The sequence below is a fragment of the Cynocephalus volans genome, chromosome 17 (genome assembly GCF_027409185.1).
Source record: "Cynocephalus volans isolate mCynVol1 chromosome 17, mCynVol1.pri, whole genome shotgun sequence".
Lineage (NCBI taxonomy): Eukaryota > Metazoa > Chordata > Mammalia > Dermoptera > Cynocephalidae > Cynocephalus > Cynocephalus volans.
In genome coordinates, this window is record NC_084476.1 from 8,148,014 (window position 1) to 8,264,054 (window position 116,041).

Sequence of the window (116,041 nt, forward strand, 5' to 3'; positions counted from 1 at the left end):
AGAGTGGAGAGGGGCAGATGGCTTGGTTCTCATGTCCACCACCTGCCCTTACCCTCCGGGAGGTGGGCACAAATCAGTGACATCCACCACGTGTGGAAGTCCCCCCAGGTGTCCAGACTTGTCATATCCTCAGAAAGCAGGCACTGCCCTATACCCCATTTTACAGATGAGGAAACAGATTTGAAATAGATTGGTAAGTGTTTAAGGATTTGCCAGGGGTGGGGGGTTGCGTGTGTGTGTCCAGAGTCAGGGACTATGTCAGGGACTCTCCTGACTCTCTGCCTCTCAGAGCATCTGGGACAGAACTGGCTCATCTTCATAGTCACAGGAAAAGGGGCCTGCCCCCCTGCTGTTGCCGGGTGGGGGAGTGGGCGGGTGCTGACTGCAGACTGGCCTCCTCATGGCTCTCCCCGCCTCCTCCCTGCTCTCCCGCAGGCTGCTCTTTCAGAGCCGATCACACACAGAGTCATGCTGTCCCCGAGCTCTCGCTGACTGGAGATGCCTGCTCCCGGCCTGGCGATGGTGAGCGGCCAGGTGCTCCCAGCCTTCCTGGTGTGCAGCACGCTGCTGATCATCAAGATGTACGTGGTGGCCGTCATCACGGGCCAAGTGAGGCTGCGGAAGAAGGTACGTGCTGCCCCTTGGGGTCCCCAGTCTGGGCTGCGGCCACTTCTCTTGCTGTCACTGGGAAAGTCTGGAGACAGGGGAACGCGGTCAAGGTGTGAGCAGGGCTTGGAGCTGGCACCTCCCCCAGCCCTTCTGGATGGCTCCCACTGCCCTGGGTTTCAGCCGGGTTCACACCTCCTTGTCTTCTGCTTTGAGAGGATTTAATCTCTTGCTGTGCCATCAGGTTAAGTTTTTGGCACAGGGAAACTCTGAGAGTGTCTCTGATAGAAGCAGTTCCTGGAGGGTGGAGCGGGGAGCATGCAGCGTGACAGCACAAAGCGTCCGTCTGACCTGGCGGCTTCCCGGCATGAGAGATCTGAAATTTGGGTGGAGTGGGAACCGGTGAAACAGGAGCCCGAGAAATGTTTAAGTGGAAATTCCCCATTCCCCAGAGAATGTCCCTTACGAGCCCACTGCAGGCTCCAGAGGCCAGGTCTCAGCCAGACTCCATTGTGATGCTGAGGGAGGAATTTCCCCGACGGTCCAAGTCCCTGAACCAAAACAACAACAATAAATAGGCCCAGAGCTGAGCCGGGCGAGTGAGCGGGCAGGACAACCCGTTCCAGCAGACTCTGCTGCAGCAGACAGCGAGTCTGCAAAGTTTCAGGTCAAGCTCATGGGCATCCTGTGAGCGTGCAGAGGCCTGTGGCACCTGTTGATTATCCTGCCAGGTTTTGGTTTTTTTGTGTTGTTTTTGGCGGCTGGCCAATATGGGGATCTGAACCCTTGACCTTGGTGTCATAACACCACGCTCTAACCAGCTGAGCTAAATGGCCAGTCCTTCCCAGCTATGTTAATAGAGTGATCATTTCCAAACTGTGCCTCTTACTCCCCCTTGTCTGGTTCAAAGGCCAGGCAGGCTGGCTGTGGCGTTGGGAACAGGTGGATCCTGGGGAGTGGCTATCCTGCCCATGAGCCATGCTCAGCCCCTGGCACAGGACAGGTGGGATGGAAGACAGGGCAGCTGCTCGGGTAACGTGGAGCCTGGAGGCTGTGGCACATTAACTGCTTCTGACTTCTCCCTGCCTTTGCCCATCTTGGGATTTGGGTTAAAGGCATCGAGCAGGGAGAGCTGCATTCACTCATTGAGTCCTTCTCACGTGTGGCTCAGAGCTGAGCATTAAATCCCCACCATGGCCCTGGGGGAGGAGGAACCATATTCACCCCGTTTTCCAGGTGAGGAACTTGGGCTCAGACATCACTTGTGGAGGTCACACAGCCAGGCTTGCACCCAGGTGTTGGGCTCCAGAGTCCACGCCCTGCTTTCCTTTGAACAAGAATTTAGGGAAAGGAGGAGGCGAGCCTGTGCGGTGCCTTTCTGCCTTATCAGCCGGAAAGTGGCAGAAGGAAAACTCCCATCAGGCTGCCCCCAGGGGCTCCTTACGTCCTTCTCATTTCTGCTCTGGGTGCTCAGTGTCAGCAGGCAGAGATGACAGACACAGGCTCTGGCTCCTCCACTCTCTAGCCTTGGGACCTCAGGCAAACTTGGGAGCTCAGTGTCCTCACCTGTAAACTGGGGATAGTAACCGCAGTGGCACAGAGCAAATGCTCCACCAGCATTAATCCTCACGACTTATTAGTAATTGAAATTAACATGAATGGCAGCAGCCACAGATCACTTCCTGGGAGTGCATCCAAGGCCGGTCCCCTTGCCCTGTCTCCAGGTGGCACCCTGACCTCTGACACCGGGGGCTCTTTGGTCTGCACTGCTGCTGCCTCCTGGCCGGGCTGACTTGTATTCAAGTTCTGTTTGCAGGGGTGAGCAACCCTGTGGACTGTGGACTTCAAAGGCAGGTGTCCGCTGAATGCTGAAGTCCTTTGAAAGATGTCACAGATCCATGGATGCTATGTGGGGCCATCAGAGTTGGTGATTAGCTGACTTAAGGGCCTGCAGGGAGGAATTCTGGGTGTGGGAGTTGATGAACTCCCTGACCATGATGGGCATCGGGCAGGCCTGCATTCCCCTCTGGGGTAGGGCAGAGGCAGGCCCACCAGGCAGGACAAACCAACCCTTCATGGACAGAGTCATGAGTTGGAAGCAAAGGGTTTTAACTCTTGTGTGAGCAATTTAGATTGTGTGTGTGTGTGTGTGTGTGTGTGTGTGTGTGTGTGTGTGTGTGTGTGTGTGTGTGTGTGTGTGTGTGTGTGTGTGTGTGTGTCTGGCCGGTACAGGGATCGAACCCTGGACTTTGATGTTATCAGCACTACGCTCTAACCAACTAAGCTAACTGGCCAGCCCTTGGATAAGCAATTTAGAAAACCTGCCGCTGAGACTCCCGTTCTACTGTGGGGTTGGTGGAGTTGATTTTGCCTGGATGCCAGCAGGGAACTGTAGCGCATGAGCCACAGGCGTGGACCTTCAACGACCTGAGTGTGACCTTATGTCTCTGCTCTCCAGTGAGAGAAATTGACAATTCACTGAGTGCCCTCCTTGTGCCGGGTGTTGTGCTAGCGGCTTCTGCAGGTCTCTCCTTCACTCTTCACAGGCTACAGGAACTCCATTTTGTTCTGAGTTTACACATGAGGCAGTTGAGGCACAGGGACATTCAGAAACCTGCAGGTAGACAGTGTGGAGCTGGGCTTCCAGCCTGCGCCTCTCAAGGCCCTCTTATTGCTTTTAGTACAAAGTCCAAATTCTTAATGTGCCTGTAGGACCCCTACTGACCCCTGTAGGTTCATCCTGGGCCCCTGTCCCTTGCTCTCTATGTTCCACCACACTGTTTTTCTGTTTTTCAAACAGGCCCAGCTTCTTCTGACCCCAGGGCCTTTGCACATGCTGTTCCTTCTGCCTTAAATGTTGTTGCTGTCCGTGCTGTCTTCTCTTAATAGGCGAGACCACCTGGTCTTCCCTGGTTCATAGACAACTTTCCCATTAGACTGTGAGCTTCACAAGAGCAAGAACAGGAGGACCTGTTTCACGGTGAGCCTCCAGCACTTGCTACAATGTAGGAGCCATGGATGTTAGTTGAATGGACATGTGTGACTGCACCGTGACCTTTCCCCTGTGAACCCTGTCCACAGACAAAACACAGACCCAGGTGACTGGGCCATCCATCTCACGAACAGTAATTCTCAGCTGATGTATTTCAGGCTTTTGCCAACCCCGAGGATGCCCTGAGACACGGAGGCCTCCAGTATTGCCGAACTGACCCAGACGTGGAGCGTTGTCGCAGGCAAGTATCCTCTAGTCACTGGCCCGGCCACACCTGCCACAGACCTGGCCGTGGCCTGGCCTTTCACACCTTCTTCTGGACACCGGGTACTTGGAGGATACCCAGGGGGCCCAGGTTTTATGCGTTCCTGATCCCCTGGACTGTTTTAATTTTATTCATTGATTCAATTTCTAATTAACTTTGGAAAGGTAACATGTGCTCATGACTCAATTACAAAGTTAGAAAAGGAAATTCAGTGAAAATACAGTCCCCCTCCCACCTCTGACTTCCAGGTATTACTACCCAGGGCTGCTCTGGAGGGGCAAGTGCTGTCACCAGCGTCTCCTGCATCTTCCCAGAGACCTTCTGCATTTACGAACATGCATTGCCTTGCTTTCCCTCTTTACCCCGAAGAATCACCCTTTACCCGCTGCTTGGGCCTGTGCTTTTTTTCGTATGACAACGGAGATTGTTTCATATTGGCTCATAGAGGGACCGCATTGATAGCTCTGGTGCTGTAGTACTTATGCTGTTACTCTGTTGTTTTTTTTAATTGAATCAATTGATTATACATATTTTGGGGGTTCAGTGTTGACATATGTTGATCAAGTCAATATTACTAGTATATATACACGCCGTTACTCTGTTGAATGGACAACCCATAACTTACCTAACCAATGTCCCTCTGATGGGCATTCGGGCTTTTCCGAGTCTTTCTCTGTTATGAACCGGGTGCACCGGCACCTCTTTCATCTGCCTTTGTGCATATGTGTGAGCAAAGCTGCAGAAGGCAGCCGACGGTAAGAAACGCCTCCAGATGTGCACGCGTCCCCTCCCACCACTGGTCGGGGCCACTGCTCCATGCCTCCGCCAGCTCAGCGCACTGTCATGCTTCTGCGTGGGCCCCTGCCAATGCGATAGGTGAAGATTCACGTCCCATTTTCATTTTACTTTGCATTTCTTTTATTCGGAGTGAAGTTGAGCCTCTTTTCATATGCATGACATCCCCCAGTCAATTAAAAACCATTTTTCTCATTATAAAAATCAGAACTACTCGTTGCAGACAATTTGGGTAATACTGAAAATACAAAGAGGCAAAAAGGAAAACCACTCACAATTCTAATCACTGTTAACATTTTCATCTCTCTCCTATTTGTCTTCTGTCTAAATATTTTGCAGAAAATTAGGCATGCATTAAGCATACCCAATTTGGGGTTCTGATTTTTTTTTTTTTTTTTTTTGGTTAACATTATTTCATGAACACTTTCCATGTCAGTAGATATTACTCAAAAAATAATTCTTAAAAAGTGGCTGTGTAGAGTCCAGCCCGTGGCTCACTTGGGAGAGCGTGGTACTGACAACACCAAGTCAACGGTTAAGATCCCCTTACCGGTCACCCTTAAAAAAAAAAAAAAGTGGCTGTGTAGAATTCCATCAGAGGCTAAATGTTAATTTCACAGGACCAGTGTCAATATTGGATCTTTGGCAGTTTCTGCTCTGCTATTTTTCACCAGTGGGCTGGGGAGTAAGGAGGTGACACTCCCAGGGGGTGGGGGTTGCTGGAGGAGTTTGGTGGGGAGGTGGCGAGGACGGGTAGCTGGACAGGATGAGACAGGAGACACATCGTTCTCAACACATTCCCATGCGTCACAGGCAGAAATGGGTGGGACGCTGTTGTTTAAATAATAGAAATTCTTTTGTGAAAAGAAAGTCTGTGGGGTTTTTTCTTATGTTTGTCTTGGCCATTGACAAATAATACACACACTTGTGGTTTTAAAAAATTACAGAGATGTGTGATTTTAGGAAGTGAAATTCTTAGCTATACCACCCTTCCTAATATAACTACAGTCTATAATCCTTCATCTGAGGTCCAGTCATCCATCCATCCATCATTTAATGAACACCTGCTATGTGCAAGACACTGTGTTAAGCCCTAGATGTACTTTAGTGAACAAAAGCCTCCCCCATATATGTCCCTATACTGGTGACCCTTGTCCTGTCCTTATCCCTGGCTCTCTTGACTCTTCTGGGTGGTGGAGAAGGTTGTGATGAGCATTCGGGGCAGCAGGCTGCTAGGACAGTCAACGGCCCTATCCAGCTCACCGCAGCCACTGGGAGGATGTGTTTGGCTCCTTTGAGGTGTGGGGGTTCTATGCAAAGCTTACATGTGGCACAGGAGTAGCCACATGGGTTTATAAATATTTAGTTTATTTTTACTGGCTGTAACTATGCCAGGGAGAGACAGACCATGTGGTGCCAAAACATTTCCACCTACACGGTGCATTTTTTTCTTCTCGACCATATGACCCATATAGTACTGATGTTTAAAAGGCAGAAATTCAATTTGGCACTTTCTGAGTACCTCTTATCTAATGATTTATTGGGCACCTACTGTATACTGGACTCATGCCAGACTTGGGGGATGCCTGGGTCCCTGGGGTTCCTCCTCCACCACCTGATTTCATGGAAACTTGGAGGTGCTGAGCTAAGAGAATCATACATCCTGCTCTCTGCTACTGGAGAACTGGCTGGAACCCGATGGGGAGACCCCCAGGAAGCAAAAGCTAGTTAAATATTAGACCAGGGTTTATCCTGCAGTCAGAATTGCCCTTCTGTCCACACAGGAAACTATTTAAGTCTTGGTTCTTGAAGCATAAATCTGCCTTGCAGATTAGCACAGGCTGGAGCCAAAATGTGAGCCCAGCTCTGGGAGAAATCAGGATCCACGTTGAAAGGAAACTGATGAAACCTACCCAGATTTCCCAGCAATGTGTGTTTGACCGAAACCCAAGACTGTGTGTACGAACCTGCAATGTGTGGGGCCAAAGAAGGAAGGCAAACTCCCAGCCCAAGCCTTGGAATATTTTTGACTATTTGGAATGTGCAAAGTTAATCTGAGCGAACTGGTTTGTCAGGAAATTGGATCCCCAAATGTCAGTCCTAGAAGTCCCTTAGACATCCTCCAACCGGTTCATTTCGTAGATAGTGAACCAAGGCCCAGAGAGGGAGAAGGGCTTGCCCGAGGCCACGGAGCTAATCAGAAGCACAGCAGAGCCGGAGTCTCCGCCCAGCACTCCCTTCCCACCGCACCATGAAATGCTCTTTATTAATTTGGACTGTGAGTCGGATGGCGGTCGGGAGTCTGGCCAAACCAAGAGGGTGAAATGAGCTTTAACAACCACTTCCAGGACAGGGCTGGTGATGGTGCTGCAGATGATGACGATGACAGCAGCTAACTTAAGATCCATCTGTTCAGTCCGGTGGTCTTCTGAGCACTTTCTGGGTATGGCTCATACAGCCCTCCGTAAAGCACCCAGAGCAGGTGCAATTATCTATAGAGAAAGAAAAAAGTTTGCCAAGGCCAAGGCTAATGACAGTGGCTGTGGTCAAGCCCAGGGGGTCTGACACTCTGCTCCTAACGGTCTGCTCCGCTCCTAATGGCTCTCCCTCTGCATGAAGGCGATTTCACTGTATTGTATACCTGCCTTTACAACTAAGCAGCCATGGCATTGTATCTAACTTGAATTCAAGGAAGTGGCCAATGTGGATGTCAAACAGGTTGGGGAAGGGAACAGGAGAACACTGCTGAGCAGGCAGCAGCTGGCCCTGCACTACATGCAGTAAAATGCAGCTGGTGTTGCAATGTCTGTTGAGGGCGAGGGGCAGGCAAGTCCAATCTAGCGGGAATTTTCTTTGGGTGACTTTTAGCTTTAAAAAGTGGTTTTTATTGGAATGACATGGTCTGCCCAAGAGTCTCCCTAGTACGTGACTCCCTCCATGTCTCTGGACTTGGATCCTAGAGCAGGGAAGAGGGAGCTGAGTTTTCTTGCATCATTCTAATTTTTCCATTGCTCCCTGTCCCTGGCACCACCGTGGCTTCGTGGTGGCCCCACTGTGGTTTGAGACAGTCAAGACAGGGGAAGAAGGACTGGCCAGCTTCAGGGACTCAGGGTCAGAGTTTCGGGGCTCTGTCAGCTCCCAGCTACCTCTCCTCCCACTCAGGGACCTCCAAGTTGCTGCCCAGTGGTTGGAACGAGGAAGCAGGACACGGTTTTCTGCAAGGCCAACCTCTCCCCGTCCCTGATCTGCTCAGCAGAGCAGGACCCACGTCTGCCGTGAGCTTCTTTCCTTCTTGTTCCTTTTCTCCACTGCAGGTCCCCAACTTCTTTCTGTCACCTGCTCTTCAGGGTTTGGCCATGTCTGTGTTCTGCCAGTTCTCTTAACAGCTCTCTAAAAATGGACTCACTCTTAAAATGTTAACACACACTTCAAGGAGAAATATCTGGTGGAATGGGTTTCCTATGCTAGTTATGCTTTTCCTGAAACTTTGAAATAAATGAATATTACAAAAATACTCATCTAGATGGCACCATCTTGTGGTAGGCAGACCACATTTTGGGACACACGGACTTAATCTAAAACAGGGTTTCCAAGGGTGTTCCTCTATATCAGCCTAGGAGACGTGTTGCTATACGAGCTCCATTTCCATAGGATGGAGTGATTTTGGAGGAACACTTGTCGCCTTTTCCTTCATGACTCCCAAATATGGTAAGGGACTCACTTGATTGGGAGCTGGAGTAGCCCCAGCCCTTGGCGTCCCCTCCTTCCCTGCAGTCAGCATCCCTTGGTCCATCCGGGGCCTGCCTCTCTCTGGTGTGGGTGGCAGCAGTCTTCACCGCAGGTGGGTGAGACCTGCCCTGCTGCAGACTTGCTTTCCTAGAAGCTGAGTCTTAAGATGAAGATTCGGGGGAAAAGGAAAAGGAAGGCTGATGCTGGCCTCAGGACGTGGGGAGAGAGATACCAGCTGCCAGGTCCTGAGTTTGGCCTGAGAAAGATCCAGGCCCTGCTGGGTTTACGGGAGTTTTTGTACTCTCAGATTGAATTCCAGTCTCCTTATCCTGCTTCACCAGACCCCTCTCCTGCTCTTATTCTGCCTCACTCCCTCTCGTGTACCACACTCTAGCCGCATGGGTCACATTTCTGTGCCTTGAATACACTGTGCTTATTTATCCCTCGGGGCCTTTGCATGTGCCAGTCCCTCTTCTGGAAAGTTCTTCAACTACATGACCAACTTCTCATCATTTGGGCAGCAGCATCGATGTCTCCTTTCCTGACCACCCCCAGCCCAGTCACAGTGTTGGGTAGCTGAGTCCTCCAGGCCCCCTCCCTGCCCTGACCTGTGGTCAGCCTGGCACACCGTGGCCCTTGCTTAAGACTCATCTTGCCGGGCCGAGCCTGTGGCGCACTTGGTAGAGTGCTGCGCTGGGAGCACGGCGACGCTCCCGCCGTGGGTTCGGATCCCATATAGGAATGGCCAGTGCGCTCACTGGCTGAGTGCTGGTCACGAAAAAGACAAAAAAAAAAAAAAAAAAGTAAAAATGTTAAAAAAAAAAAAGACTCATCTTGCCAGTGGGAGGAAAGAGGACTCTACAGCAGGTCCCCACGCTGGGGCTACTAGGCTGGGCTTGACTGTTAATGCAGGGTCATTGGCGAAAAGCATTCCAGCTGGAAGGCCTGGAGAAGGGGCTTCTGTTTTAGCACAGTCCCCACACCTCACACATGTGGCCTGTCCTAAGGGAGGTCACGGCCAGGGCACTGGGTTCCTGTTTATTTGAGCTTCCGATGTGGCCATCTACGGCTTTATTCACTCACTCGGTCTCTAATTTATGGGACTTGACCTCCCCACCCTCTGTAACGGAAGCTGACCATTAGTAGGAGTCATGGAAAATGTGAACCAACTCTTAGCAGAAGCGATGAGTTTTCTCTCTTGGTCATTTATTTATGGCGGGTTAAACACAGGCCCCCGCTCCAGCCCCCACCACACATACTCTCACACTTGAGTACTTTAAACAAAAAGAGAGGCAGGATAGCACGAATGAAACGAAGAGCTTGGCCAGGGTCTGACGATTGGTTGGCTACAGGGAGTGGACGCTGACCTTGTTATTATTATCCCTGCTGAAAGGACGATGCTGCTTATATTTAGGAGGAGAATGAAACAGAGCCAGACATTAAGTTCATATGCATGTTCTTAGGCTCCAGCCCTTTGACCCGGGAGAGGCCCAGGAATCTGCATTTGGAAGGAGGGCGGCCTCAGGCCTGACTCAGAAAAGCCTTGTCCTGGGAATGGAGAGCAAAGCTGGGTCAGAACTAGGTTGGAATCCCAGGCCCACTGCTTGCCAGCTCTGCAAAGTGCTCAACCCCTCTGAGTCCCACTTTTCCTGCCTGGCATCCCAGGGCCAGAGGGGAAAATGGGGAAGAGTCTGGCAGGGGCCAAGTCCCGACAAGCTCTAGGGCCTTGGTAAGAAAACCCTAAACCTGCAGCCTTTTGTGACTCCTAGCCCGTTAACGGGGGCTTTGTTTTCTCAGCTGCATGCAGGCATAACTTGGGGTTGCTGTCCCTCTCTTGACTCTGGGGTGTCTCCTTATCCTGGCCATGAACGAACCCCAGTGGGTTGGGGTCCTTTTAGAGCAGAGGGCCCCAGCTTCCATGACATTCTCAGAAGGGTCTATGGCCCGAAAGCTAACACCTGGCTGACTGCACCCCCTTTTTCTCCCCAGAGCCCACTGGAACGACATGGAAACCATCTACCCCTTCCTCTTCCTGGGCTTCGTCTACTCCTTCCTGGGGCCTGACCCTTTCATCGCCCGGATGCACTTCCTACTCGTCTTCCTGGGCCGTGTGGTGCACACTGTGGCCTACCTGGGGAAGCTGCGGGCACCCACCCGCTCCGTGGCCTACACTGTGGCCCAGATCCCCTGCGTTTCCATGGCCCTGCAGATCCTCTGGGAAGCAGCCCGCCACTTGTGACCAGCAGCTGACATCTCCTCTGCTACCAGACCATTGGCCAAGAACCTCCGTGGCTGTACCTGGGGACTTGGCATCCCTTCCAGATTGTGATAGGCTCCAGGTCCTGGTTTCCTGGCAGCCTGCTGAGCATGTGGATGTCTGGGCCCAGTGGGCCTGTGTGTGTGTGGGGGGGAAACAGAATGTGTATGTGTGTGTGTTTCTTAGACCCTTGGATTCCTGGATGAAGTGGCCCATTGGAACCATTTAGAGATGGGTTGTCAAGACTGATAGAAAATCCTCCAACTCAAATAACAGAACAGTGAAAACATCACTCCCTGTCCCTCCCTTAGCGTGAGAAGAGAGAGGAAAGACTCCATTCAGGACTCCCAAACCTAACAACTATCTGAATCCAGGGCTGAAAATGCAGACTTCTCAGACCACCCCCACCCCCAGAGGTGGGCCTGGCCATCTGTATTTTAAATAGGCCGCCCTATGTGAGGCCCATCGATGGCCAGGCCTGGGAGCTACTGCCAGTTTGCTCTAGAGGTGGGGCCCAGGAACAGGAACAGGCAGGGTGTCCTGGGGTTTCTTTTGTGGTGGGAGTTTATTGTGGGGGTTGAAGTTACATTCCTTTTTTCTCTGTTGACACTTCTGTTGCCCTTGGCTCTGGATTCCTTTGCTGGAGCCTTCTCTCTTGCTCAGGTGTGGGTGGGAGGGATCCATAGTAAGCTCGGCCTTCTCTTCCAAGGCTTTGGTTTCTCCAAAGTGCTGTCAGTGGAGGACAACGGGCTTTGAGTGACCAACCCCTAGAAGGAACTTTCTGGCCCCTTCAGTAACTGTAAGGTTTGAAAACTGCAAATGTCACCCCTGTGGGGAATCCGTGCATGCTCCCATATGTGGGTTTCTGTGTGCACGAGCGTCTGTCTCTCCTGGACTCTTGTCCTAAGACGTGTGTGGTTTTTAATCATTAAACGGAAGTGTCTGACCAGCTCGGCCTGCCGCCTCACAGCCTCTTGGGCTGCCCATTCCTGGTGTCTGCCATTGCCCAGGCTGGCCTGATGCTCCGGCTTTCTGGGCATGTCTGGTGGTGTTTGTCTAGGGCCACACTGGCAGGACACGGTCTCTGGGAAACACACAAAGTGACCCTGACTGGAGCGTTAAGTCACTCGGCAGCTGCAAGGTAGCCTCCTGCCTCCTGCTAAAGGCAAGTAAGATGAAATTTGGCTATGGGACCCAGGAACACCCAAATCCTGCACCGCAGGTCATGCCTCCCTGTGGCACTCCCACCTCGCGGGCTGGTACCGGTTGCACTTTTACAGATGAGGACACCACGGCTCCAGGACATGAACAGCCCTGGGAGTTCAGGCTCAGCTTTGGAGCTCAGGACTGGCAGGCCCCACAGCCCCTGCTCTGAACCACTATGCTGTACTGCCTCACTTTCCCTCAATTCCCCCCTCCCAGCACCCTGCAGCCCTGAACTGCTGTTCCCTCTGACTGATGGAACCTGCCACCTGTGTGGGGACCTCATGGTAGGCTCGGGGTCCCCAGGCCTCACCAGAAAGCCCTTAGCCCCTGCTGGGAGTGGGCAACATTGCCCCCTGGTGGTGAGACGCCGTTTCCGTTCTTGGGGCACCGCTGCTCATCTGGAGAGAAACGACTGAATATTGAGTGCCTACTGTTTGCTAAGCATGGGGCTGGACACAGCACTTACTTTTTTATTTTTATTTTATTTTTTTCATTTAATCCTTAAAATAATCCTAGGAGGAAGACAGTTCTGCTTTTCAGATGAGAAAGGTAGGGCTCAGAGAGGAGAGAAGGCTTGCCGAACCTTCCAGAGCGAGGAAGAGGGAGGAAAAACCCCGGAGCCCAGACCCTCCAGGGGGACGGACCCCGCGTGCATTTTTATTTTTTTGTATTTTCCCTCCGGGGAAAGAGGGGCTGTGAGGGCAAAGTGCCCTGCTCGGAACCTGCCGGACCCGGGCGTCGGCGTGAACCTGGTACCGGGAGGACGTCCCCGCGGGGCCGCGCCGCCCCTTCCCCGTGCAGCGCCCTCGGCGCGGGGCGGCAGCAGCAGCTGCCCGTAGGGCTCCGGTACGACCCCAGTACTCAGCCCGGACTGGCGGCGGAGGCACAGGGAGGGCCCCCAAACCCTGCTGCGTGGGGTGATGTCTAAGCTGAGGAAACTGAGGTGCAAAGATGAGAAGAACTTGGCCCCTTGGGGTCTTGAGGCGGGAAGTGGAGGGGGGAGGGGTGGGGGATTTGGGTGGGGGGGGCAAGGTGGGGGAGGTAGAGGTGGGGGGAGTTGAATGAGGCTAAAGGGGTCAGTAGCGCTGCCTGGTGGGAGGTCTGGCCCTTGGGGACTTTGGGGGGCTGAGGCAGGGGCGGGCTGGGTTCAGCTGGCTGCTTCCTAGGAGGTCGCCTGCAGCGGCTGTGTGGAGGCGGGGAGGGAGGCTGGACAGCCGGGCAGTGGACACAGTGGGCAGTAGCGTGGCCCTGGCTCCCCGGGTGGCTTGGGGAGTGTGCCCTGACTGCCAGCCCAGGAACTGGAGGACCCAGGGGAGAGGCAGGTGCGGCCAAAGGCGGGCAGGGCGGCAGGGGCGGCACCCAGGGTGGTGTCACAAGGCAGCCTGCAGGAGCGGAGCGAATTTTTCCGGGGAGATAAGGAGGCCCTGGGGACCTGTTCTGCTCCCACCCCCAGGGATGGGGAGGGCAGGAGAGGCTCAAGCGCTCCTGGCCCAGGACCCAGGAAACAGCGCCACCTCCTGGGCAGCAGCAGAGTGAGCACAGCGGGTGAGCAAGGCGGGAGGGGGCCTCGGGTCGATGGCATCTGCTGACCCCACCAGAGGCTGCAAGACTCGGCCATCCCCCCATTCATCTTCTTCCTGACCTCCCTTCGTCTGCATGCACTTTCCTCCCCCTGAGGCCTTCTCCTCTCTCCTGACCCTGACGTGGGGGCACTAGGAAGGGCAGGCCTTGGCCGCCTGTGGTCTGGGGGCAGAGGGTACTACTGAGCAGCAGTCTGGGCCCCCAGGGCCACAGCCCAGGGAGGCAGGCAAGGAATGTTTGGCCTCTTGCGGCCGGTGGATAGGGACAAGGCCCAGGCCTGGGAAGATGGAGCCGCCCTTGGTTGGGGCCTGATATCTAGGGGCATCTTCTCCTGAGCCCTGAGTGACCAGGGGAGGCCAGAGCCAAGCTGGGATCCAGGCAGACCCAAGGGCCAGGGAGCAGGGCTCTTTTCAAAATGCACCAACTTGGTCTAATGCTATAGAATTCTCATTCCTGCCCCCAATACACACACTTTCTTAGGAGGAAGCCCAGGACAGGTGATAGCTGGTGTGCCCTGCCCACCTGGGCTCCCCAAACTCCCACGACGGCCCGTCCACGGAGTTCCCTGGACAAAAGGGCTTCTGGGCTCAAGACTTCCGAGAGCTTCCTTGGTGTGTGAGGGTCTTGGGGGAACAGGCAAAAATGACAGTGGACAGAGGAGCCTGCTTTTCATAGTCCCAGATGCTAGTCTGTGAGGCGGGGACAGAGCCTGGGGACACCCCCCTGCCCAGAAGCAGAGCTCATTTCCCACTGACTTGAAAGGCTTTGGGAGCCTCTTTATGTGTATCCCTGGGAGGCCACTGCCATTGGGAATGGGCTTCCAGCCTGGCCAGGGTGGAAAGACTGACTCCTCCTAATTCCAGATGGGCTGGGCCTTGGGCAGTCACCAAAGAGGGTGTTAGTTGCTGGGATTGGTGGGAGTCCAGGCAGGTTTCCCAAGACAGGCATTGTTTGAATTGGAATCTGAAAGGTGAATGAGATTTTTTAAAATATAATTATATGTACTCATGGTATTGGTCAATGTCAAAGGTTTAGAAACTGCAAAAAAGCTCAAAGAAGAAATTTAAAACCTCTGGGACTCTCACTGTGCAGAGGCCGTCCCAGGGGGGCTCTGGGCACCCTGGGACTCATGTGCATGCATGTTGCCATGGGGACCTGGGTCATTGCAGTAGCTTCCCAACAGATCCCTGTGTCCACACTTGGTCCCCGGGGTCCACTCCCCACTCAGAGCCAGGGGCTCCCATCACTCCTGTGTACAAAGCCCACTGGTGGCCTCTGTCCTACTCAGAGGGAGGACAAGATCTTCTGTGTGCAGAACTCCTTTAATTATCTTCTTCATTGTCTGTCTCTCCCCTTAGAATGCATACTTAAGGGGGACAGGGATTTGTGTTGTTCCCTGGTGTGCCTGTGTCCCCAGCTCCTGGCTTCTAGGGTGTATCTGTTAAGTGAATGAATGGATGTATGCAATAAATGTGTCTATGCGTGTGTGTATGTGCACGTGTGCACGTGTTACATGTGTGTGCATATACTATGGAGACAGAGATTCAGGGTTGACATAACCAGGCACATCGCACCAGCGCCTCGGGGCCTACCCGGAGACCTGAGACATGGATCTGGGGACCAGACATTCCCTGCAATTGGGCACACTGACAGCACCAAGGAGCATGCCAAAAACAGCACCTCCATGTGGGTGGTCCACCACAGCCACCACAATTACCATGGCTGCCACGAAAGCGGCTAGAAGCCACAACCACCATGCAGATGGTCCGCCAGCCACTGGTGTGCATTAACACAAGGAGAGTCACCAGCAGAGACCAAAGAAAAGAAGAGGATGTCTCTCTCCACAAAGCCCATTCCAGAGTGACAGAAGAAGCATCTGCTCTATGACAATATTGGGGGACCTGATCACACCTCTCAGCATTGGACAGATCATCTAGGCAACAAATCAACAGAGTAACCATTGTTCTTTCAGAAGGAGAGAAGAAATCTAGGGTTATCAGTGGTGGGAGGGGGGACGGAGAGGGGGATGGGGAGAGATTGGACAAGGGGCATAAAGAAGAATTATGATTTGTAACAATATACATGCTAGTAATATTGATTTGATCAAGATATCTCAACGTTGAACCCCAAAAATATGTATAATCAATTTTGATTCAATAAAAAAAAAAAAAAAAAAGAAGAGATTCAGGGTTGTTTTTAATCCAGAATGGAATTCCACAACAAGATATATTTGTTGAGGGTTTCTTGACACTGGGAAGATGCCAGCATATCACAGATGTGAGTGGCATCTGCACTCAAGGGCTCACAGCCTCACAGTGACACCTCGGACTTGATCTTTAGTCATCGCTTGAGATTTCTCTTTAATCGTTTATCTGCACTTCCTCCCGGGGCTTCCGATGGCCAACAGTGTGTGTTTTAACAGTACCCCAGCATCTATCCCACCATCCTGAATACCCTCAGTGCTTATTTAATCAGCCCTTGCTGTTGGATAATTAATTTCCAGGCTGCATCAGCACGAGCCGCGTTTTTACAGGCATCTTTGCACATGAATCTCTGTGCACATCCACTTCTTTAAGGTACGTTTCTAGAAGTAAAATTACTGAGTCAACAAGGCGTGTCTGTTTTGAAGGCTTGTGGTATCTACTTGTGAATTGTCCTCCAAAAAGATGTTTCCAATTTGGATAGCATTTTAAAGAGAATTTTGTCAATTTTAGTACTCAAGTAGAGAAACCTACAAATGTACTTGTGTATATAAAGAATAGAGACCACCCACGATCCCACCGCCCTGAGAAAATTACTGATCACGTTATGGTTTATGACTGTCCAGTTTTTTTTCTATGCATATTAAATATATATAATATGATGTGCATTTTATATATATATACTGCCCAGGATATATATATACACACACATATCCAAGAGAGACTGTGAGGTAGGCAGTGTTTCTTCACCCCTGAGCCCATGCGCCCCGGAGATTCTGCCACATGACCACCCATGTGATGATGGGTTTTCCTCTCCATATCTGTGGCAGCCAAGAAGACTTTGAAAAATTTTAAAGTGTAAATTATGAAAAGAATAGATTTTTTCTTTCCATTTTCCAAATATAAAATTATAACATTGAATTATGTATCTTTTTTATTATATCTGCTGTGTAGACCGTAACTTCATTTTTTAAAAAGTTGACACTGTATTGCAACCCTCATTGGAATGGATTTTCGCTGGCAGAGAGGGGCTGGCTGGGAGGGTGTTGCCACAGGAGGACACGGTAGGGAGAGGACACTGAGTTTTCGGGATTGTCTGAGAATCTGGGGTAAGGGATGTGGTGAGTTAAGACTTGTGGGCTAGGTGGTGGAGGCATGAACACCTGGCCTGGTTGAACTTTGCTGGGAGGACCCCGGGGATCCATAGGAGATTTTAAGCAGGGGAGAGACACGATCAAGGCTGAGTTTTAAGGCAATTAACCTGTCAGCTGTGCTGAATGGCCTGGAAGGAGGTAAGACAGGAGGCCCTTACTATGGCCTGGCAGATGATTTGAGCAGGGGCCTCATGGTCTTCTCTGTGGCAGGCATGGGGTTTCCTTGGGTGTACCAAGGGCAGAGGGACGCCAAGCTCAAGGTGCGCTTTCAAGCTCCATCCCCACCTGTATTAGTTTTTTATCACTGTGTAACAGGTTGCTCCAAACTTAGCAGCTTAAAGTGACATACAGTTATGATTTCAGTTTCTGTTAAGTCAGGAGTCTGGGCACAGCTTAGCTAGGTCCTCTGCTCAGGATCTCACAGGACTGCTGTCAAGGTGCCATCCAGGCTGAGGTCTCATCTGGAGCTCCGTGTCTTCTTCCAGGCTCATTTGGATTATGGGCATAATTTGTTCCCTTGTGGTTGGAAGACAGGCCCTCAGCTCCTAGCAGCCGCCGCCTCCATAGGCAGTTCACAACGTGGCTGCTTCCTTCTTCGAGGCCAGGAGGAGAGTATCTCTCTGCTTTGAATCTCTCCTTTCAGGGAAGACCTAGATCTTCTTTAAGGGGCTCTCCTGATTAGACCAGGCCCACCCATGATAGTCTCTCTTTTGATTAAGTCAACATCAACTAATTAAGAACCTTAATTACATCTGGAAAATCCCTTCACCTTTGCCATATTGTACTAGCAGAAGCAAATCACAGGATTCACTCACACTCAGGGAGAGGGGATTAGACAGAGAGGGAGCTACCCGGGGTAGGAATGATAGGGCATCTTAGAATTAGGCCTGCTACACCATCTCTCCTTAAGCTCCCCCTCTGATTTCAAGGTGCCCGTTCCTGACCTCCTATACAAAGCCAAATTCATTCCCATTTCTTCTGAGGTGTGAACTAAGAACTAAAGTGTTCTCACCAGCCATCTGGTGGGGGAAAAAAAAAAAAGGAAAAGAAGTTCTCAGATACTCTTTTTAGCACTCGAAATAGAAAGGACACTACTGAGGACCACAAAGCTTGAAGACCTGCAGGACTAATGGTGGAAGAGCAGGTGGTGGGGCTTTGGACAGGGGCTCGGCAGTCACATCTCCACTCCCTGACCAGCAGGTATGGAAAGGGCATGTTCAGCTCTGTGTGAGGCACCAAGGGGGACATAAAAAATAGGAAAGAAAGCACATTCTTTAACTTTCATGAGCTCATTATGTAGTTGAGACTATTACATTGGCCGGGTTAAAAAAAAAAAAAGATTGTTTTGTTTTTCTGTAAAGTCGTTACCAAAAATAAATAAATAAATAAAGAGAGACCAGCGGGTTGTGAGCCACCATAAAATTTAAGCTATTTACATTTTGGTTTGCATCTTCCCAGATATTTTACATTGCACGTATAAGATGTGCAACCATCAGCTCTGGGAATGTTGCTTTTCCCTCCTGTTTTGGATTATTTTTCAAAGTGGGCTAAGAGATGGAGTCACTGGGTGCAAGCATGCGAACATTTTCCCGGCTGGTGGTTCATTTTTCCCGAAAGCTCATGCTGGTTATTTCACTGTGACTCCTGCTGGTGGCTTGGATTTGCTTGCCTCTTTTGTTTTTCAAGAGGAGGCTGGGTCAGGAGCCTGCGTCAGAAGCTTGTTGCCCTCCCGGGTGATCTGTGGGGTGGGGACTGTGTTCTGCCATATGCGTGAGGGAACCCCCCTCAGCCACGACAGAGACCCAAGAGCACCCTCCAGGGACGGGCAGCAGAGGTGCAGCAGCTGGAGACACCATTTTGGTTTCGAGGAAGGGACAGGGGGAAGAGCCCCTGACCTGGTGTGCCAGGTTCTCTGGACAAGGCAAGTGTCATTTCACTCCAGCACGTGGAGTATTTTGACTTCTTCAAGCTCCACCCTTCACTTTATGCTACTCCACCATAAACGCTGAAGTGCCCATTCTCTGTGTCAACTGTGCGGTGTCACAGACTCAGAAACTCTGGTCTTTATTTCTCTGGGTTTGGTTTTTGCAAGAGCCAGACTGTCTTTCTTTCAGTCTCATTCCCTCTCTCTCCCTCCCGCCCCCCCCACTTCAAGCTCCTTTATTTCATGTAAAAAATAGAAGCAGACACACGCATGCCCTCTCTCAAGCTCACTTGGCCAAATGGGCAAAGGCAGGCAGAGAGAGGAGGAGTCCGACTTCTCCCAGCCTGGGGTGGGGCCTTGGGTACCTTGTTGCCTTGTGGAAAAATGGTATCCTGTGATGGGTGCCCAACAGCCCTGCAATTAGGGCTACAATAGCGACAGCAATGTTTGAGCATTTTCTCTTTCACAGGGAGAGCTGCCGTGCCCTCTCCATCGGCTTCCCAGAGCAGCATGTGTAAACGATTAAGCCAGTTTGTTTTCTCAAGAGCGCTTGGGAGGAAGTGACATTGACATCCTCGCAGTCCTCCGACTGCAGGGCCAGTGCCTCCGTGGGAACAGGGCCTCCAGCTTTTTCCGAAGCCAGCATTCCTGGGACCTGCCTTCTGGGCCTCCACCCAGTGTGACCCCTCTCTGCGGCAGGAGGCCCCAGCCTGGCAATTCTTCATGGCACCCTGCCTTTGGGTTGGAGAGTAGAAAAACGTGATGTGCCTCCATCGAGCTCTGGAGCACTGGCCGGGTGCCTGGGAGGCCTGTCCACTCGCTCACTGCCAGTTGAGTGCTTTTGAGGAGGAAAGAGGCTGCCCATGAGGGCACTGCTCTGGCACCCCTGGGCCAGCCCATTGCTGGTACAAATTCCCCAGGTGAGGGAAGGGAATAAGCTCTGTGCCAGGGAGGACACGGCTCAGGCCAGGGTCGCCCCCAGTCTGGGTGGAAGGACAGGCCACCATCTCCTGGAGGTTTCTGCCAGTCAGGTCCTGTGTGTAGGCTTCTTCCTCCTGGGCACTCCCATGTGTCTAAGCCAAAACCTGGCCTCAAATCTCTTGTCCCTCAGCCCATTTTCTGGTCACCGACTCCTACCCTTGAGCCTCCAAGACATCTCCCAGATCCACCCACTCTGTCCCCATCTGGTCCAGGCAGCTGTCCCTTCCTCCTGGACATCTGCCCTGGCCTCCGCAGGGCCCTCTCTGCCTCCAGTCTTAGCCCATAGTCCTTTTCCACACAGAGGCCAGGGTGTGACCCTCCACCAAGCAAATCCCCTCGGAGGTGTCCCTACAGACAGGATAACGTCCAAACGTCTAGTCCCAAACACACAAGCCCCACTTAAGCAAGCTCCAGCTTCTCTCCACCTTCATCCTGCGCCAAGAGATCCAGCCTGGGAACTGCTCCCACAGGCCCAAAGGGAAGCTTCTGGCCTGTCCCCAGGCCTTTACTCCTGCTGTCCCCTTAGCTGGAAACACTGTTCTCCCTTTGCTCTTTGGTGAACTCTTCATGCTTCTGTTCACACCTCCTCCAGGAAGCCTGCCCAGATGCCTTAGATCAGGTTTGCTGCCCCCTCTATGTGCCCCTGGGCCCATGCATCACCCCCTTATGGCCTCTGTCATGTGGTGTCGTAATTACTCCTTTAGTGTTTTGCTTCCCTGTGAGAGAGTGAAGCCTCTATGGCCAGGGACCGTGTATCTGTTCTCTGCTCTCTCCCCAGGGCCCAGGCACACCACAAGTGTTTCATAACATTTGTTCAGTGAATGAATGGCAAATGAAGGCCTAGAAAACACTTGGCCAAGCAGAGGCCAAACTGAGCAAGAAAATGCAATTTCTTTCAGGGCACAGGCCTCGCCATCAGTCAGGTGGGTCCGAGCCAGCTGAAGACATCAGCAGAATGCCCCGTCCCCTCTGCCTGCAGCTCCCCACCGGTGCCTCATGCTCTCTTGCTGACCAGAGGCCCTGTGCTGCCAGGGGAGAAGCTGTCCAGCCACCCAAACAGGAAGTTACACGGCCACCTGGTGGTCATCCTCGCACATCTGTAGGGGCAATGCTCAACCCACAGGAATGGGGCCTCCACGGTGGGATTCCAGATGGAGCACTGGGAGAATATGTGGGGATGCCCTGGGGACGGACAGGGGGAGGGCCTCACCTCACTCACAGGTGCAGCTACCATAGCTTATAAATAAAAACAGGACGTCCCTCCTGCAAGGATATTCTTGTGGCTTTGGCCTGTTTGAGGCCATCTAGAAGATGCAGCCCATGGCTGGCACTTCAGGGGCACTCTGATGCGGTGCGGGCAGGGCAGAATAAGGAGAAATCAGCCCATCTCATTGACTCTATCAAAGCATGACTGCTGTGCCCACCACTCTAGGGCTGATCATCTTTGCACGCTCTGGGGTGGGGGAGGGCTGTCCTTCCTCCTGGGGACTGGATTAGGGTTACTCTTAGCAGAGAGGGTCTCTAACTTCCCTAGCAAGTGTGCCTATCAGCAGGGGTGGCCTCAGATCACTCCCCTCACCCACAGTTTTCTGTAGACCCCTCATAAGTGATGGCAGTGGCTGGTGGTACGTGTCTTCTGTCACACCCAGTTACTGTCTGCGAGTGGGTGGGTTGGGGGACTTAGGAGAAGGTCTTCCAGTGGCCTCAGCTGTCAGGGACCACTCTACTCTCCTGTGAACCTGGTTGGGACCTCGTCTGCACCTCGATCTTCTGGGCCATTTGCCCAGCCCCTCCCCAGTCAGATGCACAGAGGGGTCCCACACCTTCTGTGTGCCCAGAAACAAGGGACTTAATTCCAGCATCTGTCCCCCCCACACCCTCTGGCCAGTCCAGGAATCCATGGCCACTCATCCTGTCCTCTCCCCACAAGGCAGAGGAGATGATCTCTGCTCACAGTCACACAGCCAGGTTCCTCCCAAACACCTGGGTGTCCCCTTGGGGCTCAAGAAAGAAGATGGAGTCCAGGGCAGATTTCTGTTCTCCTACCCCATACCCCATACCCTGGGGCCCTGCAGGGTGACAGAGGACTTACTTCTGAAAAACAGTGCAGAAATGAGGGCAGCAAGTGCTGCCATGGCTGCCAGGCTGAGCCAAGTCCGGGGCAGTCCCCACGGTTGCTGCAGGCCCAGAAGCCGTCAGCCGCCCAGGATCCCAGCTCCATCTCAGCAGCCAAAAGTGTCTGCTGCCCTTATCCACCCTCCCGCAACCTTTTGGGGCTTAAAAAAAAATGGTTTTATTTCTTAAAGACAAAAGCTTTTTGGTTTTAATACACAAAGTAAATGAGGTCCTTGGCGGGCTCCTGCTCCGCCTCCTGCCACCCTTCCATGGGGCATGAGCCATAGTCTCCGGCAGCCGCAGACAGGGGCTGCACCAGACTCCTGGTGCCCCCGCAGCCTCTCGGGCTTAGAAGTCCAGCTGCAGAGAGAAGCCAGGAGAACCCAACCAGCCCGTCCTAGGGATGGAGGTGGGGGGCAGGAGAAGGTCATTTCTGTGCATCTGCCCTCTTTTCTGTTGTTGTCAGACCAGGGAGGCGGCTGGGTGCTGGGGGCTGGCCGTCAGTTTACCGTGGGCACCTGGCTGTGGTGCAGGCTGAACTCCTTGGCCTTGAGGCGGAGGCTGGCGATGCTGTTGGCCATGTTGACCCCTGGGGTCGTGGGGCCCGAACCTCCAGGGCTGTAGGGCGGCACCGTGCTGGGGGAAACAGGGACACAAGGGACACATTGGTGCAGCTGGTCTGCTGCCTGGAGCTGACTGCTTCTGGCTGCCAGTCCTCACACCAGCCTCTGCTCCTCCTGCCTCTCCTCCTCGCTGGCCCTCCTGGGAAGCCCTTCCCGGGGGTAGGGGTGGTCTGGGGCTGCAGGGTTTAGTGAAGCATCAGAAGGAGCCCCAGCCACGTATCTGCTGGCATTCGTCACTGGACTGTGAGCTTCCTGAGAGCAGGGCCTGGCCCCCAGCAGGATGCAGGTGGGATGAACACACATTTGTGATGCCTCTTGGTCGTTCTCCCACCCCAGGTAAGGACAGGGCAGGGAGGGAAGTAGAGAGAGCCATGAGGACTACGATCCTACAGCTGCCCCACTGCACCCCCACCTCCCACAGGACCACGGCTCCAGCAGCGCTGCTCACACAGACTAAGGAGCCAGTGGTGCTGCTGGAATTGTGCGGTATGGTGGCCCAACTCCCCAGAACCTCCCCTCTCTTCCTTCCTGCTCAGCCACTTAAGAGCCTTTTTCCAGCTTTGACCCAGACAAAACTGTCCCAGAACGTGGTGCTGGGCCCCAGCCAGGCCCACAGGACAGGCAGGCCATTCCCTTGAGGCTCCCAGCCTGTTTCTCACCTGCAGGGTGGACACAGGGTGTTGGGGCTCCCCTGCTGGCCTAGAAATCTTCCTGCAGGATTTCAGCTCCCCCAGGGGGATGCCTGTCCTCAGCTCCCAGTCCAGACATCCTGTCTTCTCCCCCTCCATGCATTCGTGCACACACACGCACACACTCACACATGGATATGCATGCACACTCACGGCCATGCATGTGCCCTGATGAGGATACACACGCATGTTCACACTCACATGCACACACATACATATTCTTACAACACCCACATGCCCATGCTCATGAACACACTGTCACGGGCACACATAGACACCCGCACACCACTTGGTGGACCCCACATCCGAGGAGTCCTGGACACCATTCAAGGTCTCCTCAGATCCTCAGAGGGGTCTGGTCCCTAAAAGTCTTCATGAGATCCCCTGGCTGTCCCCTCCCAGCACCTGAAAGGGTTCCCGCTGTCACCTGTAGGGGGATGAGGCTGTCCAGGAGAGATAGTCTGGACTCAAGGCGGTGGGCCGGGGAGCCACTGGCTGCTCGATGGCGGCCTCCTGGCTGTAGGACTTGAGCAGCGAGGCGGAGCGGTTGGCCAGCATGGCCCGCTCGTTCCGGCGGAACTTGGCACGGCGGTTCTGGAACCAGACCTGGGGCAGGAGGGTGTGGTGAGCAGGGTGCGGTGGGCTGTGGAGGGGAGCCGGGTGCGTGCCTGCTGTGCTGCCCACCCTGGGCTGGCCGCGTCACCCTCTGATCCTCTCTCCCCTCCTCCGTAGCATGGGGACGGTAAGGGGTGCCTGCTGCTGGGTACGGATGTGGTGCAGAATGGGCGAGCGAAGGAAGGAAGGAACAGGGGAGCGCTCAGCCGTGCATCAGCGTGCAAGGAGAGAGGCGTGTGCTGGCGCTAGGCTCACAGCTGGCACAGACGAGGCACTTAGAACAACGGCTTTTGTTTATCAAGATCCTTTGTGCCGGGCACTGTTCCAAGCGCTTCACAAATATTAATCCCTTCGTTCTCGTTAGACCCCTACGAGACAGACCCACGTGATCCTCACTGGAAACGGAGGAACCCACGCGCAGAGACGTTAAGTCATTTGCTCGAGGTCACACAGCGAGCGACTGGCTGCGCGCTCCCCGGGCCCGGGCGCCGCACTCACCTGGACGCGCGCCTCGCTGAGGTTGACGCGCCGGGCAAGCTCCTCGCGCACGAAGGCGTCGGGGTAGTGGGTGCGCTCGAACACGCGCTCCAGCGCCTGCAGCTGGCTGCTGTTGAACGTCGTGCGGTTCCGCCGCTGCGGCTTCTTCCGCCTGGTGGCGCCGCCGCGCGCCGGGCTGGGACACTCGCCTGCGGAGAGGCCGGAGGGTCGGCGGGGAGCCTGTGCCCAGAGGCGCCCGCACCGTCGCGATTCAGCCACCAGCTGAGCGGTTTGCCCTGAGCGCTTTACCTGTGTCTCCCTCTACAGAGGGGTGGTCCAGACCCTCCCTCACTCATTCCTTTGCTCACTCATTCTTCAACACACATTTATTGCGCACCTACTGTGTGCCTGGCACGGTGCTGGACCCCAGGGGATGTAACTGTGAACAAAAGAGGCAGGCACCTGCCCCCTGTAGCCCACAGCCTGAGCAAACTAAGCTGGGGGCTACGACAAGAGCCCAGGGGACAGGCACCGGCTCCATCAGAGACAACTGACATGGTCAAGGAAGGCCCAGGAGACACCCGAGTGTTCCCACACCTGTCCCCGGCTCTGGGGCATGGCAAACTCTCCATGGACACTTGTTGTTGAACTATAATAACAATATATTATAAAGAGCAGTAGGAACCATGGTTCGGAGGACCCGTCGGTCATGGGATGCTCACAGGATCCTCATTGCTCCTAATTTACAGAGGGGGAAAGAAGATTCAGAGAGGCCAAGGTCCCCGGTCCAAGTTCAAGGGCCCAGAGAAGTTACTGGTGGAAGAGGGACCTGAGCCCACCAGTCTGGCAGTGGAAAGCTCATCCTGTTCATCAGACCAAGCCAGGCAGCTGTGGAGAGCATCTTCCACAGGGCGCCATGCTGCAAAAAGGCTTCTCTCAGCATCCTGGGCACTTACTCCGTGCCAGGGGCTGTGCTGCATGGTGTGGAGAGACGGATCGGACGGACTCATCTGCCGGGGAGCCAGAACAGCCCTGGGGAAGGCAGTTACTTCTCAGTAACTGTCCCCTTCTGGGTCTGTCCTGTCCTGTCCCTTGGGGGGTAGGGTGGGGGTGTCCAGCTATTGTTTCCATACTTAAATCCCATCCAGGGGCAAAAACCACTGACCTCTCATCCCCCAGGACCCAGCTCATTGCCCACTCCTCCAGGGAGCCCGCCCTGATCCCCCGGGTCCACTTGGAGACCCCCTTCTCTCCACGGCACCCACCAGCACTTAAAGCCACTGCACAGTCCAGCACTTGCTCGTGTATCTGATTTTCTTATTAAAAATGTATATTTTAATAACTAAGCAATATCACTACTTGTCCCAATAAGGTATAAAGTAAAACAAAGTACTCCCCTCTCCCCAATCCCGCTCCCCACACTTTCCAATATTACAAATACAAATTGAAAAGATTTATGAGCGTAAGATCATGGTGCACACACCGGTGCTTCAACTGGCCTGTTTTTATTCCTAATCGTCTGTGTAACTTTCCTTCTCAGTACAGCAAACCTAACCGTCTTTACTGGGATTGTTTTCCCAAAACGTATTTCCCCTCTTGTTCACTCTCTTCACCTGTAGGAACCATTTTTTTAAATTAGTTTTTGCTTTATCCCTCCAGCATTGCTTTTTGCAAAGATAATAAAATAGGTGTAATATTTTCTCCTTCTCCTCTATTATAAAGGAAGCACAGCATGCAGTGTTCACTTTTTTCCCCACTTGACAATATATCCCAAGGATTCCTCCGGACAGTGCATAGAAATCCTTCACCAGTGAAAAGTTCCTTTTCCCAGCTGTTTAGCACCCCGTTCTGAGACTCTACTATGGTTTATTTGTCCAGAGCCCTATTGACGGGCTCCGGTCTGTTTCTAATCTTTTGAAACTAGAGGAATGCCACAGTGAATAACCCCGTGCAAACATGATTTTCTTTCTTTTCTTTTTTTTTTTAAACATGACCGGTAAGAGGATCTTAACCCTTGACTTGGTGTTGTCAGCACCACGCTCTCCCAAGTGAGCTAACCAGCCATCCCTATATAGGGATCCGAACCCGTGGCCTTGGTGTTAGCAGCACCGCACTCACCCGAGTGAGCCACGGGCCGGCCCTCAAACATGATTTTCTATTTTTGCCAGTGCATATTTGGGACCGATCCCTAGAAGTGGAATTTCTGGCCCAAGGAGTAAATGCTACATGTGGCCAAATTCCCCCATAAAGTTTGTTCTATTTTGTTTTCCCACCAGCGGTGTATGGGGGGGGTGGCCTGTTTTGCCCACAGTTGGGCCAACGGAGCACATCATTGATCTGTTGGACTTTAGCCCACATCTTGCACTTGTGTTTCCCCAGTTACACATTCCCTTTATACATCCTATGTTCTTTGCACAGTGCTGGGCATTTGTTCAGTTAACTGTTACTGAGCTTCTAGAACATGCCAAGCTCAGTGATGGATACCACTTAATTCCTGTTTTCAAACAGCTCCCAGGTTAGCAGGGTTTACTGCCTCTTGAGCAACCCACTGATTCGACTGAAGGTTCAACTGTTCCATGAGACTGGTAAGGGACTGGGGGTGGGGTGTTGTCAGGCAGGAGTCAGGGAGGGTGCCCTGATTCCTGGATAATCTAGGGAAGGAAAAGATAATCTCAAAGCTGGGTTTGGACCAGTAGTTCTCAACAGAGGACAATGTTGCTCCCAGGAGACATGTGACAACAGCTGGAGACATTTCTGACTGTCAGGACTGGGGAGGGGAGTGCTCCTGGGAGAGAGGCGGGAATGCTGCTAAGTATCTTTCAATACGCAGGACAGGCCCCCACAGCACAGAATGATCAAAGGATGTCAGCGCACTGAGGTGGAGAAGCCCTGGTTTGGAGGGATGAGAGGAGTTTCTGTCCGGTATTTTTTCTCCTTTGGGAAACACTTGCAAACACACAAGGCAGTGCGGGGCAGGGTAGGCAGTGGGAGGGAACTCGAGGGGCCCCCGGTGAGCTGTCCTCGTCGCCTGGACTGGCCACAGTCTTCACTCCTCACCCCTTCTCTCCAAGAAAAGGTGAAGACGGACAAGAATGTCTCTCCATCCCCCATCGCCTCGATCGGGAAGAAATCTTAAACCGAAACAACAGGAGCCTGTGTGCACGTTGAAAACCGGGTGGTGATCAATAGCCTGAAAGCACGGATGGAAGCTTCTGGAACGCCAGCCATCACAGGGCCGATTTCCACCCCCCTCCAGGCAATGCCGCGTGGGCACACACCCAACACAAGAGGCATTTCTGCCAAAAAAGGAGACTTTTTCGGGAAGTTTCTCAGCAGTTCAAAACTGGGGGTGTTTAAATGAAAACCAGTTTGCAGCCTTCGCCCCGCCGAGCGAACGCTGGAAGAAACACTCCACTCTTATGCCAGTGAAGCTGTGTGGCGACTTGGAGCCAAAACCGTCATGGAAAGGCACTTCCTCCCCGCCCCAGACCCCCCAGCACTAGCTGTTCTCCACAGTGGGCCTCAAGTCAGCTCTCCCCTGGGGTCGTGACAAGGTAGCTATGATGGGGTGCACTCAAGCAAGTGGGTTTGGACCAGGAGTGCGGCCCAGTGCCCACATGCTTCCACCCACAGAATCCTCGCATCCCCCCAGAAGGTGTTACACCATTTTACACACAGGGAAACTGAGGCTCAGAGAGTGTCTTGCCCGGGGTCGGGCAGCTGGGACTGGAATCCATGTCTGCTGGAAGGCTCAGCCGACCAAGGCTGTGCACCCACCTCCGTAGAGTCTCCTCCGTCACCCACCCTGCACCTATGCACAGTGACGGGGGGGGTTGTCACACTCTCAGTCCCTGATCTTGGAGCCCATGGTCAGGGAGATGCCATGCAGACAGGCCTCCAACCTCACATTATCTCACTGGTCTGGAAATGCCTGGGTCTCCATCCCAGCCCATGGGAAATGTGACCCCAGGCACCACTTTGTTTAAAGGAAGCCCTCACCACAGGGCTCTGTGCAGGACAGCAGCTTGCCCGAGGACATACCAAGTTGCTGTGAGGAGCTGAGTTTAGCTCAGATCACAGTAATTGCTGGATAAATGCTCTCTCCCCTTGGTGTGATGGCTTTTGTGCAACCAGCTTTGTATCTAAAGACAAGTCGCTTTCTCCCTAGTCCTTGGGTCCCCTCCAGCCCATCCTATAGTAGAAAGATGGGTCTGCAGCCCCTGCTGGGGCTGAGGCTGGGGAGAGGGGCTGAAGGTGAGGAGGACTCAGGCGGCGCCTCCCAGGGGGACACAGAACTCAAACCCGCAGCCTTGGATGCAGCCGGGGGCGCTGGCGCTGGCCTCTGCCTCCCAGCGGCTGTGCCGGATATTCCTTACCATGAGTTCCTGCATCACCTCCTGAGAAATGTGTTGTGGTGGGCGTGTGTATTCCTCTGGGGGCTCCATGCTTGGGCTTAAAGCATTTAAAAAAGAAATAAATATTCTCTAAACCTCAGGCCATTGGCGCCCATCCCTGCCTTTTCACAACTCTGTCCAAGTAGGGCTGAGCCCAGAGTTTCCGTTTGTTCGATAGAAGTTCTGCTTTTCCCTGAGACTGAAAACAAAGATGCACCCGCCTCCCTCTTAACTGGCTGTTTAGATGCTGGGGAGGGGGGGGAGAGAAACGTATTCAGATGGGGGAGGCCAGCCACAGGCTCCCCTATAAAACCAGAATTACATCGTCCCCGATTACATTACAATGAAAAAAATGACTGGTGCCCAGTCTTCTGCCATTAAGTTATTTCACACATACCCTTTTTATTTGGCTGACTGCGGGCCAAAGACACTTAAAAACTCTCCTCTCAGCCAAATGATAGAGCGTTGCCGACTCCCCTCCCCCGTGCGCATGGTTTTTCTTATTCTGTGTAATTGAAGGGTCTAAATAGTCTGGAGGGAATTAACTGCAAATTCTTCCTAAGACAAATAAACTCAGCCTCTTCGTTTCTGCCTTTCTCAAGCTGTTGAGAGACACTCTCTGTTTGTTTTTGCTTCAAATAGTCAGTTTGTGCCTGACCCCTGGGCTGCGGCGAGCTCCAACCCAAATAAATAACTTTTATTAATTAGCATTTATTCTGACCCAATAAGCAGCAGCCCCCACCCCCACCCCCAATGCGATCTCTGCCAACACGATCACAAAAATAAACAACGGGTCCCTGGGACCTTGATGTGGATTTAACAAATTAACACTGGGCCTTCGTCAGAGGAGCCTCGAAGCTGCAGAAACATTTACAGCCGGGAAAGTCTCGGGCAGGAAGTGGAGGTGGGGCAGGGTGCAGAGGCCATGAAGGCTTTGGCTTCTTGGTAGAGATCTGGGTTCCCTGAAGAGTCCCTGGGAGAAAGGGTCCGACAGGAACTCTGGAAACCACATCCTTAGCCGCCAGACTCATGTATATTAAGGAGAATTTTTCACCTCTTCAGAAAAGAAATGAGAGACAGTACAGCCTAGAGGTGAGGGAGGTGGGCAGTTCCAGGTTTGGATCTCAGGTCAGTCCAGCTCACTAGCAGAGTGGCCATGGCGAGCCCTTTAGCCACTCCCAGCCTCGGGACTCTCACCTGAAAACTAGGAATGACAGGAGCTGCCTCATTTAACCCCCATAACAACCCTACATGGGTGGCCCTTAGCTTGATTTTACATATGAGGAAACAGAGGCACAGAGGGTTAAACAACACACCAAAGTCACATGACTAGTAAAGGCCAGAGCTGGGATTTGACTAGCACATAGTCCAGTGTCTTAACTACCTCCCCACGCTACTACATGAGTCACCTTGGCATGGGCAGCCAGCCCCAAGAGTACCCCCCAGGTCTTCTTGTGGTGGGATTCTGAGGTCTCCTCAGGGGCCAAGAGGAGGGATGCTGAAGACAATGGAGGTGCTTCTGAGGCTGGGAATGTGCTGGAGTTCCCCAGCACACAGGCCAGGGGGGCTGCCAGGAGCGGGAGGCGTGTGCAGGCTGCCAGGCTTGATCCTGCGAGGGCAGGGCCACAGTCAGGCCTGGCACAGAGTTGGCCTCCACATCATGAAAAGAAGGAAGGAGAGAAGGCAGGAGGAAGGAGAGGAAGAAGCTGCAGCAGCATGGTTCCTGGGGCCCTGTGGAGAAGGGTGCCCGAGCTTCTGGGGCTCCCAACCCCAGAAGTCCCATCCCACCCCAGCCAGCATCCAAAACAAGAGGCCCAAGAGCTGGTTTTCATCTCAGGCCAAGCTGGCCTCAGCCCCAGACACTCAGCCACCAGGGATAAGGCACAACGGAAAGGCTCGGGTGCCCTGGTGAGATTTCGACTGGCAGACTTCCCATCATCACCACCTTGGAGCCCATCTGCTAGATGGCGCCACCCTGGTCACCCAGGGATGGTGGCCTCAGGGCTGCCCAGCTGCTGTCCTGGGTTTGCAGCCTCCTGGGGGGTCAGTGCTCACAGTGGACATGCCACACCCTCTCACTGATGGAACCCTGCTCATATCATTCCTGAGCTTGCAACCTCTGCTCTCTCTCTCCCTGGCTCACCTTCAGGTCTCAGCAGAGATGCCACCTCCTCCAGGAAGCCATCCCCACCCCCAGGTTTAAATGCCCACAGAGCCCTGTGCTCCCCCCATCACAGCTCTGTCACACTGTTGGGTAAGTGTGGGGTCAGTGGTCCAGCAGGGACTGGAATTTACTGTTTTCTGTCTCCTTGGAATCCATGCAGGGCCTAGCACAGGTAAACTCCCCATAAATATTTGTTGAGTGTTGAGTGACTGAGTGAATGAATGGATGGGAGGCATTGGAAGGGCATGGGAAGACTTCAGAGCCTGTCCTCCCGTGCAGGGGTCTAGGTTCCCCCTGTGGAGCCACAAAGGCCTGGGCCACTGCTGAGTCACGTGAGAAAACGTCCACAGGGCAAGAGGAAGGGGCAGGGGTGGGGGTGGAGGCCGGCTACTGCCAGCCACTGCACTGCCACGCTTCCAAAGATATTCATTTTGAACAAAAACCCAAGATGCTAACACATTTTTATAGCTACCAACCTGGAGAAAGACAAAAACATCTCAGGAAGGATGGCCAAGAGGGAAGACACAGTGGAGTCCAAGGAGTCAGAAAGGCCCCCCAGGGAGGCCCCATCCCCCAGCTCACGGCTTACCAGACCTCAGCACACATGTAAGAACCCAGAGTCACAGGCCACCCCAGCCTGGGACTGCCATGCCGCCCCCCCAGCCCCAAGGCCAGTGACCAGCAGGCCTCAGAAGGCTTGGGATGCCCTGGAATTTGGAAGAGGTTAGGGAGGCTCCCTCATGCCCCCCAGAAACCTCAGCAGAGCCCCACTGGAGGCAGCTGCAGTGCATCTGGGTCTTTCTGGGGTCTGAAGCCTCTCCCCCAAATGCACGATATGCTGCACATTTCTACGGGGCCACCAGACCCCCAAGAAACCCCAGTGGAGGGGCTAGTGTGCCCACAGGAGCTGCCCTTAGCAGGAAGCACAAGCTCCTTCCCACCTCAGGGCCTTTGCACATGTTGTTCCCGCCACCTGGAGCACTCTTCTGCCACCCCATGGCAACCCCTCTGTCTGGCTGCTGCTTCCCCGGCCTTCATCTCAGCCTGCAGGCCCTGCCCTGTGAAGCTTTCCCAGCCCCCAACTAGGGCAGGTCTCCCTGTTACAGGCGAGGCTCCCATTCCCTCTCCTGCAAGTCTGTTATCAGCCAAAACAGGACAAGTATGCGTTTGGTTATCTGCACCATGCCTGTCTATCCCATTTGACTCCAAGCTCCAGAAAGGCAGAGACTGGGTTTGCCATATCACCATTTTATCCCCAGGACCGGGCAAGAAGTTTGGTTTCAAAAATAGGCTAAATGTTTATGTAAAGGAGCTGAATAGACATTTCTGCAAAGAAGATATACAAATGACCAATAAGCTCGTGAAAAGACACTGAACATCACTGGCCATGAAGGAAATGCAAATCAAGCCACAGTGAGATACCACTTCGCACCCACGAGGATGGATAAGGACAGACAATGACACATGCTGGTGAGGAGGTGGGGAAGCGGGAGCCCTCATACCCTGCGGGAAGGAATGGAGCACGTGCAGCTGCTTTGGAAACTGTCTGGAAGTTCTGTTAAACACAGAGGTACCGTGTGACCCCGCAACTCCAGTCCTAGGTGTATGCTCAAGAGAAATGTAACATGCATCCAACGCAGACACTTACTCAAATGTTCACGGCAGCAGTACTCATAACAGCCAAAAAGTGGAAACAACCCAAATGTCTATCAACTGATGAACGGATAAACAAAACGTGCTCTACTCATACAATGCAGTACTATTCCACTATAATTAGGAATGGAGTTCTGACACGTGCCACAACATAGATGAACCTTGAAAATGTGACGCTGAGTGAAAGAAGCCAGCCACAGAAGGCCACCAATTGCATGATTCCACTTATATGAAATGTCCAGAAGAGGTAAATCCATAGAGACAGAAAGTAGATTAGTGGTTGCCAGAGGCTGGGTGGAGGGGGACGGGGAGACTGAAGTGTGGAGGCTAAAGGGTGCAGGGTTTCTTTGAGGGTTTTTTCATTTGTGAAAATGTTCCACAATTGATTGTGATGATGGTTGCACAAATGAATGTACTAAAAACCACTGGACTGTACTTCTTTTTTTTTTTTTTTTTTGAGGCTGGCTGGTACAGGGATCCAAACCCTCAATAACACCACACTCCGACCAACTGAGCAAACCAGCCAGCCCTGGACTATACACTTGCGATGGGTGGATTGTATAGTATGTGAATTGTATCTGAATAAAGTTATTTCTAAAACACACAGGAAGGGGGGAGCAGAGAGAAACAATGGGTTTGGCAGAAAATGGCAAGCAAAGGAGATCCCCTGAATCACTGGCGCCTGAGGTGCCACCTGGAGGGCGATGACAAGGAGGGGGGACGAAGTCAGCTGGGGTGCAGATGATGGCTCAGCACCACCAGGAAAGCCCGAGTCACTCTGGGCCAGGGTCTCTGGGGAAACCTCAGGAAGAGGGTAGACAGAGGAGTGGCTCGTGGCACAGAACGCCCCCCTGTGGTGCTGCCGCAGTGAACCCACCTGAGGCAGCCAGAGGTGGGAGAAGAGGCAAGGCCAAAACTTTTTCTGAGCCCAGGAGCCTTGAGAAATGGGGTCAGCAGGTCTAACGGCGGAGCGGGGACGAGGCAGTAGGCGGAAAACATTTGCGCCCTATTCTCAGGCACATATAAGGGCCAGGAGGTCAAAGGCCAGATACAGCTGATGCCTTGGAGGCTCTGGGCTCCCCAGCGTAGCATTAGGGGGGATCTCCCTCTTGCCCCCAGGCCTTGGGTTCCAGGGCCTGACCACCTCCTTCGGAGCACCAGGAGCCAGGGATTCTTCTGGTCCAGGCTCCTCTGGTCACATTTGTGTTCAGCCCAGGCTCCTCCGCCCCTGAGACCTCAAAATGAAGCTCCAGAGAGTCGGGGCACCTGGCTGGAGCAGGGTGCAGTGCCAACAGAAGTCGGGGAGTCACCCAGGAGGAAGAGGAGCAGCTCTCTACTGAGAGAGAAATTTGGTCTGAGAAGGGGGTTTGCGTCTGTCCCGCCTGGTTTTAATCTAACGTTGATGGCCAAATGCCAAATTTATTGTAAAACCTACATTTTAATAAGTGGCTGGTATCTGGAGGAAAGCTGCCCTGGTTAACCATTTCCAGACCAGGATGAAGTTTTCTGTGAAGAGTTTTCCTCTCCCATTTAAGAGCTCCTGGGCCTCTCAAAGCCTGCAGCTAGCTGGGAAGTTGGGGTGAAAGCTGGGGCTGGGCACAAAGACGTTCTAATTTCATATGCCTGGTTTTGAAACAAACCTGCAAGCAGTTCTGGGATCTCAAGCTTCTTATTTTTGTCCTTTCAGGGACTCAGAGCCTGAAGGGAACTTAGAGGTCATCCCTCAACGCCCTTCATTTTGCAGATGGGGAAATTGAGGCATGGATAGGGGCAGTGACTCGGACAAGGGCTCACAGCAAGGTAATGGAACCCCAGGTTCTGTCCACTGGAGTCTGATGCCTGAGGACACATGTTCTTCCTTCCTGCTCCCATCTCTGTTCCTGGGTTTCCTAGAAGGATGCAGGAGAGCATATCCCTGACCCAGCAACTGGGTTAGGGGGCAACAGCAGCCCACCCAGACAGCAAATTCTTGCTTCCCCCAAGCATCTGAGAGGGAGAAAAATTGCCCCCTGTGTGTCCTTGGTCAAGAGATTTCCCCACCTACGTCCTCAGTTTCACCCTCTGTACATTGGGACACCAACAGTCCCTATGCCTCCCCTTCAGCAAGGGTGGAACAGCCCAGCGCCTTCCTAAGAACCCGTTAAGCCAATGCGGTGCAGCTCCATGGATGACCGCTGCTCCCACTGTTATGTTGCCCTGGATTGTGGGTCCTTGAGGACTCTGAGGAACCCTACAGACCCTTCCCCAGGAAAACACAAGGTGCAGAAAAGTTTGGATGTGACTCGGGGTGGGGAGGTTCCCAGACTTTGAATCTTTTTCCCAGACCCCACCCTAAAAAGTCAGCTGGATGGAAAGTCCCTAATTTTTATCCTGGAAGAAACTGCCCCTCTGCCCCTCCCCATTTTGGGGTCTCCTGGCCAGCCCTCCACGGAGAGCAGACAAAGCCTGCACCCATCAGTCCCTCTTCCAAGGCTGGCGGGACCTGCTGTGACCCTGACCCTGGGCAACACCACACTCTCAGAGAGGCTGCACTTTAAAGCATCGCTGGAGGTTTTTATGACCTATTTGTGAGTTCCAGGCACTCTGGAAAATGTGAGTTTGAGGCGAGGCTCGGCGACGCTCCAGGGCTGTCCCGAGTGTTTCTGCTGCTCTCCTCACCACAGCGTGGGCCTGCGGTGCGCAGAGCGGGCCTTGTCCCCACCCTCTTTCTTTTCTTTTCTTTTCTTTTCTTTTTTTTTTGGCTCTCATTTACTCAACTTTTATGATGTGCCTGGCACTGAGTTATAAAGCCCTGCCTTCTAAAATGCGGGAGGCACAGTTATTAAGCCTTGTTCACAGACAGGGGCAATGAGGTTCAGAGAGGTAAAGTAACTAAGCCAGGTCACACAGCCAGGCTGTGATCGGGCAAGGATTTATGTCCAGTCTGTCTGTCTCCAATGTGGCTGGTATCAGGAGAAAAGTTGCCCTTGAAAAGTTAACCATTTCCAGACCAGGGTGAAGTTGCTGCAAAAGGCCCAGTGTGGGGTTTTTTCCTCCCATTTAAGGGCTCCTGGGCCTCTCAAAGTCTTCAGCCAGTACTTCCTGGGAAGTCAGGGCAAGGGCTGGTGGCTGGGTACAGAGACTTCTATTTCTGTGGCTTAGCTGACCACCCCTCTCTACCTGAACAAATTTGAGGGCTCTACCCACACCCACCAGGCTCCTGGGTCCTGGTGCCCTCAGGGCAGACGATCCCTTGCTATGTGTCAGCTGGTGTGGACCTGTCTGCACCCCAGCCTCTATCGGGCACCCCACTGGCTGGCACTGCCTGCGCAGGACAGCCTCGCCAGCACAGTACACACAGAGTCTGGGCTCACAGCCATCTTCGACATCTCTAACATGTGCCCAATCACATCCCCACACAACGGCTAACCCTGACTCTAGAAAATTCTCCATTACAGTGAGTCCTAATCCATCCCCCTGTGGGTTCTCCCAATTATGCTGGGTTTATACTTTGAGGGGGCAGCGCATGGGGATTCTCTTCCCCAAAACCACATTGTAACATTTGAAGGCAGCTTTTCCAGCAACTTCAGCCATGACTCTGGGAAACTGCCTGCCCCCCGCCACACCAGAAGCCCCCAGTGAGGGGCTGATACCAGATCTTCCAGATTCTCAAAGGGGCATCCACTCACAGTTTGCTTTGGAATTCCCTGGGCAGTTTGTTAAAAAGGGACATTCCTGTCCCAAGGGGCCAGCTAGGACATTCCTGTCCCAAAGGGCCAGATTTTAACAATCTGCAGCAGAGTCCCGCTACCTGCAAGTTTAGGAACCATGGGCTTCAGTGTAGCAATGAAGGAATGACATGGCTCGGGCCGGCCTGTGGCTCACTTGGGAGAGCGTGGTGCTGACAACACCAAGTCAAGGGTTAAGATCCCCTTACTGGTCATTTTTTAAAAAAAAAAAAAGAAAGGAATGACACGGCTCATAATGAGAGACACTGACCCACTCTCTAGCGCTGCACTGTCTAATATGGTAGCTACTAGCCACGGTTAGCCAACTAAATCTAAGTTTTCATTGATTAAAGTGAAATAAAAATACAAGTTTGATTCCTCAGTCACACTAGCCACATTTCAAGGACTCAACAGCCACATGTGGCTAGTGGCTGCCATATTGAACAGCCCAGATAAGGCATATCCCCATCACTACAGAAAATTCTATTGAATAGAGCTGCTCTAGATATTCCAATTTTTCTTTCTTTAAAAAATGTGTAAAGAAATAGATCCTTCCTTCCTTCCTTCTTTTCTTTCTTCTTCAAGAGGGAGCCATGACAACAACACAGACCAGCACTGAAGGACATTTGAAAGGAGAAAAAACTCCTATCAATCCCATCATGCCAGCATATCTGTTTAATTTTTTGCAGCCTTTTTGTCCTGTGTCCACATGTATTCAGCTATCACCTGACTCCACTCACAGCGTGCATGAGTATCATTTTCTTTATTGGATGGGGCATGGATTAGGAGTCAAGGAGTAAGATCAGACACACCCAGGGATGCTGTATGTGGTTGCACAGGTTGTGGACTGCACAACTCCAGGGTGCCATTCCCATAGACTACAGTGTGACTGGTGCCTCCTAGAGTTATGCAGTGGACAACCTGCCCAACCATACCTTGCTTTCCTGGAGACAGGTGCATTCAAGTCCTGGCTTCACATGCCAGCTATGTGAGCTCCATGAACAAGCAGCTTCACCTTTCTGAGCCTCGGTTTCCTCACTGTAAATGGGGACAGTGGTACCTAAAGTGCTTCAACAACACCTGGCACCTGGTAAGTGTTCAGGTAACATTAGCTATTGTGCTGGTGATTGGTATCACGGTCTCATGCTGCAGATCATTGTGATGTTGCAGGTAAGGCGCTATGAATGGCATGGAGCAGGGATGAGCACATGGTGTTTGATGTTCGCTCGGTCTCCACCCTAAACCCTTTGTCCTATTTCCCCTCTTCTTTGTCACACGTTGTGAGTGGCTGCATCATTTCACTGGGGGGTGGGGGGGTGTCAAAAGTGCTTAAGCAGTCATCGCCTCTCGTTGTACATTTAAATTCCTTCCCATTTTTCTGTATCGGAAACACTGTGAAAAATGTCTCATTTCTTTGTCCTTCAGCTTGATTTTGAAAATCCACCTGCTCCAACAGAAGCTCTTCCAACAGCACTCTCCTCTCTAACAGGAATTTGGGGTTCTTTCTTGCCACCAAGTTAGTCAGGACAGGCTAGCTCACAGAAGTGTAAAAGGGGATTCAGCCAGCGCCATGGTTAAGAGCTGGACTCTGGAGTTGGGCTGCCTGGGTTCAAATCCCAGCCTCACTGCTGAGTGACCTTAAGTAGGATTCAACTTCTCTGTGCTTCAGTTTTCTTATCTAGAAAATGGGGATAACAGCAATATCTTCCTCAGGGCTGTTGTGAGAATTTAATGGGTTAATATATATAAAGTTCTTAAATCAGTGCATGGGACTGAGGAAGTACTAAATCACTTTAGCCATTAGTATATTTATTTGGAGTCAGAAGGGTATGTATTCGAACCCCAGACTTGCCATGTATCAGCTGTGCAACCTTTTGACAAGTACTTAGCCTCTCTAACCTTCAGTGTGTGTAACTGGCGAGTGGCACATTCTCTGCTCCCTAGGACACCTACCTGTGAGACACACACACACACACACACACACACACACACACACACACACACACACACACACACACACACACACACACACGAGAGACTATTCTGAAGGTGCCCAAGGAAGGATTCCACCCTTCATGGACGCTTCCCAAAAACCTGGGCTGGACCAGGCAGGAAGCTGTGTCATAGTCACAAACTGACTCTTTATTCTGTGCCTGGCATGTAGTAGGTCCTCAATAAATAGTGAATGAATGAACGAACGAATTGAATTTGAGTCCCAATGGGGAGGTAATCTCAATTCTCTGCCCACCCAAACATGCGAAGCTGTTTTATGCACTATAAACTGTTACAAGCCTTCTCCCCTTCTGGACCCTCCTATCTGCAGAAAGCAATTTATTGATTGACTTTTTAAATCTAGGGGCAGGAGCATGAGCAAGAGAAATCCCCTCCCAAAGGGAAACACTTCAGCCTGTCTTTGCTGGCCCTCCAAGTCAGAAGAATGCGAGCATTGCTTTCCTGTAGAAGAGGAGGCCTCTGGGCTGAGGTCAAGTCCCCCAAGCCTGCCCTGGAAGGGAAGGGACAGCCGACTGGACTGGAGGGGCAGGTAGACCCTGATGCCCCACTCCAACTGGGTCCAGCATCCTCCCTCTATTTCCTAAAGTTTAGGAACAAACACCTTGCTTCTCTAGCCTCCAAACGCAAAGAAGATTTGATCCAAATCCAAAGCTTGATCTCTGGAGTCCAACAGCCTGGGTTGGAATCCAACCTCCTCCACTTCCCAGCTCCGTGACTTTGAGCCTGTGACTGCTCCTCTCTGGCCTCGGTTTCCTCAGGAAGTGGGCCCATGAGGGTTCCCATGGGATGGCAGTGATGCACTGACAAATGGCCCAAGCTCTGGCTGCCCATCTTGGCCCTCTCAACCCCCAGCCCAGCCCCTGCAGGTGGTGCAGGCCTCCCCACCCCACACCCACTGCAAGGGGAGACTTTCCCTGTTGGTGTACATGGGGCTGACACCACCTTCCCCACCCAGCATCCCAGCCCCCCTTTTCCAGAACAGAAGGACCCGCTCTTTCCGCATATTTTCTGTGAAACGCTCTTCTCCCAAGCACAGGGGAAGGCTGCAGACCAAGGGGACCTCCCGGCCCCAAGGCCTTGGGCAAAGCTGGCTCCTCCGCAGCCACATTGGACTGGCCTGGCCCAGCAGCGCTGCCCTGTCCCACGCGTCCTCTCTGCTCTCAATGAAGCCTCTGCAGAGGGGATACCTGAGTGCCCCCACCCCATCCAACCCCTGGCCTTTTCCCTAACCTCCGCTGGAGGGAACGGTCACCCCCAGGCCAGGGGAGCCCACAAGGTCAGACCTGGGAGCCATGAGGGCCCAGCTCCGCCGCTCACTTTACAGGCCCCCCCAGAGGCGGCCCCGAGGGTTCAAGGGGCTGGCCTAGAAGAGCAGAGCACCCCAAAGCTGCCCGGGGGCTTAGGGGGCACGGTGCCGACCCTCAGCCAGGGCTGGGACCATCCTGTGGTTGAGACAGACTCGGGGCGAAGCTGGGACGGGCCTCAACGAAACCCCTGTACTCACCCCGTGGGTGACAAGTCCCCTTCCGCATCCATGCGTTTAAAAGTCGCCACCCCCCACCTCCGCCCCCTCCCCCCTTTCGGCATGTCTCAGTATCGCCCAAACGCCTCATCTTAGGGGAAGCTCTGACTCAGAACTTTGAAAAATCTTACTCACAAACTTAAGAAAACAAGCTTTGGGAGGGGGGCGGGGAGGAGTCCCCAGCCCTCGCGGGTGTGTGTGTGTGTGTCGGGAGGTAGCGCCAGCAGGGGGGACCGGGCTTTCTGAGAAGCCATCCGCGCCTCCCCAGGGCCGGGGCCAGCGGGGTGACCCCTGCGTCACGGGGGGGGGGGGTGGCTTTCCCATCCGGGCGGGGCGCGGTCGGCGCTCGGCGGGGGTCATTTGTCCGCAGCCGCGGGTCTGGGGTCGGCTCGAAGTCCAGGGGGTGCCGGGCCCGGCGCGCCAGCCGCCGCCGCCGCCTCCGCCCCGCCCGGCCATGTGCGCGCCAGCCCGTGCGTGCGAGCGCGCCGCGCCGGTGGCGGCCAGAGCGGCGCCGCGGCACATCTGGTTCCAGGCGAGCCCCTGGCGCCTGCCTCGCCGCAGACCCGCGGCCCAGACACACAGACGTTAATAGATCGGCGCGCCCAGCCCCGCGCGGCCCGCGCCCGCCGCCGCCCCGCCGCCCCGAGCGAGCGCGCCCGGCCCGGCCCAGCCCGGCCCGGCCCGGAGGGGGCCGGCGCGAGGGGCGAGGGGCGAGGGGCGCGGTGCCCAGCGCCCGCCCGGCCCGCTCCGTCCTCGTGCCCCTGCCGCTCCGCCCCCGCTGCCCAGTCTCGGCCGGTCTCGGGTTGCGGGGAGGACGAACTGCGCTTTCCCATCCTGGGCACCGCGCGCGGGGGACCCCGGCCAAGGGCTGGGCTGGGCTCGGCGCTGTCGGGGCGCGTCCCCAAACACGTTAACCCCGTGAGACAGGAACCGCCGCTACCATCCGCATTTCACAGTCGGGAACACCAAGGCTGGGGAAGGAGGCCCATCGCCCAAGGTCTCAAAGCTGGGCAACTAGACCCCAGCCTCCGGGCGGATCCGTGCACAGCTGTACCCCCTCTTCAACTGCTAACGCATACACCTGGAACCAGGGTCACCCAGAGTTAGCGGCAATGCGTGTCTTCCCCTGCGGCGCCCCTCCCCGGCCCTACGTTTCTCCGGGACCCTCTCCTCACCTGCAGCCCTGATCCCAGGTCCTCCCACCCAAGCACCTGGGGAAAGTGAGGCTTCGTGGGACCCTCCAGGAAGTTGGGAGACTTCTTTCCCTTGGCAAGGCTGCAAGACAGCTGCTTATTTAGGATTCTGCCCCATATCAAATCCGGATCCAGAGGGTACACTCCGGGACGATTCTTTTATTTTTATTTATTTTTATTTTTTATTGAAACATAATTGATTGTACCTATCTGTAAGGTGCAGCGTTGATTATCAACACCCGTGTCCAGTATATGATACTCAAATCAAGATACTTAGTGTATTCAGCACTACGCAATGTCATCATCTTTTGTGGCCCTTTACCAATTTCTCACTGTTCTCAGTTTCCAGGGTCAAAGTTCTTGTTTCTTGGAGAGATGCTCTGCTTTAGAAGCACCCATTGTTTGAGGGTAGATGACTCATTCTGTTTTTGAAAGAGGGGGCTATGACCTTAAGGAACAGCCCCCCATACTAGATTAAATGATAATAAATCTGAGCTAAAGTGGGTTGATGAGAGGAGGTGGGGTTTTTGTGTGTGTGTGTGTGTGTGTGTGTGTCTCTCTCTCGCTTTTACTGTGGCCTTTAGCCCCTCTGGGCTAAGCATGTGTGCTTGCAAATTGCAAGTAATTTGTTGGCTCCAGATTAAACTTCAGCTTTCCCCCTCCTCAGAGGGGGCTTTATAAGGAAATGGGCCCACATCAAAGTGCCCCACACGCACTTAAACTGGGAGAAGAGCATTTTTTTCTGAGCTGCTTACACGACAGAGCAGAAGTTCTGTTTAGAACTTTCCCATTAATACCCTCTGAATTCACTTGGGGGGCTTGTTAACTAGGGCTGTCAGAAATTCTGGATTTTAGAACAAAACCACACTTTAAAAAGGTTCCCAGCCTGAAGGTAATAAGCTCCATAACGCCCGTGGAGAATGTGCCCAGGCATCTGAAACTGGCGGGGAAGAGTCCTTTCTACTTTCCAGCCAAGTCTCACTTGGACAGTTCCGGGCTGGTGGGGCCCTTGCCCCTGTCCCCACCACCCAATGATGCGGGTCCTGGAGGAGGAGCACCGTGGTCCGGGAAGGGGAGGCTCAAGGAGACTGGGGCTCCCGACCCAGCTCTCAGCTCTCCACTGTCCACCCTAGGACTGGGCTCTTCCCTGGCAGGCCAAGGAGGGGGTAAACAAAACAGGGCTGCGGGTGTGCAAAACCCAAACCAAACAAGCAAACTGGTCAAGTGGAGCTTGCAGCAAGTGACAGTGAATTTGGAGAGAAGCCGATTCTACAAGGCATCTGGCGCTTCTGCAGCCTGTGTCTTTGGAAAGGCAGTCTCTCTTGCTACTAGAGAGAGCTCGTGGCGATTTCCCATCACAGAACTCTGTCCCCTTGCCTTTCCTTCTACCCCATGGCCTCCTCCCTGTCCCCCTTAGCCACCTCTGGAGGAGGTGTGGATTGCAGGCACCTTGTCCACACCTGAGGGCTGGGGATGGAGGACAGAGGAGTCCTAGAACTTCCAGAATGACCCTGGATCATCAAGAGGCCTTGGCCTTGGCCAGGCCCGGCCACCTGTCTCTGGGGTGTTGAGTTTCTCCCTGGGCTGCCAGGTAGCCCCAAAACATTAACCAGTGCCCCAAGGCCTCTCTGAGCCAGCCTGCGGCACACCCCATTCCTCCTCTGTGATGAGCCCCTTTCATTTGGAAGCTGCGGATGAAGGATGTGGTGGGGGCTGGTGAGGGGAGGAGCGCTGAACCTCCCAGCCAGAGGCCTGGCCCAGCCATGTGGCCTTTGTTAGATCATTGGGGCCATGTGCAGACACCACAGCAGTTATCATGATTCCAAAAGGGGTGCCCCCAGCTATCCCCCGCCACATGGAGCCCTCCCTCTATGTGTCAGGCACTTTACACACACTTGAAGCCCTATCATCAAGCCCATCATACAGAGGAGGAAACAGGATCCGAGAGGTTGATTCACTTCTTTAAGGTCACAGAGCCAGTTCATGGGAGATCTGGGATTCACCCACCCCTCGATGCACCAGGCTCCAGCACCCAGGCTCCTAACCACTGAACCACACTACCTCTCTGCTGAGCATGGGTGAGTCTGTGCTCACCTCTGTCCCAGGCAGCAACTGGCACAGAGTCAGAGTCAGAAGCAGCTTTAGGGAGTGCTCAGACCAGGGCTGGCTCATGGCGTCATCCCCCTGCCACTTCTGATTACCTGGTGGTTGCTGCTTGAAACACCACGTGAAGGAGGATTCTGAGGTGCTCTGGTTGATTGGCTTTGTCTGCCCTAAGTCCCAGAAAGAGCCAGACCGGGGACAAGGCCTTCACTCTCCACTCAGGGCTCTTTCCACCTCAAGGGACACAGCAAACAAACGTTACATGTGCCACCATCTCACCACCTCTTGTCCCCTGACACCTTTGTTTTGGGAAGTTCCATATAGGTCATAGAAGTACATTTGAAGAGAACTATGTTCAGTTCTGCCTCTTAAAGGAAATAAATGAACAGTGATCTGGCATTGCCAGGAGGCAAACCCTTGCCCAGGGCTCAGTGGTGGCCAGAAAAATGCAACCTCCCTTGACATATTTAAAATAGGGACAATATTCCACTTCCTGCACATAAACACGATATTGCTGGGTCATGTCAGCGTGGCAAGTTTTGCCCCAAGTGATCAATTTACCTTAAGATTATCTGCCACGAGGAAACTGTTTTAAAGTTAAATTATAAATAATCTGATTAAAAAATGGACAAAAGACCTGAACAGACACACCTCAACAAAGAAGATATGCAGATGCCAAATAAGCATATGAAAAGAGGCTCCATATCATATGCTATTAGGGAAATGCAAATTAAAACAATAATGAAATACCATTGTGCACCTCTTAAGAATGGCCAAAATCCAGAACACTGACCAAATGCTGGTGAGAATATGGAGCGACAGGAACTCTCACAGCCACTTTGGAAGACAATTTGGCAGTTTCTTACAAAACGAAACATACTCTTACTATACGATTCACTGATCACACTCTTCAATATTTACCCAAATGAGCTGAAAACTTGTCCACACAAAAACGGCACACAAGTGCTTACAGCAGCTTGGTTCATAATTGTCAAAACTTGGAAGCAGCCAAGAGGTCCTTCAGTAGGAGAATGGACAAGTATACTGGGGTGCACCCAGACGGTGGAATACCAACCAGCACTAAAAAGAAAGGAGCTACAAGCCATGAAAAGACATGGAGGAATCTTAAACGCACACTGCTAAGTGAAAGAAGCCAATCTGAAAAGGCTACATACTGTACGATTCCAACTATGTGACATTCTGGAAAAGGCAAAACTATGCAGACAGTAAAAATGATGAGTGGTTGTCAGGGGTTGGGGGGAGGGAAGGATGAATAGGCAGAGCACAGGAGATTTTTAGGGCAGTGAAACTACTCTGTGTGATGCTGTGATGGTGGATTCATGTCATTACACATTTACCTAAACCCAGAGAATATACAACACCGAGACTGAACCCTCGTGGCACACTATGGACTTTGGGTGATAATGATGTGTCAGTGTAGGGTCACAGGTTGTAGCACATGGACCACTCTGGTGGGAGATGCTGACAGTGGGGGAGGCTGTGGGTGTGTGGGGAAGGAAATCTTTGTACTTTCTGCTCCGTTTTGCTGTGAATCTAAAAGTGCTCTAAAAAATAAAGTCTATTTAAAAAGGAAAAAGAAAAAGAAAAGAATAAATTTAACCACTGGTTCCCTGGAGGGAGGGGACCCTTAATTTACAGTGTTTGACAGTTTCTGGGGAATAAGCACTTCCACCGTGGCCAATTTCAAGCTACAACACATCAACAAAGGCAAAATTGAGAAGAGGTGCCCAGAAGCACCCAGTATATAGTATTTCCACCATCTAGATACCACACATGCAAACAACCTCAAGAGCAGAAATAATAGTAAAATGTAGAATTACTAGAAAGAGATGAGTTTTGAGCATATATTGCCTGTGTTTTAAATATAACTTATGTAATTGTAAGTTTACGTAATTTAATTTTTAACAGCACCTCTGTTTGACAGCCCAGCTTCCAAAATTCTGAAAATTTAACCATTGGCAGTCAGGAGCCAGCAGGAGCTGGTGCTAGCACACTGCTACAGTGCAGAGCTCCCCTGAAGGAGTGGTCTTATATTTGCCTATTTCCTCTCGTGCTTATCCAGGTGCAGATGTATTTTGTTGGAGCTGGCATCATGGAGTAGAGCCCATTTGGGATTTGAGAGCGGGCATAGTAGTTACGGTGATGGTCGTGTCTGTCCAAGGACTAGCAGCTTCCCAGCCCCTCAGAGCTGCTACTCTCATGAGGGCCCTATCAAGCCCCCAGATCCTACATACCTTGATCAGGGTTCAGATCCTTCTCATCAACAAGATACAATGTGCACAGATAACTACATCCCCTGCTCTGAGCAGCAGGGGCCTTTCTGTAGGGAGTTGGTGAACTGGCTGGTTAGCTCACTTGGTTAGAGCATGGTGCTGATAACACCAAGGTCAAAGGTTCGAATCTCCTTACCAGTCAGCCGCCAAATAAATAAAGTGAGTTGTTACCCTCAAAAGTGTGCCCAGATGGCTGAAAAAGTCACTGCGGAGAAAACTCGGGCTTGTAGCTTTTGCGACAATTGTCAGGGAACGAGTGATGCTCCCCCAAAACCGAGTACAGTGGGAGAGATGGAGGCAGCAAGGTGGAACTAGGGCCCTCAGGGGGAGGGGGAGCTTTTAAAAAATAAGATGCCAAGCCCCCCACCCCTGAGAGTTTGACTCAACAGGTTTGGAGTAGTGCCTAGCCATCAGCATTCATTGACAGCTCTCCAGGTCACACTGTTGTGCAGCCAGGGTTGAGGACCACATGCTGACAATGCCAAGTGCATGGTCTTTGGGCATCAGACTGGCCTAGAGTCGAGTCCCAGCCCTGTGAGCATGGGCTAATTACCCAGAATGAACTCAGTTTCTTCACCTGCAGAATGGAGATCTACCTACAGGGTTGTTATAGGCAAGTTACCAAGCACAGAACCCGTGCAAGGTGGGAGAATGGGAAATAATGATGGATTCTGCTAACTTGTGTGGATCAATTCCTCCACGCAGGGCACTGAGCTAAAGGCACCGTCTCACCAACATCTGGCACCACCTTGGGAGATATGCACTATCATTAATTCCCCTTTGATGGATGAAGAAGCCAGGGTATAGGGAACATAATGACTTGCCCAATGTCATCCAGTTAACTAGTGGCAGGGTCAGTATTCAAACTGAAATAGGCAGGCTTATTACTGAAGACACGAGTGTTTGGGGAGCTCAGAGAAAAGGGGGGGTGAAGGCGGCAGGAAAACTTGAAAGAGGAGAGATTTGAAGGAGAGAAAGGAGTTAAGGGGTGCCGGAAACCAGCACCCCTAAGCCATGAGACTATCTGAAACCAACATGGAACATTCCTGGCCATGTACATACTCCATGTCTTTCTGGGACCCAATCTGCATGATTCCAACAGCAGAGCAGGCACCTCCCATTCCAATCTATGAAGGAGAAGACTGAGGTCACAAAGGGGAGGATGCTGGACCCAAAGCCACGCAGCCAGAGGGAGGTGTAGCATGAGCTGGCGAAGGGGGTGGACAATGGGCTCTTCATCCTACAAGACCCTCCTCAAAAAGCCCTCCCCTGATGCCCAGAGCCCCACGTGCACGTCTGCTTCAGCCTCCTCACTATGGCTTCTAGGCTTGGTCTCCTGTCTCAAGCCCTGCTAGGCTGTGAGCTCCCAGGTGCCCTTGGGCCCTATGCCATTGAATGGCAGTAGAAAGAGTGGCAGAAATGTGCACCTAGTGAGACCTCATGGCCTGTCTCCTTCAGAGTCAAACAGACCTTGTTCTGATGTTGACGGTGCTTCTTGGGAGAAACCTGAGATGGATGTGCTGTTGCACGTGTTTGGGGGTGGGGGGAGGAAGGCACACAGAGAGGGGCAGAGACCGAAGGGGACAGTTCACGGCCAATGCCCACATCATAGAGCCTGGGACCAGGGTAGCTCTCGGACCCAGCATATCATGGGGCTCAGGCCAGTCCTCAAGGCCTTTCCTCATCCACCTTCAGTAACAAGGGTGCTACGGTCATGAACTTGCTTTATCGAAGGAGAAACAGGCTCAGGGAGTTGAGGTTGCTTAGCTAAGCCTGCCGGCTGGGGTCTGAGCCACTCTCTCCACCTGCCCTTGTCCCCTGGGCTATGCTACCTTTCTGCTCCGCACATCTCAGGTGGGCATAACACAAGTTCCCTCCCCAGCTGTGTTATCAGGATTCCATGGGCTCAGGTACAGTGACCAACAGGGGCTCCAGTGGCAGCCGGCTCTCCCTGTCACGAATTGCTTCTCCTATCTGTGCCTCAGTTTCCTTGTCTGCATAGCATGTCACTCATGGATTGTTGTGAGAATTCCGTGAAATGATGCCTGGGAAGTGGTCAAGAGATGGGACGCACAAGGGTTACTGTGGCTCACAAGCACGTGAACGGCCCTCCGCACACCTTGCCTACCCCGAGCGGGTGGGCTGTACAGGCCAACCTCCTTGCCAGGCCACAGGCTGCCTTCACCCTTTTCCTCCATGAAGCAGCCTCAGATGCCAAATGCAGTCCACATCTCGCAGGCTCCCAGCACGAGGATGTCATCTGAAGAAGCAGATTTGTCCCCCCTCCTAACTCCCCCAGTCCCCTCAGCAGGGGGCTGCACCATAGGTGGCTGTCCCTCAGCCAACACCAATCAAATATGGAAAACTGTGGGTTTCCAGTATTTGCTTAATTCTCCCCTACCCCAAGCCTAGCCCCCACCTGGGCACCTCTGATTTCATTAGCATTCTGCTGAGGCTACCCCCACCCCCACCAAGGCCCCCCACTCAAAAAATCAGTATGCTGGAGTTTTTTCAGGGGGGGAGGGGAGGGACGGGTCACCGGGTGGAGGAGGAACTGCTGATTGTGAGGGCAAATGTCGAGGCTCCTGAGCAGCAGAGACCTCTGTCTGAGCAGGTTCTGGCCTGGAATGCAGTGGGTAAGGAAGTGCTTTTCCAGGCGCCCAGCCTGTGCGGCACCCCCAACAGCTGGCACCCCCTTCACGTGCACCCTCTTGCTCCCCTCACCCCGGTCCTGAGCAAGACCCAGGAGAGAGCCAGCACGCCAGACCAGGACCTGTCCTCACACCAGGACCTGTCCCCTCCAGCCTCGCCGGGTGCCCCTGTGGCCCACGAGCCTCCCCCAGTCACCCTGGCCTTCCGTGTGCTCCCTGGACACTCGTACTGTCACTTTCTCTTCGCACATGCTGTTCTCTCTGGCTGGAAAAGTTTCCCACCTCTTCAGGAAGTCCAACCCAGTCTCCACTCCTCATCTCAGACACCACTTCCTGTAGGATCCCTCCCTCGCTGCCCCAGAAAGGCGAGGGGGCCGTCTGCCTCTCCCACCTCTTCACTACTGCTGATTAAACTCACTGGGACTGTGCCAGCCTGCTCCCCAAAGGGTTGCTTTCCTGGCACAAGCTATGTGCTCAGTAAACACTGGATGGATGAACGAATGAATGACTCACAACCTGGGGCCATTTAGCTTTTAAGCACCCGATACCTAAGGCCCAGGAGTTTTTCAAAGGCCCAGGAAAATGGGAGAGCTGAAATATAGTTTTTTCACTAGTTGCAAAGCGCAGTGCAGAAGGATAATGGTCAGTGGTAATGAAATATTGACCACACGTGATGGCATGTTAACTGGACAACCAAAGGCTACCACTGCTCTTGGCTATGGGTCAACTATTTTTTCCAGAGTGTTTACTGTAATGTGAGGGAGATGCTGCTGCTGGAAGGAGGCCTTGGGCTCAGCAAGACCCCAACTAGCCCAGCTTCCCAGGTCTGGGCAGACTTTCCTGGGCCTGTGTCAGGGGCCAGGTAGGACGTGATGTCCCCTTCTAAAGCTGCTTCCACAGCTTCCTGTCGCCACCCCTCTGGGCCCCCCTTAGCCCACAGGGCTGGCAACTGGCCAGAAAGATGCCCTCAGCCCAGGAAAGTGGAGGGGGGGAGGTCCTCAGTCAGACAACTACCTTCCCTGGTAGAGGGGGACAAGATGGGGGAAGGGCAGCCCCAGTGCCAACTGTCCTGGCCTCCCAGGTGGTCACTGGTTGCTTTGAGAGTTATGGCTGAAACAGAGGCCTTGGAGTGAGTTCCCACTACTCCACCCACAAGCTGGGTAACCTTGGGAAAGTTACTCGACCTCTCTGAGCCCTGGTTGCCTCATCTATAAAGTGGGCATGATAAAGGTCCCTTCACGAAGACTGGGTGAGATCACACACGTGAAGCACTTACAGCAGGGCCCCATGATGTGTGGGGAACTCTTCCTTTATAAATGTGTGCTCTGTTGTGTCCGCCCTCTGGAGAGCTTTACTCAGCCACTGTGATTGGTTTGGAGGTGGGCAGGGACCCGTTCACGACACAGTGAGATTTTTGCTGAGACTTCTGGCGTGCATGCATGAGTGCGTGCGTGTGTGTGTGTGCGTGTGTTCTATAGGAAAGGGTGGAGCCAGAGACAGGGAACACAGATCCCAGTGCCATCATTTAAGCCTGGGTCCAGTGCTACCTGACGTTCCACCCTGGATTTCTCAGTTTTGCTCATCCGTATATCTTGGTGATGCTTAAGCTGGATGGGACCACTTTTCTATCCACTGAAGGTGATAGTCCTGGTGAGCACACTGCTGAAGCCCCAGCTACACCTGGACCCTTGTCCTCGCCCCAGGAGAACTACAGTAGTGCGTCCCCCACTCCAGGAACCCCCGCCCTCAAGCCTGTGGTGAGCACTGCGCCGGATGGATTTGTGGACCCGCCTTAGGAATCCTCTTTTCTCTGTTCCCAGCCCCACCCCTGCCACATGGTCTGGTTATGGGTCTCTCTCCCAAGGAACTTGGGATGTGAATCTTTGCAGCCTTTTGGGAGGGACTGCTGTCAGCCACAGCCTTGTGCAGTGGGGAGGGCCAGATGGAAGGGCTCTGGAGTCTGATCCTGGGTTTGAGTCCCACCTGTGCCAGGTGCGGGCTGTGCAGCCTTGGGGTGGTGACTCCCTCTCTCTGAACCCCAGAGACCCCTGTGTTTCTCCTTGGTGGCACTTACCAGCACTGTAATAAATTACCTGTGTCATTATCAGTTAATTGTCTGTTTCCCGTTACCTGTAAGCTCCCTTAAGGCTGATTGGTGGATGTCTGCCCAGTGCCTGCACACAGCAGAGGCCCCAAAAATCTACGCTGAATGAAGGAGACTCTGTTTCTCATCTATGAAATGGAAACTTCAATAGCCTTCCATAAAGACAAGGGCAGATGATGTGTGTCATGTGCATAGTTCATAGCAGGGCCTCCTAAGGCGAGAGGCGATTAATTACCGTCGTGAACGGGGTGCCAGGAGGGGCTCCTTATGGACAGTAACTTCACTGAAATAAGTCACTTTAATGGTGACACGGCAGGCACCAGCATGGGTGTTGGAGGAGAGGGAGAGGCAGGGGTCTGAGCTTCCCAAGGTGGAGCTGAAAGCCCTGAAGCCGGAGCCCCAGCCTTGCGCTGTCCTGACCCTGCTCTAGGGCCCAGGCCTCTGCTCTTCTGTGCAAAAGGCTGGGCAGAGCTGAAGATACCCAAGCAGTCCCCGGGGATCGGGCAAAGCCGCTGCTGAGACAGGGGTGGCGACGCTGCCTCCATCTTGGTCGCGAATGTGCCAACAGACAACGGGAATAACAAGCCCCTACTCTCGCCCAGCCCCAGGGTGCTGCCGGGGGTGGCGGAGGGATTTTTTGCCTTAATAGGGAACTAGTCTGGGTTGGGACAGTTCCCGAACCCCTTGCTGGGGAGATGAAGGTCCCTGGGGACCAGCAGCTGCCAGGGGCATGGCTGGATCCTCAGCCCATCCTCTCCTGGGGGCCACACAAGAGTTGTTAATAACAGCGACGGTGCAGTAAAAATAACGCAGCAGTAGCTGGCCACATACGGAGTGCCGTGTGAAGCGCTCTCACCTCTGGTAGGTGTCATTATCCCCACTTACAGAAGAAGAAACTGAGGCTCAGAAGGGGGAAGCCCCTGCCCCCGGGAGCCAAGTGGGGTTGGTCTGACACCTGGTGCCACTCGGCACCCCCCACCCTGGGGCCCCTTGGGCACATGAGGCAACCACCGGGCATTTGGCCAACAGCTCCCTGGAGCCGCTGCCCTCCCGACCAGGACCCAGGCCTCCTCCTCAGGGACCTGCCCGTAGCCATGTGAAGGTAGAGAGAGGAAAATGTGAGGAGCTGGGGGGGCCCCACTCTCCCAACCACTGCTGTTCCCCATTTTGAAGAAAGCAGCAAACATTCACCCACGATCCCCACGAAGCCCACATGCTCCCAGTAAGCTCTAGGGAGCCCTGAGGTTCTTCTGCAGGGGGCTCCGAGCTGGCCCCTGGGTGCCGAGGGGAACATATTCTCGTTTTCAGCCTCTTTGGAATGGCTCAGCCCCCCCCCAACCCCTAACCGGGGCTCCCATCCCACATTGTCTGCCCCATCCCCAGACCCACTATTCACTTAGCTTTCCATCTGGTTCTGGTTTTGGGGGTGGATGGAGGGCTGGTTTAGGGAGAAGCCGAGAACTGGCACCCGATGGAGGTAAACCTGATACACTCGCTTCTTTTCTTGGTGTCCCACGGTCTGTGCATTTCTCTCCCTCTGCCATCTGCCTCCATGAACCCCTGTGCTGCTTAATCATCAGGGAACTTGCTTCTAATGACCACTTGGACATCAGGGTCCTGGGCAGAGAAGGAAGCCAGTGTCAAGATCAGCTTTCCCACGAGTGCAAATGCCATGTCTAAATCAGCTTTGCCAGAGCCCAGGGACTGGTTGAGAGCACATACGTATGCACGTGTGAATGTGTGTGCAAACGTGTGTTCATGTGTGCATGTGCACGTGTGAGTGTGTACATGTACGTGTGTGCATATTTTAGATATGCTGTGAGAACCTGTCTGCAGTCCCTGAAAATGCACATCTGCACATCCGAACCTCTCAGCTTTCCTCCCCAAGCTTTCTTATCCACAAACCTAATAGAAGTTGCAGTTAATCTCTGATTTGAATTTTTAACCTCGAATGCCACATTATAAAAATAGTTGTGTGTTTTATAGGTGGCATTTATCATGAAATTATACATGGTTACAATTTGTGCTGTGGAAAATAAAGCAAGATGTCCCGTGCTGCACGGGAGCAGTGGTCGGGTCGAGCCAGCAGCCAGGCTGGCGCTGCAGCAAGTCAACGCTGTCCTTGCAGAGAGGAGCTGGGCAGCGGCAGAGGGGCCTGGGGCCTGTGTGTGTGTTGTGAGGCACTGAGCTGGGTAACCTGTCTGCATGTTGGAAAGCCAAGTTAGGTACCAGCAAAGCCACTGGGCATGCTCCTGGACCTGGAACTCTGTCCCTAACCTCAGCTCCTCTGCCTGTGGGGCCCTGGGAACCTCCCCCTCCTCAGTCTTTCCATCTGTGAAGGGGGCTTGATAGTCCTAAATTGTGCATCTGCTCCTCCTCCTGAGCGTCAGGGTGAGTGAAAGAGAAAGCAAATTGGTGTTTATGGAACACCTGTCAGGGCAGGTGGGCATGGAGCTGAGCCCCTACCTGCTGGTCTCATCAGCTCCTTGAACAGCCCAAGCCCCAGGAGCTAGGATGATGCCCATTTTGCAGATGAGGAATTTGAGGCTTGGAGAGATGAGCACATTTCCAAGATCACCCAGCAAGTGGGGGTGAAGTCGGGGCCAGAATCTCCACAGCAAAACCAGGCCAGTACCCAGCATGTCCTGCCCCTGAGAGGGCGCTGGCCCTCCCACCCAAAGGGGACCCACTTGAACTCTCTGGGGCTGGCTCTCTGTTTCTACCTGCATCACCATCGAGCTGCATGGGGGACAGTGGGGGCTGTCCCTGCCCCAGGATCCCGACTGCCGGCCTGGGTCAGGGAGCCACTCTGATTTCTGTTCAGCAACCCCCTGCTCCAGCATTGTCAAATCTCCTGACCCTTCCCTTCCTAAAAGAACCTGGATAAGGACAGATGAGACCAGCCTGGGCCAGCCGGCAAGTGGAACACACCACAGACAGGGCCCAAAGCCTGGCCCCCCCATGTCCTCACTGTGAAACCCATCACTCTGGGCCTCAGCTTCCTCATCTGAAAAATGGGGTCATAAGCCTGCCTACCTCCTAGAACATTTGGGAGGATTTAATGAAACGGTCCATGTGAAGGGTGTTGCACATAGTAGGTGCACAATAAGTGCAATAAATGGTCCTGTGATGATCGCTGTGATGATGATGATGAACACACTCACAGCCACCACCCCCCCAAGTCATCCAGCCCAACTGTCCTGACTCTGCCACAAGCACTCCAAACGCCCTCCACTCCTTGCAGGATACAGGATTTGCATTCAGATGGTCTGGGACGACCTTCCTCATCTATTAATGAAACTTCACCTCACAATCATTGTGCACCTGTGACACACACACCCAGGTGGCGGGTCCATGACATCATGAATTTGTCAGCAGCAACGGCTGCTTGTCATCTCTCCTGCACCCCTCCCCCACCCCGCGGATGCAGCCGTCCTGTAGGTGATGCTTTGGTGAGCCCTGGCTCCAAATGTCTCCTGGAGCCTCCCCTTCCTGAATGGGATCCCCGACTCTGGATCTGGGCTTCTCAGGTGGTGCAGATCTCAAAGTGGGGGACCAGAGTCAGACAGGACTGGGCCAGCCAGTTGGGGCTTGTGATCAGCTCTTTCAGAGATTGGGGCAGCCCAAGAGGCTCTGGGCAACCAGGACACAACTTCTGTCCCCAAATTGGCCACTCGCTTCCCATACACTCACTCACTGAGGGAGCCCCTAGAGAGGGCCTGGGGGATCTGGACACTCCAGACACCCACAGATGCATAGGAAGCATTCCCACAGCGCTTAAGACAAAACCTGCAAATCTTTTTTTTTTTTTTTTTCCCCTGTTTTTTGACCAGTAACGGGATCGCAACCCTCAGCACAGTGCAGTTCACACCACGCTCAGCCAGTGAGCACACTGGCCATCCCTATATAGGATCCGAACAAGCGGCCTCAGCGCTACCAGTGCCGCACTCTCCCGAGTGAGCCACGGGGCTGGCCCAAAACCTGCAAATCTTGAACAAGGTCTGCTAGGTCAGCCCTCTCCCACTGTGTCCTCTCCCACTCTTTCCCACCTCTGAGCCTTTGCATCTGCTGGTCCCTCCCCCCAGAGCTCCCTCCCTGACCTCCTCTTGCAGCTAACTCTACCCATCTTTTTTTTAGGTCCCTTCTGGAATTCCACTTCCTCCAGGAAGCCTTCCCTGATCCTCTGGACAAGACAGGGGGCCGCATTATCTGTTCTCACAGCAGCCAGGATGTCTCCTGCATACCAGGGACACCCCTCCCTTATTCCCTGCAGGGACCCTAATGCCCAGCCCGGGGCCTAGCACGGAGTAGGTGCTCAACAAATATTTGTGGAAGGAGAGGAAGAGGAAAGAGCTCACGAGGTACCTCCACCACCTTCCCTCCCTGACGGAGAAACCAGCCCCTCGAAAAGACAGTCCCCGCTTTGAGCTCTGTTCCTCCACCCCAGACTCGAATTTGCTGCAACAGCAAGAGTTTTCTTTAAATGACGACCCTGCATTCAGCTGGTATTAGATCTTTGCCTTTCCTTTTTTCCTTCCCAGTGAAACGAGAGTAGTCCATTTTTACTTCTTGTCTCCAGCAATTTCCCAGTTGGAGCCCTGACACTCTCCGTGCCTGGGGACATGGTGGCAGGGCAGCCGGCTCTGCGGGAGAGCTGGCCTTCCAATTAAAACACAATGTCTCTCAGAAACACGAGCCTCCCTGGTTCATGACACTACCCCGGCCCCTCCTTACAGCACGGCCCAGAGCCCCGTCCCTGCCTGACGGTGCCTTGGGTCAGGGCGTGCACAGGTGCGTGCCTGAAAATGGGGCCGGAGAGGGTCCTTCCTCAGGACACTGCAGAGGTTTCAGGCAGGGACAGGGGAGATAGGGAGGAACAGTTCCCCTCTGGACTGCACTCAGCAAGAAAACCTTGAGGCTTCTTGGCCATCTGGGGCACCAGCACGGGGCACCAGTGTGATATCCTGGCTCTGGGATCACTGCATATTTCCTGGATGACCTTGGGCAGGTCACTGTACATTTCTGAGCCTCAGTTTTCTCAGCTGTAACATGGGGATAATTCTTCATCTCCATCATATGGCTGCTGAGAGAATTTGGTAGGATTCTGCGTGTAAAGCGCTGAGTTCAGGCCGGGCAGCTCTAAGAGCCCTCAGCAGGCCACTACCTTGCCTTTGTGCTTGGCTCCATGCCCTGAAGGACCAGGTCTGGCCTGTGCACTGTGTTTTCCCAGCACAATGCCTCAAAACAACATCCATGGGCATTGCATGAATGAACGAGTGAATGAATGAACCCCATCCAGTGTTCTTGGAACCAGAAGGCACAGCATGTCATGGCAGGGACGGGGAGGCATAGAGTTTAGCATTCAGTCCCTTTGGGGAAGACAACAGGATCTCTACTGTAGCTTCATTTTGCCAATTTGTCTTTCCGCTCAACTTTGGGTTGTTTTTTCTGGACTTTTCTCCCTAGTCTGGGATGAAACCCTTCCTTCTCCAGGTGTGAGGCCAGATTCCTCCTGAGCTGTGAGGGTCATGCTTCACGTTCTGGGGAGGCCTCCAGCCCAGAATGTTGTCTGCATCTAGAGGCCCCTCTGGCTCCCAAGCCCCAGGGCCAGTGGTGGGGGCTTTGAGGGCCACCGGCCTCCATGAGGGCAGGAGGGAGCTACTCTCCCAAACGAGCTCCTCCTCTGTCACGAGCTGTAGGCTGGAAGCCCGCTGAGGGCAGGGGTCGTGTCAGATCCCCTGCTGAAGGCCGCCCACTCGGCACAGCATGTGCTCCTCACTGTGTGCATCACGGCATCCTGAAGAGCACATCAGCTCTGGCTCCTAACCCGGCTTCTCCACCTGCTGTGTGACCTTGGGCAAGTCACTTAACCTCTCTGAGCCTCAGTGTCCTTAGGTAAGATCATGATAGCTGATATGCTTTCTAGCTGAACACTGTTTCCATCATTTCCCAAATCTCTAAAACCACCCTCCTAGGAGGCATGATTCTTCTCTTATGACAAACGAAGAGCGCAGAGAGAAGAAACTTGCCGAGGTCACACAACTGGTGAAGGGTTTGGCTGGGGCTCAAAACCTGGCCTCTGGTTCCCATTTTTGACGATGCCACCCCTAAAGTGGAGGGCTGTGATGTCCAACATCCAGGGACACCATCCCCTCGCAAGCAGACCCTCAGCTGGCCGTTCTCCTTAGTAACAAGAGAGGGGTGAATGAGTGGGAGGAGAGAAAGCAGGAGGCCCCCAGGTCCCACAGGGTGCAGGAGGAGGCCCGGGAGAGCAGGGGGCCACCAGGCGCTCTAACCCACATGGATGGGGGCAGCCACGACCTAAGCCCTGCGCGGCCAGGCTGCCCACTGGCTGGACCGGCCGCCCGCAGCACCATCTTGAGAGTATTAGGGGCTGCTGTTCACAGATGTTTTCTGTTACGTGTTATTTGTTAGTCTAATGAAAGGAGGTGCACTGGCTTTCAAGACCTCGGCGTTCTGCGGGGTTTTATATGGGAGGCCTGTGCAGAACTCTGGCGGCCAGAGCAGGCCGCGAGGCCCCTGCCAGGCGCGCCCGCCCGGCGGCTCCCGCTTTGATTCCGAGGTTTGCAGCCATCCGCATGGTAATTCCAGCTCTGGTTAAATGTCATTTTTAATAACGCCATTTCTGGCGTGTAAATGTCTGCGCCCACGGCAAGAGGGGAGGCCAGCGAGGGAGAGACCAGTGCCAGGGAGGAGAGACAGGGAGGAGGGTCAGGGGCCAGTGGGCAGCGTCTGGGGAGAGGAGGCTGCCCTGCTGGGGACAGTGGATCCCCACCCCCAGGGCGATGTTATGAGCAGGGTGAGTGAGGGTGGCAGAGAGGAGGGGCAAGCAGGATGCCAGGAGGGGGATTTTCCAGTGACCAGAGTAGCAGAAACCCCCAGTTCAGCAGAGAGGCTTGATTGTCCCACTCCAACCCCGCCCCTGGCCACACAGCTGGAGGGAGTCAGGACACTGGAGAGGGAGGGACAGGAATCTTCCCCTATCACAGTGCCCTTTTCCTCCCAGCCCCTGGGCTGCCTGGGCCGGTGCTCGGTAGATGCTCGGTGATTGCTAGAGTTCAGCAGGCTGAGAACAACTGCTGACTCCTAGACCTGGCAGTGCACCTTCTACACAAAGTCAGGTCTCTGCAATGCTGAGGCTTGGCCATGGAGCAGCCCCCTCCGTCTCCTGTACATTGGGCCCTTCCGGTGCTTCCAGATCCATGCCAGCTTGCATTCTCTGTGGCAGCCCTTCTCTGCCCTCCATCCCCCCAAGAAGACCATTTTGGCAAGCTGAGGAGGAAGATGGAGGTACAGAGTCAGCTCTGGGAGAAGCCTACAGCAGGGTATAAAAATTGCTGGGGGCTGGAAGGATGTTGTTAAATGCAGATGCCCAGGCCCGGCCCCAGAGAGTCTGATTCTGAGGACTGGTGTAAGGCCTACGAACATGCATTTTAATCAGCTCCCTGGGTGATTCTAATGCAGTGATTCATGGGACCACATAAAATATGTCCATTGACAGATAGCCCAACCCTCTTGTTGTACAGATGGGGGGGACACTGAGGCTCAAACCAGCGACAGGGCATGTCCTGAGTTGCAGAGTTGGGCAAGGCAAGGTGGGAACCCCAATTTCCTGGCTCCTAGTCTGGGGTCCTTCTTACTGCCTCTTGGGCATCAGTGTCACAGGAGGTGACGTGCCCTCACCTTGTCAGACCTGTAGCAACAGGTGCTCGTTCAGCTCTGGGGTGGAGAGACCCTTGGTGGAAGCTTCCAGGCCTCGCAGCCCGGCCTCCTCCTCTCTCACTGTCCCCAGCCCAGGACCTTCTCCAAATTCTGCAATCCTTGCAGTCCTCTGTCCAGCACCTCCTGCCCACTGCCCGGCCTCTCAGGCCCCAGCTTCCTGGCTTCTCCATGACTCTGTCGCCCCTGCTCCCTCCCAACCCCTCCCACTGGCCCCCAAACCGGAAGGTCCCAGCTGCCCATCCCACGCACATAAAAGCAGAATCGATCACAAAGACAGAACAAAAATAATATCTCCCAGAGCCGGCTTCATTTTTAGGACACAATAAAAGATATCATTACTCGTAAGGAGCCCCACATGGACTATGTCCTATCATCATGGTGGCCTCCCAGAGCTCACCTGGGAACAAACAGCTGCCCAGAAGTGGAAGGGACACGAAGCAGGCAACCGGACGTGGGCTCAGGCCAGCGAGAGCAAGTGGGGAATCAGCACTTTTTTGGGTCTTTTAACGACCTTGATTCCTGGGACATCTTGAGATTCCATGGCTCCTGGGTTCTGGCCAGAGCGGGCTCCCCCTGCTGCGCCCAGCAAGGCCACGCTCCCTCGGGGGCCACAGCCTCTTCCTGAACAGCTGCGGCCAGCCCTGCCCTCACCCCACCCCCCTGGACCAGAAGCACCCTGCAACATGCCCCCTGCCTCATGCCACCTCCTCTACCTGCTGGACGCTGAGTGGCACCCCGCCTCTCTGCTGCTCAGCGTGGGAGCAGGCGAGATAACTTCCCCAGCCGCCCTCTGTCTAAACAGGAAGCTCCCACGGCCCTCTCCGGCTCACCACCTCGCAAAAGGCACTTAACCCTTGGCCCGCGCCAGCACAGATACGTCTGTCTGCTCATCCATCCACTAGCTGCCTGCGGCCGCCCTGGCCACCAAGAACATAGGCTTGGTCATTTGGCTGGCCAGAGCCCTCAAGATGGGGCGTGAGTCTGTGTGTGCGTGTGTGTGTGTGTGTGGCATCGTGGGGGGGGGGTCTGTGTGTGTCTCTGTGTCTGTGAGTCTGGGAAAGCCAAAACCACCATGTGGTTCCCAAATGCCAGCCCATGACAAAGTTTTCACCGACCTACAGCAAAATGAGAAGAACAGGAACAATTAGTGAGTTTTCTGTTAAGCTAAATTAAGTCAGTTGTGAGAACCTTCCTTTACTCTTAAGACGAAGATGCTAAAAGCTTCATTCTTAGATGAAAGCACGGGGCAATAAGATGATTGTTTTTGTGAGTAAACGGCTTTTCTTGGCAAACTTTAAAAACTGTCCGCTCTATGCCAGTTCCTCTAAGTTTCTGGGAATTCCACTGCAGCCTGAAACTTTGGGAACCACAGGGCAGGTAGTGGAGCTCCAGGCCTGGCCCATAGAGAGTGCTCAGAAAATAGCTGTGGAATAAATGAACGAGCGAGTGAGCACAGGAGTCGAGAGTGGCAGGTGGGGTGCCTGGACTGTCACTGCTCCACAGAGAGAGGGGCCCCCCACAGCTCTCCTATGTCCAGGCAACTGCAGACAGGCCTGCGGAGGCTAAGGGAGACCATTCTAGTAGTTTCTGGGCTGGAGGTGGAGAGGATCCCCCCCCCCCATTCTTACACCTTCGAACACTCCTGAAGTTGGGCAGTCCCCGCGCTGCCAGGCCTGGCCCATTTCCCACATACCTGTGAGCCACCAAGCTGCTGAGGATATCAAGGAGACCCCCTCCCCTGGCTGCCTTGTGGCCCCCTGAATACAGCCCACACCTGTCTGGGGGTGGACATCCATGGTCAGGCCACCCTGGCATTCCCGGGGCTCCAGGAGTGGCTATGCACAGTGGTGGAGAGCAGGGGCTTTAGAACAGGACAGGCCTGGGCTGGAATCCCATAGGAATGGGAAAGTCTTGACAAGAGGCTTGACTACTCTGAGCCTCAGTTTGCCTCTCCATGAAATGGGGATAGTCAAAGGACCCACTCCACATGGTTGGTGGGAGGACGATGGGGTAAGGCATGTGAAGCCCTGGCCAACACACAGTGTAAGCACACGGCCAGTGTGCTCCTGGTCACACTCACCAGGTCCCCTCACACCCTCCTTCAGCCCCGCCATGGCCATGCCCCTTCTACTCCACACCCACACCTGTGACCCAGGCAGCACACAGCAGAATATGTTCAGAGAAGCAGGGGCTTAAATCACCCCCAAGGTCCACTTCCACCTGGGTCAGCCACTGTCCTTTTGGCCCTAGGACACCATAAAAGCATCCCAAGTTCTGCCTCTTCCAGCCTCACCTCATGTCCTTGCCCAGGACAAGCCACTGAAAACCCTTCCTTCCTGTCTCTACCCACTCAGAAACTCCTAACACGTGCGCAGGGTCCATCCCAACAGTCCCATTCTGTGCCTCCCCCAAAGTCCATCCCCTCTTTAGTCTCAAGCAAACCACAGCCTGAGTCTCCCCAACAACCATATGGGGCTTCTCCTTCCTGACTTCTCCAGCCCAAACGCTGCACTGTGTAGAAGAGAGAGGCCTGGACTTGGGTTCCAAAAACAAATCCCACCCCTCCCTTCCCAGCTGTGACACCTTGGGCAGGTTGCTTTGCCTCCCTGGGGCTCCAAAAAATAGGATGGCAATCACTAGCCCTGCCTGATTCACAGGGCTGCTGTGGGCATCTCAAGGAGCTGGAATGGAGACACTTTACCGAGCACTTACTATATGCCAGGCACAGTGCTCGGCACCTGGCATGCACTCAGGACTCAGCACACCCCTATAAGGGACACCTCAGCCCCTCCTTCCCATTTCATAGATGGCAGCACTGAGCCTCAGGGCTCTTTTTAGGCCTCAAGCGTGGTGTGGAAGCAGGCACTGTCACTCGTGCTCCAGTTACTTTTCTGGAGTCTTCTGGGAAGGAACAGTGAGGCTCCAGCCTGCTGAGCTTCTGCCCACAGGGAAGGGCCCTTGCGGGGTTCTAGCCGGTCTGAGGCCCCCAAGCTCCACCCAGATGATCCACTGGATAGCAGACCATCCTGGAACCATGAACAATGAACTAAACGGCAAGTGCCCTCCCTGTGACAAAAAGGCAGAGAGGCAGACCACCAGCCCCCCAACTCCAGCCACCCTGGGAGGCCCCCTGGGCTCTCAACCCCTTACTCACTCCTCCTGTCTCCCTGCAACCTGGACCTGCTGAGCAATACCCTCACCTGCCTGAGGGTCCAGGCACCAGGCCCAGCCAAGAGCCAGGCTCAGAGACTCCAGGTCCTGGGAGACAGGCTCATCATGGGGTTTTTCTAAGCCTGGGTCAAACCGTGATCGCAAACAGGAGGGGCCTCACAAGCATCTGTGTGTTGTCGCCTACTGCCCAGGTGTGGAACTGAGGCCGACAGAAGAGACGTGACACACCCAAGGTCACACAGGACAGGGCAGCCAAAGCCAGGACCCAAACCGGATGTCCCGACCCCCAGTCCAGTGCTCACTGGTGCACTCCTCTTAAATCACCCCCCAGGGCCACTTCCACCTGGGTCAGCCACTGTCCTTTTGGGGCCTGGGACACCATGAAATTACCCGAAGTTCTGCCTCTTCCAGCCTGACCTCATGTCCTTGCCCAGGACAAGCCACCAAAAACTCCCATAACTCTGTCCCCCCCCAGGAACTAGACAAAGGGAAAGCAAGGAAGGGAGCAGGCTTGTCTTTCAAAGGCTGGGTCTGAGGAAACCCTTCAGTCCTTCCCCCCACGCCAGCTCTGCCCAGGCCCCGTTTCGGAATCAGTTACAGGGAGGCCGATGAAAAACTGAAGTCGGCTGCAGAAACAGTATTACGGTTCCTCAAAAAAACTAAACACAGCATTACCATCTGACCCAGAAATTCCACTTCTGGGTATATCTCCCAAAGAATGCAAAGCGGGGACTTGAACAGACACTTGCACACCCACGTTCGCAGCAGCACTACTCACAGCAGCTGGATACAACTCAGTGTCCAGCGATGGATGAATGGCCAAAAAATCAAAGGAAGATTTTGACACATGCCACTACATGGATGAACCTTGAGGACATTATACTAAGTGATGCCAGACACAGAAGGACAAGCAGTGTGGATTACACTTTTAGGAGGTCCCTAGAGTAGTCAGATCCATAGAGACAGACAGTAGGTAGTGGCTGCCAGGGGCTCGGGGAGGAGGGGACGGAGAGTCGGTGTTTAATGGGGACAGAGTTTCAGTTCAGGAAGATGGAAAAGTTCTGGAGATGGATGGTTGTGATGGTTACACAACAGTGTGAAAGTCCTTAACGCCATGGAACTGTACACTTATAAACGGCTAAAATGGTAAATCTTACGTTAGGTATATTTTACCGTGATAAAAAAAAAAAAAAAAATTGAAGGCAAGTCTTCCAGTCTCTCAAACTTGACGGTCCCTTCAGTCCCTGTACTTGGCAAGAGGGAGGGGCAGGTCCCCCACCACTAACCAGACTCACCCCCATTAACAGATCGGCTCAGCCTGGTTCATCCTGCCTTAGACTCCAAGCACCTCATGTCCCGAATCTCTGAAAAGTGGATCACTTGGGATCCACTTGGTCCTTCCTGCAGTGCATCCTGGGGTCTTCCAAAACAGGTACCAGCCCTGCGCAGTGACCAGGCAGCCTCCCTGGGCAGGGGGCCTCACTCCTGCCTGGCTCCAGGAGCTTTGTTTATTTTCACAGTGTGTCCACGTCCCTGTTTCTGCCCTGCCCACAGGAGGGAATGCTTTAAAGAAAATCTCAGTTATTAATGTGGTTTCTTTTGTTGTAAGTCATTGCAAAGGCAGCAAAGGAGGGTTTATTTTCCTAACGTGCCTGGCATAGCTCGGCGCCCCAGCGCAGCCCTCAGCGTTTGATTTGGAAGGAACGCGAGACCCTGGTTTGTTCTGAGTCACGGGCAAAGCCACAGCCTTCCTGGCCAGTTCTGGGGAGAGCCTGGTCTTAGTAAGTCATTGGCAGGAATAGGCTATATCTACTGTGGCTTTGTGAAAACAAATGCTTTTTGTAATTTTTTAAAAATTTGTTGAGCCTGCTAACACAGCAGGTTGAAAACATATCAATTTTCTAATTGATTAGTGTTTCCATTAACCAATATTTTGCTAATGGGGGCACCCCATCTTTCTTTGGTGCTAGTCTCTTTCTTTGGACCTGGGAACAGCTCCAGAAGCCACAGGAAAAGCCACTTCCAAGCATGTCTGAGGTGCCAGGAGTGGAGGACGACATCACAGCCCAAGGCCCACGCCCGCTGGCCTGGGCCTGGGATCCTGGCACTCTGAGGTTCAGTTGCCTACTTCCAAGCGCTCAGTGATGTGGGCTGGGCTCCCCAGGATGTGGGGAAGAGAGGTACTTTCTCCCCCGCCTTTGGAGCCTTCAGGACTTAGGGGCCCACATAAGTGGCAGCGGGAGGGGGCATCAGACCAAGAGGCACAAGCAAGAAGCTGGCGTCTGCCTTCCGCCTGCAGACCCAGACAGCAAGCCCAGGGCTGCTCACTCCAGGGCTGGGAGAGGCTTCCAAGATGGGGAGGAGGGCAGCCTGTGAGCACCTCCTTGAGTCTGGCCCAGACTCTGTCCCACCTGACCCCACACCCAATGTGTCCTCTGTCCCCAAATGTGCCTGTGCCTGGGTATTCACCATGCCAGAAGCCCCTCTTCAGGAAATGGTCTGTAGGCCTCATGGGATCCCAAGAAGGGTGGCCCGGCCCCAAGGGACTGCTGGGGAGACCCAGAACCCACTCAGCTGCCTGGAGGCTGCCAGTGGCACTGTCCAGGCTCTCACATCCCAGCTGACACTAGCTCTTCTGGGGTTCCGCAGGGAAAGGATCCACTGGCGACCTTCTGTACTGTATCTGGGAGAAGTGCGGCCTTCCACTATCTGTCCCCATGTCAGGGGCCAGGGTGGAAACAGGCACGCCGTCCCCTGGCCAGGACTCAGGTCCCAATGCCTCAGTTTCCTTCCTTCTCGCCTCATGGCTCCCGCCCCCCTCTTCTCTCCTCTCCTTTAGTCTCCTCTGTCCCCCTCTCTCCTTCCCTCCCTTCCTTTTTTCTCCTGCTGTTCAGTGTGTTCCTCCTTGTCTCCCATTCATCAGGGTGAAATCAGGGCCTCTCCTCTGCCCTGACGGGAGCCAAACTCAGGCTGGCAGGGGGAGCCCCCACCATGAACCAGAGGGCACCCCCTTTTACCCATGGCCAAAACTGAACCTCTTCCTCCACCTTTCTCAGGATCTAAAGCCCACCTCCTCAGAGGGTGAAAGAGCTGTCGGGACACTGTGGCTGGCGAGTGGCGGAAGCCGCTGGAGAAAGCTGGTGACCTCACTTCAGCCACAGGCTGGCAACAGCTGGGCATGGTCGGAAGGTGCTCTGTGAAAGGCAGGTGTGTTACAGGTGTCCCCACAGGCGCACATGCTCCTGGACTGGGCTGCAGTCACCTCTGTTTTCCTGCACGTCCTCTAGTCTGAGTAGCCAAGGCATCCAGCCAGCCTGGGTACCCCTGAGACCTGGGAGCTGGTGCAGGAACCGGGGATCCCCAGGGCCAGGTGGGAAGGCTGCTGGGGTCAAGAGGGGAACACTTAAGGGGCCCAGAGCCTGTAGCCGGCCAGCCTACACCCCTGAGCCAGGGGACAGGGGCAGTGGTCTCAGACCACCCCATTCCTCTTCAGGGCATGGGTGAGCATGTGAGGACTCTGGCCCTCCCCCTCCCCTCCCCCCTCCCTACTGAAACTGTCCGGGGCAGGGACCTCTGCTTTATTTCCATCTTCTCCTTCTCCCCCCACCCCTTCTTACCAAGGGCTCAGACCGCTGTGATCCTGTGTGACTTTTTGAAAAAAGCCACTTGGGTGAGTTGTTTGTTTGTAAAGCCCTTTCCTGATGACCTTTAATCTCTGCAGAGGAAAAGAGGCCTGGCCGGCTCTCCAGGCTGGGCCATTCCACCTAGGAAGCTGCTCCCTGGACAAACTGGGCGGTGGGGATGGGGGGCAGGCATCCTCAGCCCAGCCAAAGAACCCATCTTAAGACCTAGTAACAGCTGGGGTGGTGGCCGTGGGGAGTGTGAAACCCAGCAGTGCGACCCCGTCGCTTTGCCCCTCCAAAGCCTCGGTTTCCCCAGCTGTAACATGGCAATGACCACTTCCCAGGCTCTTCGGCGGTGGAGCCGCGAGGGCCGTCTCCAGGGCTGTGCACAAAAGCAGCGCACTTCCCCGCCGTCGTGACCCCTCGCACTTGAGGCGGCTCTGGCTCGACGAAGGTCCCCTCCCCCGGTCGGGCGTTCTGGTCAACCGCAGCCCCCCCCCCCCCACCCCCGTCACCCCCACGCAGCCTCGACTACGGCTCTGGGCAAGCCGGGCACACCGGACCGGCCGCAGCGTGTCCCCGCGCCCCGTCGGCGGTGCAGCCTGCGCGGCCCCCGCCCGGGGATGCGCCTTCGGCCGGGCCCCGCGCCCGCGCCCGCACTCACCGTCCTGCGGCGCCGCCTCGCTGCCGCTGCTGCCTCCGGACGGCTCCCGCGCCGCGCCCTCCCGCGCCTCGGCCCTGGCCGCGGGGCGCGCCGCCAGCCGCCCGGCCGCCGCCACCTCCTCCAGGTCCAGGAGGTGGCTCACCGAGAAGTTCTTGCGCGCCTGGGCGCAGTCGCCCGGCCCCAGCGCGGAGGGCGGCGGCGGCGGCGGCGGCGGGGGCGGCCCCGGGCCCAGCGCCGGCTTGTCTAGGGCGAAGGCGGCGGCGGCGGCGGCCGCGCTGTCCATGCCCGCGAGTCCACCGGGGTCGCCGGCGGGGGGTGGCAGGCGCGGGTCGCAGCGAGCGCGCCCCGGCCGCCCCGCGCTCTGCCCCGCTCCCGGCCGCCTCCCGGCTCCGCGGCCGCCGCGGCCCGCCCGGCGCTGACGTCGGGGAAACAAACTTTCTTCCCTCCCCTTCGCTGCCTCCGCCGCGCGCCCCGGAGCGGCTCAGACACCAGCTCCTCCGGCCACGCGCCCCTTCTTGAAGCCAACCTCGCCCCCCCCCTTCCCGCCCTGCCCTCCCCTCCCCCACCCCTCCGGCTGCGGGGCGGGGGTCCTGCGCCCGAGTGCGGCCGAGGCTGCGGCTGGGGAGGGGCAGGCGACGGGGTGTCCTGCTTCCACCCTCCCCACCCACGTGGCAGGGCGTGGGGACGTTCCGCGTTTTGTTGCCGTTTCAATCCCCCAACAAGTGTCTGCGGAGGTGATAAAGGAGGAATTGGCAGCCCCCTCCCCCATTTACAAAAGCCGGCTAGGTGGGGGGAGGGGGCGACTCTGAGACGGTTCACAGAGATCTCCAAAGTCAGCTCCACCCTCACTTCCCCCAACGCCGCCCCTCCCGCCCTGACAGAAAGACTCTGAGGTCCACCTGGACCTTCTTCACTTCACCTGCCCCGAGGTTCCCCAACCCGGAAAGCAAAGCGTTCCCAAGCTTCTGGGATGTATGCGATGTCCCCTGCACCCTGCCCCGTCCCTTGCCTTGCTCCCAGCTCTGTCTTTCCAGGACAGCTCTGTGCCACCCCCAGGATGCTCCAAGGATTCCTCCCAAGGAAAACCAAGCTGGCAGGAAGGAGTTTCCCTCCAGAACTCCTAGTGTACACACAGAGGATGGACAGCCAGACGGCAGCCAGACTGACAGATGGGTGACAGGGAAAGAGGGAGGCAGGCTTGGGTCTCCACTCTTGTTTTCGTTTCTCAAGGAAAGCACAGAAAAGATGTACCTAGCGAGCAGAACTGAGACTCTAAGTCCTCCAGATGCCACAGGTCTTTCCCCGGGATGGCTGCTTACTGGCCTGTCCCTCTGTCCCCTTGCTGTCACCACAGAGGCATAAAGTCATACCAGCAAAAATAACCCCACCAGGAGGCCTTCAGCATGTCTTTCTGGGCTCCCACACAGAAAACCCACCCTGCTCACACCTTGAAAACCTACAGACCAGCAGCCTAGGTTCTGTGTAAGTCATTTATTTATTTATCTTTCCCCAGGAAGGAATCACCCCCAAAGCGAGGCTGCGTGTCTCCTGAGTGACTTCAGCCACAGCAGTCCATCGAGGTGCCTGCATGGGTAGGTTGAGGGTTTGGAGAAGATGGGGCTCTCCTTCCTTGGAAATCTGCCCCAAGGAGTGCCCAGTGAGAAAGGCTGGACAAGAGGTGGCAGCCTCCTTTCTCCCAGGGGGCTGGCAGGAGCCCAGCCTGGGCACCAGGGGATCCCCACACTGCCCGCAGTGTGTGTGGCTGAACAACTTTTGAGAGCCTGAGCAGGGTGGGGCCCCTACTTGACTCAAGAATGTCTGGGAAAGCCTCATTTCTGCTGGGCACCCAGCAAGCCCACAGAGTGGAGGGTCTTATCCCAGGACAAGCGCACCCCACTGAGCAGAGACTTTATCCCATGATTCAGAACAGTTTAGTGTCAGAGACCAGGTTCCAGGCCCAGCTATGCCATGTACTGCTGTGTGGCCTCAAACAGCACCTCCCATCTCTGAGCCCAGCTCCTCCCCTGTAGAAGAGGCCGAATGAAGTACTTACCTTCTGGGCACTGTGAGAGGCCTGTCACAGGTGAAGTCCTGGGCCCGTGGCCTAGAACACAGGGAGGGTACTGTCACCATCAGCCTGTGGAGCTGGAAAGGGCCTAAGAGATCATCTAGGTCCCATTCCCTTGGATGACAGATGGGAAAACTGAGGCAGCAAAGGCAAAAGCTTCTTCTTGAGCTGAGAGAACCACTGAGTTTATTTGGTCTGGGCAAAAAAAAAAAAAAAAAAGCATTTGTTTTGCAGATGGGTAAAGTGAGGCCCAGAGCCGAGAAGTGCCATCTGAAGGTCTCTTGGTGGGACTGGTGGTCACAGTGGTTTCTTTCTTCCACTCATGCACTTATTCATCCTACTTGTGTTGAGATGTGATATCCTACATCTCTGTAGGATGCTGCTGCTCGGGCACAGCATCCTACAGATTCCAATTCATCCTAGGTTCCAATCAAGACCTCACCATGGGCCTATTCTGAGAAGTAGTGCAGGGCAGTGATGGCAAACTTGGACTCTGGAGCTGTGGGGACATGGTTTGAGCCTGTTCATGCCATTTACTAGCTATGTGGCCTTGGATAAGTCACTTGCTCATCCTTTCTGAGTCTGTCCCATCATCTGTAAAACAGGGATAATAAAGGAACCAACCCAAAAAGGTTCTTGTGAGTTTAGCATTATTATTGTTGTTGTTGTTACTGAGTTGTTACTGCCCTTGCCAATCCTGGGGGTGAGGGTGGAGGTGGTACAGGGATGCAGAGTGGGCCAAGGGGCATGGGCTGCTATGCCAAAGCTCAGCCCTTGTACGAGAACTTCAGCCCTGATCCAGCCTGGAAATACGCCAAGGAAATTCCTAGTAAACCATGGAGGCAGAACTCAGGGACTCAGTACCCCAAAGGGATGTGGCTAAAAAATAATTTTATGGTGATTTAGATAAATCTGAGGTGCTGACCCAGAGTTGGGGGGGATCCCAGTTTGAGACTTCTCACTTCAACTAGTAGTTATTGAATGGGGCACCTCTCTAGACAGCAGGAGTAGGGAGGAACATAAGGGAAGCCAAGAGGGTCCCTGCTCTCCAGAGAGGGACTCCATGGAGAAGGAGCTGGTTGTTCATTGGTCCATTGCAGGTGGATCCTGGGTCTCACCTTGAGTAAAAATGCATATTTGCCCCAGTCTCAAAAGTTCATGTGTTAAAAAAAAAAAAAAAGTTAACTTTTCTCATTACAGAGAAGTAATATGCATATCACTGAAATTTTAGAAAGCATTGGTAAAATTAAGAAAATAAAAATCACCTATATCCCACTCCTAAAGAGCCCTGACACACAGTAGATATTTGATACATTAAATAAATAATAAAACTTGATTTAATAAAAGAGTTTGGAGATAATCATACTGCCTATGCAATTTTGAATTGAAGGCCTAGAAAAAGCAATAAGACAAGAAAAAGGAATGAACTAAAAATAATTTTAGAGTGTATCTTTCTAGCTTATGTCCATATATTGGGATAGGTGGGGAGAGATAGCCAGATATATTATAAAAGTAGAACTGTGTCTAATCAACTATTTTAGGACCTGCTTTCTGTGTCATTAGTCTTGCCCACCACTATTTTTAACGAAAGCCTAGCAATACATTATTCCCTGTTGCTACACATTCAGTTATTTTCTTAAGAATAAATGCCTAGAAATAGGCAATCTGGGTGTGGTAGGCAAATAATGGCCTTCCAAAGATGTTCACATCATAATCCCTGGAATTTATGAATATGTCAAAGTAGAATTAAGGTAGCAGATGGAATTAAGGTTGCCTATCAGCTGACTTTAAAACTGGGAGATTATTCTGGGGAGACTATTCTGGATTATCCAGCAGGGACCATTGTAACCACAAGGGTCCTAAAGAATGAAAGAGAGAGGCAGGAACGTCAGTGTCAGAGTGATGGGATGTGAAAAAGACTCGACTGGCCATTGCTGGCTTTGCAGATGGAGGAAGAAGCCACAAACCAAGGAATGTGGGCAGCCTCAAGAATGTGGAAAAGGCGAGAAAAAGGATTCTCCTCTAGAGTCTCCAGAAAGAAATGCAGCCCTGTGGCACCTTAATTTTAGCCCAGGACTTCTGACTTCTGGAACTGTAAGATAACAAATTGGTGCGGTTTTAAAGCCTAGTTTTGTGATAGGCTGTTACGGCAACAAATAGAAAACTAACACACTGAGTCAAAGATTCTGCAAAAATTGAAGATTTTTGGTAATACTGCCATATTGCCTCCAGAAAGGTGGTATCAGTTTCTACTCCTGGCAGTTTCTCTGTATCCCTGCTAGCACGAGCTATTATAATAATTTACTTTAAATTTCAAAAGGCATTTCCTTGCCTTAATTATTGTTGAAGAGAAATATCTTTGGTACTTACTGGCCAGTTGTATTTCCTATTTGTAAAATGTCTGCTTGTATTCACTACTCGTTTTTCTACTGGAAAAGTTCTCTCTTACTGATTTATATTAGTGTCATTCTTCAGCCAGCACAACCTCTGCAAGACTCTTAACCGCCAGTCACTCAAGGACCAGGCCCATTTCATAGACGGAGAAGCAGAGACTAAGGACAAGATGGAATCCTGCAGCTCTTCTGGTTCACCTGATCAGCCCCCGTGGCCACACACCCAAGGGCCTAGTCTGAACGAGACAGTTGAGCAGGGATAGCATACAAAGCCACACAGGCCAAATCGTGTTCACTGCTGCATGTCTGGGGAATCATAAACACCGATGTGACTCAGACGTGACCAGGCGTGACCGTGACAGATCACAGCACTCTGTAAATATTGTGTCAGGCTGCAATCACAGCGGGGCTTCCTGCTCATCCCAGACCCCAGTCCACCCTGTGGGAAGTGGAGCAGAGCCCCAGGGGGCAGGATCTCTGGCTCTCTCTCTCAGCTCACTGCCCAAACTTTTCCGAGCCTCGGTTTCCTTCCTGAGGCTTTCCTAGCTGGGATACCCTGCTGAAGTGACTGGCTCTCAGCTCTTGGCAAGGGTTGAAATGTTAAACTCCTTTGAAAAATTTATCTGGCCTACTTGCAAATTCAAAGATATTATGTGCTCCATAATAGCAGGGGCTCACATTTAGTGAGCCTTATGGTAAGCCAGGCAATGTTCTGAACCACATTGTCTCACAGACTCCTCACAATCATCATGTGAAGAGGAGAAACTGAGGCTCAGAGAGCTTAAGCTCTGTGTCCCAGCAAGTTTGAAAGGCTCCTAACCACTATGCAAAATTGTTCCATGAGAAGTTTGGGCTAGGAAGTTATCTCTTTCTTTTAAAGAATTATAGTCTCTTTTTAAAAAACAAACAAACAAGCAAAAAATGCAAATAATGAGACCTGGGCAACCTGTTGCATTTCCCTTTTTGCTTGGCTATCAGGAAACCCAGAGCTAATGTTCACACATAATCATAGTAGCTCTATCAGTCCAGGTGGCAAGTCAGTGTATTAACTTCCCTTTTTTTCCTCCTTCCACATGGTTCTTTGTTTTTCTGTTTTTGTTTTAAGTCTTTTGTGGGTGCTGGCCCTGCATTCGACACTTCCCAGCTGCCTGGCATTGATTGGGTCACAACATTTCTGGGTTTCAGTCTCCTTCTCTGTAAGTCGGAAGTAAAAATGAATAGCACATACCTCACAGGGGTTTTGTGAGAATCAAATGAAATGATCCATGTAAATAAAGAGCCTAGCACAAACTGAGTATGTGGAAAATATTCAGTAAATATCACCTATGCATGTGAAAAAGGTTTCGATAAAGCCAATGTAGCAGAGAAAACCTGTCCTATGTGGGAAGGCTTGGCTGGGTTTGAGGCCGGCTCTGCTGTGGACTTGCTATATGACTCCAGGCAATCTGCTCCCCTCTCTGAGCCTCGGCTTCCCATCTGTAAGCTGCCCGCTGTGCCCTCTCAACACTGCAGGTCTGAATCCGGGGGCTTTGTCTATGCTTTCCACTGTTGTGTCCCCAGATCTTCACACAGAAGTAAACAGGAGAAGTGGATCCAGGAGAAAGAAGCTGGCACATAGTAGGCTCCATACATGAACATCTCAAGAGGCACTGGCTGGTCGAATCCCCATCGCCCAACGGGCAGGAAACACCTAGCTAGAGTGGTGGATTAGGCCCAGGCCAAAGCCAGGGTGGCATTAAGGCGGGTCCAGGGTCCTGAGGACCCAGCAGGGCAGGGACAAGCCTGGATCTGGGTCTGAGGCCAAATGATAAGCTGCTGTGGGGTGGAGCTGGGTGCCCATGCTGTGTTCTAGACCCTCAGGGAGCTGCAGCCTTTATGGGGAGACAGACTATTGGGATACAATCCTGCATGATTCATTCCACAGTGATTTATTGAGCACCTCCTGCAGAACGTCCCATTAAAACCATTCTGTTTTTCACTTTCAGTACAATATTCAATAAGTTACATAAGATAGTCAACCGTTTATCATAAAGTAAGCTTGTGTTAGATGACTTTTGCCCAGCCATAGGCTAATGTACGGTGTTCAGGTTAGATGTGTTAAGTGCATTTTCAACTTATGATATTTCCAACTCATGATGGTCTTATCAGGATGTAACCCCATCATAAGTCAAGGAGCATCTGTATATCCTGAGGCATCCTGGGTAAGCACCTGGCCATAAACCCCCGTGGGACGCTCAAGGACATGCCAGTCCGGCCTTGGCAGCCTGAGCACATAGACTGAACTTGGAGGGGCTCAGCCACTCTGTCCCAACACAGACATCTTCCAAACTGTGGGCTTTGGGTTGCTGAGACAGACACAACTCCCACGACGACCCTTTTTGGAGAACTCTCTCCTGTTACAGGTGGGGAAACTGAGGCTCAGAGGAGAAAGGACCAACCCCAAACCTGGGACTCCTCCCACACCGCAGCTCTCCGGAATTCCCTGCGGGCAAAGTACCTCCACCCGCTCCCGCCCTTCCTCCCTGGGAGTCAGCGGAAGGATGCCCGAGGCAGGGGCACAGGCGAGGCCGACGGAGCTCAGAGCCCTCACGGGGCCTTCTGGAGCCGCAGGCCCTGCCCTGCTCCTGCCCTGGGCCCTGCAACATCTTGCTGTGATTACTGTGGGCTGAGGTGGAGCCATGTGAGCCTGGGGGCGGGGCGTGTGCCAGGCGGGGACGGGAGGGGCGGGGCTGAGGGACAGGGACAGGGCTCTCAGCTCACCGGCTTAATTGGGGATATAATAGTTATTATTATTTATAACTCACTCCTGAACCCTCGCCAGGGGGGTGTGTTCACAGCCTGCACGATCCAGGCAGGCATTAAATAATTAAACCAAGGGCCTAATCGGTGGCAAAACTCCCCACGGACTTCCACTTCCTCAGTTCGCTGATGGCTGATATTTTGGGGGTGAAATATGACCATTTTTACGATCAAAGAGATCAGAGTTCCAAAGGAAAGAAACGGAAAAAAGGAGGGAGGGCCGGGCTCTTCCAGTTTTCTTTTCCTCTGACTTAGCGGGCTGGTAAAGTTTCTTTAGACGTGCAAAGATTTACACACCTTTCTGCAGGGAGCCTTAAATGACTTGCCGTCCCTCACACGTTCCCGAGCAGCAGCGCGGGGACAGTAGGTCATTGAGAAATGAACAGGCCTCCCCATAATCGCTCCGGAGGCCTTTGAGGAGAATGTCTAATGACTTTTTTTTGAAGTCGAGGTCAAGGTTTTTTAAATAAAACAATCTGTATTAATGCAATTTCCTTTTTAGCTGTAGCATTGGATTTTTTTCCTCTCTCTCTCTCTCTCTCTCTTTTTTTTTTTGGAAACAGGAGGCAGGGTGGGGAAGGGCATCGTTTTTCTTCCACCAGACAATGTGTCCCTAATGCGTTACATTTATTTAAAAATCTGTATATCATCACCCTGTCAGGGCCTCCAAGCGGACCCCGAGTCTCGCTCTTCATTTGCTTTGGATTAGTGGGGCGTGTGGATGGCCCTGCAGTCTGGCCAGCTCTCCCTCCCGCAGACCTGGATGCAGCCTTTCGTGATGGCATTTTGTGCCTTTGCCACCCCCTGCCCCGTCTGATCACCCAGATCATAGTACAGTCCTTCGGCCTCAGGTCCTTCACCCTCCACCCCACCCACCTGCCTCCCGCTGCTCAGCCCTGGCTCCTCAGATTCCTGGAGGGCTCCCTCCTCACCCCAGGAGGAAATACAGATCAGTGATTATACCCATGACTCTGCCCCACACAGATCTGAGTTCAAGTCCCAGCTTGGCCACTCACCAGCCCAGGGACTGAAAGCCAGCTACCCAGTTTCCCCAAATCTTTGTTTCTTTTTTCTTTCTTTTTTTTTTAAAAAAAAGATGACCGGTAAGGAGATCTTAACCCTTGACTTGGTGTTGTCAGCACCATGCTCAGCCAGTGAGCGAACCGGCCATCCCTAAATAGGGATCCGAACCTGTGGCCTTGGTGTTATCAGCACCGCACTCTCCCAAGTGAGCCACGGGTCGGCCCATAAATCTTCGTTTCTTTATCTGTCAGGTGTGGCTAGCAAGAGTGGGATTACTGTGGGCCTCAACAAGGCCTGCTGTGCATTCCTAGCGTCCACCTGGTCCCTGGCCATAGCACACGTCCACAAAACAGCAGCAGCCACAAGCACCACCATGGCTGCTCCCGGAGACCTGGAGCAGAGCTGGAAGGCAGGACCTGTCCTGTTTCTCCCTCTTCTGCCCACAAACTCACAAGCAGGCTGCACCTAAGTGCAGGGCTCAGTAACTCTATCCATGTGTTTTTACTGAGTGCCTTGACAATGCCGGGCTGGGGCACAGGGAATAGAGCAGTGACCAGTTGGCCCAGGCCTGCAGAGAAGTCACTAAACCAATATTGATAGAGAATTAAGTAGCAGAAAGATCAGAGGAAAACAGCGGAGGGAGGGTATCTGGGAGGGCTTCCCTGGGGAAGGGGCATTAAGCCAACCCTTGAAAGATGAGCAGCATTTGCAGGTTTGAGGGGCCAGGTCTAGGGGCAGCCAGGCAGGACACCGGCATGTGAGAAGGTTCCAGAGCACCCACCCTACCTGTCCCCAGGGGCTGCTACCTGCAGGGTCCCTGCTCCATAAGGGCAGAAGGAGAGACCCCATCGCCTCTGCCTCCACCTCCTTTCTCAGGTCCAGGTGTAGGACCTGCCCAGGTTAGGACCTGCTTCAGCCACCTCTGACTGTCCAGGCCAGGCCAGCTTGTCCTGGCTCCTGCCAGCACACAGCACATCCTGGACTGGCAGGGAGCTTCCAGCCGGCCATCCACACTGCTGCCTCCTGGGAGCCTCGCCCAGCACCTGGCACCAGCAAGTACAAGAGAAACAGCAGCCACGTGAAGTCATCACGATCAAAGTGACCCACACAGCATGTCTAGACAGTACCCAGACAGGCGTAGGATCAAGTCCCAGCACTGCCACTCGTGTCCTCTGTGCTCTGGGGCACATCACTCCCCGATCATCATCAATGGAAATAACAGTACCTGCACCCTCGGGCATGTTCGTTTCTAGGTTCCTCTGAGACTTACTCTCTGCGTCTGTAAAATGGGCCTTTACCTCTTGTCATTGCTGACAGCTCCACAAGCAAGCTGAAGTCCCAGCCTGGCCACACCCCCGTCCTCCTGCCTCTGCCTCGCAGCCCTGCCCCGTCTCAGTCTCCGTCCCTCACTGCTGTCCTGCCTCCCTCGGTGTCACCATCATGGCGTCACTGTCTTTGGTTTTCAGCCTGTGGTCTCTGCCTGCCTTGTCTCTCCCTCTCAAGCCACCAGGAACTCTGTCCCAGGGGCACCAGTACTCTAAGGCCCTACTCTATTCCCTTCTGCAGCAGTGAGACGGGGAGAGGCAGAGAGAAAGAGAGAAGGAAAAAAATCCAAGCCCACATATTGGTTCCAGATGTGGCCCCCCTCTCAGCCCTCTCCAGCAACTTAATTAAATTCCCCCAGACAGCCAGGAGGGTTTCTTAATGATCAAATTTCCCCGGCTCCCTCCTCGAGCAGCCCTCGTTCGGGCCCATTCTGTCTCCCTGACGGATGGCCGACGGGATCCTTCCTGCCGTCAGCTTTGCCAAGCAGGGCCCGTGGGGGTGGGGTGGGGGCTTCCCGGGGAGCACAAAGGACTCTGTCCCCCCCCTCCTCCCTTCCCCCTTCCCAAGGGGTCTGAGCCCTCCTAACCCGCCCTTGGCAGAGCCTGACTGCAGTGGCGGGAGGGGGCCTAGGGGTCCCCTCCCCTGAGCTCTAATTCCTGGGGCTGGCCTGCCAGGGACTAATGCCAACTGGGCACCAGCAGGGTCAGATTGGGGATCTCTGGGCCCAGGATTCTGGGCACACTTACCAGCCAGAAATGGGGCAGGTTCAGACCTCCTGGGTGCCCTCCCCCAACCCATGTGGCAGGATGACCAGGGCTCAGAGAGGGGCAAGGCCTGGGCCAAGATCACACGGATCTGCTTGCCAGAGACGGGAGAGGCGGAGGCAGGCTGGCCAACACTCAGGAGGCGAGCATCTCCCTGGGGCGAGCCAGGGCCATATTTCCTGGGACGTTTCCCCTGAGCGAGGCTGAGGGTCATGGGCGGAATCCTCACCCTGCTAGGCCGTCAGTAGGACCCTGACTTCTGGAGCAGGAAGGAATCTAGGGGGGCCCCTCCTCCTCCGCCTTCCTGTGCAGTGAGGCTGAGAGAGGGCCAGGCCAGGGCCCAAGGCCCAGATGGCCTCTGTCTCAGAGTGAGGGGCCCAAGGGGCTCTAAGCACCTTTGCACCCTGTTCTTCTGGCCTTCTGGGGGCGCTGAGGATTCAGCTCACCTGGGAGAGGTGGAGGCCGGGTGGGGTCTTGGATATGGGCACACGGGGAAGGCAGAGAAAAGGGGCCCACGGTGTCCCCTCTGAGGCTCCAGGCTGCCCACCCAGGGGCTCCACCAGGGCGTGGCCCAGCTCAGAACTGGCTCCTGCAGGCCCCGCACCCTGGCAAGCCCCAGGAACCACCTGCAGTGTCTGGGCGAAGAGTGGCAGGGGGGACTGCAGGGGGAGGCCCCCCTCGGAGCAGGTGGCTCTGGCCAGCAGGGTAGGGGGCTCTGGCTGGCCAGCAGGTTTACTAGTGGGGGCAGGCGGGGAGGGAGACACAGGGCGGGCCACAGGGAACCTGGAGGTCCCTGGGGCTTGTCTTCCTTAAGGGATGAGGTCTCCAAAATGCTCCTTGGTGCCTCCTAGGAGAGCAAACAGAACAAAGGAGGGGACAGGAGAGTCCTTCCCTGGCCCACCCAATGTCTGGCCACCCAGCTCCTGCTCCAGCTCCTGGTACCTCAGTTTCCCCCTGAGCCAACAGAGGGCTGGGCCTCGGGGAGCCCATTCATTGGAACCCTGCGCCCGCCTTAAGCATGAGGATCGTGACCAACAGGGCCAAGCAGGCTGGGCCTCCTGGTCAGTGATACTGGGTCAGGAGGGTCGGGGGTCGGAGGGGGTCAGGGTGCAGGGGAGGAGGGGAGGGAAGGGAGGGCGGCTGGGGCTGGATGAGGCGCGCAGGCAGCAGGGAAGCCGAGGGCGGCGGCCCATGACCGCACTTCAGAAATATGCCCGGCCCCTCGGCGCCCTGGGACCTGCCCGGCCAAAGCTGGAGGCTCTCCACGAGGAAGGGAGAGGAACGGTCCCGGGCTGGATGGCTGAGTTTTCCAAAGATCTCACTTATGGAAACACCGCCAAGTTGAAAAGACAAAAGGAAAAGAAGAAATAAAGGGGGGCCTTCCCCAATTCTACCCCCCAAGGACCTCGTTAAGGACAGAGCTGGCTGCGGACAGCCCCTCCTGGGGAGGGTGGGCCCCGGGGGTGGGGGCACAGGGCCAGGGCCAGGGACACCGCCCTCCTTCTAGCCACCCACCCCAGGCTCGTGTGCGTGAGTGTGTGTGCGGGAGAGAATGAATTGCATGATCGTGTGTCTGAGAAAGTGGGCGAGTGTGAGTTTATGGGAGAGAGACAGCGTGTGTGTGCTTGTGTGTGACAGTGTGGGTGTGAGAGTGTCTGTGTGCACAAGTGTGTGTTCGTGTGAGTGTGTGAGAGGCAGTGAGTGTTTACGAGCAAGTGTGAGTGTGTGGGGAGGGCAGGTGGTCGTCCCCTGCGGTGGGCTCCAGTCCCCCTCCCCTGGTCTGGACTTGGCCAGCTCTCTCTCTGAGCCTGTCCTGGGCTGTGCCCTGGGGCCCTGCTCTCACTTACAGTGAGTTGATGCCTGTTGAGCTTCTAATCTACTGCATGGGACACAGACCACACTCAGGCAGAGGTGACGACCGATGTGCTCATTCAGGCTGGGAGGGCCCCGGGAGGGGGTTCAGGAGGGCCTCGGAAGAAGTGACTAGAAAGAGTTGGGAGAGGGAGAGAGGCTGTGGACAGACCCGAGCCCTGCCCTGGTGTTCGAGTCCTGCCTTCAGCCCCAGCTGATGTAGCGTTTCTCTTGGGAGAAAAGGTAGAAAGTAAACAGAAGCACAAAGAAGATAGAAGTTCCTGGATCCTAGCACCCAGAAACAACCACCATTAACATCTCAGCGTGGGAACTTCAAGAATGAGCCCCGTCTGTGCACACACGCATGCACACGTGCACACACACACACACACACTTTCCTGCATGGGATCATGCAATACCCACTATTCTGTAATTTGCTTTGTTGAACTGTTATAGAAAGTGTCTCGCATGTGGTTAGTCCTGTATGTTAGCTGTTATCGTTGTTGGACAGCTAAAGAGACTGAGCATCTCTTCTCATGTTTGTTGACAGTTTTTGGTCCTTTGTGACTTGCCTGTGCATGTCTTCTGCCCATGTTTCTATTGGTATTTTTGCCACCTTCTTGTTGGTTTTTAACTGTTATTTATATATTAAGGATATCCCTTCTGAGCATTGGAGAGTCAGAGTGACTCCAAACTCCCTGGGGAGTAGGAGGCAGGCACCAACCCTGCCAGGGTCTGAGTTCCGGGTGCTTATCCCCATGACCCCTATCCTGCTGAGGGACCCTGCAGTTGGGTGGCAGGAAGGGGCGGACTGGCCAGGCAGTGAGGGACAGTGGCAAGCAAACAAGAAAGAAGGGTCAGAGCTGAAATCAGAGGCTCTGAGTGACAGCCTTAATGGGAGGCAGATGGAGGGGACAAGGCTGCCCTTGCTGACAGGAGAGAGGTCAGGGGGCACGGAGCTCTCTAAAGATAGGAGCCTGGGCGACGGCAGGCAGCAGGGCCCGGCTCCACAGAGTGGATCCCAAGGGCTGCAAAAGGGTAGGGGTCAGCTCCTCCCTCCTGCATGTCAAGACCCTCTTGGGCCCAGGGCCAAACGAGCTGCAAGGACAATCGAGCCTCGGAGGCCAGATGTATGGAAGGTTGCACAGACCTGGGCTGGAGTCCCAGCCTAGCTGTGCTATGTTGGGTAAGCACCCAAACCTCTCTGAGCCTCAGTTTCCTTACATGTAAAATGGTGTAATAACATCACCTACTTAATAGGATTTTATGAGATCCATATGTCTAGCAGTTAGCATAGTGGTTGGCACATAGAAAGAACTCCGTAAATACAAGTAAGCTTTTATTATTTTCACTATAACTGTCACCCCCACCCACTCTCTGTTGGCAGAGCCTACCAGCTACAACAAGGAGATCTTCATTGGATTCAGGACTGTAAGAGCTGGAAGACTCTCAGCTTATAGGTGAGGAAACTGAGGCCCAGAGACCAGAAGAGCCATGCCTGGGGTTACCCATTAGAGTGGGTTTAATTGTGTACTCAGAAAAGACGTGTTCAAGTGCTAGGCCAGGTACCTGGAATGTGACCTTTTTTTTTTTTTAAAGATGACTGGTAAGGGGATCTAAACCCTTGACTTGGTGTTGTCAGCACCACGCTCTCCCAAGTGAGCCAACCGGCCATCCCTATATAGGGATCCGAACCCATGGCCTTGGTGTTATCAGCACCACATTCTCCCGAGTAAGCCACGGGCCAGCCCAGAATGTGACCTTATTTGGAGAAAGGTTTTTTGCAGTTGTAATCAAGTTAAGATGAGGTCATACTGAATTAGGGTGGACCCTAAATCCAATGGCTGGTGTCATTTAGAAAGGAGAGAGCAATTTGGACAGAGACACAGACACAGGGAGGAAGGCTACATGAAAACAAAGGCAGGTGGAGATTAGAGTGCTGGTGCCACAAGCCAGGGATGCCTGGGGCATCAGAAGCAGGAAGAGGCAGGAAAAGGACATTCTCTAGGGTCTCTGGAGGGAGTCTGGCCCTGCCCATATCTTGAATTTGAGCTTCTAGCCCTCAGAAATATGAGAGAATAAATTTCTGTTGTTTTAAGCTGTCAGGTGTACGAAGCTTTGTTACGGTGGCCCTAGGACACTAATGTGGCCAGGGCAGAAGCACAGCTCAGGCCAGGTTGTCCCACCCAGCTCTGCCTTGGACCCCACACTAGAGGCGCTTCCCACAGTTACTCGCTGAGCGCCCCAGGCCTCAGTCTCCTCGCCTGTACGATGGAGCCAGAAGCCCTGGACCCAATAAGACGAGGCATGTGAAGTCCCTGGGTTGCCTGCGAGCAGCTGTTTGTTCAGGGCCTTGCGATCCATTGAGGGGGTGGAGGGTATAGACTCCTAAAGCAGGGGCAGACATTTCCAAACCCTCAAGGTAATGCCTGGGGTGACTGAGGCACACCTGGAGCAAATGTCCTCTCCAGGTGCTCATTGCTGCCAAGTGGGAACTGGGGCCCTTCTAGTTTTACAAGACAAGCTAGAAATCTCCATTTATGTGTGAGCAAACTTTCTCGATTTCACTCAAGAAAATAGTTCTTTCCTGGAAGGAGAACCAAGGCAGAAGTGTGCTGGGAGCCATGGCCCCTGTGGGCTGGAATTGCTTCTGGAAGCCCAAGCTGGGGCTGTCCTAAAGTGGCTTAAACCCAGCTGCCACCCACACCCCTCCTTCCTGCTCCTTTAGGCAATGGAGGGCCAGGCAAAATGAGGCATTTTGAGCACCTGATGGGGGTTTTGATAGCTTGTTGTTTTATCTGCACAACTTTGTTAACTTGACAATAATAGCATCGAGCAGTTATCAGCCCCTGCCGCATACTGTACCCTGCTGGGTCCCCATAGCTGGACCTAGGCATGCTTTGGATCGGTTTTTCTTGTGAAGTCTGTTTGGTTCATGGTGGGGGACCTTACTCTGCCCATTTTTTGTTTAATCCTAAGATACATTAGGTTGTCCTGAACGGCGCCTTTCAATGCTCTCCCCTGGGCTGGGCAACTTTTGCAGGTGCAGGCGGAAGAGACTCCCAACCCCGCAGGGTTGGGGGCGGGAGGCCGCCGCTGGGACAAGGAACCCCTCCCCATAACTGGCTTTCCAGACCCAAGGGCTCGCTGCGGGACTCGAGGCTATAGAGGCTCAAATGCGTGGCCTCAGGGACGATGCCTAGAGCCCAGAAAAGTGGTCCCAGGCTTCGGTTTCTTCCCCTAGACTCCACTTCCACCGATGCTTAGAGATCTTAGGTGGGTGCGCTTATGCCCACTTTACAGATGAAAACACTAAAGTTCACTGAGTCCATCAAGGCACGAAGTGGAAAGAGCCGGTAGCTAGCCTGGGCCAGGAGCTCCCGGGGATAGAATAAGGAATTGTCCCCATGGCCCGTGGGGGGTGGGGGTGGGCGTGCGGGGAGAGTGGTCCTCATCAGCGTGCCGTGTGGGGACAGAGGTGGCCGCAGGCCCTCCTCAGGAGGAGGCGAGAGCCAGGCCAAGTCGGAAGGGGCAGAGGTCTGATCCGAGCTCAGGGGCGCCCGAGGCTCGCGCAACCCCCACCCCGGGGCGAGTGGGGCAGTGGCCGGGCCTGGGGGCGCGCTGGGCGGAGCTCGGACGGCGCCCAGCGGCCGCGGGCGGAATCGCAGGGCCGAGCGGACTCCGGCCGGGCCGGGGCAGGAAGAGGCGGGCCCGTCGCGGGCTCGATCGGGCTAGGCTCGGGTCTGCGCTCCCACCTCGGCGGGGGCCGCGCCCCCGGACAGCCCTCGGATCCGCCTCGGGTCGCTCCGGCATGCGCCGGGGTCCTCCGAGCCCGCAGGGGGCGCCGTCGCCACAAGCGCATATCCCTCAGCCGGCGCGGGCCGGAAGTGCGGAAGTGCGGCGGTCACTTCCGGCGCGGAGCTGCGGCTGGGGCGGTGGACCGGCTCCGACGCGGGGGCTGGAGCGGGAGGCCTCGGCGGGCCCTCGGCGGAAAGCGCGGCCCCCGCGATGCCGTTCCTGCACGGCTTCCGGAGGATCATCTTCGAGTACCAGCCGCTGGTGGATGCCATTCTGGGCTCCTTGGGGATCCAGGACCCCGAGCGGCAGGAGCCCCTGGACGGGTAACTCGCTCCCTCCCGCCGGTGGCCGAGGCCGCTCCGATCAGACGCTGCTTCCCACTTTGTCACGCCCAGCCTGGTGGGAGTGGGGAGGCTGTGTCCTTCGCTTTTCTTGCGAGGCTGAAAGCGCTTGCTCTGCCGCGCTGACCTCTGTCCCGCCTCTTGCAGGGGGGAAGGTGCTTCCGGCCGGCGCTGGCGAAGGGCAGGGCAGGGCAGGGCAGGGCCTCCGACCCAGGGCCCCAGCCTGTGCCCTGCCTGTCCTGTGCCCGCCTCCCCGGAGTTGCAGGGGAGCAGGGTGGAGTCTGTGAGGGCCTCCATTCCTACCCAGGAGCAGTGCGGAAAATAAAATTCTTGTAGCTGAGTTAGCATTTTGTAGACAAGAGCAGGTCTGTCCTTGAACCTGTGGGAAAGGGGTTAGTGATCAGTCAGTATTTGCTACCCATCGTGCCGAGCACTTGGATTACACCTGTGAGCTAAACAAAAGCCCCAGCCCTCGCGGTGCTTATGCGCTGGGGAAGAGACTGACAGTCCTAAGTAATTGTATAGTGTATTAGGTGTAATGGGGAGGAGAGCTGAGGAAAGGGGCTCAGGTGGTGGTGGGGGAGTTAACAGATGGAATTTCAGACACGGATTATTATGAGTCTCTCCAGGAACTTTCGTGGAAGCTAGGCTTTCTTCATCACTTACATCAGCTCTGTTCACTTTGAAGCTTGTTCTCATAATGCAGTGCAAGGTGTTTCCTTGACTCTGCGGCTGTGCTGGGGTGAGGGTAGAGCAGCAGGGAGGCTGCATGGCCTTTTTGGTAGCCGCAGACATTGTGCAGGAACTGTCCCAGATGTTTGCTTTGCATCCATGGTGCTCTGGGCACTCTCCAGGGCTAGGGTCGGTGCGGGGGATGAGATGGAATCCCGCCAGGCAGTAAGGGTCGAACCGTGAACCAGCCAATCGAAGGAGCATAGATGAGTGAGACTAACGGGGAGAAGGGAAGCTCCCCAAGAGGAGGAGCTGGTGGCCTGTGACGGAGTCTGGGACTCTGTCAGCTGTGTGCAGAGTCAGCTTTTAGGGAAAGCCACAGCAGTTCTTAGTAGTTAGGGCTGGCCAGGGAGGGGGAGGCTGGTAGATGGGGGGCGGGGGACTGGGATGTGAAGAGCCTGTGCACATTCATCCTTCAGAAGACTACGAGGTAGGCTAAATGTCCCAAGGTGCACAGAGGGACCGCCCTGGCTGGTGTGGCATCCTGCAGCTCAGGAGGGTCAGTGTTTTGGAGTGTGAAAGAGTGGCAGAGGCTGGTTCTGGCCCCTATCCTCAAGGGTTCCCTTCAGTCCCAACAGCCCGGGTGTGAGGCTTTGTACCCAATCCAGGGACCAGATTCTATGGGCAACTTGGGAGGAGACTGAAGACAGAACCAGTCTTTTCTCAGCTCCAGTTTAAAAGATACACCCAGCCATCTCTCCACTTCATACCTTCTCCCAGGAGAGACTTCCTGCCCCACAGAGCCAGGGCCCTGCCTTGGTGAGTGATTACAGCAGGACCCTAAATGCCACCCACCCACAGGGTGCCCAAGTCAGTTGGTACCGTGTCTGTTCTTACCCTCAGCTGGTCTGCTCTCTCCTGCTCCAGGCCCAGTTATGTCGCCAGTGAGGAGAGCCGGATCCTTGTTCTCACTGAGCTGCTGGAGAGGAAGGCCCACTCTCCATTTTACCAGGAAGGCGTGAGCAATGCCCTGTTGAAGATGGCCGAGCTGGGGCTGACACGGGCCGCTGACGTTCTCCTGAGGAACGGGGCCAATCTCAACTTTGAAGGTCAGCTGAGCCCTGGTGGGCTGGGGGGGTGGGCGACTTAAGCTTGGGCCTCCTCTGGGAGGGTAGCCAGGTCCTTAGCTTCTGCTTTCACTGTTCTCTTAGGAGTGACTTCCCTCACTTATTTCCTGGGTGATGACAACTGAGGAAGCCTGCACTGGGTGCCTTCCGTCCCTCTGTGGCTTTCAAATGGCTCTTATCACCTTTGTTACAAAAGCAAGTGTCTTGCTGCTTCTACCATGTGATTGATTTAGCAAACTTTCCCAGCTCCCAGATTAATCCCCACTTCCCTTAATGTGAAAATGCAGCTGCTGGCACTGTGCCCAGAGCTAAGGGGAAGTCATTGTCTGTCACTTACTCTGAGCCATCTTGCGTCTTTGCTCGTGCCAAGAGAGGGGAAAACAGATAAGCCGCACTGGGCATAAATCACGGCAGGACTGCGTTGGCTGTGGCTAGTGGGTGCTGGGATGGTGATGGAGCCGTTCTCTTTTCCTCTCTGGCTTTCACCCGGGAAGCGCAGGTTAGTCTGAGACAGGCATGGCTGCCTTGTAACCACATGTGGAGTCTGTGCTGACCCAAGATACAGCCAGCCTCACCCTGGGTGAGGATAGGCTGAGGAGGGAGGGCCCTTTCTGCAGTCAGTCACATGGAGACCTAGCTTTGAGAACTTGACTTATTACCTGGCTGAAGGAGCAGAGCAGCCAAGGAGCTGTTTCTCCCAACAGTCCCGAGAGGAGATGCCCCATTTTATGGCCCCATGAGAAAACTAAAGCCCAACCAGGTGAAGTAGTGTGCCCAGTAAAAGGACCCCAGGACCCTCTAGCATTTGGTGAGGACAGCTCTGTCCTGACCCCGATGGTGACAGGAGCCTGGGCCTCTCTCTGCCTTCTGGACACTTCAAGTGGGAGTGCTGGGGCTGGGCTTCAAGGTCAGGTCCTAGGACCCCATGAGAACGTGCTGCTGAGCAGAAATGACAGTAGCTGTGCCTGTGCCTTCAGACCCGGTCACCTACTACACGGCCCTCCACATTGCCATCCTGCGGAACCAGCCCGACATGGTGGAACTGCTGGTGCGCCATGGGGCTGACATTAACCGGAGGGACCGGGTGAGAGCCGGGTCCAGCCTGCTTTGAAGGGGGATGTAGTGGGGCGCCTGAGCAGCTGAGCAGCCCCCAGCCAACCTGGCTTGTGCTCCCTCGGCTCAGATCCACGAGAGCAGCCCTTTGGACCTGGCTAGTGAGGAGCCGGAGCGCCTGCCCTGCCTGCAGCGCCTCCTGGACCTGGGAGCAGATGTCAATGCAGCTGACAAGCATGGTGGGTATCTCCCATTGGCCCCAGGAGCCCTGTAAAGGAACCCCGGGGTACCCCAGGATGCTGCCAGATGCAGGCTGAATTCCAGCCCGTGTGGTGGCACAGCGTGGCTGGGCACACAGGCGGATTGTGCTGACTGCCTGAGTTCAGAGGCTTTAGAGAGGTAGTGCGTCACTGTCCCCATGCCGGCCCCTCGAGGGCTGTCTGGAGGAGGAAACCGGGTTATGTGTGTATTCAGCTGCTGGGGCATTGATGGCCTTGCCTGGGTCTCAGTGTCTCAGGGCCCAGAAAAATCCTACCTCACTTACACTTCTGCTCCCAGTTTTGTGCGGGTGGAAAGAAAATGGCCAGAGCCTGTCACCCTGAGCCCTAGATGAGAGGTTAGTTCTTTTAAAGTACATTTGGTGTCCTTGTGAGAGTGTCTGTCCCACCTCCCCTCTGGGTTGCCCCCGGCTCCCACCACTCTCTCCTGCCTCCCTAGGAAAGACGGCCCTGCTGCATGCTTTGGCCAGCAGCGACGGGGTGCAGATCCACAACACCGAGAACATCCGGCTCTTGCTGGAGGGAGGTGAGCCGTCGCGCGTCCCCAGCCTCATCCCCCCACAGTGCACTTTAGTTTCTGCGGCCTCTCCCCACCTCGTTCACAATGCAGGGCTGAAGGCCTTCTCCCACCTTCCGTCATTCTCATGGTTCTTGTAGGGGCAGACGTCAAGGCTACCACCAAAGACGGGGACACCGTGTTCACTTGCATCATCTTCCTGCTTGGTGAGACCGTGGGAGGGGACAAAGAAGAGGCCCAGATGATCAACCGCTTCTGCTTCCAAGTAACTCAGCTCTTGCTGGCTCATGGGGCGGACCCCAGCGAGTGCCCAGCCCACGAGTCCCTCACACACATCTGCCTCAAAAGCTTCAAACTGCACTTCCCTCTCCTGCGCTTCCTGCTGGAGTCCGGAGCTGCCTATAACTGTTCCCTGCATGGTGCGTCCTGCTGGTCTGGCTTCCACATCATCTTTGAGAGGCTCTGTTCCCACCCGGGCTGCGCCGAAGACGAGAGCCACGTGGACCTCCTGCGCAAAGCCGAGACCGTCCTGGATCTCATGGTGACTAACTCCCAGAAACTCCAACTGCCAGAAAACTTTGATATCCACCCTGTAGGCAGCCTGGCAGCAAAGATCCAGGCCCTCCACTTCTCCCTGAGGCAGCTGGAGAGCTATCCCCCGCCCCTCAAGCACCTGTGTCGCGTGTCCATCCGGCTCTACCTCCAGCCATGGCCTGTGGATGTGAAGGTCAAAGCCCTGCCTCTGCCAGACAGGCTGAAGTGGTACCTCCTCAGCGAGCACAGCAGCACTGTCGAAGACGACATCTGATATGTCTCAAAGTGAAAAGGGTCTGGGCAGCTGAAGTCAACTTGTTTGTGGACTTAAGTACCTGTGACAGCCTCAGGGGAGAGTCCCTTGATCTGGGAGGTGAGACATGATGCTTAATGAGTGTAGAGCCAACCCGGTAGCCCCACGCAGCAAACATTCCAGTGGTGAAAGATGTGGCTGTGTCTTCCAGGGAGACTGCCCTCCCTCCCCTCCTGCAGCATCCCTCAGGCTCCACACACACTAAGAAGGACTGGGCTTAGAGGGGAGCACAGGGCAGCTACAGAAGCAGGAAGTGCCAAGTCTGGGTGTCCCCAAGAGCTGCAGGAGTCTGGTGTGTCCTGCGTGGAGGCACAGTTGGAGGCAGAAGGAAGCCAAGCCAGGGTGCATCATGTGGGGAGCCACCCAGCTGAGGCTCTGCCTCTTTTCATTCCACATTCTGCCACTCTTAGAAGTGCTTTGGCAAAGCTGGGGGAGAAGGCAGTAAAGGCCACCACAGGCTCATCTTTCTGGTGTTGAAAGCTGAGCTGACCCCTGCTGTCTTCTGCAGCTCTGGGGCTGGGTCGCCTGTGGCCCTGTTCATCCAAGCACCAGGGCTGTACTATGGTGGCAGCTCTGCTTGTGCCAAACCCAGGGTCTCAGGGACCATGCCTCCTGCCAAAAAGCAATCATGAGTGCATAACCGGGGACAGCCCTTTCTGAAGCGTCTTGTTCTGTGAGGGCTCACCTGATGGAGCAAGTCACCAAGACTGAAAGCTGACTGGACTGCTCAGTGCTGGGCCCCCACAAACACTTCCAAGTGGTAGTGGACATTGTGAACTGTGTAAATGCCTTTGGGAATAAGCTGAGATGACTAAGTGATATATTTATATTATAAAATTAAACTAATTCTCTTGGCCTTAAAGGTCCTTGTATAGTATTTCTGCCCCTCTCCTCCCCAGTTGAGGATAAAGGATCCCACAGCAGCCAGTAAGAAAAGAGGTGGTGGCATGAGGAGAAGCCGCACTGGGGAGACTGTCTTCAAGTAGTGTGACACTTGCCCCGTAAAGACGCACTCCTCCAGACTGGCCTGGGCCTTCATGGTATAGGGGTCACCACTTTTATTTTTGACTGAAAATGCTTGCCAAGGACGAACCCAAGCACAGCAAAGAGTGAGGCTCCACGCTGTGGTGATCATCATGTTAATGCCATGATCCCATTTCCAAACAGGACTTGGCATATGAACATTTCCATAAGTGGTACCACTGGACAGGGACCATGCCAGCCTTGCCCCAGCCAGGAGCCCGCAAACACCCACGAGCTTCACCAGCTCAGCTCCTTTCCCACCCTAGGTAAAGACCATATTTCTTCAAGCCCTTGACAGCCAAGTTAGACTTGCTCCCTTCCTCTTAAAGGCAGCAAGGCCTAAGGCTGGAAGCCCAGGATGGAGATCCAGGGAATCTCAGCTTCTGGTATGATCACTGTATTTCCACATGGGGGGGGGGGGGCATCAGGAGCCATGTGACAGGCTGCCCAATGGCTGCCTTAGCTCAGCGCAGCAGGGCCAAGCTCCTGTGTAACTGCCAGTTCAGCAGTACCCCTCCCTGCTGCGTCCCAATTTGCCTTTTTAAGAAGAGTCTGTTTAGTGAGTGAACAGGTATATTTAGTGACCTCTCAACACTCCCGAACCATCAACGTGGAGCCTGGATCTCGTGAACTGCTGGCTCCCCCCACCCCAGCTCTGGTCCCTCAGTTTCTTCTGACAGCCCTGGCTCATCTCAGGGCAAAGCTGTAGACGTGGTAGATCTCATCGGGGAGGTTCTCCTGCCTCTCCTCGGCCAGGAGGCTGAGGCCTGCGCTGCGGATGATCCTGCGGACCACCTCGAGGTCCCGGCACACGCTGCTGTCCACATCGTCCAGGATCACGCCTTCCTGGGCCATGTTGTCTTTGATGACGATGATGCCATTGGGACGGAGACCCCCTTTGCAGCGCCGCAGGAACTCAGCCAGGTGCTGATCAGTTAGGTGGCCTGAGGAGGGCAGAGGCATGGTTACCAGGGGAATGATGCAGGTGTGTGCAGGTCACTGGATGGGGTGTTCTGCAGCCACCACTTACTGAGTAATCACTTGTGACCAGCATTTTGTGCTTCCCACACAGGGCCTCGCTGGCTCTCAACAGTCCCGAGGTGCTTGCTAAGCCCCACTGCATGCAAGATGAAAGTGTGGCTCAGAAGTTACCCACCCAAAGGCTGACACACTAAGGATGAGGCAGGGATTTACCTTGATTGGTTGACTTCCCAGCCCTGCCCAGCACCTACCCACCATGCCACCATTCCTCCTGGGACCAGGTCAGGGGAATGCGCCCGGTGTAAGGTTTCAGTGTTGTGGGAGCTCCCAAACAGACTTCCTTCCTTACATTAAAAGTCCACATGGAGGCTTCTTGGGACCACAAAATACAGAGCATGACCCAAAATGTCCACAAGTGTCCTCCAAAGGCTGTGCTGCCCACTTTGGAGAAGGTGGCTGACCACTGGCATGGCAGCCTGTCACCAAGGTCAGCAGCCCAGGGCACAGCATCCTAGGTGTGCTGTTAGGCTAGGTGGTGCAGAGTGGGATATCAGAGCAGGGACCACTCACTGCAAACAGCAGGGGCAGCGACAGCCTAAACTTCTCATCTTATTAACAAAAACCTTTTAAAACTCATTTTCATCTCTGAATGCAGTAAGTTATTGGTTACCTAAAATTTTTCAACAGAAAACTGCCCCCAAATGGATGGCAGCAGTATTCAGTGGGAACAAAACCTGGGAGGAGGTCTACCTTTTAGGCAGAGTCTCTCCCACAGTCCAGGGAAGCAGGAGGTGGGGGTAGTGAATCGGGGAGTCCTTGCTCGCCTGTGTGCTGCCCCAGCACAGCCCAAGCTCCCAAGGCCTCATGGGGAACCCGAGTGGCGGAAGCTGTGGCGGGGGGTCGGGGAAGCAGCGGGACCCTCTCACCTATCACCCACTGGATCCAGATCACGTCGTAAGAGTCCGGCTCCGGGCTGAAGTCCTGGAGACCACAACAGTAGTAGTTCCTCACCCTCTTGCCCTCCTCCCCCAGGTAGGTCTTGGCTTTAACCAGAAAGTCCTCTGTCATGTCAACCATGTCCACCACTCTGAAGAGCGGCAGCAGCAGCCGCTTGGTGATCCTGCCAATGCCAGCTCCACAGTCCAGGGCAAAGGAAGTTCCTGTCTTGTTCGGGCCTTCCTAAAAAGCAGAGAAGGCATAGGACCTATCAGAGGGACCCTGTCACTGCAAAGGGGCCCTTCCTCACCTGTCCTGGGAATAAGACTCACATCAGGGCTCCGCACAAGCTGGTAGCCAGCACTGGTAGGGAGGTCGGCAGTGTGAGCAGGGACACTTTTTTGGGGTCACATATTTCTAAAACCAAAGCCAACTTTCACTTACAGGTGATAACCTGAATAAGTGCATTAATCTCTCGCTCCTGAGACCCCAGGAAAACAGCAGCACAGAGAAGGATTCAGGCGGGAGAAGGAAGAGGGCCATCGGTGGACAAGGCTGGGAAGATGGCAGCGGGTGGTGGAGAGGAGGCGCTGGCCAAGGCAGCCGAGGAGGGAGCAGGCCCAGGGACCGGAGCCTGGTATGGAGGAGAGCAGGTGCTACGGTTTGGATGTTTGTCCCCCCAAAATTCATGTTGAAATCTGATCCCCAATGTGGCAGTGTTGAGAAGTGTTTGGGTCATGGGGGCGGATCCCTCATGGAAAGACTAATGCCCTTGAGGGAGATGGGAGGAGTGTGAGTGAGTTCTTGCTCTGCCCTGTGAATTCCCCTGGAGAACTAGTTGTGACAGAGAGCCTGGCACCGCACCCCCAGCCATGGGATCTCGCATATGCCGGCTCCCCTTCCATTTTCCACCATGAATGGAAGCAGCCTGAGGCCCTCACGAGATGCAGCTGCCCCCAAATCATGAGCCAAATAAACTTTTTTATAAATTACCCAGTCTCGGGTGTTCTGCTATCACAACACAAAACAGACTGACGGGGGTGCTACAAGTAGGGCCAAAACCATGGTGGGTAACTAGGAGTCTGCCTGCAGCAGAACAGCTGATACCCACAGCCCTGACACGGGCAGACAGGGCAGGAGAGCAAAGGCTTCGACCTGGCACAACGGAACGTCTGAGAGAAGACTGCTCAATTCTGGCACCACAGCTGGCACCTGTCTGGTAACCTTGAAGCAAAATCCACGGTCCAGAAGTCGCACCCCCTCCCCCGGCCCAGCTCTAGGCCTTGGTGGCACCAACAGACAAGCGAAGACCCTGCAGTGTTGCGCGGAAGAGACGGCGCCCACGCAGACCAGGCGCTGCTACAGCATAGCCTCTCCTGCAGCGCACGCCAGCCCTGCCTACCCTCAGAAACCTCTGCAGGAACTTCCGGGAGCTGCTGATGTCGATGCTGGAGATGTGGCCGTACCCCCCAAGCATGCCGTCCACTGTGGCCGGGATGTGCTTCCAGTACGTCTTGGCCTTCGAATAGAACTGCTTCTCATCTTCGATCACCTCGCTTGTCATGCTGCCTGCCACCAGCCACGTCTGCGCTCAAGCACCACACTCAGCAACGGCGCCTCTCCTGAGTAAGGAAAGAGGAGTGAGCGAGCCCACCCAGGGACCCAGCAGAAAGGCCTCCCCAGTGAGAGGGCCGGCCTCACGCCAGCCTTCCTGAGCCACGCAGTCCTGCCTGGTGGAGAGGAGTGTCTGGTACCTCCAAATCTGCTTCTCCCGCTGGGATGACAGCGCCTCTGTCTCCTGCATTCAAAGCATGAGACCCAGCATCCTGGCTTTCTTGACATACTCTACAGGACACCTGACTGGTGGCTTCTGGCCCCTGGCGACAGGTAAGTCCAATCTACATTGAAGAGCAGACCCTGGGAGGGCCTGAGCAGTTCCCATGACAGTGACTGTGGGGGGTCCAGTCCTTCATTAACGAGGAGTGGGGACTCTGGGCCAGACACCATGCTGTGAACCAGGGAGACAGCCAGGCAGAAAACGATGACACAGACACACATGACCACAAACACGGTAAGAGCTGCGAAGGAGGAGTACAAGACTCTGGAGGAAGCTGACTTGGCTGCGGGGATCAGAGAAGGTGCCTGAGGAAGGGCACAAGCTGAAGCTAACAGACGGGCAAGAGTCAGTGAAGCAGGTGGAGGGCAGGGTGCTGCCCTCGGAGGAGAAGATCCCACAGAGAGCCTGTGCAACTGGAAACTCAAGGTCTTCTGGGTCATATTCAGCAGTTTAGACTTTACTCTAAAGAGCAATGAACTTGAACCACCTTTGGGCTAAGCAGGGAGTGGCACGGGAAAATCTGTGCTTCCAAAGACTGTGTGGCAGCTGTGTGGACTGCAGGGGCAAGGGTGAAAGCAGACACCGACTAGGAGACCACCTGCCGTGCTGGGTGAGAGGGATGACGGCTTAGCAGCTTCACAGCAAGCCAGCCTTGCCACATTCATTGTGTTGGGGGGACAGAAGGTCACACCTCTATCCTGAGGCTCTGGCACACGCCAACAAAGTACCAGCATGCGCAGGGACTGCTCTAGTTGCTGTGAGGCTTTCTGATCAGTTCTGACCCCCAGAGAGCTTGTAGTCCAGGAGGAGAGACAGGAAAAAAAAAAAAAAAATGGAACCAACTAAAACACAGCAGAGAGATGGGGATTCCCACTGAGTCATAAAGAGCTGTGGAAACTCAAAGCACAGAGGAATCCTCTTCCAATGACGGATGGGGGCAGTAGCCTGGAGGAGGCGACCCGAGCTGGGCCCTGGAGGACAAGGGTTGCTCTGGATGGGGACAAAGAATGGACAGAGGCAGAGGCGGTGTGACAGCGTGTGCTGTCAGAAGATGAAAGTGGAAAGAGGGAAAGGATGTTGCAGGTGAGCTTGTAAAGGCAGACTGGGCCTGGATCGTGGTGGGCCTTGAGCACACTAGGCACCATGGGGCCATTCTGTCATTAATGGGAAGCTAATCCACTGAGAGATTCCCCAGGGCAGTGGGGTGTGCAAGGGCCCATCCTGAAGGGAGGCAAACTGGCAGTGGCCCTGCTAGTTGACACAGGACAAGTGGCAGCAGCAGAATAACAAAAATAGCAGCAGCAGCTCATGTGCTGCACGATGCATACTGATCACTTTCCACTACCACTGGATCATCACAACCAACTCTGTGAGCCAGTTACGACAATCACCCTGCTGTGTAGACGGGATCTGATGCATATGGAAGTGCTCTACCCAAGGTCAAGAAGCCCGTGTACTTACTGAGCCCTAGGTCTTGACTGCTCTTCCTACATGGGCAACTCACTCTCATCACATGGGTCTCCGCCTGGTGTCACCTCAGAGGCATTCTCTGACCAGCCTATCTAAAGTGGCTTCCTTCAACACCCTTAGCTAATCTGTGTGCTCTGCTGACTTCATAAGGTGTCTTTCTACCTGAAATTATACTGTCTACTTACTGTTCGTGGGCCTCCGCTAGAGCATAAGCTCCCAAGGGCAGGACCTTGCCTGTTCACCACTGTTTCCCCAGCACTGAGCCCAGGAGTTCTCAGAACAGTGTCTGATGGAGAAATGATGGAGCCCAGCGCTGCTGTAAGTCCCTGAAGGTGAGGTGTGTCTCCTCCTCAGTGCAGAGCCTGTGGGGCACAGGGAGGGCATCCTGGAGGGCAGGGGTGGATGTGCTCGAATCTTCCAGGAACACTGCACGCTTCTGTGCTCCTGGGGTTTTACTTGCCAACCATCTGTATAACACTCTGTTGGGCTGTGGTAAGTCACTGAGCCCTGGAACTACACTGCCGACACAGAGTCGACATGTGGAGTGCTGGTATAGTCCTCAGAGACAACTACAATAAAAAACTACGACCAAGGAATGCTTTCAGAGCTTCGAGAAAAGTTCTCAGACAAAAAACAGAAAAGTGTTCAAAGGATGAGCGTAAGGACTTCAATATGTAATTTAGAGACTATAAGGAAAGATGGAAGGAGAATAAAACACAAGAAAAGCTAAAGAACTTTCATTTGTCACATGTGTTACTAGTCTACATGCTGAACTTGTCCTGAAAGACAAGGAACCTTTCAGAAGCTGCAGGCCCATCCCAACCAAATGGTCCTAACTGATACAATTCTGCTTTGTCAGTCTCTTCTAGAAAACCTAGCCAGACAGAGTGGGGAGGGGACAGGGTGAGGACACCAGGGAAAGGCCCCCTGTGACTGCTGAGAGCAGATGGGAAGGGGCTCTTCCCACAGATCTGGCATTCTTCATAGACAAGGTCACATACTGGTCTTCTGAGGGACCACAGAGAGCTGACAACATTCATGTGCCCTACCAGGGTCTAGTTCTCCTGACATCTATGATTTTGTCACTGTTTCCACCCTTAATAGAACCTTTTGCTGTGCCCAGAGAGAAGCCTGCTTAAATCCCTCCTCAGATTCCTGAATCAAACCACAGACTGATCCCCTCACTTCACCATTTGGACACAAGGGTTTGGGGCCACGATGAGGACAAGCTGCAAGCACTACACCAATCGAGGAGCCCTCTGGGCAACAGACTGGGGGGACCTCGGCTCACCACCATGCCCTCACACCAGTGCCCCAGCACACCAGGAGCTACAGCCCTGGTGAGAGGAAATGGCACACTGCTTAGGAGCTCTCACTCCAACCTTGTGGTACACAGCAAGCGAAAGAATGTCGAACCCTGCCAATCCCCAACACTGCTAGCTGAAGCAGGGGGATGGCACTTGCAGCTCCTTTAGAGCTGACAGGAAAAGGGGCCACCAGCCAGAACCCAAAGACAGTTGGGTCTGGGGGCTGCTTACTTGATGGGGGTAAGGACCCAGGCCAAGTGGGCTGCCCATGCCCTGCCAATGGGCACCACAGCAACCACGTCACAGGCCCTCCATCAATTACCCAGAGAAGACATCATTCAAAACCAGCTCTTCCACACCATGCCAGCCCAACTCCGATGCAGACTGCAGCTCAGTGAAATCATACCTGTCTCCCTCTCACCACCCACCAGTCTTGGCAAACTTCGAGTTTTGTATTCAAATCTCTCTACCTACTTTACTGGGAGCTCCTTGAAGAGCCATGGCAACATCCTGAGATTCACCACTGTATTTCTCTTGTGTCCCACATAGCACACAGGTATTCAGTGAAAAGTTCACTTCTGATCAAATGAACAGAATAAATCTGGGACCAAACACCAGGCTGTACTCCCTGCCTATCTGTCTGCTCCCCTCCCAGGATGCAAACTTCCTGGGGGGGACATTACCTTGTACACCATTAGCCCAGTGCTTGACGCAAGGTGGATGTGCACTAATTGGTTGTCCAACAAATGAAAGAATAAGCTTTGTGCGGCTATAGCCATTTTCCACTTTTAAGAAAATCCTAGACAAAAATCCAACCATTCAAAACTGATAACACTGAAGGCCGTTACCGACAATATAAATTTCTGCTTTACCAAAAGCCTTACAACATGATTCCTTTAGATGTCAAGGTCCCCTGAATAATCTAATTTACAAGAATTCCACTTACACACAGATTCTAGGAACAAGCCAGGGAAGGCACATGTAGGCCAGGAAACCGCAAGCATAACTTTGATATTTGCTACAAGTGATTCATTAATAAACATGATTCCTGGGATCCTATCTACACTGTGCCTCCCAGTGTCCAGATCTGAGTGGGGTAGGTCTTTATATATCAGAGGGAACAGCAAGGTCGGTCACCCAAACAGCAAGAAGTCTGCCTATACTCCGCTGCAGAGCACAGTGAGTTGCTACGTGGCTGCAGGTAGTGGGAAGGGGCCAGGGGCACACCTGGCTTTGTGTGTGCTCTAGGCTAGCTCAGAGAGAAAGAGAAACGCTTTGCTCATAGTAAATGTCTGCTCCTTGGTGGGTAGAATGTGGTCTGCACATCCTTCACGGTCATCTGGCCACCTCCACCAACTCCTCCAAAGTGTTTAGGGCCCCACGTGGACAGCAGCCCATCTACTACTTCTCTTCTCCCAGGATTCACGGAAGAAAATGGTGCTTGAACTGTCACCAGCAGGCACACTCAACTCATGTAAATCTCTAAGAAAAATCCTGCCTAAAGTGACCTCCTCCCTCTGGCAGCCTACTGCTGGACAGAGCCTTTCTCCCTGAATCTGTATGAAGAGCAGTTGGACTTATGAGAGTGGCAGAATGTTCTATGAAAAAGAAAGGGAGGGAGAAAGGGAGTAAGACGATAACAACAACAACAACAACAACAGGGGAGAAATTTAAAAGGCTCTCATGGAGTCGGATGAACCAGGTCTGAATCACACTCTGCTCACCAGCTGTGTGAGCTCAGATAAGATGCTTAACCTTGCTGTTCCTCAGTTTATCTATAAAATGTGAACAGTAATACTGACTTTATAGAAAGGCTATGATGATTAAATGTACATATAAAAAGCTTAAACTGCTCCACACAGTGCCAGGCACATATTCTCTCTTTAGCTTAGAAATCTCTGTGAAATGAGAGTCTCGTCAACTCTGCCAATTGTGAAGATCAAATGAGAAAATGCATTAAGATGCCATATAGACCATAGAGTGTTGGACACACCATACCTAAGGGATTATTACTGGTATGCTGGATGGTCAATCCAGCAGACTCAAACAGCTCTGCAAATCAGCAAGGGTGGCGAGTGAGCTCCCCCTCCATGTAAGTACGGAACCACTGCACAGATTTCTGAGACGCTGTCCTTGTGATCCTATGGATTCTGGCCTCCACCAAAGCATTCTACACGTACTCCAACCTTCCCACGTCCCCAGTGTACAGATAGGAAAACCAATACGCTAAAGGAAGTGATGTGCCTTAAAACCTTAAAACACACACACACAGGAAACCTGGAACAGAATTAAGGAGGGAATCCAGGTTTCTTATCACAGCCCGGGTCTCTCCCAGGGCCTCATCCCACCTCCCTGGGCGATCATTCTATACATCACAACCATCTGCTACACTGCCCCACCCCACCGTCAGGGCCTCTGACACTAGTTCTTTCAATCCCTTATTGTACAGATCAAGGTCCTGAGGGAGAAAGGCTCACACAGTCGGTGGGCAGCAAAGTCTGGGTTTCCCAATACGGCAGCCTCCTGAACACAGGCTGACCTTGGCTCCAAGGGCTCCTGGCGGTAGTTGTCTTTAGAGCTGCGCCTGCACGGTTAAGTGCCCGTTGCATAGGAGTTGCACCTGAAGATTCCTCACACCCACCCTCTAGGTTGGTGCTCTCTTACCCCCGTTTCTCAGAGGGGAAACTGTGGTTCAGAGAGAGAGGGACTTGCCGCGGCCTCGGGACCGGCGTGGGGGACTGCTCCGCCCCGACCCGTGGCTCTCGGTGATCCCTGCCCAGGTCTGGCCCGCCGACCTCCCGGAGACGCGCACGTGGGGTCCGGGCCGGCCCGCGCGCACGCGCCCGGGTCACGTGACGAGCCGGGGCCTCCGGGCGCCGAGGCAGTTCGGGGTCGAGGCCTCCCCTCTCCCGGCCGTCGCCTCCCTTCGTACCGCCTCGCGCTACTCACCCCGGACGGGGGCTCCCGGGACCCGGGTGAGAGGACGGTGAAGAGGAAGGGAGGGCAGAGGCGGCGCAGACCCCACCAGCCCACGGAACCTCCGCCAGAGACCAGACGCGACACCTCGCGGCACACGCCGCCTTTGTCCGTGACGTCACTTCCGGGGGCGGGACACGTCTGGCTCCGCCCCGCGCGGTCGGCTCGACCCGCCCCGCGGGCTTCGGACCCGCCCCGCGGGCTTCGGACCCGCCCCGCGGGCTTCGGACCCGCCCCGCGGGCTTCGGACCCGCCCCGCGGGCTTCGGACCCGCCTTGACTTTTTGCGCCTCTGGCCGGATCTCCTGGACTTAGAAGAGCCGCAGTGTTGATCTTTCCCCTCTTCCCGCACTTGCACCAGTTCATTTGGAGTCTGCAAGCCGGACTTTTATTTTTTTATTTTAAAAATGTATTTATTAATATGTTCTTTTTTATATGCTAAGACGCTGCGGAGGAGTTGAGGGGAGGGAGAGAAGGGAAAGGGGAGGGAAATACGGTGGGAGGGGGAGGAAGGGGGGGGCGGTCGAACGAGCCGGACTTTTAAAAACGAGTGTTATGTGGGGTTTCCGCTGGGTAAAAAGTGAAAAAAACTCATTGTTCCTCAAATCCACCCATCTCCATTAGTATCTTAGAATAATATACCGACCCCCCCACTCCCCCCCCAAAAAAAAGAAAGGAAAGAAAATAAAAAGAAATGCCTTTGGCTGTACCCAGGGGTTGCAACCCAAAATAAGCAGAACAAGTCCATGAATGAAGTTTCCATTCCAAAAAGGTTACCCTTCCCTAAGCTCATATGGGGAAATTATGGAGCAGTCTCTGAAGCACACGTGACGGAAACCTGAGCTTGCAGGTAGGTAGACCCTGTTAGCCTCTCTGAGCTTCAGTCTGCTCTTCTAATCAGATGGATGTAGTCATTACGCAACTTCCCATGCTCTGAGGGTTAAATTTGTGGGATACTGCTCGTCAAACCTTCAGCCTGGAGCTTGCAGTGGATTCTCAGGGAATGGGAGCTGTTATAATGGCAATATTCATCGTAAATTCATTTTTCCTAAACTAACATCTTGGTATTAGATTTACAATGCCTTCCTCCTGGCAATGCACACAAGGTGCTTAAAGTGTGTGTGCTGTAATGTAGTGAAAGCTGTGGGGCGTGGGGAGCACTGAAAAGCCTCACCTGCAGTTGAGTCCCCAAATCTGTTTATGTACATATTATTTGGCATCCCCTCTAGACTATTCTATTCTAGGAAAGGGGATAGATCCTGTGCAATTTCAAATGCTGGGAACATCTAGAATTCTCTCTCTCTCTCTTTTTTAATAAAGATGACCGGCAAGGGGATCTTAACCCTTGACTTGGTGTTGTCAGCACCACGCTCTCCCAAGTGAGTGAACCAGCCATCCCTATATAGGGATCCGAACTTGTGGCCTTGGTGTTATCAGCACCACACTTAGAATTCTCTTTTGGGAGACAGCTCTGACCCAAGCTCTCAAATGCCTAAAAATCCACCCCTACCTTATTTCCAGTAAATCCCCTTCTCCACATCCAGGCTCTGAGGCCTTTCCAGGTCCTGCCAGTCCCCTGACCTCAACGCCTCTCGAATCTCTGAATTCCTAAGGCCAGCACATAGTAGTTGCTCAATAAATGTTAGTAGAATGCAAGGGCTGGGAAGCTCCTTAGAAACCACCTAGTTAATCTGATGTTCCCCATCTATTTTTGAAAACTTACATACCCTTTAAATAAATACAAAAATTTCTACTGCCTCAGTCAATATTCTAACTTCCGAAGGAAGTATGCCACTCCACCATGGTTGAGGAGCATTTGCAGAAAACAGAATACATCTTTTGGGATGCCTCCTCCAGCCAGAAACCCTGTAATTTGAATTACATAGTCATTTTTTAAATTTTCAAATTGTAAAATCATAACATGCCAGTGAAATATTTGTCTAATCTACCCTCATCCCCCACCCAAGTTTCATAATACTATGAGCTTGTGGGGGCTGGCCAGACAGCTCAGTTGGTTAGAGCACGGACATGTAACACTAAGGTCAAGGGTTCAGATCCCCTTACTGGCCAGCTGTGAAAAGAAAAAAAAGCTTCCTCCCTGCCCCCTCTCAGCCAAGAGTCACAGATTGGGCCCATCAGACCCTGTTACTATGTAGCCCTGAGAAGGCAGAAACTTGCCCAGCATCACACAGCAAAAAGAAGCACAGCATGGGCTTGAACTTGGTTCTCTTAGTTTCCAGTCCTGCTGTATTCTTACTGCCCAGTCTTTGGCTGGAAGTTCTACTTCCAGAGCCTCCCAGCCATACATGACCCACCTGAACCTCCTGGATTCAGAATGGGTGGCTGAACCCCGGGCCCTGCCTCCCTGGCTTAGGCCTGGCTGCCTTGGTCAGGGGTCTCAAGACCCCCTGTGGCTGCAGCCCTGGCATCCAGAATACAACAGTCCAGCCCTCTGTGCCCAGGCCTCAGTGCCCACTGCTCCTCAGGTGGCCGTGGGTGAGGAGTGGATCACAATGACCCTGAAGAGGCCCTGGTGGCAGCAGGGAGGGGCTGGCAGAGGGTTCGGGCAGGGTAGATGGGCTCTCCCAAGGACTAGCCCACCCATTGGGGGCTCTAAATTCACGGGACCTTCTCTGGCCCTGCACAGAAGCCCTGCCAGGGTGAGTGTGACACCACCCAGGAGCTGGATCGGAGCTGACAGTAACCTGGGAGTGGGGTTTGCTGGGGAGGAAGGAGGCTCCGAGACTCCCAGTGTCAGAGCTGGGGGTGGGACTGGGGCTCTGCCTCCCGAAGGGGGAATTTGTTTAAAGTGTGTCTTGGCCACCACCCCTGACCTACTGAGTCAGAGTCTGGGTTGGGAGTTGTGTGTGGGGGTGGAAGTCATCTGCATTTTCCACAAGCTCTCCCTCTCAGAGGGCTCCGAGGCACCACCAGGAGTGGAGACTGCTGGGGAGGGTCTCCTCCTTCGAGCCGGTACCCGGTTTCCTTCTTCCCGGCAGAACTCGAGCCGCGTTGTCGCCTCCAGCGCGCGAACGTTCCCACGCATGCGCAGCTCCCCCTCCCGGCGCGGTCCGGGCGCGCCCTCTAGAGGCACCGAGAGAAGGGAACTGGCTTGGCCGAGGTCACAAAGCTGGAAAGTGGCGGCACTGGGACTAAATCCGAAGGAATAGGAGTATTAGAAGCATGGCAGCCAGTCTCTGATGAGCATGTACCGTGTACCTGGCCCTATTCTGAGCGGTGGACGTGTCCTCGCTCATGTAAACGTCACAGCCACCCCCAAAGGTGGGCGCTCTCGCAGTCGCCCTTTTCCAGGTGAGGAACCCGAGGCTCGCGAGCCGCAGCCTTCGCCCCGCCCACGTCACACGTGAGGACGCGCCGGCAGGTGGCGCCCGAGGGGCTCCCCGGCCTTGGCGACCTCCGACGGAGAGCGCGGCGCCCTGTGGTGGCAGGAAGGCGGTACCGAGCCCGGGGTGGGCGTCGGGGGGCCCCCGCCGCGCCTGCCCGCCCTGCCCGCCCTGCCCACCGGGACCCAGCGGGCGGCGCGGAACCGCCAGGGGCTCCAGTCCCTGCGGCTGCCGCCCCTGTGCCAGCCCGACCCGCCCCGGGGGTCGGCGTCCCCGCGAGCCGTGCCTGGAAAGCGTGAGGACGGCAGGAGGGGCGCGGCCTGGGAGGCCCCGGACCCCGCGGGCGCCCTCCGGGGAGAGCTCCTGCACCGGCTCCGGGAGAGGAGCGCTGAGCCGCAGCCGCAGAGTGAGGCCCCGCCGGCCCGAGGGAGCGGGCAGGGGCGGCGCGGGGCAGCTTTCGGTAGGGGCTGGTCCCCGGGTCCCTGTCCTTCTCCACCCTGCTGCGCAGGAGGGTGCTGGTGTTCGTTGGGGACTCAGAGTCCGCAGAAGCACTCTTTGAGGGCTGGTCTACCGTCGCCCAAAGGCCATAGAACTAGAAGAGTCTAGGACTGTCCCTCAGGAAAGGCTCACAACTATTTCTGCCTCCTCCTGGCTCCCAGCCTCCGCAGCACAGCAACATCGAAGGGGTGTGTCAGAGCACTGCCAAGGTTCTCGTCAGTGTCCCCACTGCTCATTCCTCCCAGACCTGCCGTAAGTGTCAGTGATCTCAGTGGGGACAAGATTGCCACCGATGCTTCCAGAGTGAAGGACCCTGACCACTCATGCTATTTATCTTCAAGGGGACAGTCGTCATCCTTCCAGAATAGCCTTAAGAAGATTTTGCTCTGTCAGATACCTGCCCTGGGACTCCTGAAGGGTGATCACTCACGATTCACCACCACCAGGAAGGCCAACCAGTGAGTTATGGGAGGGACAGGGGTATGAAAATGGGGAGAACGGGCATTTCTTTCCTTTGTCTTTCACTCATGAATTTATCCATTTTCCACCTATCCATCCGTCCATCTACCCATCCATGTGTCCACCTGTTGCTTTGCCCCCCACAGATTTGTCACCCCATTTCCCCTGGGTGACGGAGATGCAAAGGATTACTCAAAGCCCATCTCTTCTGAGCAATGAGAGACCCCGAAGTGGTTAATCTCCCACTGGAACCCTCAAGCAAGAGGCATCCCTTCCTTGGGAAATTAACCCCAAATTGGGGTTCTCTTCCTGCATTTATTTTCCAGACCAGGAAGTTACAGGAAAACATAGGTGGGGTTATAGTTTAACAATATAGGCTGGTAACTTTCAGTGAAACAAGCCAGAGGACGTTCCAGTAAGGCAATTAAATGATCCACCAGCAAAAGCTTGATCTTAGCAAACATTCCTTCTTACAGTAGTTTCTCAGTATCTTTACATAACAATCAGTAACTAGTCTGTCCTTGAGCCAGCAATCTTGCTATGCCACAAATCTTTATCTTACACCAGAGACTTTATAGCCTGAGGAAAATTTCCAGTCCTCTACAAGGTCAATATTTGAAACTGCAAGGCTTTGGAAAACCAGGCCCTGTGAAGTACATTTGCTTTAAGAATCCTCTACATCCACCCATTAATCAGATCTGCTGCTGAAACATTCATAACCCATCTGTGAATCCACCCATTCATTGTTACATCGATCTATCCATGAATCAGATCTACCAACTCATTCACGATCATTCATTAGTTCATTTATGAACCCATCTATCTGTTAATTAGGTCTTCTACCAACACATTCATAATTCATCCATAAATCCATTCATATATTTATTCTCCCATTTACCCATCCATCCTTGCATACATCTTATCCATGAACCAGGTCTTCTACAACCTATTCATGAATCTCTCCATCTCTCCATCCATCCATCCATCCAGTCATCTATCTATCATGAACCCATGACTCCATCTATCCATCCAGCCATCTACCCACCCATCTGGCCAGTCATTCATCTGTTCACAAATTCTCACAATTCTGTCCATTCATCCAGGAATCCAATGATCAATCATCTACAAATCCTTCCATCTACTTGTAAATCCAGGACCCTATCCATCCCTAATCTAGGCGTGAAGCCATCCGCAAATCTATATAGTTATATGCATAATCATCCAGCCACCCATCCATCCATCTACCCATCCACCCACGATTCAGTCTTTCTGTTCAGACTCTGTCATTGATTCACCCTTCAGTTCATCCATCCATCAACCTACCCACCTAACTTTCCATCTTTTTACCCATCCCTCCATCATTCATCCATTTCTTCCTCTAACTTTTATGAGGTTTTACTATATGTCAAATATTGGGGCAAATAAAATAAGGGATGGAGGTAAGAGAAGAGCCTGGGCATTAGAGCTTACCCGAGCCCAGATGCCATAGCTCTAAAGGACGGAGAAAAGAAAGCAGAAAAAAATTCCTCCAGTTTAAACAGGCTTGAGCAGGATAAAGAATGAAGAGCACTTGTATTAGTCTGTTTTGAGTTGCTGTAACAGAATACCTGAGACTGGGTAATTTATGAAGAGTAGAGGTTTATTTGGCTTACGATTCTGGGACAACTGCATCTAGCATGGGCCTTAGGCTGCTTCTACTCATGGTGAAAAGGGGCAGGCAGCTGGCAGTGGATACAAGCAGATCACGTGGCAAAAGGAAGCAAGAGAGAGAGAGAAGGGAGGTGCCAGGGTCTTTTAAACAACCAGCTCTCTCAGGAACTAATAAAGTGAGAACTCACTCACTACCCCCACCCCCCAAGGAGAGCATTAATCCACTCATGAGGGATCTGTCCCCATGACTCAAACAGCTCCCAGCACTGCCATGTTGGGATCAGATTTCCACATAAGTTTTGGGGAGACAGCACGTCCAAACTCTATCAGCACTATCCATGAGTTTAAAGACCAGGGAGAGAAATACATGACATACATACCATTCCTCCTCATCCTGTACCCATGGCAGACGGTACTAATGGATCACAGCACATTTCTCCACTGAGCCTCAGTCCTTCCTGACACAGTACTCCAGGCAGACACTACTGATGGACCAGAGTAGGAACCAGAAATGAAACACATTTTTACTAGCCCAGGAACTTTAAACCAATCCAGCCAAATAAGCACACTACTTCTCACAAGATATAATTATTTAAAGTATGGAACTCATTATCTCAGGCAGCAGAGAGCTGGTGTTCATAAACAGACAACTGTTAAATGACTAGGTTCCAATGCCTGTGGCCAAGTACTGTCCAAGACACCTCCTGGCCACTTGGCTCTTCAGTGGGCTGATGAAAAGTGTTCCTTCTGCATCCACGCAGACATAAAGATGTGGTCAGATCAATGAAAGTGGATATATAAATATGTATGTACTTAAGGTCCAACACAGCATTTCTCAATTAGAGTCATGGGTGGATCAATCAGGCCCTCTTGCAGCCTTGCTCTTGAGGCTGAAATTAAAAACAATAAATGTAATAATTTTATCTGTTGCATATAAATGTAACAGATCCTCTCTATTGAGCACTAGCCTGTGCCAAGCCCCGTATCAGATGACTCACATATGTTATTTGATATTTACCAAACGTATATAAGGATGTTGTTATTGTGCCTATAACATACAATATATAATTTAAAGGAGAAAGTGCAAAATGGAGAGTCGAGAGCAGTCTGCCGAAGGTCACAGAGCTGGGACAGGGCATACTTGACATTGACGACTATAGTGAGAACAGCTCCCAGTGAGAGCTGTTTACTCTGGGCCCTGCAGACCCCGGGCTGGATGCTTTTGCATTCCATCTCATCTCTTCACTTCATGACCCTGTACAGTGAGCACAATGATGATCCCCATTTTACAGATAAAGAAACTGAGGCTCAAAAGAGTCAGGACTGAAACCCAGGACTGTTTGACTCCTGAGTCTGCGTTTTTGTTCTCTCTGCTAAATTGCTTGGTATATAAGAGTGGTGGCTCTGGAACCAGCACATGTTGTCTGTACCATTCACCAGCTGTGTGAGCTCGGGCAAGTCACAAAAGTCTCCACACCTCAGTTTCCTCAACTATAAAATGGGAATAATATTAACAGTGTTTCCTGGGGGGTTGTGTGGGTTTTGTGTGTGATGCATGTTACATGCTTGATCCACTGCCTTGCAGGTAGGAAGTGCTCAGTAGAGGCCGGATGCTGGGATTGGCGTGATGCCACGGCCTCGTCTTGCAGTTGAGACAAGGCCACTTGTTCAGGATCCCACAGCAAATCCCGGTCTGGTGGGCGTGTATTGTTGGGGTGGAGAGGGGGCCTCTGGCTCAGGCCCTGACCCCCCCCGCCTCTCACCTCTCTCAGCAGGCCCCCCAGTACGCAGGTCACCAAGGCCAAGGATGTGCTCACGCACAGCTCCTTGGGGGAAGGCTCAGGGCCCCGCAGGCGGTGTTGCCCTTTCCGAGTGCGGTTCGCTGATGAGTCCATGTGGGACACTTTGCTCCGCTACTGGGAGCGCAACTGTGCAGGTAAGCAGACAGGAGGGGCACGCAGGGGCTCCAGAAAGTGCCATCCTGGAGTGGGGAGGGCAGAGGCCGTGGCCCTGGGCCTCTGGAGTGAAGGGATGGCCTGTGAAGGCCGAGAGACCACTGACCCTGCAGAGGAAGCACCTGAACTGGTCTCTCTGGAGGATGTCAGGGAACTTCTAAGGCTAAGGAGGAAGTCCGAGGTCTGCAGAGGTGTCCAAAGGTGGACCATGCCAGGGGTCAGCTGAAGTGGTGGCCCAGGAAACAATGGCTACCCAGGCCTGGCCACCACTAAAGAACTTCTTGCTGCTAAGGGGTCCCCACACACTGTATCTGCCTGCTTTAGAACCAGCACCCACAGCCTCCCGAGCCCCCCACCCCACCCCACCCCCACCACACCCCCACCACACAGCCTACACAGGCTGGAGAAGGTCCAAAGCTACGGGAAGCATCTTCCTCCATATCCATGAAGGCAGCCCTGAGGGGCCTGGCTGAGAGGTATCCAGCAAGGTCGAGAAGAGGAAACCTCTCTCCTTGGGATGGCTGGCACCACCTGGTCCAGTAAGCAAGCTAAAAACCACCAGCCCCTGGATATAGGGTGGCCATTTTGCAGTTTCCAGCAAGTTTTCTGAAGTGGGTGTCAAGAGGCAGGCGGGAAGAGCATGTCCTTGCTCTGGTACAAATTTGACCCTGGTCCACCTTTCTCCAAGGGCCCAGGCTCTTCTCATCCCAGGATCCGGCAGCCCCCAGGGCCTCCAACAGTCAACCTCCTGCATCTATTTATTGAGCACCCACTAGGCACAGCTGCACCAAAGCCGAGCCGTGGGTGAAGCCCTACAAATCTAGGACCTTCCCCAGTTCAGGAAGGATCCCACCCATCCCCCTTAGAGTTACAGGAAGTTGGAGATAGAAGCTGTGATTTTGCTCGAACTTCTGGTTGTTTGATGTGGAAACCAAAGGCCAAAGAGCAGAATGGGCTTGTGCAGGTGACGCAAAAGCCAGGAATAGAAGCTGGAGTGCCCCTGAGCCACTCTTGGGAACGCAAGGAAGGACAAGCCCAGCAGAAACAATTTCATGCAAATGGCAGTTGGCTCACATGCAACACTGTTCCTTGTCAGCCACTGGTCACAAGGAGCTGTGGTCATGGCCCAGGGCACCAGGTTCCACAGGATACGTGGGGCTCAGCCTTCTGCTTCCCAGCCCTTCCATTCTGAGGCCACCCTGGGGAATTTGGGGTCCTTGATCAGCCCAAACAGCAGCCATTGGGCAAGAAAGGCTCCCAGCCCCGAGACACCCCTCCTTCACTCCCCGCAGTATTCTCAGCATCGTCTCTGGCCTGCCCAGTGCCGGAACGGGGGCCCATTTGGGGCTGGAGCAAGAGTGAGGATGCGTGTGTGTGTGAGGGGGCCACGGCTTGGGTAATAACGGCAGAAACAGTCACGCAAGATAGTTTTAAAACCCAAGGCTTCTCTGGAGACAGCCAGAAGGCGCTGGGGAGCCTGGAGTTGCCATGGAGACAGGGCTCTGCCCCTCCTTGCCTGCCAGAGGGAGGGGGGTGAGTGGGGACGCCAGTGCCCCCTTCCTGGGTAGGAGCTCATCACGCCCTCTCTCCTCCAGTCCAGCAGAACACCATTAAGAACAGGACGGTCACCCCGCCAACAGTGACAGAGCAGGTGTTCAGGAACATCGGGAGATGGCTGGACAGTTTGCCCAAAGACCTGTACCCCAGCAACAAGCAGGAGACCATGGCCGGCCCCTCAGACTGGGACTGTCCCAGCCTGTGAGGCTTCAGGGAATGGGACAGGACTCAGAGCATTGCCAGGGCTCCCCCTCCTTATCCTGCGGACCTTCCTGTCCAGCAGCGGGCGGGCTGCCAGCCATGGGTGGGTCAGGGATTCGGGGTCCACGAAGCTCACAGGCTCCTGTCTCCCCCAGGCCCACCCAGGAGTCACAGGGCCACCTTTCTGAGGATGCCTCCATGAATAGCAGCCTGCCCTTCATCCCTAGGGCCACCACTCAGAGGCGGTGGGGGCCCCTCAAAACCTTCCTGGACACCCACAATGTCCTGGAGCGGGTGGGCAAACTGCACAGCTCCTGGAGCCAGAAGCTGGTGAGCACCTGCTGGTAGCTGGTCACCTGGAGCAGCCCTGCCAGTGGGGGGGCTGGGGCTGGGGCTGACCCCTCCCCACATGCTCCGTTACTATGGCGCTTGCAGTGGCCAGGCCTGGTGTACCTGCGTCTCCCTCAAAGTGCAGCAGGCCAGGGTGTGGGCTCTCCAGCTGGGCTGCCTGGTTTAGACCCCAGCTCCACACTTGCAGGCTGTGGGGCCTTTCTGCACTTCAGCTTCCTCCTCTGTAAAATGGGGCTGACAGCAGCGCCTGCCCCTGGGGCCGCGGTGTAGAACCCGGGGAGCCCCAGCTCCTGCTCTGGCATCCCAGCAGCATCCAGCGGATCCTCCTCTCACTCTAGGAGTCCTTCCTGCCCAGCTTGATGCTGCAGCCGGTGCTGAAGCGAGGCCACCCGAAGGCGTACCAGCTCCTCCTGCCGTCCCTGACAACACAGCGTGCTCAGAAGTGACTGTCACTGCAGCCCTCACCCGACGGCGCACGCAGGCCCGGCAGTGACGACCACTCTCTCTTGCCCCACAGATAGATGCACATCCCAGGTGGCTGGGACCTGCCACTAGGTCTCACAGTACAAGCCTCTCCATGAACTGATGGCTGGTCTCATGTGTTCCTGGGCCTGGGGAGAAAGAGGATGGGATTACAGCTGGTATAAGGCTGAGGACAGGCAAGGCACCCTGAGGGTCCAGGGCTTGCTCCAAATGAGCTCTTCTTCAGGAAGGTGGGAGACCCTGCCACACTCTTCAAACCTTGGAGCAAGTCTCTGTTGACCTAGATCAGCCCACATGAGAAGCAGGGACTTGCCATGACCTGAGCCTGGGGGTGGAGAGCCGCTTCCCCGCCAGCCTCCGTCTTTGACTGGCTCACCTCCCACCATGGAGTGAGGGCATCCAGACTCCAGCCCAGGGAAAAGAGCCCTGTGTGTGGACGGATGTTAGTCTTCTGTGTTTCCAGGTTCAGACCATCTGGTCCCTGGAGGGCAAACATCTGGGTGGGCTGGAGCCAGACGGTTCTTTCTCTCCTAGTCTGGGGTTGGGGGCAATGTTTAAATCTGCATCAGGGGGTGGCAAAGATGACATGATGGGCACTGCCTGGAGCTTATCTGACTGCTGCACTGAGCAAGCACCCCCACTGTCACCCCCATAAGCCTGTCTGCCCCACTTGTGTTCCAGCCAGGGACAAACTTTGAGCCCCCTCCTCCTCCCTCCTTCTTGAAGCTGCTCTGTGCCCCCCTCCCTCTGCCACTGCCCAGGATCCAGGTCTTTACTGTCACCTCCTGGCCAGTGAGGAAACAGCCTGGGCATCCACAGTCAGGCACCCTGTTTAGTAGGAAAGGAATATGTCGCCAGAGGTGGGATTTGGGCTGGACAGTGCTGGGTGGGTGATCTTGGGGCCTGATGGGTGGTGGATAGGGAGGCGCCCGGGCTGCAGAAGAAAGGAGATAGATCTGGGCGCAATTTGAGTAAACCCTATGGGGGACGGGATGGGGGCAGTGCTGCAACCGCCCCTCCACAGGGTCCTGGAGTGGGATTTCCAATTCCTGCGATGTCCTCCTCTCCCCTGCATCTCCCTTTCACGCCCCGCCCCCCAACGCAGGCCTCCTATTTCCTGGAGAGCCCGTGGGTCTCAGAGGAGGCCTGATTCTACCGCACCTCCTCCCGGTGGCCTTGCGCAGCCCGCCTCGCCCTCCCTGAGCCTCAGTTTCCCCCGCAGGGCCGCGGCGGGCCCCCGCCCCGCCCCAGCTGCAGCGCCGCGCCGCGCCCACGCGGGGGCAGTGTTGGCCTGGCTTTGGCGCCGCCCGGCGCGGCCGAAACTTCTCCGCCTGTCGCCCGGGGCTGCAAACTTTTCCCCGCCCGCCCGCGCGCGCCGCCGGCCGCCGCGCCAGCCCCGCGGTCCCCCAGCTTCTCGCGCGTTGCCGTCGTCCCACCCCAAACTGCCGAGCTTGTCACAGCGCCGGCGGCACCGCGCGCCGCAGGTGGAGCGCGCGCCCCGCTCGCTCGGGGCGGGGGACAGTCCCCACGCCCCCAGGCCCTGTCCCCCCGCCCCCGCCTCCCTCCCATCCCCCGAGGCCGCATTCCCTCCTGCACAGACCGCAGACACGCAGTCTGTCCAGACGACGCGGAGCCTCACGTCCCGCCGCTGCCACACACACGCGGGCACACGGGGACGCGCAACCCCACACGGAGAGGCACCCACAGACACACACCCCACGGGCGCCCCCGAGGGACACACGCGATACGCAGGGACAACACGCTCCACAGACACACAGATGACATACCCAGGGACACAACACACCCCACAAAGACACCCCCACAGATGCCACGCACAGACACGCACTTCAAAACACACATCACACGCGCACAGGTTACACGCGCCACAGGCACACCGAGGGACACGTGCACACATGCAGACCCGCACCACACGCACCAGAAACACCGCACGCTCGCAGGCACCACAATACCTACCCTCCCACAGTTGAGGTGTCCCAGAGACCCAAGCCCACACCTTCCGGGGTCACCTGCTGACCCGGAGGCCACAGATGCCTCCCTGCTGGCCCCTTGTCTGTCCAGCAGCATGCCCCTCCTCGCCCCACTGCAAGCACAGCCTGAACTTGGGGTGACCAAGAAGGGGGCTGAGGAGGGACAGTGTGTAGCCATGAGGGGATGGACCCGTTTCCAACTGTTCCCAGGTCCTCACCCTCTCACCGTGCCCCAGCAGTGACCTCTGGGTCCTCTTCCCAGGGGTCCTAAAGGGCCCCTTTTCACTGGTAAATTTCCATTCAAGGCTGGCAGTGTTCAGCCCTCCCGGCTTCCAGGGAGCTTCATGGCCTTCATGGCCGGAAGGCAGGAAAAGCTCCTGCTTTCCTCAACCTTGGACCTATCTGAGGCACTGGGGGGGAAGCCAGGTGTACCCCATCTCAGCTCTGTGATGGCCTGTCTGTGCCTCTCACTCCGTGCAATCACAGCCCACCCCATCCCACCCCATCCCACCCCATCCCACCCCATCCCTGCCACTGGCCATGGCCAGGGTGGGGGCCAGTGGGAGCTGGGTCTAGTTGGGGGGGGAGGGGGAGGAAGGCAAATTTAGGAGAGGCAGGAAAATCACTGCTCCTTTCTCCAGAGTGTTCCCCACCCAACAGGCCTCTGTACTCCCTGCAGGGGTGGCTCCTTAACCCCCTTTGCAAATAAGGAAACTGAAGCCAGCAGAGGTTAGGGGTCTCGCCAGGCCGTGCTGGCCCTGACGAGCTAGAGCTGGGACTAGCCGCACACACAGGAGTTCTCCCGTAAGCCACTCTCACTGAGCCACTCGTTGTTGGGGAAACCAAGGCCCAGAGAAGTTCATCTCTTCTTAGGTTCGCACAGTGATTGTGTGTTGAAGTCAGGATTTACATTCAGCATGCACGAGGACATACCAACCTTCCTCTTCATGGGAGGAGCCCACATCTCCCGCTGAAGGCAGTGCTGTGGCAGCTCCCTCTTCCCAGTGCGAGTGCGGAGGGACTCTGGGGGACCCTTCCTGCAGCATCTGGGGCACCTTGGAGGCAGGGAGAACCAGGGAGAAAGGGATTTATTTGCAGGAGATGGAATGTGGGGAGGACACGGAGACGGGCAAGCAGAAGGGCAGGAGCAAAGGGCCTGTGGCAGCGGGAAGCTTCGAGGTTTCCTGGAGGGTGGCTGGAGCCACGACTCCAGGCAGGGGCCTGGTTGGACAGGAGGGGGCAGGGGGTGCCGCTGAAAGTGTGGAACCCGAGTGAAGCCAGCCCCACGCAGGACTCCAGGGACATGGCTGCCCCGTGGGCTTACTGCAGGTGGCTCACTCTTATGGACTGAAGGCTTGTGTCGCCCGACATCCACGTGTTGGGGCCTAATCCCAGTGTGAAGGTATAGGAAGGTAGGGCATTAGGAGGTGATTAGGTTATGGGGGTGGAGCCCTCCGGAATGGGATTTCCTTAAAAAAGAGACCCCAGAAAGCTAACCCACTTTCTTTCTGCCAAGTGGGGACACAGTGAGAAGTGGGAAGTCTGTGACCCAGAAGAGGGCCCTCATCAGAGCCTGACCCTCTGGCACCCTGATCTTGCACTTCCATTCTCCAGACTGCGAAGAATGAATTTCTGCTGTTTAGAAGCTGCCCAGTCTCTGGTAATTTGTTATAGAAACCCAAAGGGACTAAGACAAGCACCTGCGGTGGACCCCATGTGTGCTGGTCCCTGAGCACACCAGAATGACCAGCCCTGCGCTCAGGAGCCTACGATCCCGTGCGGATAGGGATTCAAATGGGCAATTCTAAGACACAGTGACAAGTGCCATGATGGAAAGCCTGGGGCTTTAGGAGCGTAGAGGAGGGACCCAACCCTCTGCAGGGCATGGGGTGGACACAGACACACACCCTTCTGACAGCAGGGAGGTGGGGCATGGTCAAGACTGGACAAACAAATGGGAAGGGAGGCGACTGCCACAGTCCCTGCAGCCAGGCTGGGGTTGCAATTCTGAGCATGGACAGGGGAGGCAAGGGGGAAAGCCAGTATTCCCCTAGCTGAGACAGACACAGACAGACACACCACGGGGCTGCCCACTGCCCGTTGCAGCTGCTCTGCCTTTACCTGTGCCTTTTATTCCAACCCCCCCACCCCCCACCATGTCCTCACTCTCCCCTCATTTCTTCCTTTATGGGCCCTCCTGTCATTCCCTCCCAAATATGCCTGAAGTGACAGATGGTCTGCACCTTCCAGGGGCTCCTGTTGGGGGCAGTCAAACCCGTCCATGGAGACATATGTGCCACCTCCTCCAGGCAGCTGCACAAGCCTCAACATTCCCCGATAAACAGCTCCTGGAAAGTGGGAGACAAGTAATGTTTGCTGTGCCATTTGGGCCCATTGGAGACAGCTTTGGGTACTAGGCAGAGTCCATCCCAGAAGCAGGGATTAAACTCACCAGGCTGAGCCAGGCTGAGCAAAGTCTCTGGAACTTTCCTGACCAGTGAGACTTGGAGCCCAAGAGCAGCAGCCAGGAGAAGCTTGTCTGCCCCCCTTCCATTATGGAGCCATGGGACCCTTAATGATTCACCCACCATGGTTTCCCTGGTTTATTGTCTGCACCTGGCAGCTGTGGGGGCTTCAATGATGCACCCAAACTCCCAGGGAGCCCCCTGCCTGGCTCTGGGCAGACTTCCAGGTCTCATGGCTGCAGAGCCTGGCAAACCCCAGAAGAATCTTCCTACAGGAAACTGCTGGCCCAGACAGTCTCCAGTCATCTCATGACCCCGACCCAAAGCATATTCTCCAGGGGAAGCCACCGCCCCAGGCTGGTCATGAGTAACTTTTAACAGTAATGCTGATTACGATGACCAAGGAATCCAGGAGAGCGAGATGGACCTGGAGCTGCCCTCACAGAGCTCAGAGTCTGGCTGTAATCACAGAGGAATGGGAACGAATGCCATCGAACAAGTCCTATGTGCCGGAACTGGTCTAAATGCTTCCACGCTTAGAGCTTGCTTACCCTCGAAGGAGGGCACAACTCCGGAACATAGACCCTGCAGATGAAGAAACTAGGCACAGAGTGGTCAAGTAACTTGACTACGGTCATGCAGCTGAGCTCCAGATAAGAAATTGTGGCAAGAGCTGTGACAAGGGAGGCAGAGGCAGCCATGGAGGGGAGCACAGAGCAGCTGCCCTTGCAAGGCTGCAGTCTCCTGCTCCAGGAAGCCGGTTGGGATTTCCTCCAGCCAAGAGCACAAGGCCCTTGAGGGCAGGGCTTGGCCAGTGTGTCCAGGCTGCCGGTCCTGGCAAACTCTGCCCACTCCTCGGTTCCATTCCTTCATGCCTTCACAGAAGGCATGTGTCAAGCATCTGCTGTGTAGAGGGCTCGGTGCTGGGCCCTGTGAAGGAGACGGACAGTTTCTGGCCTCAGGAAGCCTGTGTCTTGGTGGGGGGATACAGATGGGGCCGGCGGCACAGGCGTGTGACCCCCTACAACCACGCTGCTGTTGCCCTCTTGAAATTCATTGTACATTATGTCAAGGGGCCCTGCATTTCCACTTTACCCGGGCCTTGCAAATCGTCTAGCCACCCCAGACAAAGATACTAAACTGGGCAAATGCTGGCTGGAGCCACCTAGAGAGCTAGCAGGAGGGTCCCAGAGGGTTATTTTGGAAGAACTGGCCAGGCAGAGTGGCTCAGGGCTGGAGGGAGGCCAGTCGGGTGAGCAGGTCCCTGGAGATGAGAGCAAAGCGTGGGCTTTCTTCTGCTTGACCCCCGGGGCAGCTCTCTGGGAACTGGGCCAACATCAGGCAGAAGGTCAGCACCAGCTGAGCACCAAAAGGACTTTAAAACACCCCCCGTCCCCGTATTGACTAGAGAAGGCACGCAGCGGCACGGCAGTCAGAAGGCACAGGCCGGAATCCGAGAGGAGAGAGCCCCTCACGGCCGGCCCCCACCCGTCCCTGGTCCCTCCCACTGGATAACCCAGTTTCCTGGAGATATTCTAGAGATCTTGCCTTCCAGAGATATTCTGTGCACATGCAAGGAAGTACGCACACGCGTGGATTTTTATATTTGAGCATCGCATCTACATAAATTCTGTATTGTACACACTCTCTGCTCTTAGTTTCACTTCACAATCTAACTAGGAGATCATAAAAGGCTCTTTCAAGGTCGTTGAATTGTATAGATGGAGAAACTGGGGCCCAGAGTGTCACATGGCAAGTGTGGCCATTCCAGTTGCCCAGGCATAGAGCCTGGCCTTGGCACAGTGCAGTCCATGGTCCCCACCCCAGCGTGCGTGCCATATGCCCGGCCTCCCCCACAGCCTCTCTCCTGTCCTCACCACAAGGGCTGCCACGGAGGGAGGAAAGGAAGGACTGTGATGATCCCCTTTCCACATGGGGCCCAGAGAGATGCAGTCACTGTCCCGGGGCCACACAGCTGAAGCAGGACTGGAGCCCAAAGTGGCACTGCCTCCCAGAAGCAGCTTCAGCTTCCCTGGGGACACTGCCCCTCGCCACTTACTATCTCCCCAACGCCAGATGGGGAAGCCCCCGACTTCAGCAGCTGAGATTTGGGCAAAGGACTCTCCCAGCCTGACACAGCTACAGGATGGAGCTGGCAGGAGTCCCAGCTAGGCCCAGAGAGCGGGGCTGGGCCAGGTGGCCTGCTGGGGGTGGGGCAGGTGTGGGTGCCTGCTCCCCTAGTCCCCAGCTGCGCTGCCTGCCGAGGCTCCTGGAATGCCCCCCAACCCCCTGCCGGCCTGTCTGGCGCCAAGGAGGGCTGGCATCAGCTGGCTGAATGTGCCTAGGGCTGCGATGATTTGATTCAGCGTTTGGGTTCAAAGCTTTATTTTTATTGTGTTTTGTTTATCCAAAGCTTGCCTTTGTAATCTGTTCTTGAGCCTCCCATCTCGGAAGAAGGGAGCTGGTTTGGATACAACACATACAGTGTTATCTTAGCCTTAAAAATAATCCCCCTAGAGTTGGGGGCTGGTTTTCCCTGGACACGTGTGGCTCCCCATATGTGGGTGCCTATGGTGGGTCTGCAGGACAGCCCAACACCCACCTGCCCTGGCCAGCCCCCCTCAAAAGTGGTATGAAGATGGGATCTCCAAAGGGCTGGGGACTCTGTCAATGGTGGTGTGGGAGGCTCAACCTTTGCGGGTGTGAGGAGACTGTGCAGAAAGCAAAGGACCTTCTCTGTTCAGAAAAATTGTCCCTACACACAACACTTTGCAATCGATTTCAGGAGTGCTAGGATCTTCGAGGCCCATCCGTGGACCCCTCCTTCCAGTTTAGAGGCCATTCCTAAAGGAGTCCCACAGTCATCCTTTTGGGAGTAATTATCAGAGTAGCTAAAATTGAGCACTTACTCTATTTCAGGCACTGTCTGGGATTTCTCATTTACTTCTCACAATTGAGGCTCAGAGAGGTTGGGTCACTCGCCCAAGGTCACAAAGCTGGGAACAGGCTAAGCCATGATCCAAGCCCAGCCAGTCTGGCCCAGGTCTGCACTCGTAACCCAGCACACACACACACACACACACACACACACACACACATACACACACACACACATACACGCACGCGCACATACACACGCACGTGCACACACACACACACGCACACGCACGCACGCACACTGCACGGGCCTGGCCCCTGAGTAAACCTGTGGGTCAGGCCTCCAGTAAGCTCCCAGGGTTGGGTCCGGCGGCTGAGCTGGGTGACTGAGATCCAGTCCTTTGTGAGGATCAGGTGAGATCCACCTGGAGATCCCCTGGCACTGGGCCAGCAACGGGGGAGGGGCTGATATTACTGTGAGGGCAGTAACAGTGGGGACACCATCACCAGTGACTGCCACCAGCACAGACAGACGCCCTCCTCCCCCTCCCCACCCTCCACTTTCTTCTCCCCTCCCCTCCCGCCCCGCCCGCCTCCCACCCTTTCCTCCCTCCTCCCTCCCTCCTCCCTGCCCTCCCCCCATCCGCAGACAAGGCTGAGACTTGCTCACCTCGTAAGCAGTTGTCCACTCTATGGGAGAACCAGCCCAAGCCTGTAAACAGCACACTTCTGAGAAGTGCCAAACCACATGGTGGGGAGCCCTGGTTCTACCTGGGAGCCTCACGTTAGCCCCCAGGAGGTCGAGGGGCCATGTTGGCTGAGCCCACAGACCAGGCCGGCACCACCCAGCGTGGGGCCTCTTCCCGCTGCCCCCACGCCCCACTCCCCAATGCTGTGACGAAGAACGGCTTCCATGGGCCTTCCAGGATGGATTTCCAGCCTTTGTGGAGTAAGACCCTAATTCTATTTTCCAACAGCTTTCGGTGGTTTAATAAGAGTGAGGGTAAATCTAATTTGCAAATTCGCCCTTTTGATCTCCCTCCTTTTTCCTTAGTGTTCAACAGAGCAGGGTCTAGAACAAAACTAGAGACTGCTCCCTCCTGTCTCCTGCTCCCAGCCAGGATTCTCCTGACGTGTGAAGACCCGGGGTGCCCCTGAGCATGGCTACTGCAGGCTGGATTCCTGAGTGCCAGCCTTGACACCCCCACTTGTCCCCCCCTCCCTCCCCCAGCACTGATCTGGGCAGGCTAAGCCCCAGGGTCCTGCCCCGCCCCACCTATCCCCCCGGCTTCTCCCCCTCAAGCTCCCCTTTACTCTGCAGCAGGCCTCTGACTTCTCCTTTCCTCTCCTGAGCCAAACTCCTTCATGCCCCAGGGCCTTTGCACAAGCTTCTCTCTGCCTGGAATGATCTTCCCACCAGCTTCATTGACTCCTACATAACATCAGGTCTCAGATGTCACCTCCTCAAGGAAGCCCTCCCAAATAAAGCCAGGTCTCCATGGTTCTCCTGCGTTGTACTTACTATGATCAGAACTGAACAGTGGTAGCATTAGTCAGGCACAGACGACCACTCTGAGCAGACCCTGAGCTCCAAGAGTGCAGAGACTGAACAGGCCCC

At 54.4% G+C, this 116,041-nt stretch overlaps 5 protein-coding genes across 8 annotated transcripts; 3 read left to right on the plus strand and 2 right to left on the minus strand.

Moving 5' to 3' along the window:
• Positions 1-492: 492 nt before the first annotated feature.
• PTGES (prostaglandin E synthase) lies at positions 493-11,590 on the plus strand. Its single transcript, XM_063082516.1, has 3 exons — positions 493-627; positions 3,757-3,839; positions 10,377-11,590. Exons 1-3 carry the CDS (start codon positions 499-501, stop codon positions 10,624-10,626), a joined length of 462 nt encoding a protein of 153 aa, XP_062938586.1. The 5' UTR covers positions 493-498; the 3' UTR covers positions 10,627-11,590.
• Positions 11,591-22,121: 10,531 nt separating this feature from the next.
• Positions 22,122-65,492, minus strand: PRRX2 (paired related homeobox 2). The gene is made up of 4 exons (XM_063082635.1): positions 65,210-65,492; positions 24,232-24,419; positions 23,546-23,724; positions 22,122-22,442 (listed from the first exon to the last, which is right to left on the minus strand). The coding sequence occupies exons 1-4, from the start codon at positions 65,490-65,492 to the stop codon at positions 22,307-22,309; spliced, it is 786 nt and encodes a 261-aa protein (XP_062938705.1). The 3' UTR covers positions 22,122-22,306.
• Positions 65,493-81,357: 15,865 nt separating this feature from the next.
• On the plus strand, positions 81,358-86,928 carry ASB6 (ankyrin repeat and SOCS box containing 6). Of its 2 annotated transcripts, XM_063082253.1 has the most exons (6): positions 81,358-81,554; positions 83,172-83,353; positions 84,349-84,455; positions 84,555-84,663; positions 85,142-85,228; positions 85,360-86,928. In XM_063082253.1, exons 1-6 carry the CDS (start codon positions 81,442-81,444, stop codon positions 86,025-86,027), a joined length of 1,266 nt encoding a protein of 421 aa, XP_062938323.1. In that variant the 5' UTR covers positions 81,358-81,441; the 3' UTR covers positions 86,028-86,928. The 2 variants fall into 2 exon arrangements, with proteins under 2 accessions (XP_062938323.1, XP_062938324.1); XM_063082254.1 differs by lacking the exon at positions 84,555-84,663 and having other exon boundaries at positions 85,360-85,464.
• A 181-nt stretch (positions 86,929-87,109) lies between these two features.
• Positions 87,110-96,716, minus strand: NTMT1 (N-terminal Xaa-Pro-Lys N-methyltransferase 1). 3 transcript variants are annotated; one of them, XM_063082204.1, is made up of 4 exons: positions 96,570-96,716; positions 90,409-90,628; positions 88,997-89,249; positions 87,110-88,033 (listed from the first exon to the last, which is right to left on the minus strand). In XM_063082204.1, the coding sequence occupies exons 2-4, from the start codon at positions 90,568-90,570 to the stop codon at positions 87,777-87,779; spliced, it is 672 nt and encodes a 223-aa protein (XP_062938274.1). In that variant the 5' UTR covers positions 90,571-90,628; positions 96,570-96,716; the 3' UTR covers positions 87,110-87,776. The 3 variants fall into 3 exon arrangements, with proteins under 3 accessions (XP_062938274.1, XP_062938275.1, XP_062938276.1); XM_063082205.1 differs by lacking the exon at positions 96,570-96,716 and having other exon boundaries at positions 90,473-90,559; XM_063082206.1 differs by lacking the exon at positions 96,570-96,716 and having other exon boundaries at positions 88,997-89,245; positions 90,473-90,548.
• A 3,085-nt stretch (positions 96,717-99,801) lies between these two features.
• Positions 99,802-107,056, plus strand: C17H9orf50 (chromosome 17 C9orf50 homolog). The gene is made up of 8 exons (XM_063081651.1): positions 99,802-99,907; positions 99,965-100,345; positions 100,599-100,689; positions 100,779-100,895; positions 104,319-104,482; positions 106,097-106,259; positions 106,415-106,553; positions 106,949-107,056. The coding sequence occupies exons 1-8, from the start codon at positions 99,802-99,804 to the stop codon at positions 107,054-107,056; spliced, it is 1,269 nt and encodes a 422-aa protein (XP_062937721.1).
• Positions 107,057-116,041: the final 8,985 nt, after the last annotated feature.

What these genes read in the sequence shown, in the direction of transcription:
- PTGES (XM_063082516.1), top strand. Translation starts at nt 499, where the DNA reads ATGCCTGCTCCCGGCCTGGCGATGGTGAGCGGCCAGGTGCTCCCAGCC. An exon ending in AAGTGAGGCTGCGGAAGAAG is followed by an intron (nt 628 to 3,756) that starts GTACGTGCTGCC and finishes GATGTATTTCAG; the next exon opens with GCTTTTGCCAACCCCGAGGA. An exon ending in GACGTGGAGCGTTGTCGCAG is followed by an intron (nt 3,840 to 10,376) that starts GCAAGTATCCTC and finishes TTTTCTCCCCAG; the next exon opens with AGCCCACTGGAACGACATGG.
- C17H9orf50 (XM_063081651.1), top strand. Translation starts at nt 99,802, where the DNA reads ATGTACCGTGTACCTGGCCCTATTCTGAGCGGTGGACGTGTCCTCGCT. An exon ending in GACTGGGACTGTCCCAGCCT is followed by an intron (nt 106,260 to 106,414) that starts GTGAGGCTTCAG and finishes TGTCTCCCCCAG; the next exon opens with GCCCACCCAGGAGTCACAGG. An exon ending in CCCACAATGTCCTGGAGCGG is followed by an intron (nt 106,554 to 106,948) that starts GTGGGCAAACTG and finishes CTCTCACTCTAG; the next exon opens with GAGTCCTTCCTGCCCAGCTT.
- PRRX2 (XM_063082635.1), bottom strand. Translation starts at nt 65,492, where the DNA reads ATGGACAGCGCGGCCGCCGCCGCCGCCGCCTTCGCCCTAGACAAGCCG. An exon ending in CGAGGCGGCGCCGCAGGACG is followed by an intron (nt 24,420 to 65,209) that starts GTGAGTGCGGGC and finishes GCCTCTCCGCAG; the next exon opens with GCGAGTGTCCCAGCCCGGCG. An exon ending in TCAGCGAGGCGCGCGTCCAG is followed by an intron (nt 23,725 to 24,231) that starts GTGAGTGCGGCG and finishes CTCCTGCCCCAG; the next exon opens with GTCTGGTTCCAGAACCGCCG.
- NTMT1 (XM_063082204.1), bottom strand. Translation starts at nt 90,570, where the DNA reads ATGACAAGCGAGGTGATCGAAGATGAGAAGCAGTTCTATTCGAAGGCC. An exon ending in TCCTGCAGAGGTTTCTGAGG is followed by an intron (nt 89,250 to 90,408) that starts GTAGGCAGGGCT and finishes TCTGCTTTTTAG; the next exon opens with GAAGGCCCGAACAAGACAGG. An exon ending in CTGGATCCAGTGGGTGATAG is followed by an intron (nt 88,034 to 88,996) that starts GTGAGAGGGTCC and finishes TGCCCTCCTCAG; the next exon opens with GCCACCTAACTGATCAGCAC.
- ASB6 (XM_063082253.1), top strand. Translation starts at nt 81,442, where the DNA reads ATGCCGTTCCTGCACGGCTTCCGGAGGATCATCTTCGAGTACCAGCCG. An exon ending in CGGCAGGAGCCCCTGGACGG is followed by an intron (nt 81,555 to 83,171) that starts GTAACTCGCTCC and finishes CTCCTGCTCCAG; the next exon opens with GCCCAGTTATGTCGCCAGTG. An exon ending in ACATTAACCGGAGGGACCGG is followed by an intron (nt 84,456 to 84,554) that starts GTGAGAGCCGGG and finishes CCCTCGGCTCAG; the next exon opens with ATCCACGAGAGCAGCCCTTT.